The following is a 123808-nucleotide window of genomic DNA, read 5'->3' as shown; positions in this document are numbered from 1 at the left end:
TATTTATTTATTTATTTATTTTTTTGCATATGGGGAATTATTCTAATGTTGTTTCATGATTCTATTTACATATACTGTAAATTTGGCCCCAGCTGGACCTTTGTCAACTCCATCAGTTTTTGTCAACTCCATCAGTGTTTGTCAACTCCGTCAAGTATTTGTCAACTCTCAGTTTTTGTCAACTCCGTCAGTATTTGTCAACTCCATCAGTGTTTGTCAACTCCGTCAAGTATTTGTAAACTCTCAGTTTTTGTCAACTCCGTCAGTATTTGTCAACTCCATCAGTGTTTGTCAACTCCGTCAAGTATTTGTCAACTCCATCAGTTTTTGTCAACTCCATCAGTGTTTGTCAACTCCGTCAAGTATTTGTCAACTCTCAGTTTTTGTCAACTCCTTCAGTATTTGTCAACTCCATCAGTATTTGTCATCTCCGCCAGTTTTTGTCAACTCCAGTTTTTGTCAACTCCGTCAGTATTTGTCAACTCTCAGTATTTTTCAACTCCTTCAGTATTTGTCAACTCCATCAGTATTTGTCAACTCTCAGTTTTTGTCAACTCCGTCAGTATTTGTCAACTCTCAGTATTTTTCAACTCCTTTAGTATTTGTCAACTCCATCAGTATTTGTCATCTCCGCCAGTTTTTGTCAACTCCAGTTTTTGTCAACTCCGTCAGTATTTGTCAACTCTCAGTATTTTTCAACTCCTTCAGTATTTGTCAGCTCCATCAGTATTTGTCATCTCCGCCAGTTTTTGTCAACTCCAGTGTTTGTCAACTCCATCAGTTTTTGTCAACTCCAGTGTTTGTCAACTCCAGTGTGTCAACTCCATCAGTTTTTGTCAACTGTCATTTTTTGTCAACACCATCAAGTTTTTGTCAACTCCATCAGTTTTTGTCAACTCCATCAGTGTTTGTCAACTCCATCAGTTTTTGTCAACTCCATCAGTTTTTGTCAACACCGTCAAGTTTTTGTCAACTCAATCAGTTTTTGTCAACTCCATCAGTTTTTGTCAACTCCAGTGTTTGTCAACTCCATCAGTATTTGTCAACTCCGTCAGTTTTTGCCAACTCCAGTGTTTGTCAACTCCATCAGTATTTGTAAACACCGTCAAGTTTTTGTCAACTCCATAAACTTTTTGTCAACTCCATCAGTATGTCAACTCCATCAGTATTTTTCATCTCCGTCAGTATTTGTCAACTCCGTCAGTTTTTGCCAACTCCAGTATTTGTCAACTCCGTCAGTTTTTGTCAAGACCATCAGTATTTGTCAACAAAAATTGACGGAGTTAACAAAAACTTGACGGTGTTGACAAAAACTGGCGGAGATGACAAATACTAACGGAGTTGACAAACACTGGAGTTGACGAAAACTGGCGGAGATGACAAATACTGACGGAGTTGACAAATACTGAAGGAGTTGAAAAATACTGAGAGTTGACAAATACTGACAGAGTTGACAAAAACTGGCGGAGATGACAAATACTGACGGAGTTGACAAATACTGAAGGAGTTGAAAAATACTGAGAGTTGACAAAAACTGACGGAGTTGACAAATACTGACGGAGTTGACAAAAACTGAGAGTTGACAAATACTGACAGAGTTGACAAAAACTGATGGAGTTGACAAACACTGGAGTTGACAAAAACTGACGGAGTTGACAAATACTGATGGTCTTGACAAAAACTGACGGAGTTGACAAATACTGACGGAGTTGGCAAAAACTGAGAGTTGACAAATACTGTCAGTATTTGTCAACTCCTTCAGTATTTGTCAACACCGTCAGTATTTGTCAACTCCGTCAGTTTTTGTCAACTCCAGTGTTTGTCAACTCCGTCAGTATTTGTCATCTCCGCCATTTTTTGTCAATACTGTCAGTATTTGTCAACTCCGCCATTTTTTGTCAATACTGTCAGTTTTTGTCAACTCCGTCAGTTTTTGTCAACTCTCATTATTTTTCAACTCCTTCAGTGTCAACTCCGTCAGCATTTGTCATCTCCGCCATTTTTTGTCAATACTGTCAGTATTTGTCAACTCTGCCATTTTTTGTCAATACTGTCAGTTTTTGTCAACTCTGTCAGTTTTTGTCAACTCTCATTATTTTTCAACTCCTTCAGTATTTGTCAACTCCGTCAGCATTTGTCAACTCTGTCAGTTTTTGTCAACACTGGCAGTATTTGTCAACTCCGTCAGTTTTTGTCAACTCTATCAAGTTTTTGTCAACACCGTCAGTATTTGTCAACACCATCAGTATTTGTCAACTCTCATTATTTGTCAACTCCGTCAGTATTTGTCAACTCCAGTGTTTGTCAACTCCACCAGTTTTTGTCAACTCTCAGTATTTTTCAACTATATCAGTATTTGTCAACACCGTCAGTTTGTCAACACTGTCAGTATTTGTCAACTCCATCAGTTTGTCATCTCCATCAGTTTTTGTCAACTCCGTCAGTTTTTGTCAGCTCCAACAAGTTTTTGTCAACTCTGTCAGTATGTCAACTCCGTCAGTTTTTGTCATCACTGTCAAGTTTTTGTCAACTTTGTCAATGTTTGTCAACTCCGTCAGTTTTTGTTGTCAGGTGAAGGTTTTTGTTAAATTTTAAAGAAATGTTGTATTCTTTTTTCAATTCATTGTGTTAAATTAAATCATCAACTGAACTACATGATATCATGTCTGATTTATCTAAGAACATTGATTATCTATATTTAATATAAAATGGAGGGTGGAGAATTAAGGAATTTATATTATTTGGAATGCAAAAACAATTTAAAGATGCAAGTCATTCTGTATTGAGTCAATGACTAAAACACATTGGCAGTTTGATAAAAAGAGAATATTTTATTTTAACAAGAGATTAGACAATACAGACAGATGCTTGACTTGTCCGAAACATGAATTCCCTCGTACGAGTCAAAACATGTTTAACACAAGTTTTGCACTATACATGATCACTACAATAAAAAAAAAGAAGTTTTAAAACCAAATTGTCTGAATGGAAAACAGAAAATCAACTTGAATCTGCTTAAAGTACAACAGAGCTGAACATTTCTTGAAACACAGTCATAACTGCAAAAAAGCCTGTGCGCTCATTTCTGAACCTGAGCGAATCTACACGGCTCGTATCCTCAGGTCAATGATTCTTAAGGGGAAACATGTATTAGTTGGTCTATACACAGATGACCGTCTCCATGATAGTTTAGCGATCACTCGTTCAAGAACTTGGGCTTAACACGTCAGATTTTACGGCAATTAACAAACCCAATGCAATAATTACTGTAGCAGGAACCCTTTATGTACAAAACCAAAAGAAAACATGATGAACTGAAAACACTATACAACAGCAGTTACAGAAAACCATGAGGAGAGAGGTCTGGGAGAACCAGGAACAGAGAGAGAGAGAGAGATGGGTTGGGCTTGATAGAGTCGTCCGATTCAGATGTGTCCTCCTGTCTGTTGCTGGAAAACGTCAATTGTGTCTTCATCCTCCATTTCCAACTGCGGAAGAAAAACATGAGGTAATGTCTTTATTATTCATTATTAATACACACAAGCGGTGCGAGGACAGTAGAGAGTCACATAAGGACACTTCATTCCGATTTCACAAGACTTCCTGTTGACTGTGAAATCGACACCTATCCACTCTAATTACAGTTTACTCTTATCCCATGATGCAAATGTACAATGATGCTGTCAACTCAGATTTATTCAGTGGGTGAGTTGAGATCTATAATATTTCTGACAAAATCTTGTTTTATTGCCTGAATTTTCATCTAAGAGCACACATGACGCCTGCTCTGTCTAAAACAAACCGCCTGAGCTTTACAGTCAACATGAGATGCATTAAACTTCTAATTGAAGTGGAATATTTGGTGAAAAAATAAGGGCAGGACATCTTCTATCAGGATTTAATTGGATAATAAAAAGTGGTGTATGATTGGATAAGGTTTATCAATAATTATACCCACTAAATTAAACTACTATATTTGAATTCTGTACTGTAATAAACTGTAATTCAATGATTTTAAAAATTAAATATTAGTACAAACACTACCAATATGTACTAATACCCTCTCTCTCTAAATATAATATAATATATATATATATATATATATATATATATATATATAATATTATATTATATAGTATGTAAATATAATATAAAATATTTGCCTATTATATATATATCTAAAACTAAAAATAGTATAAAACTATTTTATATTATATATAATGTATTACAAAAATTAATATATATGTAGGGCCCTATGATTTCCGTGATGTAGAAAACACGGACAGAATCGCGGAATTTAGTCATAAAAATGGAATTTACTGTATAACGCGGAACATCACGAAATTTGCCTTTTTTTGGGGGGTAAATAAATACACTTAATACACTTAAATCGCGATATAGACTAGTGTCTGTGAATATTAAACCACAAAAAGAATATTTAATGCTTCATGAGCATTTTACAGTTTCATTTGGGAAAAAATATATTGTCATAAATATTAAAATTAAACACACAAAACACACAAAAATATTATATTAAACACACAAAAACTCAAAGGTCTTCACGGCAACCAGTCAAAATAAAAGTTTGGTTTAACTTGAAGAAAGTTTGACAGAAATATATTACTGTTGTACAGTAGAATTTAGCTATGTCTCAATGTAATAATAATACTAACATTAATAACAATAATGAAGTATTATTAAAACTTTATTTTTTAAATAATATATATATATATATATATATATATATATATATATATATATATATATATATATATATATTATATAATATAATATTTTTTCTTCCATGTTTTACTTTTAACAGTAAATTTGTTGTGTTTGACAAAAAGTTTAATTTCATACGATTAAGATAAATTAAATTAATGTTTTTTGCCTTCATTTGATTGCCAGAAAAATTAAAAAACACAACAGAGTAAGAATTTCAGAAAAAAAAAAAAAAAAACATTTCAAATGAATTTTAAATTTTAATTAATTTAAATTAATTTTAAAATAATAATAAATTTTGTTTTTTTTATGAATTCAATTAATCAGACATGATTTGATGATTAAAATACAATTAAACCATTAAAATGGAATTAAGACAACTTAAAACAGAAAACACAGAATTAGGTAAAAATAAAACAGAATTTGAGAAAATAAATTTCATAAGGCCCTTAAAATTTATATTTGTTAAACTTTTAAAAAATTGTTATTTCATGATTTCAATTAATTAGACTTGCTTTTTGATTACTAAATCACCATTAAAATGGAAGCCAAAAAAACAGAATTTGAAAAAAAAATATATATAAAAAATACAAAATAAAAGAGAATTTGGGAAAAAATAAAATGGAATTCATATATATGTATAATCATAAACACACACACACACACACACACACACAAATAAATTATATATATATATATATATATATATATATATATATATATATATATATATATGGAAAAGCGCTATACAAATAAACTAATTTAATATAAAATAAATATTTGAATTAAAAAAATTATAAAAATGTTTTATCATTACAGTAATTGATGTTACAGAGTTGGAAAGAAATCTACTTAATTATCACGAAAATAATGTGACGGTGCAATTAGGTTTAATTTTCTTAATATATTTAACAATGCAATTAGGCTTTGTTTTTTTAAGTATCTTTAGAATATGACCTGGACATTCAGGCTTTATGAGACTCACCTTTTACTAAATAGGGTAAACTTAATTTTGATTCTATGTGATATTAAAAACCTGTGCACGTGAACACGCACACACACGTGTCACACACACACACACACACACACACCGGGGGCATTATGGCATTCCATAGGCATAATGGTTTTATACTGAGCTAATGACATAGTTTGTCCTCTAACCCTAACCATCACAGAAATCTTTCTGCATTTTTACACTTTCGAAAAAACATTTAGTATGATTTATAAGCCGTTTTCCTCATGGGAACAATGTCCTCTCAAGGTCAAAAATGACTGGTATTGCTATCCTTGAGGGGACATTTGGTCCTTATAACACACACAAACCTGTCCAGTGTTGTTACTTCAGAATCAAAAGTGTAGTAAGAATGACAGTGAGCACGGTGATGTCATACCTGTGCGGGTGTGTCTGTTTCATTGATAGGCTGTCCATCAAACCGGAATCGAATCTGCCTCATTGTCAGTCCCTGCAATAACAAATGAGCACATCAGTCCAGTGTTTCTCACACCACCATTCACCACAATGAAAATCACTTCATAGCTTCATTTTACTTAACATTTTGGTATTTTCATTTTTATTAGTTTTTGTATATTTTAAATATTACTATTTAGGTTTGATCTATTTTTACTTCAGTTTTAGTTTAGTTTTTATTTATTTTATTACTAGTTAGTAATTTGAGTGCTAAAATTTTACTTTAACTCAAAGAAAATTTGAAATTCTACATTGAAAAATAATTTAAATAAGTTATTTTTTTCATCTAATATGTATATTTTATTTTTAATTTATTGCAATGTCATGAAAACTGAATAAATCCTGAATCCTGAATGAATAACTAATGCTTTTTTTAATGAACCAGTTGAATCGAGTTGAATCCCGCATCTTTTTAAACCTCCCAGCACAAAAAGGGAAGTAAACATCTCAGATAAAGATCAGCTGAAACCTCACGCCTTCATATTTGTTTTCTGACGGGCAGCACTGTTGACAGGGAGTTCCTCAGGGCAGGGTCGCTTCCTTCCCCGTGCGCCAGTGAACGCTGTCCTACTTCTGCCGGCAAAACTTACAGAGCCACAATGAGATTAAACCCTCCGTCTCTGCCAGGAAAACATGTTACTGACCTAAAGATCACGAGGAGCATCTTAACCTTGTGTGTTTACAGCATTAATAAAGCTTTGATTGTGTGTGTGTGTGTACAGGAGGCCATGGAAATTAAGATGCCAGGCTGGTCCTGTACGCATGCTTATATCTGGAGCCGAACCGTGCAGAAATACTGATCATGTGTGTCTGTCTTTGTCATACGTGAACATTAGAGTCATTGTTCTTTCTCTAACCCTCTCTGACATGGACTAAACCTTCGACCGGACGCGCAGGACCATTAACCGGACATGAGGGAGTGATAAAGCCAGCAGGCGGTAAGGCTGTTGAGGAAATTATTGATCAGGCTGAAGAGCTTTAGTGCAGATGGCTGTAACCATCTTGCGGACTGAGCGCTACTGTAAGCCATCAGACTCATATGAATGTGTCCTGCTTCAATTCACTCTTAATAATGACAGACAGGTGGAATAAACCAGGCTCAGATTTGTTTGAACAATGCTCTGGAATATTATCTGTCAAATATTAGTCATCCTGATTCTTGCCATTTGTAAAAAAGTACATAAACACACAAATGTTTAGTTTACAACTGCATCTGTTTTTGAATAAATTATCTCATATATCAAAGCTTTTTATCATAGCGTACTCTCATTAAAAAAGAACATTATTAACTGTTTATGTATATAATTTCAACCAGTTTCAATAAGGAAATGAGACAAAGGAACGTAGGACAAAAAAAAAATGCTAAGATTATGCTTAAAATATTAAATGCATGCCTAAAAAAATACCTTTATTACCTCAATTATGTATCCTAGCCTAGGTGACATTTCATTATTGAGCATATCCTTGAAATATGTTGTCCTGCTGTTTTATGAGATTGAAAATAGCTATTTTTTATTATTCAAAATTGGACATTTAAAAATGCAATCATGAAAAATTCAGGTCTGAGGTGCAATAACATCAGAGTGCAACAGACGGTTCCGGTAGTAAAAACTCCATTCATTTACTCCATAGGGAAATTGATTTTTAACGATAACTTATAAATCTTTAAAGTCAGTGCTACTGTGAGCTACAAGGTTGACAATCCATTGTATTTGCTTCTGCTGAAGCTGGCAGCCCACATTATTTCAACTTATTTACAAAATAATCATGTTTAACAGCGGAATTCCGGGTGAAAAACTACATTACCCATGATGCTGTACAAAATTCCACCAATCAGAGAGTCAAAACAAGCAAAACACACCAAAATAGCTCCTTATCTCCACCCACTCCCATGAAGCACAGCGAATGATGTAAGTCGATCTCCCTACACTCAAAATACTTAAATATTTAAATATATCCATATTTTGCAATAATCTTAAAAAAAAAGTTTTTATGTTTAATTAACATTTTCAAATTAGGAGTTTTATGTTTCACGCTTCATCGATTTTAATTAGATTATGCTGTTTGCAATGCTTCATGGGGTTGTAGTCCTTTCCCTCAGAAAAAACGTTAAAGGTACAATATGTAAGATTTTTAGATTAAAATATCCAAAAACCACTAGAACAGTATTATATATTTTGTTGAATTGTGAACTTACATTATCCCAAATGTTTCCAAGAATGTTTAAATCCAGAGAAATAAGCAATTTTAACCAGGACACGGACCATGTCTGTGCGTCGCCTATCACTGACATCATATCCGCGTTACCCTCAATTTCCGTTTTTATTTTGTAGAAAGCATGGAAACACTGAAGATGCTTTAATATATTATAAGCCTATGTTTTATTTGACAGGCGAACTGTTTGGATACATTCATCAACAGAAAAGCATAGCTCAACATGTTATTGTTTGAATCTCGTTTTCTTGATTTACCATGAGTACCATGTTTTACCTGACCAATATCGATCTAGCTTACTGCAGTGTGCATTAAGTGTCTCATAGTAGCCACTGAGTGAACGCACAGAGTAACTTTATACAAAGACTATAGAATAACACAAGATGCGTCACTCGTATTGTTTTGAATGGGAGAAAGTGCAACGCGCAATAGGGCGGAATAAGTCCCGCCTTCTAAATAAGAGCCAATTGGCCAATCAATTGGTAAAGTCATCGCGTCACTGCAGTGGCCGTTAGAAGCTCCGGTTCCTATAGAAACAGTCAGACGCGCGCCTCCGAAATGAGGCACAAGAGACGCACATTTAGGACTGCACATGCACATAAGCCTGAAAAATACCGTTTTTTGTCATGATTCGAGCGTTTAGAAACAAAAATTATGAGACAGTTGTTGTCAGATTTCATTGGTGATTTCAAATACTACAGTAACGTTAATAATCGCATCCATGAACATGATTTCTGACCGAGTCCTGTCCCGATTCTATTCCACCGGACATCTCCCATGATTCCGCGCTCAATCTCGGCATCAAGCTACACCTTTGTTTTGAATACGCGACCTCGAGCGGCGAAAAATTACATATTGTGCCTTTAAGTACAGTCTTGTACCTTTTTCAAGTACTTTTTTGCTTCAAATAAAAGTTTTTAGTGTTGTGATTCACCTTGTAGACGGCTGACTTGGTTCATGGCTTATTATACTTTAACAAATAATTTTCTTGAAATTCATATGGGAGAAATCAATGGAAAAATTGCTGCTAAAAAAGGTGGCAGGCCTTAATGCACTCTTCTCTTCTTTTAATGAGATTTGGCTTGTTATTAATCTGAATTTTACACCGTCAATTAGAGTATAATTGGTGGCTTATTGCTTTCTCTTTTGAATATTTTATACACAAACATATTTTTCAAATAATAAATGCAGTTTAATTAGAAAAAAAAAGGTTTCTGCTCAGAATTAACCAAAATGAACAAAGCTTAATTTGCATTATTGTTCTTGTGTTGACAAACAAGGCAAATTCTTCTGTATTTCTTCAGTATAACAATGACAGGCATGTGTAAACCTCTTCTATATTTCGGACACAAACTCTTATATGTGCAGCGAGGACTTCAAAATGCTGTCGGGACGGTAAAGTTGTCGATCCTCGTAGCTGACAAGAACTCGCGAGGAGAGTGTGTGACTGTGACTTTATTTCACGTGTGTGTGTGTGGCGTGATGATCTCACCTGTCTCTCGCAGTAGGCCTTCATAAGCTTGCTGAGGGGTGTGTGTCTCTTGATTTTAAACTGGACCACTGACCCGTCCTGTCCCGCCACCTTCAGGTTGATGTGGTCGTTGTTCTCTGTCTTTACACCCTCCTGAGAAAACAAAAGCACACATGTACAATTGACCCTTCTCAAAGACCCACCCCCCTTAGTTACTGTTGCTTTGTCCGACAAGCCATGGCGCTGTCACACCACAGAGAGTAAAAAATACATCGTGAAGCAAAGAGGATACTGACAACATGTCGACAGACAAGACAGAGCAGGTTACTTATGATATTAAACAAAGTCCCAGCTTTCAAACTGTGTAGTTTTTTTTAAGAAATTCGAACAATAAAAACGTTTTGTGGCTCTTTAATGTGATGTGAAAGATTGCTGTAGCGCCTCAGCTCAAAGGCTCGTGAACCGATCGTCTCTTCCTACTAGTTCATTTATAGCATCAAATAAACATGAATGAACATCAGAAGGAATGTTGTTTCAAACGCGGAAAGACGTCAATACACACCATTTTTTCAAGTTTAAGTCCACCGAGGTTAATCCTCTGAGTGCTTTGTCGGACAAAATGGCGGATTCGGCTTTATGACTGGTTAGATCGCCTGTCAATCAAACTCCAGGCGAAGTGTCAATTATGAGATTTTACATCACTCTTCCTGGCATGTTTTATGTTGTGCATCTCATTTATAATTATTCAATGTATTATTATTTTTTTAATAATATATAGGACATATTGGTCAACCATTACACAATATATACAGAAAACTTAGTATAAAGGAAACTGTTTGTATTTTGATGATTAAAATAGAATGAATGTGAGTTCAAGTTGTCTTTAATCACATGACAATTACGTGGAAAGGGGCAGTAAGTATAGAAACTAGTTTTATCCTTTATTTGATTTGGTTTGATAAACTAAAAGGAATATGTGATAAATCTAGCTCAGTGTGTCTCTTCACACTAATTTCATATCTTTTACATTTGGGAATGAATTGCAGTAATATTCAGACATGTTTGTATCTCTTTTCACACTAATTTCACATATTTTACATTTGGAAATGAATTGCAGTAATATTCAGACATCTTTGTGGTATTTGTGGCTTTATTATCAGTGTTGTGCTGCTTCACGTGATGGATGCTCACATTTGAATCACAACATCAGCTCAAACCTACAGAAAACTACTTTCCATCAGGTCTCAGTCAGCAAACACTCAGCGATCACGTATAACGCGTAAATATGATCAACATATGTCTGATAATCGATTACTTCTCCTTGTTATTTTTATTTGAATGCGTCTGTGTGTGTCGCGCGCGGTGTGAGCTCGCCACGCGCGTTCACACGTCTTCTTCCGGTGTTTCTGAGGCGGCAGTTACAGGATTTATCCACTACGCGCGATATTTCACATTAAATATCAAACCATCTGCGTCCTTCCGTGTTTTCACAACCCCTCACATGACTTAAACTGTAACCAATAATAAATTATCTCTTCATTTTTAAACGCGACTCACCTTGGGTTTCTCGTCGGCCATGGTTATTGTATTTGCGCTTCTCTACGCCGCCACACAAAGACTCCGCGGGGACGCGCACGTCCGCGCCCCCGATTAAAAACAGGCCCGGCGTGCGCGGTCACGAGCGGCGCGTCCGTTCGCCGCGCTCTGTCGCGATTGGCCAGAGCAGGTCACAGGCGTCGTATGATGCGCAACGGTGATGTCATGCGCGAGACCAGGGAGCCGGGGAAACATGCACGCGCATTCGTGCACAACGTCTTATCTTGAAAAAATGTTGGACCAAATATGATATAAACGACACGAAACGATGATTATTTTATAGTAAATATCATACATAATCATATTCATGACAGGGAATCCATAAGAATTGTGTACAATGAGTGTTTTGTGGATTCTGAGGGAATAATGATCCACTGCTCCTCATTCTGGAGTGGGAAGAGACGCCATTTTGTTCTTTATGTAATTCACAGATCGAGCAGAATGTCCCTCAGCCAATATTTATTAATAACTGAAAACGACTGAGGGAAAAGAGCTACAATACAACAAATAAGTGAAATAATTTACACTACATCCTGAATAAAACCTCTTATGATTATTTTATACCATTGAAATGATAGTATAATACAATTATTAGCCATTATTTATTAATAATTAAAAACGACTGAGGGAAAAGAGCTACAATACAACAAATAAGTGAAATAATTCACACTATTCTGAATACAACATCTTATGATCATTTTATACCATTGAAATGATAGTATAATACAATTATGAGCCATTATTTATTAATAATTCAAAACGACTGTGAGGGAAAAGAGCTACAATACAACAAATAAGTGAAATAATTTACACTACATCCTTAATAAAACATCTTATGATCATTTTATACCATTGAAATGACAGTATGCATTTATTAGCCATTATTTATTAATAATTCAAACCGACTGAGGGAAAAGAGCTACAATACAACAAATAAGTGAAATAATTCACACTATTCTGAATAAAACATCTTATGATCATTTTATACCATTGAAATGACAGTATAATGAATTTATTAGCCATTATTAATTAATAATTCAAAACGACTGTGAGGGAAAAGAGCTACAATACAACAAATAAGTGAAATAATTTACACTACATCCTGAATAAAACATCTTATGATCATTTTATACCATTGAAATGACAGTATAATAAATTTATTACCATAAAACTATATATTTTTTGTTTCAAAGAAACATTACAATGTTTAAATACCCTGATAGCACATGTACATCTTGGAGACGTCTATATGATGTGTGTTTATGTCTGGAACATGTATTTTTTAGAGTGTTTGCTCATCTACTATACGTCTATAGGACGTTTCCTGCCAGATGTCAAATAGACGTTTAGAAGATGTCTTTAAGATGTTTATGATTTAGAATATATGTAAAACTGAACAAAAATCTTAAGATGTTTGTAAACAGCAGATGCTTTTCAGATGAAGTGATCTTTGACAGACATCTTGCAGACGTACGTGTGCTATCTGGGACAGTCAGTTCAAGCTTTAATGACTGAAAAAAATCACAGCACAGCCCTTAAAAGTCAAAGTCAAAGTCTGCTTTATTGTCAATTCTGCCACATATACAGTACATACATACAGAGAATTGAAATTGCGTAACTCTCAGACCCCTGGTGCATACAGTTAACACTAAACACTAATCACTAATAGTAGACATACAAATACAGTTAAATAGTTTAAATATATGTAAAAAAAACAAAACAAAAAAACAAAAAACAAAAAACAAAACAAAAGATACACATAGGACATTTGGAAAAGAAATAGATAAAGTGCAGATATAATAGTAATATGTGTAGTGCAATAAAATTTTAAAGTAAAAGTTATAAAATAAAAGTTATATAAGTTAGAATACTTTATAATAACTTTAATTAAATCATGGACTTTTTTTGCATTATATAATTCTATCAGATATAGTAAATGTTTAATTCAAATAGCTACTACTGTAATACTTCTACGGACCACCAGAGGTCCAGAGAACAACACCACACGCGATCGGTACAGCGCAAAAAAGTATTTAAAAAACGAAAGTCTTATTTTTACTCATTTATTCTGCATATTGAAAACATAACAAACATTTGTGATTGGTATGCATTTGTTATTAAACATTACTGATAATTCTGAAACAATTTCCTAATAATATCCAAATAACTGGAAACTTACATAAACAGTGCATAATAATTCATATTTTATTGTCGATTAGTATTTCGCTCAGGCGTTCAGTGCGTCGTACTAACCGTGCAGGCTTCAGGGGTCCTTCAGGCTCATGGCGCTTGATTCTGAGCGCTGAAAGTCTTGAATGTTGTTCAGATCATAAAGCTGTTAAAAGTCATATTTTTCACTGTTATTCAGGAGGATTTATTATCGCTGCGTGATGGAGGAGGTGGATGTGGAGCCCAGTCCCACGGTACGTGCCTGCATATGATTATTAATATACTCTACATAACTATATGTGACGAATATACATGTGTTATAAGGTTTTGTGGTGTTACCATGGTATCTGAAGTTAGTATGGTATATACCATAGTACTCCAAAGTAGGCTAACATTATATATATATTTTGTATAATCTATAAATCTGCATATTCGTATATATTATTGAATGATTATCATGATAGTGCTATTTGTTCATACATATATATATCTTGCAGCTGATTCCTGGCGCTGGATTTCATCAGAGACACTTGGGTTTTGAATGGGGTCCTGGAGATCTGTTAGTTTATGAGACAAACTACAAACTACAAGGTATTAATATTCAAAATGAATGCTGCAGAGACTGTTTGAGTGTGTGTGAAAGGACATGAAAACTGTCAGAGATCTCATCACATGTATTCCTGCTCAGGTCCGAAGTCTGCGGGCTCTCCGTTCGTCCACATCGTGAGGAAAGATGAAGATATCTGCTCTCCCATCCTGCGTAAACTCTTCAACGAGTCTCATCTCATCTTCGTGGGGCTGCAGAAAATCAAAGAGGATGTGCCGAGCAAAAACAAGAAGCCACAGTGAGTCCTCAGACATCAAACATAGTTTAAGTCCTGGTGTATTTGTTTTCTGATCTGTCATTGTTTCTGCAGGTTTGTGAGTATCAGTAAGAACTACAGGTCTGTGATCAGAGCCTGTATGGAGGAACTTCAGCAGAACGCAGGTAAACGATCAGGTGACGCACTTCACACATGAGGAATGATGCGTTTGGTCAGCTGATCATGCTCTTTTTCTCTTCTCAGTTTTAACACAAGACGGGTCTTTAGCGTCTCAGTATGGAGATCAGGTACATGCTGAAGTTCACATGAAATCTAAATTGACTGATAGAGTATTTTTAACACTAACTCGTGACCAGTGCGGATTATTTTACTGTTTAATTGTCAGATAAATGATATGTGAGTGACAGATGATGGTAGTTTCATTCCAACTAAAACTATTAAAAAAACACTTTCGTCAATTGAAATAAAATAAAATATTAATTTTAGATGTGACAATTAGAAATGTTGCATTGGTAGCAAACTGAAATAAAATTACTATAATATTAAAATTTCTAAAACTGAAATAAAAAATAAATGGAAATATAAAAAAATGACAGACAAATATAAAACAAATGGTTACAACTTTAAATTTAAAATGAAAATTTAAAATATATATTAATTTTCACAGCATTAAAGTAAATCATATGGGCCAAGGTTATTATATTATATTTATTATAAAAAAAAAATGGAAATATAAAAAAAATGACAAACACGGATATAAAACAAATGGTTACAACTTAAACTAAATTTAAAATTGAAAATTGAAAATACAAAAATGTATTCAAAATATTAATAAATACTGTAATGGTATATTCATATTACTAAAATAACACATTTTCTGATTATTCTATATTCTATATGCTTTCTAAAGATAAATCATTAGATTGCAAAAATATTAATACTATTATAGTATATTAATATTACTAAAATAACACTAATTTATATTTATTCTGTTTTAATTTATAAAGATAAATTAATCATTACATTACACAAATATTCATAAATACTATAATAGTATATTCATATTACTAAAATAACTACTTTATATTTATTTTATTTGATATTTATTTGAAATTTTCTAATTTTGTTTTTTATAAAGATAAATTAATCATTAGATTACAAAAATATTAATACTACAATAGTATATTTATATTACTAAAATAACACTTCTGTTTTATTTTATAAAGATAAATTAATCATTAAATTACAAAAAACAATAATACTATTATAATATATAAATATTATTAACACAGATTTTCTAATTTTATTTTTTATAAAGATAAATTAATCATTAGATTACAAAAATATTAATACTATAATAGTATATTAATACAGTATTACTAAAATAACACAAATTTTCTAATTATTTTATGCTTTATTTTATAAAAAGACATTAATCATTAGATTACAACAACAAAGGCGTAATATGCATGCATTCTGACTATTTTAATAATAATAAATTTATTAAAAGTTTATAAAGTTAAATAACAATTGTTTCTAAAAGTAAAAATGTTTGTAATTTTTCGTCAGAAAAAGTAATATCTCACTTTGCAGACATAATCAATGTCACATGAGCAAAAGAAAAATAATATGATCTAATCAACCCCTGATGCATAAAATCACTGATTTTCAAATGAAATACTCTGAAGTTAAATGTTGATCTGATCTCTATCAGGTGTCTATTCTCTTGGCTATCGAGCTGATCTGGAACCTGTGTGAGGTGCTGTTCATCGACGCAGCTCCAGGTACAGACGTCTGCGATCATGTCCACATTCAGATTTGATCCTAGTTTCTGTGCTCTTCATGACTGGGTTTTGTTGTCACGCTGTAGCCGGATCTCTGCTGCTCCACCTGCTGGACTGGGTGCGCCTGCACAAGTCAGACGTGGACACCAGAGCGAGAGAGGTGTTACAGAGCGACAGCCCCACCCGACATCAGTCCTACTGGGACGTGGTATGAAGCGCGTGACCTCTGACCTCCAGATCCTTCACGCATCACGGCTGGTGTCCTCACGCGTGTGTCTGTGTCTCTGTGCAGGTGATCAGTTTAGTGCTGCAGGGCCGGATGGATGAAGCCCGGCAGGTGCTGTCCAAACAGGCGTCTCTGCGGGCAGAAAGCAGCTCTGTGTTCAGACGCATGGACGTCCTGTTACAGACCATGCCCATATTTAACGTACGAACACTTTAGGACAGGGAGTATTTTTTTTTTGTGAGATTCACCCTTAATTATCGTAAAATAATCACATTATGTGTGTGTTTTTAGCCCACAGGAACTCAAACACTGACTGAGTTTGATGTGAAATGGAGAAATTGGCACGAGGAGTGTGACCGCAGTCTCCAGGACAACACCTTCGCTAGCAACCGTCACCTGGAGACCATCTGCAAGGTCAAGAGTCCTGACCTCTGGTGACCTGTGATCAAATACACTGAGGCCGTATCATCCTGACTGTGTCTGTCTTTCTTTCAGATTCTGGTTGGTGATGAAGACGCTCTGCTGGAGCAGAAGGAGCTGCTGAGCACCTGGTATCACTTCCTGGTGTCACGGCTGCTCTTCACGCACCCCACCATCAAACCGCCTGATCTGCACTACTACGCACAGGTACGAGCAGCAGTGTTCATTTAGATACCAGTCACAGTTATTGATTAATCGGATCTAATTGCAATTATCTGAGAGAAGCACAATTATTGTGCAGTTTAAATTTCAGTTACATTTTGCCGTCCAAATAAGGGAAATTTAAGTGCTTAAAGAAATGCCATCAAATGCGTGATATTGTTTCCTTTTTTCTGGTGCGGAGAGAGACAGAACCTTGCAGTGAGCAAATAATGAAAAATAGTTTTTAAAAATGTATAAATAAAAAAACTGTTATAAAGCACACAAAGATCAAAGGTCTTCCTTCATATGAAATGAAGGTTTGTGTGTTTAATTAGACTGCAGATATTATATTATAGTATAATACAGTATATTACATTATAATAATTTTCACAACAGTTGCGTCCCAAATGACGCACTATACACTATGCACTTATACACTATGTACTTGTGCACTATGCACTCATCCATGTAGTGCGTGAATTATATAAGGTTATTTTGTCATTTAACAACGGAGTCCGATCCTCCTTTCCTCTCCGCTATGTAATTAAAGCTGCGACAGTTGAGTGCACGAAGTATCCAACATTCCACACTTCGTTTTTTCCGTTAATTTAGTGCACCATCCGGGTATTTAAAGTGCACTTTTTCTTTTTGGAATTTTCAGTGTGAACGCACTACTGCACTATTTGTACTTAAAAACGTCATAGAATAGTGCACAAGTACGCGAATTGGGACGCACCTACTATAAAAATATATCATATGGACCTATATTATAATATATTACATTATATATTATAATAATTTTTACCACATTAAAGTAAATCATATGGGCCTATGTTATGTTAATGTTATGTTATATTAATTTTCAGAGTATTAAAGCAAATCATATGGGCCTATATTATATTATATTATATTAATTTTCACAGCATTAAAGTATATAATATAATATAATATTATTAATTTTCACAACATTAAAGTAAATATTATATTATATTATCAGAACATTAAAGTAAATGGGCCAAGATTGTATCATATTATACCATATATTATGTTCCAAATAAAAAAACATATTAGGCTTTATACTGTAAACTAAACAGAATTAAACCGTTACTCGCAATTATCTGTAAGACAATTAATCGTCAGTGCAAAATTCATGAACATGACGGGCCTCTACTGTTATAGTAGTATGGCTGTTTATAATTTAATATTTTTTATTTATTTTTATGTTAGCTAAAGTTTTGGTAAACATGTTGTATGTTGTTAGCATTTTTAGAAGTCATTTTTATTTTTATATCCTATTTCTATTTCAAGTAACAAAGTTTTTAATGGTTTTAGTTAACTATAATAACCCATGTATAATATAATATCTATAATAAATCATGTCCAGGTCATGCTTCAGCCTTAAAGAAAATCAATAAATTATATGTTGCATAAAGAAAATTAATTTATTTTAATCCATAAATTAATTTTAACTAGTCAATCAGTCATCACAGTTATATTCTAAAAGCAGGCTTATGTTACTTTGTTTTATTGAATTTTGGTTAACTATACACACACACACACACACACACACACGGCACGAATGAAGCTGCCCGATATCATAGGAACCGCTGAGAATTAGTCCTGCAGTGATACCTGAACATGATTTGAGTGAATGTGTGAGTGTGTAAACCCGTAGTGACCGTGTGTTTGTGTGGCAGTCGAGCATGAACATGTTTCTGGGTCCACGGGCGTCTCCGGAGCCTCTGGACATCATCCTGCTGTCAGCGTTTGAGTTCGACCTGCATCAGGTGATCAAAGACTGCAGGTGTGTTGATGCTCTTTCAGTACAGACACACATTCATCTGAAGAGACCCTCTGAACTAACACACGTGATGTTTCCACAGCATCGCGCTCAATAACTGGTGGTTTGTGGCTCATCTGACGGACCTGCTGGATCACTGCAAACTGCTGCAGTCGCACAACCTCCAGTGCGTATCTCACATCTGATCTTCCATTCAGACATTTCTAGTACACTTATAATGTCAAAAAGTCATATTTAAGTGTTTATATGATCATTTTCCACCCTTACTACTTCTGTATGTAAATGACCTCTGTTATGGTGCCTTTTAACTAAATGAACAGATTCATGTGTCTCTTTGAGAAGGTTTTGTTGACGTGATGTGTGTAACGCTGTTCTGGTTTTGTGTGTTTGTAGTTTTGGCTCTAATCTGCGAGAGTTTCTGGTTTTGGAGTACGCCTCGGGTCTCTTCACACACCACAGGTGATTAAAACACATTATTTATCTCTGCAGACTGAGGACTAAATCTCATGAGAACATGTCTAGGTCAATCTTCACCCTAAACTTCAATTCAATTTTATTAAAAATTCACAATACATATTATTTCAAAGCAGCTTGACAGAAAAAGCTTGTTTCAATGTAAAAAAAAAAAAAAAAAAAAAAAAAAAAAATTACAGTAATGTAATGTAATTACATCATGCTCTTATTCACATAAATGCTTTTAAACCATTCAAGCGCCACAAGACAAACAAGAATGTGCTCTCATGTGCGCCAGTAGAGTTGTCTGTCGCGCTTGAACAAACAATAACACAAAATTATGCTAAAATGCCTATTTTGTCAAGTATCTTCATAATAATGGTCTTAAATTAGTTAAATTAGGTTTTTAAAGAACTTAAAGAGTTGTGAGGAAATGAGATGCGCGTCATGTTCGGCAGAGGCAGCTCTTAAAGTGACAGTAGCCTAATAAACCAGTTGCTGTGATGTCTGTCATTAATGTTAATCAGTGAACAAAGATAACAAAGAAAACTGTAGCTTTATTAAGGATTAATCTATATTTAATTTATAATTTATGCAGTGAAGACTGTAATATATAAGTTCACTTAAATTATTTTTTTAAAGCCTAATGTTGAAATTGATAACTTTCAGTTATACTGTAAAGTTGAATGTCTATAATTAATGTTTTAAAATCAATTTCAGAGAGACATCAGTAACAGTATTAGTATCAGTGATACTGGCCTTAATTCATAAAAAGATGTTATTAAACAAGTATTTAAAATATACTTAATAATAATATAATAATTAATGTAATATAATATAATATAATATAGGGCTGACCGATATATCGCATGCGATTGTCACGCGCATTTCATCAGTAAAGCCAGTTCCCTGATTACCGCTAAATCGCCATCACCTGCTTTCAAATGGAGCGGCATTTAATAGACAGAGCCGCAGTTCACTGACAAGCCACGCAATATCGCGTTCATTATTGCAGATGAATCGCCTTCGATAATGAACGTGATATTGTGTAGCTTGTCAGTGAACTACGGCTCTGTCTATTAAATGCCGCTCCATTTGAAAGCAGGTGATGGCGATTTAGCGGTAATCAGGGAACCGGCTTTACTGACGAAATGCGCGTGACAATCACATGCGATATTTTGCCCAGCCCTAATATAATAATTAATATAATAGTCTTTAAGTTTCTACTTAGTTATTACAATATAAAAATATTAAACTCAAATGTTGTTATTCATGATTCTTTTATATATATATATATAAGTAATTAATATGTATTTTATGAATTTTTTAAAAAATATGGCTCAGACATGTTCTTTGATCTGGTCCAGTAATGAACTGCTCAAGATGATGTATTTCTCATATATGTGTGTGTGTGTGTTAGTCTGTGGCAGCTGGCGGTGGATTATTTCGATCACTGTCCTGAGTTCGGTCGTGTGTATCTGGAGCTGCAGATCGAGAGAGTCCCGCTCGACACCGAACGCAAAGCCATTAAAGTCCTGCGTATCTGTGAGGACAGACAGATGAGTGAACAGGGTGAGCGACGCCAACACCCTCTAACACAGAGTCTGAATTATGACCGATTACAGATTTACAGTCACAAAAAAAACTGTGATCACTTTACATGGCAGTCCTCTTCTGCCAAATTGGGCTATTCATTTTTCAGAATATTCTTCAGTAAAGACTGGATCTTATGCTGATAATCAAAGACGATGAAATCATAAACTACATGAAGTAAGAGCATATGTGTGTGTGTTTCAGTGCGCAGCATCTGTAAGATCATGGCTAAACGAGCACTCAGGAACAACAGACTGGGATCTGCTCTGTCCTGGAGCATCAGAGCCAAAGACGCTGCCTTCGCCACACTCATCTCTGAGAGGTTACACACACTATCTATCTATCCGTCTGCCAGTATGCACAGGTTATTATATTGCTCTCTTTTCCTAACCCGTGTGTTTTGCGCAGGTTTCTTCAGGATTACAGTAATAAAGGCTCTTTCACGGATCTGGATTTGTTGGATAATCTGGGTCCTGCCATGCTGCTCAGTGACAGACTGACGTTTTTAGGTACAGCATGAGAGAGCAATGCCATTTATGTGATTTATCTGAAGAGCTGCTATAATTCAGTCTGTGTCATATTTCAGTCTACTGTTTATCACAGCTTTCATTCAGCTTTCCTGTACTAACTGAGAACGATTCACTATATTTGCACATAGCTTGTCTTTCATGTAATAACTTGCATTTCAGGTATTAATATTGAGCAATAACTGAAACGATTTATTAGTTTTTGTTTTTAGCAAATGCACATTCAGCTCTGACTCATTCTATATGAAACGCCCATTTCACACCAATCAATTCCACTGAATGAATGTCCACTTCCATGTTTTTCTTATCAGATATCCTGTTTCACTCTGAAACATGTCACAAAAGAAGGTTGCCTTTAAGAAGGTCTTTAGTCCATGAGATGTATGACCGTGCGTGTGTGCGGTTTTTTTTTTTAGGAAAGTACCGCGAGTTTCACAGGCTTTATGGTGAGAAGCGTTTCTCTGAGGCGGCCAAACTCCTGCTATCCCTCATGACGGCAAAGATCGCCCCGCGCAGTCTGTGGATGACACTGCTGACCGACGCGCTGCCGCTGCTGGAGCAGAAAGAGGTCACACACATCTCATGCTTTAACCATTAACCTTAGGAAAGAAAGTGAATGTTTTTCTACAGAACTTCAAGCATTTAAGCCGAAACATTTAGAGCTTTTTCACTATCATTACCAACATGAAATAACATTGACTAGTTCTGTCTGTCTGGACTATGAACTGATAAAGTACATACCTTGAATGCATTGTAAATCACTTTGGATAAAAGCATTTGCTAAATACATCAATTTAAAGTTGACCGTTTGGCATTTAGTTTGAATCGCTCTGTTGTCTTCCATGTAAAGGTGATCTTCTCCGTGGATCAGACGTATGAGCTCATGTCCTGTCTGGAGGAGCTGAACTCAGGAATTAAAGAACCAAACCAGACAGACCAGGTACTGCTTGTCCAGAATGTCCCAGAAACACACAAGCTGCTCATTATAATGTATAGCAGTAAATCTAAGCTGTTTTCTCTTCTGTTTCAGGATGAAGATATCGAGTCCACAAAGACTGAGCTTTTGCGACTGTCTCTGGCCCGTAACCTTGCCATGGCCATTGTGAAAGAGGGAACAATAGAAACATAAATTCATCTGATCATCAAATTAACACTGTTTTTTCGCTCTCTTTGTGTCCTGTACATAATCCAGAAAACTTGGATAAAAATGATGTCTTTTATAAACTTTTTCCAGTATTTGCAAAAAATGTCTTTCATATTTCATGTATTTGTTTTGTCTTTATTTAAAGCTCTTGTGAGGGTAAACAAAATAGTTGTGCTCATTTGAATTAAAATTTGAGGTACAGCAACTCAAACAGCCTGTTTAACGGCAGAAATCGACTGTAAATTGTTTTTGGTGCAAGAACATTGACTGATATTTTAATATGTATATGGTGTATTCTGCATGCTGGTTGATTTAAAGGGACAGTTCACCCAAAAATGAAAATTTGATGTTTATCTGCTTACCCCCAGGGCATCCAAGATGTAGGTGACTTTGTTTCTTCAGTGGAACACAAATGATAATTTTTAACTCCAACCGTTGCAGTCTGTCAGTCGCATGTCAGTGGGAATACCATCTATAAGAGTCAAAAAAACATGCACAGACAAATCTAAATTAAACCCTGCGGCTCGTGACGACACATTGATGACATAAAGACACGAAACGATCGGTTTGTGTGAGAAACCGAACAGTATATCATTTTTTACTTCTAAAACACATCCTGTTGGTGACGTCTGAATGCACTCTGATGGCGGAAGTGATGTCTAGCACTCACTGAAACAAAGCGCGAAACATCATTTCCGTCATCAGAACTCTTTTTTGACCTCAACTGATGCGCAGGGCAGTTGGACATAGTGGTGTTTTAGAGGTAAAATTATATAAATACTGTTCGGTTTCTCGCACAAACCGATTGTTTCGTGTCTTAAGACATCAATGTGTCGTCACGAGCCGCAGGGTTTAATTTGGATTTGTCTGTGCATGTTTTTTTTACTCATATAGACGAAGTTCCCACTGACTTGCATTATACGACTGACAGACGGCAACGGTTTCAGTAGAATCATTTGTGTTCTACTGAAGAAACAAAGTCACCTACATCTTGGATGTGCTGGGGGTAAGCAGATAAACATCACATTTTCATTTTTGGGTGAACTATCCCTTTAAGTCCCATTCATGTTAAAAATCAATAACCATAACGATTTTATAGGCCTATATAATAAATAAAATATTATACATAAATTATCTCCAAGAAAATTGCAGTTTTGATTACAATAACAGTACTACGGAAGAGGATTAGGGCCAAGCAATAATAAAAAAATAAAACCATCTCGAGATTAAAGTTGTTAAATTTTGAGAAAAAAATCATTAAATTTCGAGAAAAAACTCGTTAAATTACGAGAAAAAAGTTGAGAAACAATTGAGAAAAAAGTCGATAAATTACGAGAACAAATTCGTTAAATTATGAGAAAAATGTCGTTAAATTTCGAGAAAAAAGTCAAGATAAAATGTTGAGAATAAACATTAAATTATGAGAAAAAAGTCGTTAAATTACGAGAACGAATTCATTAAATTATGAGAAAAATGTCAATTTAACGAATTTGTTCTCATAATTTAACGACTTTTTTCTCGTAATTTAACGAGTTTATTCTCAACATTTTATCTCGACTTTTTTTTTCTCGAAATTTAACAACTTTAATCTCGAGATGGTTTTATTTTTTTTATTATTGCTTGGCCCTAATCCTCTTCCGTACAGTACAGAGGAACGATATCGTAGAAATTACTTTTTTTTAAATCACTGATGAACGATACAGCTAATCAGAATCATTCCGAATCATTCCTACTTAAAAGCGCGCGCTGCATTTACGTTAACGGAATGTGACTGAAGCGCGCTTACAAAAAAAAAAAAAAAATACCGTTATCGTCCGTCCGATGGTGTGACGCTGACATAGTTATCGTTCTTTGTGAACGGACCTTTCTTTACTGCACAGTTGTGACGCAAAGATAAAGATGTTATCACTCCATAAACCGTCATCATTCAGATTCAGCAATGAGCGAAACAACAGGGATTCAGAAGCAGCGTGAAATCTGTCGTTTACGGCAACAAATGAAGGTTAGACACCCCTTCAAACATATTTTTTCGCCCAATACATCTCAAACCAGCTGCAGTTTCGACAATATAACCTACAAATGCAGTTTCACAGACTTTAAAGTCAACGTTTCACTTTTATTGTGTATTTTTGAACGAAACAGGAGAATGACGGTTGGTCAGGACTTGATTTGAATCCGGTGAAATTGTCTCTATAAGTATGACCGATGGTGAAAAATAGTGGAAATGTTTAAAAAAAGAAACGTGTGCTTGTCAATCCATTTGAAGTCTTTAATGGCGCAGTACACATGATGAAATCATTATTAAACACCAGAACAGTGCATCATCATCATCATCATCCAATATCATTTTTTTCATAAATTACATATTTATCCCACATACTTTCATGAGTCCTCCTAAACCTCTACATCAACATCAGACCAGATTAAGCTTTGGCTCTTTAACAGAGACACATACCCCCTTTCCACCAGCACGAACCAGGTGCTAGTTCAGAGATAGTGCTAGTGCCAGTTCGGAGTTGGTTCAATTGACGAGCCTTCTAAGAACCAGTTTGCCTTTCCACAGGCTAGAGAGCCACCACAGAGCCAGGTCTTGCGTCACTGTATACGTCTCATATTTCACAGCAAAGCTAGCGCCGCAGCGCCAAACACAAATACACCAGGCTCGTTTGAGATGCATCGGCTTCTCGCAAAGCGATCGGCGCATGACATCAAAGCTCCGCGAGAACGATCCAAAAGTACAAGGAGTCGTATGCTCTACAAACGCTCCCGCGGATCCGCGTTGCTCCGATGCATCTCGAACAAGCCTTCTATCAACAATCGCGGATGTTTCACTGCTGTTGATGCTCATGGCTTTGCGAACCTACATCGGCATCCAAACACGGCTCACCGTAATTTGTATATAGACGGAGATTACGATCGAGCTGCTATTAGCTCGATTAGCTGCTATTTCAAAAATGGCGGTCACAAGTTTCTTGTTGGTCACGGTAACCCCGCCCCCAGCCCCTGACGCAAGCGGTTCTTACTTCTAGCCCAGCAATGTTTTGGTGCTACTTACGAACCACTTTTTCTGGTTCGGAGCTGGTGCTTTGTTTGTCGAAAGACAAAGAACTGATTTGAAACTAGGCTCTGGCTCCGAACCAGCACTCAAACTGCCTTGGTGGAAAAGGGGCAACAATGATCCATTAAAATACACACAAGGTTCCTCTGAAATACTGAAGATGCACATCAAACCATCATCTCACTGAAACACTTAAGACAGAATCAGAAGAGATGCTCCACAAATACAGATTAATGCCTTCAAACATTCACAGGCATGAATCGCAAACATGTCCAGGTCATATTTCACCCCAAAATAATACAAAAAGAGAGACAAATTTTGCAAAATTATTTCTTTTGCGGGTAAAATGATTAAATTTAAACATAATTTCTGTGTGAGATTCACTCAGCAGCTTTTGTCAAACACATGATCATAATGAATTGTACGGCTTGCACATTATCACACAGAGGAGAGTCCAGTTCTCCTAGATACTTTAAGGTTTGTTTGGGACTAAATTAGTGTCTAAAATCACATGAGGCCTTTATCAGATGAAGTAAAATGCTCTCTCTCTCTCTCGGCTACAGCGCTTAAAAGAATTAAACCACGTGAAACGCTCAGAGGACTGACAGACTTACGATAAACAACATTAACTCAAATGCAGTTTGTTCTCAATCAAGATCTTCATCTCATAAACTGCAGGCAAAAACACTATGTAAATATATCATAATTAAATAAACAAATCTAATATTGTCATAATTAAATGAACAAATCTAATATTGTCAATAAAGGCTGTCAAATGAGACAGACTGTAATGCTGAGACTTGAGTCCAAACGTTCCTGTAGCAGCAATAAATAAAACCAAACAGTGTTGAACTATAACATAGGCAGATAAAAAAATAACTCAAAATAAACCAGCGCCATTGTGCTACTGTAAAACTGACAGCGCTCTTCATGTAAACTCGTTTGACTGCAGATGTACATTCGTTCTGATGCTGAAGTTTGTAGTGGATGAATCTTAGTTCTAGAAACAGCAACGTTCAAATGCTTGTTCGTTTTGAGGAGCGTAAGAACACCTACAACTGCCTGAACAGAGTAAAATCACGGTTAAATACACTCCACAGACGGCGGCGAAGTCACATGACACCATCAGTATCAGCTCAGCTTCTGAATTTACCATGATGCACTATAGTTTACACCAAAATACCACAGTCATTACAGTTGACACAAAATAAGGTACAAAATAGTGCTTAAGATACATTTTGTTGCATTTTTTAACTGTAGTGAAAGAAGCCGCTTTTATACAAATAAACATTAGATAAACATAAAAATTACATAAAATTAAATAATAAAAAAAAAAAACACAATGGTTAACAAGCAGTTATTATAGTTAAAGGTGCAGTATGTAGGAATTCTGTCCGCTAGAGGTCACTAGAGGCCTGTTCAAAACAAAGGCGTAGCCTGATGACTCCAAGTTTTAGAGAGGAATCTTGGGACATGTGGTCTTCACCTCAACGGCCGGTGGAAAAGAATTGGGATAGGACTCGGGAAGAAATCATGTTCATGGATGCAATCATTAACGTTATTGTAGTATGAAGCAGAGCAGGAGCGAGTGTTGTGGAGCTGAATTAGGAGCTGGAGCGATTGATCAACACACGCCTCACGAGCAGCAGGACAGTCGCCGGCGCCGCTTACGCTTTTTCAGTCATGAGTATGAGGTAACGCAGCTCTGTTTATCATATTAGATACATTTGAGTGTGTTGAAAATGTTATAGCGTTAAGCTGGGCATACACTGTGCGATATCTGTGCGATTTCAGCAAGGTTACCAACTCACACTGTACGAGTAGATCGCGTGCGATGGAAAACCAAAACGCACGATTTATGTGCTCACACTATGCGGTCCGATGATCGAGACGTGACTTGACTGCTCACACTATGCGTTTGAAATATGCACGATAAACCCACGTACTGGGATGCGCCGATAGACAATATGTTTCCAGAGATATTGTCAAAAGCATCAGCTATGGATATCAAGAGGATTTAGCATTTCCAATTCATATATTAAATAATAATAATAATAATTAGCCTATTATTATTATTATTAGTAGTAGTAGTAGTAGTAGTAGTAGTAGTAGGGTAGGCCTATTTAATATTAAATTGATATTAGCTACAATTCATTTGGCCCGCAATATTTCATAGCGCATCACCGCATAACTGACGCGCTGCAAGGATAATAAAAGATTTGATTAGCTTATAATTACTCCTCACTGAAAATTATTTAAAGACATTTATACAATGAATTAAAGGCATATAATTAAAATTATTAACAGTAGCCTATGTGTTCGCAGACTGTAATAATCAGTCAATGAAAAGCAGCTTCACTTCAAAAACAACCTGTTTAATACGAAATACTTCTCATTTTTTCACCCACTACATACAGTTTATGGGCCACAAGAGAAATATTAAGAAAATAAATTAAGATATATAGCCTACCGTTATCAGATTGAAGTAGGATTTATCTTGTTGTCTCTGAGAGAATATGCACCGAAAGCTCGTCGGTTTTACTTTTATTTTTTTGTAAAGGCTGGTGAATAATTGACAGGGGATTGAGACGTCTTCATCGGCATAACTCTCGCGCAAAGTTTGCACATTGCTTGTGTAATATAAAGTAGACAATGACTCGCCTTCCTGGTTTAAAATGGAAAAAATTCCTATATGAGACGTGACATTTTTCTTTATCACCAATTGCCAAATGATGGACAACAGTTCACATTTCCGCATTTAATAAAATTAAGTGAATATTAAATAGCCTACATGAGTAAATAGAAAGTGAAAAGCGAAACATATAAATTAATGATCAAGTAAATTAATACAAGAGGCAACGTGGGTTTATCCATCATGCAACACGAACTGGAGGTAAGCAACATTTTGCTAAATTGCAGCTAGTTTGATAGCTACTGAACTTAAAGATCTCCCTCTTTTCGTTTTCTTTCTTGCTGCATTAAAGATTGGTTTAATTTCTTTTTTCGCGCAGGCGCAGTGGGGGAAAAAAACAGAGTTTAGGCAAGTCGGTTCGTTGCTCTGCTTCAACTGTGCGATATCCTCACGATGGGCGACCAAATTTCTGACATGCCAGAACTTCATCCGACCATGCGATTGCCAGTCGGGAGAGGTTTATCGCCTCTCGTTTCCCCGTGTACACTGCACGAACACTGCACGACAAACGACACACGACAAAGCTGAAAATCGGCCCGACTCAAAAAAGAGTCGCACGAGTCAGAATTCGGCTCAAAATCGGACGAAAATCGCACAGTGTATGCCCAACTTTACTCTGAGCGTTCGCTCAGACACTGTTACACACTGCAGTAAGATAGATCGATTTTAGAATATCATATTAAATGCTGGATGGCTTGTGTTGATAAATGGCATGCAATTAATTTTAAAACGTATTGTATGATGGAGAAAATGCTGTATTACTGTTACTAAAAATAAAGCTGCATCTGATTATGCTATGTTAGCTACTTGACAAAATAGTGTTTTTCTCTGAGGCATGGTAAAGCATGGTACTCGCAAAAAATCAAGAAAATTAGATTTAAACAATAATACTAAATGTGTTGAGCTATATAACAATAATTAGTTTTATGTCTATAAATATATCAAAACAGTTCCCTTGTCTTGTATATAAACATGTAAATATTAAAGCGTCTTTATTGTTTCCATGGTTTCTACAAAATAAAACCGGAAACCGAGGGTAACGCGAGTATGACGCAATTGACAGGCGACTCCTCACACGTCCCGGAGCCTTGGTTAAAATTGCAATTTTCTCACGATTTACGAATAGTTGGAAACATTTGAGATATTGTAAGTACTCAAGTGAACAAAATATATAACACTGGCCTAGTGGTTTTTGGATATTTTACTGCAAAAATATTACATATTGCACCTTTAACTAAAACTAAAACCATACATTTTTTTTTTTTTTTTTACTTTTTTACATTTTGTTAAATGAAATAAAATAAAAAAAGATACATTTTATTTTAACTAGAGCCCAAAGCAACATTTCCCATGTTCGTTTAGTTTAACGATGTACTGAAATAACTAAAACTAACACAAATTATGAAAAACTATATACACATTTAATAAAAAACAATAACTAAATAAAATGACAAAAACAAACAAAATTATTAAAACTAAAATGAAAACAGAAAATACAAAAATAAACACTAATTCAAAATATTTAAAGCATATATATAATAGTAATGATACAAAAATAACACTGGTAACAAGGTTAAGAAGTATGGAAGCTTGTTTCCACCACTGAAAAAAAAAAAAAGCTAATTTTTATCTTATGAGCAATTCCAGCGTTATGGACGTGACATTTGGAGTCAAAACTTGAAATGTAAACGCTCAAAGAATGCATTTAATAGCAACATATTAAACCGTCTATTTATATATTCATAATCCCTTACTAAAGGAGTCCAGACATTAGAAAAATGTCAGTCTATACAATTGTTTTATATTTTAGATGAGGGAAATATACAGCGTTACGGACGTGACAAAAAAAAGTCACTAAGTTTTGGGTGACAACATATTTTTTAAGAATTCTGCGAATTACATTGCGCAAACCAAAAGTAATACTGCCCACCTAATGAAGAAGGGTTGGCTCTCCACAGAGCATAAAATAATAATTTTATTTCATTTTTCGTGTTCGCATAAATGAGGAAAAAACAACGTTACGGATGTGACAGTTTTCCGTTACGGACGTGACCAGTCTGAAAGCGGCACATGAGACTGCTTTAAAACAGCTTTAAAACTTTCACAGAGACCTCAAGCAGGCATTTAAACTACCAAATATTGAAATCTGGGATACCAGTATAAGACTGCACAATTTATCAACATTTTACTAAACTTTATACCAGGACTTAAAAACGGAAAAAATAATAATAATAATAATAAATCACTCCACTCCGAGCAGAATCGGTATTTTAACGTTTCTGTTACAGCGTTCCTTCTGTATTATAAACGTTCTGAAACTGGTTTGATTAGAAAAAATAAAGGTTAATAACATTTGATGTTATTATTGAGTAATATTAGGCTAGTATATATGCTATAATGTTTAGTGATTTTGATATCGCAGACTAAATACCGGCAGGCAGGAATAACTATAGGCTAATTTACTCATTAAAACCAAAGGTGTTCATCAGTGATTGTACATCAAGAGCAAGGACACGTTGTCTGCATTTTGTTTTGTGCTTTTACCAGAACGAAACGCTCGATTATCTGTGAAACGCAGAGTGTGCACGAGAGTCAAGAGAACTGATAACAGCAGCAACACTGGCCATGATTTGAGAAAAAAACACGTTCCAGCCGATAGATCGCCTCTTATTTAAAACAGACCTATGAATTTCTTATCGAAAAATGTTTTTTTTTCTTTAGGTACAATTATTCTCTGAGTTTAAGTAAAATTTCTGAGACGTTCCAGAAAGATTCTAGCAGAGAGACAGCTAAAAGCGCACGCAGTTTTTTTTATTTATTTTATTTTACAAAAGACCAATGATTTGTTGTTATTGTGAGCGTACACAAATAAATTATAATTATAATTATAATTCTGACTTTTTTTCCTCAATTGCGAGTTTATATCTTGCAATTCTGAATTTATAACTAGGGATGCTCTGATCGATCGACCGCAGATCGGTATCTGCCAATATTCCCGCTCAAAGTTAAATTAAAATTAATTAAATTTAAATTAATTAACATGCAATTGCAACTTCATATCTCACAATTCTGATAAAAATCAGAATAAGCCACAATTATCTTTTACATTTTTTAAATCCCTGACTAAAACAAGCTTCCATGAAGCAATTTTACACAAATTTAATTAATTTTACAAAATATGTAATTAATACACAAATTTTATTTAATTTTATTACAATAACTTAGTTCTATTTGTTGAAAGTGCCAGTCAGTTATTGTTTTACTGTGGTGTTTTGATGGAAACTATGATTTACCATGGTAAACTGCTGTAAGGGCAGCACACAAAAGATCAATCTCTGAAACGTGTGCATCCGTTTCAGGACATCATGTGTGTCACTGACGTTGCATTATTGTATTAATATCCAGCTTGAATTTTCGCTAAAAACATCAAGCATCAAATGCTGCTTCACAAAGCTACAGTAAAACACTGATTGAACATAAATAAACAGCACAAATGAATGAGGATACTTGGGAATGAAGGGGTGAGAGTTCGAGCAGGTAAACGGCGGCGAGTGTTGGAGATCTACAGGGACCCCCATCTGTCTGCCGGAGGAAACTGATCCAGCTCTCCCACCTCTGAGTACTGACGTTCTCCCAGAAGATACGTCAGCTTATAGCGCAAACGCACGCGCTCCTGAAATACACACACAATAGCTGTAGACCTTTATGAAGTGGTGTCATATTTTTGATTGTTTAATTATTCTTACAAATATTTTAATAATAATAATAACAACAGTAACAACAACAATATTATAAATAATACTTTTTAAAAAAAAAAAAAAAAAAAAAAAAATATTATTTACCCTCCCCACTCTTATCTTTTAATAATAACAGTAACAACCACATTATGAATAATATATTTTTAAATCATTTTAGAGACTTTCAAAAAAAAAAAAATATATATATATATATATATATATATATATATATTTTTTTTTTTTTTTTTTTTTTTTTTTTTTTTTTAATTAAATACCAAAAACGTAATTATTTATTCCCACCTTTTTTAATAATAATAATAATAATAATAATAGTTTTATTTGTATATAAAATTAATAAATTTAAAAGCATTATTTATTCCACCTTATTTTAACAACAAAAATAGTATAAATATATATTTTTAAATTCTATATATTTAATAAAATTTATTAAAAAATTTTTAAATTAAAAAAAAATATTGGATGCATGTGTGTGACCTCTCACCCTCAGTGGGTTGGCGAGCAGCATGACCTGAGTAATGGACGCAGGGGGCAGGATGGGGTTAAAGGGAGCGATCTCTGTGCCTGATGGAGGCTGAAGCTTCACTCGCATAGACTGACACAAACACAACCGTACAGGGTCAGAGGTCATATTTAAAGTGCAACTTGTGAATCAGAACATCAAAACATGCTTAAAAGATTAGTTCACTATCAAATTAAAATTTCCTGATAATCTACTCACCCCATGTCATCCAAGATGTTCATGTCTTTCTTTCTTCAGTCGAAAAGAAATGAAGGTTTTTGATGAAAACATTCCAGGATTTTTCTCCATTTAGTGGACTTCAATGGCCTCCAAACGGTTGAAGGTCAAAATTACAGTTTCAGTGCAGCTTCAAAACATTCTACATGATCCCAGATGAGGAATAAGGGTCTTATCTAGAGAAACCATCACTCATTTTTTTTTTTAAGAAAATTAAGAAGAGAGCTAGTTCAAGATGAGCATTTATGGTTAAAAAGTAAATGCTCATCTTGAACTAGCTTTCTTCTTCTTCTCTATTTGAATTCCAGCAGTGTAAATACTGCCTATTGTATTACTGCCAGTGCTTCCCACAGGTTTGAAATATACTTGCGGTGGTAGCTGGGCAAAAAATCCTCCTATTACCCACGGTACAAAAATGGTCTACTACATGTGACAAACAAATAATGTGTGATTTTTAACAGTATTTTTATTTATTGAAATTAATTTTAATTACATAGCATATTACATGTAATTACATACTAATGTTATGCATTATTATGCATTGTAAATTATGCAAAAATACAGCATTTAAATGGTTCACCTTTTCCTATGTTCTCCTTGCTGTCATATAGTGTCTCTCTCAGTGAATGGGACATAGATTTTACTAGTAAAATGGATAAAATGTATAAAATGAATAATATATGAGTCAAATAATGTTCTTAGTTTTTTCTTCCTGTGGGGGAAACTACAATAATTTACTATGAATTAAATGGAAATCAAATTAAATACAGTTTATTGTGTAACCAAAATACCAATAATGCCCAAAAGAAAAAGAAAAAAACTTAGCGTGTGACTTTTAATTATAAACAAGCCCAAAATACACCGGGACTCTTATTTTGAAATGTCTGTACTATTGCAGGCTGATCCTTCAGATTCTTACAATCATCTAAAACATTTTATATAAAGGCCATGAAGTAGACATTGTAATAATTCATCAACTTGAGTTCATTAGCAATCGCTTGGCATAAATCTGCCCTTTTCATTGATTGAGAATCACTTTGAAGCAGTCTGAGGCGCTGTTGCGCGAGCACAAGCGCCACCTTGTGACTTTGGAAAATGCAGCGCTGGTGGGAATGTCAGCGGGAGTAAACAGTTCTGACGCACACATAACGAGCAGGTACGAAACGACTAGTTAATCGATCGCGGATGGTTTCATTATCTTGGGCGAATATAAAAGTACAAGAGGATAAAAATAATAAAAGCAAAAATGTGTCTCCAAATATACTTGGGCGGCCGTAGTTATACGTGGGCAGCCCGCCCAAGTAAAATCTATGTGTGGGAAGCACTGACTGCCCTCCACAGGTTAAAGTTTGAACTAAATTGTCATATACAACATGCTAGTGCAAGTATATAACAATTAGTTCAAACTTTGACCTGTGGAGGGCAGTAATACACTTAGCAGTGTCTACACTGCTGGAATTCAAATAGAGAAGAAGGGGAAGAAGAGAGCTAGTTCAAGATTAGCATTTATTGTTAAAACGTATATAATTTTTTTTTTATTTTTATTTTTTTTAGAAAATGAGCGATTGTTTCTCTAGATAAGACCCTTATTCCTTGTCTGGGATTGTGTATAATGTTTTGAAGCTGCAATGAAACTGTAATTTTGACCTTCAACCGTTTGGGCTCCATTGAAGTCCACTATAAGGAGAAAAATCCTGGAATGTTTTCATCAAAAACCTTCATTTCTTTTCGACTGAAGAAAGAAAGACATGAACAGCTTGGATGACATGGAGGTGAGTAAATTGTCAGGAAATTTTCATTTGAATGTGAACTAATCCTTTAAGGAAATCCCCGACTGGCATTACACATTTTTTTAGTGAAACAAATCTTAAGTTAACTTTGTAAATTTGTTCAAATGAATCATAAAAAAGAACCAATTCAGATTCGTATAAATCGATCTGTGTCTGCAGTGGAGGAGGTCGTACCTTTGGAACCGCTGCTTGCAGCAATATGTTCCGCATGGGTAACGGCGCCGTGTTGAGCAGCGATACCACAATGACCAGGACGTCCGGTCGAGCCGGCGGACAGTCCATCGCGAAGTGCATAAGAACACGAACTCCATCTTTATCGTACACCGTCACAGGTAAGACCTTACCTGAAGATACCACAGAAACACTGAGTTTGGCTAGGTAACTAGATAATTTTTTGAGTCATTTCACCCAAAAAGTAAAAGAAAGAAATACTAAATCATACTAAATTATATTATATTTATAATAAATTATTATTATTATAAATAATACTGGCGCAGTGGTCACTCACTGGGTCTGATGGACTCAATCGGGACGTACAGGTTGGACAGGCTGGGCTCGGAGCTACGCGCTGGGCTGCTCTGGAGCGAGTGGGATGGGGATGAGAAGGGCTGAAAGAAAGGGCTGCCAGGAGCCGAGCCGGCTGTCACCGCCTGAGCCCGAGCCACAGCGGGCGAGCCGGGCACTGCCGCGCTCACAAACGGGTTAGTGGACTGAAGAGGGCCGGCCGCGGAGCCCATGACACCTCCAGAGAGACCAAAAGTACCTCCAGCAATACCGCTTAGACCAGAAACACTATGGAGAGACAGAATAAGATATAAGTATCCGAAATATCCTTTATATACTCAAATAAGCTGTCTACATAGGCAGCTCCCTTCTAAAGGAGCATTATAACATCATGCACCCTCATAAGTCACTGATGTTAAACCTCTTTAAGCAGAATTGTACCTCTTTCCACCTCCAAAGTCCAGCATGGAGAGATCCTGCAGCCCCTGACTGACAGCTGGGGTGTGTGAGGTCTGCGCAGGTGTGTGTGTTGACGGAAAGACGGCGCTCGGTGCCGAGATGCTCCCAAACAGGTCCAGGCCCGGATCAGGAGCCTTAGACCAACCAAAATGACAGATTCAATCATCAGGATTATTAATATTCAGCATATGCTTTAAACATCTGTAAGTCCAAATGATTTAGTGTGTCCTACCTGTAAGGACGTCCATTGACCAGACAGTTCATCCAACTTTGGTCTGTTTGGCACAGAGGGAGGATCATTCAGGCCTGGGAATAAAAGAATGTGCGCATGTTATATATATATATATATATATATATATATATATATATATATATATATATATATAAAACTAATAAATAGTAAATTAATGAAATCAATTAAATTATATTGCACAAAAACATAAAAAAACAACTTTTTTTTACTTTATATTATAAACTAACTGAAATGAAATATAAGCAACCTTTACCTTATTTTCTAGTTGTCAAGGCAACATTTATCATTTTCATTTAGTTTAACTTGATGCACTAAAATAACTAAAACAAATGTATAGACATATAAAAAAAAAAGTATTATTTATTGTTATTTATTTCTTTACACCATGTCAGCCACAAGGATATTTTCATAAATAAAACAAACAACAAAAAAAACAATAATAATCACGAAAACACATAACAAAATTACTGAAACTTTCAAATTATACAGAAAACAAAAAATATAAAAATGGAAACTTAAAAATATGAAAACAAAAACAAAAAATTATAATAGTATCTCAATGATCCTAAAATAATACAGGCATGGTGGAAGAATTTTAGAAAAATAATATGATTATTATTATTAATTAATAATTACTAATTGATTAATTAATATTAATAATTATTTTATAAATTATAATTATACTTAATTATACTATGCATTACAATATTTCGTTACTCACAAAAAAAAGTAACTAATTGCATTACTTAGTTACTTTTTATGACAAACTAATGCATTACATTACTTTTGAGTTAACTTTTCTCACCTGGGCTGGGCTTCTTAAAGTTCTATTTTTGGCAAATGTTTAGGTCCTTTCACACCAAAAGTGAAATGAATAAGCCTCAGGCTGAAGGAAAAGCATGCATTACTTATTTGAAAAAGTAATCTGATTACGTATCTCAAGTTACTGGTAATGCATTACCCCCAACATGCCTTATCCTAAAACTGTTGATGCCATTTTATAAAAATAAGAGGTTTTGTTTTACAGTGATTTTACCACTGTTATCTGGGGTACCATGTAAAAACTCGGTAAATTCACTGTATCACATGACCTCTCATAGTCTATTTCTTTAGTATATGTCACCAGTCAGCATCACAACAATTTAAAAGAGATTTATTACCGAGAGACAAGAGTTCATCGTCCAGTAATGAGAGGGAGGTCTGCTGCTCAGGCGGTTTGTGATTGGGGCTGCTTGTCTGACTGCCATGACCGGTTGCCAATCGGCGAGGAGGAGGTGGCAGCACAGGGATGGACGAGGCTATGGGATTGGTTGAAGGGACCTGAGGTGGAAGAGTAGGAGGTGGGACAGTTGGGGGAGAGGATGGTTCATCCAGGCCAGCCAGATCAATCAATGTGCCCGTGGTCTCACATCCTGAGAGAACGACAAACATCATGTTGTAAGAAAATGAGATGTACTGGATTATCAGTATATTGCAGTTGAGGGAAGACAAATGAACTCTAAACTGATGTCACCTTCACTAGCAGCCGGTAGGAGATCATCACCCTCGCCATTGTCCGCCTGTCCTTCTACAATCCGTTTATAAGAGCCAATTACTCTGGACAAATCATCGTTTGCCTTGAGAATGTCACCTACAGGAAGCAGATCAATAATGAATATTTCAAATAAACAATTATTCGTTGAGAGTAAAGTGGATCATCACACCATTTACCCAAACTGGAGTCGTTGTCCTCCGCTTCAGTGGCCAGTTTGAACGCGGTGCGTCGGAGTTTGTCACAGCGCTCGTACAGCTCCTGGACACAGATGTCGGGTCACATGTGAGCGCTGTGCATCAACTTAATTATAAAAGATCTAATAGTACAGACAGGAAACTGCTAAACAGTATAGGACTGTGAAATCAACCTTTAAAAAGCATACATGAAATACATTTCACAATTATTTCACTACTGTAATGTGACGTCTTACCAGTGAAATGAGATATTCATTCAATAACAGACAACACTGCGCACATTTGTGGCTGCTAACCAAATGTTTCTGTTTTGAGTTTAAGAATAACATGAAACTTAAACTAATTCCACCAGACCTGATCATGTGGTGATAAAGAAAGATTCTACTCTACTCTGTTTTCAAGTGCATGAACCACAGTCCCAGCAGAGTAAACTGTGGTTACTCTGTAAGAATGAAGCTTAATTTCGAGGTTTCTAACTGGTTAAAGTTGGTTTAGGTGGTGATCAGCTGGGAAACCAGCTAGTAGGGCTGGGGTCGACCTAGTAGACCAGCTTGGACTAGCTGGTTAGAGTTACTAGACCAGCGGTTCTCAAACAGGCACCGGTTACTGTTTTGAAAAATAATGGACAAATAAGGAGGCTAAGCTAATGAAGATCCATGATCCAGCTAGTTTCCAACTAAAGCTGGGTTCACACTGTACGATTTTGGCCACGATTTGGTCGTCTGAGACAAATTTTGAAAATCCTGAAAGATTCCTCTGATCCTACGCTAAAATCTGTAGTCTTTGATCGCTAGTTTGACATGTTCACAGACAGCCGATTAATGACTGTTGAGATCAAATTTGACCTCCGACTGAATTCTGGCAGTGTCAGAAGTAGGAATGTGACGGTATCAAATTTTCATGTTGCGATTAATTGCTGAAGCTTTTATCACGGTATACGGTATCTATCACGATATTGAAATAAGTTGCAAAAAAAAGAGTTGTCATAGTATAACAGGTTTAAGAACTCACTTTGTAATAACAAAAAGTACTCTGAATGTTTAAATACAATAATACAATACACTAAAAATATATAAAGTACAATTTTCAAACAGATTAAAGTGCAAAATAATTAGGGTCTCATTTAATGCATTAAATAAGATTGAGCAATAGCTACATTTGTTACAGAAAGTATTATTTTTTGTTAATGTTTGTTAAGAAACACAACTGATCATTGTTAGTTTTATCTCAGGTCCATTAAATAAGTTCTTTTGATTTTAGTAATGTTATTAAACAGTAACTAAGAAATTAACATTAACTAAGAATAATTAATGCTTTATAAGTATTTTTCATTGTCAGTTTGGTAATAATGAATTAACATGTTAACTAATGAAGCCAAAGTTTTACTGAACAATAACAAATAATCAGAACATTTCTAATCATTAGGGCATGTTGTAGTCCAGATTAAAATATAAAAATGTTTAAGTTTGAAAACAAATAGCCTATTAAGTCTTTAAGCATTAAGTAATTGGTGCTGTGATGAACAACATTGAGATTACAAAAAAATGAATGGGGTTTCCGGGGTAACCGCTGCATTTCTGCTGTGGCATCAGCGCCCTCTGCTGTCAGAGAGTGAACGTGCACTTTCATTCAGCTCGTCTCCTTCACTCGTTCCTGCCATGTGCTTCTCATGCACGTTGGGATTGTTTACCTCTGAGCACGTCCCTTTGATGCAGAGTCGGTGTTGTACATTTTATACAGTTGATGAGGAAAGTATTCTTATAATTGGTAATAAATTATTATTTACGGTATTTTGAAGTGCCCACGATAACAATATCGTGCATATTCGTGCATTATCGTGATATTTACAGAATGTTGGCACGTCTAGTCAGAAGTTTTGGTGCACGGACTTCTCCTACGATGACCGTCAAATTGATTTGTTTTTTAAGACAAGCCATGATCAACACTAAAGATTTCCACCATTTCAGTCCCGTGATGTGTAAGCAGTGATGATGTTAAACTCCGGACAAGATTTTTTGTATGCGTCCTTTTTAACACGTCTTGACTGTCGTACAGTCTGACATAAATGACAGCTGAGATCCCACAGTGTGACATGAGGATCATGTTCGTACAGTCTGACAAGCAACAATCATAAAGGACTGTTATAAATCGCACAGTGTGTTTTCTACCTCTGCAACTCTACTTTAGTATTAGTTACTAGACATTTCTTTAAAAACTATCTTTCTTGGTCTGCTCAATTTCTAAGCATTGTCTGTCGTGCTCATTGAGTCTGATCTCACCTTGATGAGCTCGCGGTCAGCGTCTGATGACCGGTCCTTGTCGTAGTGACTCAGCATTTCGCCCAGAAGCTTGACGTTGTTGTTCACCTCCTCCAGTGTGTTGATGCGTTTGGTCATTTTCTGCACTCGGGCTTCATCCTGCACGCACAACACAGATTCAGTCCATCACAAGCTGCATGTCACACCTGATCCAGAATCAGTCCTATAATGCTTTTTACATTTCTAACTTTCTTTAGTGTGTAATGTTGCTGTTTTAGCACGAAAAAGGTCTGCTAATTTACGAAGCACAACTCCGAAGGGAGTTATTCTGTATATCAGTGCACACTTTTTCTGAACTCCCTGAAATGCCTCCATTGTAGTTTTCTTTCAGGAACAAACACGCCACAATATCCCTCATAATTCCAGCCCAAGGCGTATGCAAAATAAAGGGGTGAGGCTTGGTTGAGTTAGTAGTGTGTTGGAACTTGCAGTTATGGTAAGGGGCGGGACATTTCCCAAACACACTCAAAGCAGTTGACCAATCACAACACAGTGATCCAGCCAACCAATCAGAGCACATTGTGCTTTTCAGAAGGAGGGGCTTCATAGAGACAGGAACTAAACAGGGGTGCATTTCCCAAAGCCAACCATCATCGCAAGTTCAGTCATTACCAATAGAATTCAATGGAACTTGCGACCATAGTTGGCTAACGATGCTTTTGGGAAACGCACCCCAGAGCGTTACTGGCAGACTGGGAAGAGAGGAGCTGCAACAATGGAGAATATGTGAAAAATAATGTTTTTTTTTTTTTTTTTTTTGAAATTCAAGCTTGAAAACCTATTTTAACAGAGCTCAAAAACAAAATCAAGACTTTTAAAATACTTAATTTTAATAGAGTTTATACAAACGCCACCACAGATGCAACCACCCTTGAACAATTAAGGTCAACATGAAATCAAATTTGACTGTTTAATAAATGTCTTGTATTGTGAACCATTTATTTGTCATTTGTTTAAAATAAAAGCATAATTTGCAAACAATCATTTGCAAACAATAGATTTTTAAAAAAAAATTCATTCATTAACCCTTTAATTGCTTTAAAAAAGACCATTAAAAATTGGTTTGGTCCCTCCAATGTTCAAGAAACAGCTACAGCTTTGTTGTGAATGATTCATTACTGTAAAAAAGGAAATGCTATTTCATGTTGGTAATGCTCTCAAAAACGAAAAACGCCCCTTTGTTTATGGCCTCGCTCATCAATCAATAATGTCCTGCAAAGACCTTTACTTGTGTATGCGGGTTATTTCTGTTTTTCTGTTGCTTATTTAAAGTTATTTTCTTTATTAAGTAACGCTGTGGATGGCATAACATTTGCGACGGACAGTTACACGAGTTTCATGGGGAATAATGCGGCAGTTGTGAAATGTCAATCGCCTCCATGAAGTCTGTCTGGTATAACTCAAACTAACAAAACACAGGTCTGTTAAGAGCAATACTTTTAAAAAGTTAGCCTAACGTTTTTCTGACAAACAAATCGAAAATCAGAAATGACCAGCAATTGTAATTACTGTAATTACTGACACAGTAAAGGGTAGGCTATTTAAATAAAAGACGAACAAAAGATACATGAATGAACGGTAATAAATAAAGAACACACCGTCTCAGTAAAATCTCACCTTTGAGTTTTAACAAGCTCCTAAATTTCGCAGTAGATTCATTTAGACTGATAATAACGGGTAAAAAGGCTAATACATTTTGTTTCTATTATTCTATTTTCCACAATGTCAAAGCAACGCAGCTTAACCCAAAATACAAGCTCGTGCAGTTGTGCTCTAGACAGAGAATACTCCAGTTGCAAGGGAACACATTAGTAAGAAGCAAATATATGTATTAAGTATAACAAGGTTGGGTTCCTTAAAGTGTCTATCATATTAAAAACGCCTAGGCTATATAGGATAATTGTAAAAAAGAGTATTGTATTTATTTCGCCAGATTTTATAGTGTAAACATATTCAAGCGTGAATGAGAACCGTTTTGCAAGGGGGATGCCAGGTGTGCAAAAACAAACAAAAAACGAATATTCGAATCCCAAAATTGAAAATCGAATACCAACCTACCAAACGAATATTCGAATAATCGAATATTCTGGTCCAGCCCTAATAAACTGGAGCTCTTCATCCATCTTTATATCTCGATCCCATCTCTCTCACCTCTTTCACCATGTTTTTGATGAGTCTGTTCGCCTCCTGGAGATCTTCTGGGTTTTTGCTCCTCAGAAGTTCAGCCAACAACTGCCATCAAATCACAGAAGAGCACAAAGTCATTTCTCTAGTTTCATAAAGGGAAATCACATTCAGTTAAACCTACAAAATCAGCATATTTCAATTCAAATGTTGCATATACACAGTCTCACCTTCCCCATGTCCTCGTTGTCAAACACAGGGTTTTTGGGCCGTGCGGGAGGGGACGGGATCAGGGTTTTGTCCACCGTCAGTTCTGGGTCCGACTTCACGAGTCCTGAATAAATCACAACCAACTTCAATCAGACAACCGCTCACGACAGACCCCAGAAAGTTCATCCCTAAAATCTCACCTTGCATCTTGAGTGCCTTGTACGCATCTGCTATCTTGGACTCATTGGGAAACGCCACTGTCCAGCTGTACAGCATCTCAATGACCTTATTCTTCACCTTTTCAGAAGTATTCTTCCCCATGTACTGAAACACACACACTGTTTTTTAACATATGTTTCGCATTAGATGTTTAAGTGCACAAAAATGAGTCCTAAAACCTGAAAACAAGATCACATTTTAGCATTTCCAGTTCCATCATCCTTAAGTCAATTGTTTTTTGTTTTGTTTTTTGTGTTTTTGGTTAAATGCCTGAAAAAAAAACATCTGTGGCAAACACAAGCTTAAGATATTTTCATGTTTTATTTGATGGCATAAAACAAATCAGTAATACTCAGTGTTTTTTTAAAGGGGTGGTTGATTATGAATTCATTTTTTAAACTTGAGTTAGTGTGTAATGTTGCTGTTTGAGCATAAACAACATCTGCAAAGTTACAACGCTCAAAGTTCAAAGCAAGGGGGGATATTTTCTTTTACAGAAATCACTTGTTAAGGATTACAACAAATGGCAACCGAAGCGTGAGCTGTTAAAGCTCCACCCTCTTCTGGAAAAGGGGCCGGGAGCAGCAGCTTGTTTGCATTTAAAGGGACACACACAAAAATGGTGCGTTTTTGCTCACAATCAAATAGGGGCAAATTTGACAAGCTATAATAAATGATCTGTGGGGTATTTTGAGCAGAAACTTAATAGAAACATTCTGGGGACACCAGAGACTTATATTACATGTTATGAAAGGGGCATTATAGCTTTTGAAAATATCTTACAAGTGGCTAGTCAGCACTCTTCCAAACTGTTATAACTCAAACATGAAAAATGTTTTTAAAAAACACTGAAAGGGTTTTTGAAAGTTTACTGATGGTGATGTTGAAGTCATCTACTGTGGTGTAGTTCGTTTATAGCCTAAATTTAGCTTTTGCCTTCTGCCAATTGTATTTAGGCTTCAAAATACATAAAAGTTGTGCAAGAATCATAAACTTTTGTTTGTCACAGAGCATATTTTCTGCAATAATCCAAAAGCCAATGGAAATATCCTATTGGGTTTTTGTCAAGGGAACCAGGCTGCTAACGTTTGGGTTGGCCAACAAAAGTAAGTCATAACAGAAAAACCACCAACCATGGGTGAAACCAATTTAACCAGCTCATTTAAAAACCTATATCTGGCTATTTCGTTGTGAAATCTTCGCCCACAGTTCTTCATACACGCCTCCAGAACCTGCAGAGACACATAAACATCATATCATCTGTAAACAAGACTCATGCTAGAGCAGTAATGCTGGATTGGCATTAAAACACGGCTCACCGTCAGAGCTTGAAGGGCTTCCCATTCTTGAGAATAGATTTTGTGAATGAGGAGTCTCACAGCTATCTGAGGACTATAAACACACACATACACAATTAGAAAGAGCAGAGAATCTGTAGTTTCCAGTCATGTTGGATTATTACGAATGCTTACCCTTCCAATTCCTTATTGATCTGGTCACAAAACCCGATTATGTATTCCCAGTCTTCCTGCCTGTTGGTCGGATGTGTGGCTTTGTCTGTGGAGGACACACACCATCGTAAGAACCAAACAATTGGCCCCGTTGAGCTCTGTGTCTGTGATACACTGGCACAACAGTGCGAGGGCCAATCACAGCCATGCATATCAATATTACCATCAGCAATGTAAAGAAAAATATGAAGAAAGTCCTTTACAAAATGAGCTATGTGTGATTTCAGCATATTCATGTACAATTATATTTATTCATGTTCAAAATAACATATTATCATGGTCAATGTACTATTTGACACACTGGATAAACTCATCAGTTAAATTTCTAATTAATAATTAATTCTGATGTAAATTCTAATTCTCTGGGTTTGAACTAATCCTACATGAAGACAAACACGGACTTTACACTTTAATCTGGACGCATGATCGCCAGATCTGACAGTAAACGTGCACTCTATGAATTTATATAAATCATATGCCTCATGAATATGAATCAGGAGGCGTGGCGTTCGTACAGTGGGCGTATTTGATTGGCTGGAAGTGGGAGCTGACGAATTAACGAATCCTACTATGGTGAAGTCTTCGCTCTTACATGTTATGTAGGCTTTGTGATTGGACGACAAAGAAGGTTACCAGGCAACGTCAATATGAGGTAATTAATTTTCATGAGCAGACCTTCGCCATAGTATGATTCGAAATTCCGCGGAAAAAGCCAAACAAGCGCGTCAGACGGACCGATACTGATGCATGCAGAGAACACACAAGAGCAATAATATTATTCACAGCTTTTAGAAATGCAAGTGATAATAATGCACGTACTGATCCAGGATTCGAGCGATTCTCCCTCCGGAAACGCCATGATCCTCATTTAAAGCTCTGACTCCATAAATCCACACATTTCCCCCTTAGATACCATGGACATTCGTCAAATTAAACTGATTATGATAAAAACAAACATCCTCTGTTCCATTCGAGCCTGTATGTCGCGAAAAAATGCTGCTTTATTTATTTATTAAATGAATAGTGTATCAGCTGGCAGTATCATCAGCTGCCTGTATGGAGGTCCTTGATTTAGACGCCTCTGGTGATTACAAAATAAAAGTCACTAGCTGTACGAGTCTTGATTACAAAATAAAAGAATATCTAAAGTCATAAAGTCATTTTATTAAACAAATGGCTTGCTTTGGGTGATATAGAATAGAATAGAATAGAATAGAATAGAATAGAATAGAATAGAATAGAATAGAATAGAATAAGGTGCAATAACAGTACCAACAAAGAAGTCAGAGATCCCTAATGCTGGGTCTCAAACATCAGGGTTGGGATGACAACTCTCATGATATTCACAGAAATGTTTCTGGATTTTTACTTTTTTAATAAAACATTGTTTTAGTATGTGTATTTAGAAGTTGGGATGTCCTGATAAAACAAAACCTGACTACACCCACCTTATGAGGCCATTTATGAATCCATACGTATGTCAAACCACTACATATACAACTGTCTCATCTACTGTAAATGAGAAACTGGTGACTATTATTCTTATTTTTATTCAAATATTTCTATACAGTTATTGAGTTGTCTTAGTTTTAATAAACAAAAATACTGACGTGTTGTTTTTGCTGATAGAGTAAGGTAAACAGTGTATGACTTTTGTGCGACATTACACAAAGAAATGCAAATAAAGACAATTTTAGAGAATTTTAACTAGAATTTGCAGTAGATCTTGATTACTTTTTTACTTACCCAGTATTGTTTGAAAGGCACAATTTTCTGTAAAGCTGCTTTGAAATAATTCTGAAAAGCAATTCACATATCCAGACTTCACATGACTAGATGCAGGAGACGTGCAGGAGCCAAGAAAGGAAGTGATAAGAAATAAGTTTATTGGATAACCCTTAACAGAAATATATTAAAGAAGTGCTATGATCACAAAAAAAGGGAATGAAAATGTACTAATTCTTAACAGTGACTTGTGGCCTTGAATGAAGACATGGTTACACAGAAAAAGCAATTGTCAAGAAACAAATGTACACTAAGAAAAAAAGAAAAAAAATCAGTAGAAAAACAGATAATGGCAGAAAATAACCAATACCTCTTCTACGTTTACAGACATTTCCTTCTACCCTAAAACACAACACAATGCAAAACATAATTCAAAACACATGTAAAACACCTGTGAAAAACAATATGGAAAATCCCTTCATATGAACAGTACATTGGGCCTTTGTTTTACAGAATTTACGAGTAGAGTGTAAATTAAAATAAAAGTAAATAAAATACAAAGAATACATGATAAATGAGTACATGAATGTGATCAATATGAGTAAAATGCAGTAAGATTAATGTAAAATATATAGAGAAAATGTATAGAAAAGGAAATATGTATAGTATAATTGAAGTAAAACACATGTATGCTCTCTGGAAGTCAATGCATTACTGGTATTGGTCAGCTCTCAGTCACCCCTCACATAACAAAATCACACCATTGCTTTTATAAAATTGACATACAAAATAGACATTTCTGCTGGACAAAGTCCTAAAACATACAACACTAATGATTAAAAGATTGGTTTAGATTGATTTGTGGATATGATAATGAAGCAAACCTAAATAATGTCTAGGAACAACTACAGGCTTTGGTCCAAGAGCTCTTTCGTCTTGGTTGTCCTAATGTTTTGAACTGGAAATCTAGAAAGTTTCTTGTCTCTCACAAGGAACGTCACGGCAGTGATTGACAAGCCAGAGGGCCAATCGTTTACGCAATGATCGCGTAAACGATTGGCTGATGTTTTTAAGGCCCTACCTCGTGCACAGATGATGTATATTAATATTATTCCTTTCAGTGCATCTAATAAATAGTCTTTTTCAGTTAGTAAAGACAGTTTCAAGTAATATTGCAAAAATGTATAAAACAAAACATCCTCTTTAGCACCTTTAACTTAAAACATTTGATGGCTAAATTACAGCCAACGTACATAAAATTGGACACCTGTTGGTATTTTAAGCATTAAATGAGGTAAATTCCCTGTTTTGGATTGACACATAACAACTTACCAGCGTAAAAATATATAAGTTCATGCTCCTTTTCTTCTGATTTTTTTTTTTCGAAATCTCCAAGCCGGTCACATGATTGGCTGCTAGCATTCTGATTGTAGGATCTCAAAAAACAACCGATCTAAAGTATCCAGATAGAAATTTGTTTCTCATTCTCAATGGGAAAGTGCCCAAGTAACATTGCCTGGCAACATTGCTCAAAAAGTTGCCCTGTGTATCATCACCTTTACTCAAAGTCCATGTCAAATGCAACTGGTCCATTCATTGAGAATCCGATAAAGAATGTCACTCTTGTGCCATATTCTTTATTTATCTGGCTTCTGAACATTGGATCAACCCTTCTGTCTGCAACGCTGATAAAACCGTCACAAATTTTACCAGAAACTCTGTGAAGTTTATTACTGTCTCTCACTTGCTTCCATATTTTTTCATCATCCCATTTAGTTGAGATGTTCTTTTCTGCTCCCAAACAGTTGTTAATATCTCTTTGGGAAATCAGACCAACATAACCATTGTCCTTCCCTAGGTAAAAATGAACAGCTCCTCTCTTACCATTAGACACAGATCTCAGCTCATTTGAGTATGACGTCTTCATTTGTGACACAAATGTTGGTAATGCAAAGTTCTCCTCATGCCATAACAATAAAACTGTGATGTAGTGCAATGGCAGAATCTCACTGAAGGTTGTGGGGCGTTCGATTATTCGAAGGAGTAATTTACGAAGGTCTTGGTAAGACTTGATGTACTGAGATGCAGGGTTGATGTTGGCCAGAATTACATTGGCGTATATAAAGTTGACATAGTCCATCAATCTGGCCTCTTGTGACTTCAGAATGAAATGATACTGCTGGATGATCTCTTCAAGAGTTGATGCAGAGTCTTCCTCATACAAATATTCCAGAAGGCCGGTATAGGAATCACCCTTGTTTCTCTCCAGACATTGATGCGTCTGCTCAATTTTAACCATGTGGTTAACTACCTTGACCAAGGTAGTTTAACAGTGGTGTCTTTTGCAGTATTTCTATGAATGTAGCTGCAGTTTGAAGTTCACTGAGATGGCCAGCAGTGTTGTAAGTAGTATAGTCCTTTAGTCTTTGCAGTCGAGCCATGGCCTCTTTGTTTGCAGTTTGTTGTGTTTCTTTGCAAGCTTCTGCTGCAGACTCAGCCAATGTTAGATATCTATCAAGACTGTTTGGCTTGATGGGATCATCCTTGTCTTCACAAAAAGTATGCTTAAGCTCACGTACAAGTACCTGTGAAACTGTATCATATATGTACGAGCTATCCCTTGAAAGGTCTTTGGCCTTTTTTGCCCAAATCATGGCCTTTGTAAAGTCCTGTTTTTTGATGTAATACCTGGCAAGGAGCTGGAAAATTACTGCATCCTTTCTGTAGCACTTTGCTGCATTGTGTAGAACAGTCTCTTCCATCCCTGGAGTCTCTTTAATTATATCCTGGATAAGAGGAGAAAAAAAGTAATCTTTAACCTTAACTAAATACTGCCTCTTCACCAACATGTTGTGAACATCCTGCATCAATTTTTGTTTTCCCAGAGTGTACTCATAAAATGAGTCTGTTGTGAGAAGAAGGTTAGTGATTTCTGCCTTTGACACTTTGTATGACAAAGTTAACAGCTGTTTCAAACAGTGTTGAGCTATACTTGAGTGAATCACCCTCACACCTTCAAATGTAATGTTGGAATAGGCTGTGCATCTTGTTAAAAGAGTGGAAAACTTCTCAAATCCATCTTCGACTTCAAAGTTTGGTTTTGTTTGCAGACCAAGGAACTCTTCACATGTAGAGACAGACAGCAATGCATTCTTGCAGTAGACATGCAGGAGGACAAGAACTGCAAAAAGTTGAGCATGTTTGTCTTGAAAGTTGAAGCCCTTGAGGGTATTTTTCACAACACCCTGAATATAACCAGATGAAAAGTTGTTCTTCAGAATCATGAACCCATAAAACGTTTTAGTGTTTGTGTTGGTTTTCTTAAACTCCTTTAGCTTTTCTTCAAACAGTTCCTGTTCCTTCTCAGATAAGCGGTTTCCAATGAAAACGGCATCATCAGTTCCTTCAGTTTGTTCCCTGGATTCAACTCTCATGCAGTTGACAATTATGACCTGTGTAGATTTTGATAAAATGTTTTGCTTTAACAATTCATCTTCAATTTGAAGTTGGAGTGTTAGTACATTGTGAATGTCTAGGAAGTCATCAATCATGAGCAAAACGGGAAGTCGTGTAGGTTGCTCTTTTGTCTCATATGTTAGAAGCTGCACAACCTGTTCTGCTACAGTAGAATAATCATCTGTAGTGTCCTTCATCACTGCACAACGAAATTTATCCTTCAGTGTCCATAAGACATGCATGGCTAATGTCGTGCCACCACAGCCTGGAAGATGGAAGATGTTGAAAAACTCACAAGCTCTCTTCCGGCTGCATATGTCTGGAATAATAGTGTTGACTATATAGTCGAACTTGTCACGTTTGATGAATGGCATTGATCCAGGCTGTTCTGAGAAGTAGAAGTTCCACCAAGACACCTTTCCTCCCTTGTAAAATTTCTCCTCATATTTTTGTTTGTCCTCATTTCCTCCATCACACTGATTAACACAAAGGACACTCAGTGTTTCTAAGCATTCCTCAAATTTCTTTGATAGCACAACTTTACTGCCTCCACCACAAGGCAGAAACCGGTTTAATTTACGATTCTCTGACCACAAACTGAGCATGGTGCCATTGACCTCAGCAAAACTTAGCTCATAAATGCATCTTGTAGAGATGTCAACTTTATATCTGCCCTTAATGAGATCCTTCCAGAGTGTATATGTTGTTTCATTGTCACTGATGCATAAGATTTGGTTTCCACCATTGAGCTCCTGTAAAAACATACTGAAGGTCTCAAGCAAAGGGTCGTTGGCGTCGCTTACCTGACTTAACAGCAAGAATATGGTGAGAAGCTTTTTGCGAGGCAGCACATCTCTTCTGCACAGGAAAGAAACAACATCACGCACTGAAGATCCCTTCTCAGTCAACCAGTTGTCAACATCAGATGGGTTTTCCTCATGAATGCCTCCATTACAGAAAACCCAGTTTGTGTTTTTGGTCAGCTTTAACTTGTTTAAAATGTCTTCAACTGCACCTGTAACTTTATACCGAGCTGGTAAATGAACACTGGACAATTTTTTTCTTTAAGTATCTTATTCAGTCCGTTCTCAGCAGATTCTGGATCAAAATCCAGAACAGCCACTAGATTCATGTGAACAAGGAAATCCAGGTTTTCCAGCTGAACAGGATGAGACTTGTTAACCACCAAAATGTTCCATTCAAAGTGTGATCTGTCCAAAGATTGGGTCCCTCCTGTTATCATCTCACACAGTTTTGAGCCTTGCACGCTGTTTTTGACAACAGAGAGATGCTTTTCTTCAGCGTCCTTCCTCAACTGGGACAAACGATGCATGTTTGCAATTGCAGTATACTTCTCATACTCCTTTGAGGAAGCAGATGTAATAAGATTCTTGCTGCTGCTGCCGTCTCTTATAAAGAAAGACTTGCTATCATTCTGCTTCTTCTCAGCACCATTGGGCTCTTGCATCTCGCCTTCATTTTTATCAACATTATAAGAGTTAAAGTGAAATTATTCACAGACTATGGAGGACGGCTCTATGTCTACCTCAATAACACGTTTTCCTGCAGATGTCATGTCAGCTTTGAGAACTTCAACAAAGCGAGGAGGTTTTATACACCTCTTTGCTATTTTAACAGACCTTTCCCATTTGAAATGTTTTTCAATTGCATGTGACTGTTGTCTATCAAAAACATCTGTGCTCTGAACATTAATACCCAGAATTTGTCCATGTGGTTTGTCTGCCACTCCAAAATGAATAGTGCCATTTGTGCGGCTGTTCATACAAGCTGCTGCAAATCGAATCACCTCATATGTATATTTACTCATTCTATTCTCTTCTGTTGTGTTGGTGAATGCTTTGAATTCATGGCATGGTTGTATAAGGTCTATAGGACCGGTTTCAGTTACGTCTAAATTGCTGTTTTCTCTGTACCGGTGAGCAGCATTAAATCTATTGAAAGGGTAAGGCTTCAAGCTATAAGACTGAGTCACCACATCATTCTGCTGCTGAGTCTTTTGTTTCAGAAGACCTATGTTGTGAATAATCAGCATTTTTGCATTCATTGACAGTTTTAGTTCTGTCAGAACTGACATCTGCAAAAGGAGAAGACCAGATCCGTTAATTTCCTCACGATACAAAATGTCTGCATCTTTTATGTCCACTTTTATCTCCAGCATCCATTGTTTCACATGATCTTTATTCCAGTCTTTGATGTCCACTGGAAGTTCAGATGACACAGCAATCTCTTCATTATTCTGAAACAACATTATTGCAAAGAGGAGGATAGTTTAAAAAAAAAACAACAACTTGTGTTTAATTATAATATGCAACCCTACATTTGATACAGGTGATTGCTAATGTGTTGACTTTTCCAATGCTACTTACCTCTAAATTTCTTGAGGCTTCCATAGTGGAATTGGAAACCATTCTATAAGAAACATGTCATCAAACATGTAACATGGCATCAAAACACAATGTATCATTGTAGAAGTAATATAGGGAAAACCAGGAAGGGTTGTTACACAAAATTAGTTGTAACACTTTAAGCAGCGATGAAACGGCTCTTACACCTGTGCCACTGCCACCTGGTGGCTTTTAGGAAAACAGAGCATGGTCAATATGCATTTAAGTATATAAATGTAAGAGGACTGCATCAGTTGTTTGTATTTGTCACACTTCCTGCTACCAGCTGGTGACGCTATGACTATAACTAAATTTTGTCATGTAGATGTCTCCATGGCACTTATCAAACATTTTAAGTCTGAGGCAGATTGACATAGAGAGTTCTGAATTTTTTATGGTATAGACCTTATGTAGCCCCGCCCCTTTTCAGCGCTGCGCTCGTTGTCTTTTGACTTCCGGCTTGTATTTCCACAGCTATCTTATGTATTTATGAATGAACTGCTCATTTTAAAATCTTCCCGGTCTACTGACATTTGTTAAGACATCTGCTTTAAACATAACAATGCTCATGATAACTTTCATTAACTCTACAACACGTAAATCCACTTCACCAGCTAATTATTCTTCAACAGCGATGCCATAGAAATATACAGGGCTACCGCAAAAACGGAAGTTCAAAGACAATATTCTAAAGATGGCGGCGCGCATGTTTCTCTGGAAAATAAGGTCTATAGGTATACAGGTAGGGGTGGAGTTAGGATTAAGCAGTAGCAATCTGCCAGGAAGTCAAATATGGGCACAACACCGGCAAAAAATACTGGTTTCTAATGCATTGTTATTAATGCACAAAAAGAACACTGGCCGAGGTCTAGATATCTGTTAAATAATACATTAGATTTCAACTGTTTCTTGCCAAACCCTGTTGTATGCCTAGCACCTGGCCTATAATTCATGACTGTAACTGAATATTGGCATGTAGATGTCTTCAGGCAGGACTCTTATCAAACATGTGAAGTTTGGGGCAGATTGGACATGGTATGCCTGACTTACAACAGCTTCCTGTTTCATGGCGAAACATCAAACAGGCCGCCACGGTCATGCCCTTCAACGAAAACTCAAGATCTTTGCAATTTAACATCGCAAAGGCCTTTAAATTAGACTGACCAAATATGAAGTTTATCTGATAAAATCTCTAGGAGGAGTTTGTTAAGCCGCGCACACACTTAATGATTGTAAGGCCGATTATGAATGTAAATTGATACTTATGACTGATCGCGCTCAAACGTGTCCAGTCAGAGCCAGTTGCGTTCAGTCTGCGATTACAGTTGGTGTTCAAATTCCATGTGTAAGTATATAAATCTGCTTCAGTCGCAGGAAACAATCACTGTGTGTTGAGCTCAGTCTTAGAATGTTTTAACTAGTCGTTAAATGTGTGCCCGGCTTTAAAGTACAACATTTGGAAATTTTGCAGAGAAAATTCGAAATATATCTCTTCCTGTTGGGTTTTCAGATTTTGCTCTTTTTTGTAGATATTGAAATGTAGCGTGAAGAGTGCTTAATTGAAATTTTGTAGGTGGCGCTATCAAGCCATTTTGCCACACCTAATTCTAAAACCCATATCAGACGTAAGTTTTCACCAGTTCTGATGCGTGTGCAAAGTTTTGTGAGTTTTCGAGCATGTTAAGGCCCTCAAAAATCTGACTTTTTTGAAAAAAAATTGACTGAGCAATTACAATAGGGTCCTTACACCATTGGTGCTCGGGCCCCGTGCTCTTATAAAACTTTTATCACATCATCATGAATCTTTTGTTTGATTATATAACATGCACTCAGATCTTTCATCTAAATCTTTGCAACCTGATTAAGCACCACACACAGGGTGACCAGATAACCCTGACAAGAAAATAGGTAAGTTTTGGAATTTAAATCGTGGTCTATTTTTATCCATCATATTTGTTTTTAATTTACACGATAATATTTATTTATATGGAAATAAGCGCTTCCTCTCTCTCACAGACACATACATGCAGAGAGAAAGATTATTAGTGAAAATTTATAGGCCAGGTGCAAGGCATACAAAAGGGTTTGGGAAGAAACAATTGAAATCTAATTTATTATTTAACAATATCTAGACCTCGGCCATTGTTCTTTGTGTGCATTAATAAGAGTGCATTTGAAAGCAGTATTTTATGCCAGTTTTGTGCCGATATTTGACTTCCTGCCAGATTGCTACCTGCTTAATAAACTCCACCCCTACCTCTACACCTACACCATAAAAAATTCAGAACTCTCTAAGTCAAGTTTTTTAGTGACTGATGCATCTAAGTTCACACTTGTAGTTCGATTGTTTTGGTTCTTTTGGTCCATACCAAAAGCTGTTATGACATATTGTGTATACAAATGATGGTATTTTTTACCAGCTGAGAACTCACATAGAGCTTATAAAATGTATAAAGGAGTCACAACAGTGGCAGGAATTCCTCCATTGCACACAGTGCTGGACTGGTTGCAAACACAGAGATCTGCTCTAGGAGACGGTCGTTCTGACTCCTGTACTGAACAGTAATGGGCAACATTGCTCCAGTGACAAGAAGAATTAAATATGCCTGAGCATTTTGTTCTTTTTAGGGTCACATCTTGTGACATCTTGTCGTGTTTTTGGTTTGTTTAGATGTCTTTGGTCCATTTTGCATTTATATATCTGTCGAACTGCAACAAAGTTCATTTGGAAGCAAAACTGAAAAGGTGGGACTTGGTTCTCTTGTTTGGTGCGCACCAGGGTTCGGAGGCCAATGTTCACCCTTATTCAAATGAATGGCAGTAACGGAGCAAAGTTCATTTTAATCAAACCAAACCTGCCAAGTATAAACGCACTACATTTTTCAGTTGGCCTGAAAAAGTTGGGCACCCCTATCATATTCAAAAAAAGTTCCCAGCTGGCCAAAATAACTTCAAATGCAGGCTACACACAAACAACAAGCACATTTATCACAGCACACAGCGTTGTTTTGGATGTTTGGTAAGTTCCATCTCAAAATAGGCAATAAGTCATAAAATCTGACCAATCAGTTATTAAAGGTGCCATCGAATTGAAAATTGAATTTACCTCGGCATAGTTGAATAATAAGAGTTAAGTACATGGAAATTACATACAGTGAGTTGTTTCCTCCTTCTTATATAAATCTCATTTGTTTAAAAGACCTCCACAGAACAGGCGAATCTCAACATAACACCGACTGTTACGTAACAGTTGGGGTGTACGCCCCCAATATTTGCATATGCCAGCCCATGTTCAAGGCATTAGACAAGCCAGTATTAATGTCTGGATCTGTGCACAGCTGAATCATCAGACTAGGTAAGCAAGCAAGGACAACAGCGAAAAATGGCAGATGGAGCAATAATAACTGACATGATCCATGATATCATGATATTTTTAGTGATATTTGTAAATTGTCTTTATAAATGTTTCGTTAGCATGTTGCTAATGTACTGTTAAATGTGGTTTAAGGTTACCATCATTTATTACTTTATTTACATACATATATACTATGTTGCTAATGTACTGTTAAATGTGGTTTAAGGTTACCATCATTTATTACTTTATTTACATACATATATATACTGTTTTATTACTGTATTCACGGAGACAAGAGCCATTGTTATTTTCATTATTAAACACTTGCAGTCTGTACAATTCATAAACACAACTTCATTCTTTATAAATCTCTCCAACAGTGTAGCATTAGCCGTTAGCCATGGAGCATAGCCTCAAACTCATTCAGAATCAAATGTAAACATCAAAATAAACACTGTACTTACGCGATTAGACATGCTGCATGACGAACACTTTGTAAAGATCCATTTTGGAGGTTTCATGGCACCTTTAAACGTATCCCTATGCCTTTATTAGGTTCGGTATCTTTTGGTTCGGTGTTAAAATTGCCAATCTGAATGCTAATCGGACCAAGACTAAATTTTAGTTTTTTCTTTTGGTCCAGACCAAACAAACTGAACTGCAAGTGTGAACACACCCTACATTTCTGTGAACTGAATTTTATCAGTTGTGGGAGCAACAGGCTGCTAACATTAGCTCAATCAAATATTATAAGTACAGCCAATTAAAAAAAACTTAGTTTATCAAACCATGGTTTAAATTGTAGTAGCAACTGTCTATTTCTCACTGTCACAAATGGAAAAAAGTAAATACATTAAACAAAATCACTTTATTAAACACTTCATGAACTTCAATATTTTCCAAGATATTTGGTAAAAAACACTGAATATTACACAGTCAGATAAATTGTGAAAAACCACTTAAGGCATCAATTGTCACAACCATCCCTGGGCTTCCCTTACATCATGCTTATCTAATAAATTAAAAGATGAATATATGTTAGTCTCACTTACCACGTCAAGGGACAGAATTCATAAGTTGTTTTGGGGTTTTGAGCTCTTTTGGGCATTTCATGTCAACACCTGTTTCACACATGTGGGATTAGGGAACTATTTAATAAGACTTTTTCATTCATTCATTTTCATTCATGTGTACTCTCTTAAATGACAATTTTCCACCAAACATGGCAACAGAGCTGTGACTTTATGATGCTTTTGTGTCATTTTAAAGCTTGCTTTCTCAGGGGATTCTGAATTTACAAGGTGACGAGGGGTGCTTCTCATTTCTTATTTGTGCATTCTCGTTTCCTTTCCTCATCAGCTGTGCTTGAGGGATCTGACCTCATGTTGTTCAAGTTTGGTTATTTAAAAAAAAAAAAATCACAGTAAATGCAAGATGTCCTGTTGTATGTGAATATGTGAAATGTTAAGTTTATTTAAACTGCAAAAGTAAAGAATACATTTAAATTATTGTTGACAGATGTGACGGGGGAGGAGAATGTATACGTCCATCAGGTTCCTCGACAAGAAAGACTTCTGTAAAGGATATACCTGTCTATCTTCGCTCATAACTCCTCAGGAAGCTTCCTCACTCCTCTTTCCTCGTGGTGCAATTAGAGAATTGAGATGTCCTACAAGATGGCTGAGCTCAATCGGTTTCTGGGTCATAAGATGGAGGACGGAGGAGTGAGGAAAAGAGGAGGGATATTGAGAAGCACCCATAGAATTCGTAATCTCATGAACGCACCATTAAACCACTGTTTTAAAGGGATAGTTTCACCCAAAAATGAAAATTTGCTGTTAATTTACTTTTTTCCTTCAGTAGAACAGTAAAGAAGATTTTTAACTAAAAACGTATGCGACAGGAAGCTCACGCTCCAGACTGTCATGAATGTGCTCGTGGCCGTTTGCCGAGGCTGTGGATTAGAGGTAAAAATGTTTTAAATATTGTTCAATTTCTTGCACAAACCAATCGTTTCGTTTCTTAAGACCGCAATGTATCGTCAGGAGCAACGTGTATTAATTATGATTTGCCTGCATGTTTTTTTGTATCTTAAAATGGTGGCACCCATTGACTTCCATTATATGAATCGGACCACGGTTTCAGCTAAACATCTTCTTTACTGTTTCACTGAAGAAAAAAAGTCATACTTCTTGAGGGTGAGTAAATTAACAACACATTTTCATTTTTGGGTGAACTATCCCTTTAAGGAAGTTGGACAGTGGAAAGAGGTCATCAAATTTCCATTTCTTGCAAACCATTATTTCCTCTGTGTAATTAAATGAACCTATTTGAATATTGCCTTAGGGTCTCTTTAACAGCCTTTCTTTACATCTCGATGGTGTTTATTGCCTTTATTTTTTCTTATGTTCAAGTGATTTTAGATATATTATACAGTAGATGTTTTAACCATAGAACAACAGTTATCACTTTTATTTAGTAAGTGCTTTCTAATAATACCAGCACAATAACTCTGCCATGAGGTGGCCAGACTTTAGACCATTGCAAGGCAAAACTGAAGGGCCACCCTGTTTTTTTATATAAGTGATCAAATTTGCTTTCACAACCTACACAACATAAAGGTAAGCAGGTTATCAGAGCACTCCAATAAATAAATAAATAAATGGACCAACGTCTTACTAGTGCAACTGGATCCTGGACTTTCTGACATTTGAATTAGCAGCCACACATCCTCCGAAATATCCCAACAACACTGTTTTAAGGTCCTAAATCAGGGGTGTTCAGTCTTGATCCTGAGATCTATCTGGAGATCTACCTCCTTATTTATCAGGTGCTCCTGGAGATCTTAATTAGGTGGTACAGTTGTTTTTGATCAGGGTTGAAGCTGAACTTTGCAGGGAGGTAGATCTCAGGAACAAGATTGAGCACCCCTATCATATTCAAAGCTTCTGTATGGATTCAGTGGAGAGACTGTAATCTTACCTCACTCAGAGACACCAGGCCAGCTCCTTCTTTTAGCTGTCATTCAGAAAGGGTTTTGGTGATGATGACAGTCCAATAATGTGCTGACCTGAACTACACCCAAACTTACTTCATCCCTTTGCATGGCTCCTCCCTCCTCCGCCACCTCCTTTACCTGTGTACTAAGAGGTAAGCTCCACACTGCCCTCTAGGATGTAGTATGTGAAAATGGGAGTGTGGTAAGTAGACAAACTTGAACTGAATTATCCCTCCATGTACCATTACACATGACTGTGTTGCAAAGCACTGTTCCAACATCTTTAAATGTTCAAATGACACAACCACCATAAAATATGAGCTGATGCTAGACCATAGGCATGATAAGGAACTACTGGTAAAGAAACAGACTGGTGTGTGAATCTATGAATGCGTAAAGACACATACTTTTGTTCCTGTGATTTACTAGCGTCTCCCAAAAGCTGTTAGTGTTCAAAAGAGAAGTGGAATTACTGCATTAAAGGGTTAGTTCACCCAAAAATGAAGATTCTGTTATTTATTACTCACTCTCATATCGTTCCACATCCGTAAGACCTTCGTTAATCTTCAGAACACAAATTAAGATATTTTTGATTAAATTTTTGAGTTTTTTATCCCCCATAGAAAGCAACGTAATTACCACATTTAAGGTTCAGAAAAGTAGTAAAGACATAGTAGTAAAATAGTCCATGTGACTACAGTGGTTCAACCTTAATGTTATGAAGTGACAAGAATACTTTTTGTGCGCAAAAAAAACAAAAAAAACCATCTTTATTCAATCATTTCGTCTCTTTCCTGTCAGTCTTCTACACTTTTGACATAGTAAGCACAGTGCAGCGATTCTGTGTTCTACGTCAGAACTTATAATCGTAGTAACCATACTCACATTAAACTATGTGGCATACGCCCATTTTAAAGGCAATAAAACTGTATGTAAACACCTCAATCCAGTCCAATCAATACCAACAAAGGATACCGGTCAGTTTATTCTAAGCACAAAGTGTGTACATGTCATTGAACTTGTTTTTGCTGTTCTTGTTGCATTTACACAGCTTTAACCAGCAGATGTCTTCAGCATACTGTTTTGAGTGAATCTAGTTAGTGTAATCAATCTAATCTAACAGTGAATTTAGCTGACGAAGTCAATATAGTGGAATAAAAACAATGCCTAGTCTTTTTCACTGCAACTTCAAAGGTCAACTTTTGTTGTAGAAACTAGCACTGGATACCTGAGGTAAATTTATGTTCTGTTTGCTAGCCTGGCATAATGATCTCATCTCCATTAAAGCAACAATATGTAAATGTTTGCCGTTAGAGGTCACTTATTCAAAACAAAGGCATAGCTTGATGACGCCTTGATTTCACGGAATCATGGGATGTGTTGTCTTCACATCTACAGCAGGTGGGAAAGAATCGGGACAGGACTCAGACAGAAATCATGGATGAGATTATTAACATATTTGTAGCATGAAGCAGAGCAGGGCGAGTGCCGTTTGAGCAGAACGAGCCTGCTGGAGCGATTGCTAATGAGAGACAAGCACGACACATGTCTCGAGAGCAGTGGAACTTTTATTATGCGGCAGTCGCCACTTCTGCTATTTCCGGTCATGAGAGTATATGGAATAAAGCAGCGCTGTTTATCATGTTAGATACATTTGTTTGTTGAAATTTGTTATAATGCTACTCTGCGTTCTCTTGGTGGCTGCTGTGAGACACTTGTTAAACACTGCAGTAAGCTAGATCAATATTAGTCATGGTAAAGCATGGTACTCGCTGTAAATCGAGAAAACAATATTCAAACAATAAGACTTACTGTGTTGAGCGATATAACAATTATTTGTTTTCTGTCGATGAATGCATCCAAACAGTTGCTCATCTGTCTAATAAAACACATAATATATTAAAGCGTCTTAGGGGTTTCCATGGTTTCTACAAAATAAAACCAGAAATCAAGGGTAACGCGGGTATAATGTCAAGGTGACACTCAGACACAGCCCGTGTCCTGGTTAAAATTGCTTATTTCTCTTGATTTAAACATTCTTGGAAACATTTGGGATAATGTAAGTACACAAGTCAATAAAATATATAACATTGTTCTAGTGGTTTTTAGATATTTTCATCCAAAAATCCTACAAATTGGCCTTTAATACTTCTCACCATTTATTCCGAGGGTAGGACCAATTGTTTTCCATATATCCATTTTCTTTAAAGTATCCTTGCAAAGGGGGTTTGACTTGTCAAACAGTGGTGGCTTTTTCTGGACCTTGGCGATTAACTTCTCCACAGTGTCGTCTGGCATTTTAAATGCGCGAACCCTTAATATTGAATGGATTCTGATTGGCTATCAGTGTTTTATTATTCAACAGCTGGAAAAAAAATGTTCTGTAAGTGATATATTGTTATATTGTTCCTCTATGTCGTTATAGTTGTGGTGTGAATAGTGCTATTCTTTTATAATTAGAAAATATTTTAGAACTCTATCATTATCTTTATAGTTATTGTTCTTGGTGTGATTATTGGAAATGATCAAATTATTGGTGCACATGTTAACATAGAATTGGAGCCAGTTCTTCAATTCCCAATGACTGTTTATAAGTGTGCATTGGAATTGACCATGACACACAGGGCCCTATTTTAACTATCTAAGCACATGGTCTGAAGCGCATGGCACAGGTGCACTTATGGCCTGTCCGAATTCACTTTTGCTAGTTTAACAACGGGAAAAATGGTCCATGCACCAGGCGCATAGTCCAAAAGGGTTGTACCTAGTCTCTTAATGAGTCATGGATGTGTTTTGGGTGTAACATGCAATAAACCAATCAAAGTCTCATCTCCCATTTCCTTTAATAGCCAGTTGTGCTTGCACCATGGTGGATTTGCTATTTACATGGCAGAATTTGCAAGCGGAAAGACTGAACACTTCTCCAGAGAAGAATCCTTTTCTTTTTAATATTTGGCATGTTTGTGTGCTGCTCCGTGTCCCTGTGTGTGTAATAAGAAGAGTGTACTCGCGTTGTTCACCTGCCTATATGTGCATACACATATATGCACATATACACACTATATGTGCATTACTAATTTGCCCTTTAAATAACAAACATAAAAAAAACTGCGCCATTGACTTTAGTCCAGGTTTTTGTTGGTCAGTGGTGCAATTGTTTTCAGTTGCCTCAAAACAGCAATGCGCCTGAACACCTTGTTTTCAGACCAGCACACCCATGGGCTAACAGATGGACGCGAGTGCATCTGCTATTTAAACAACTGGATGTGAAAATGATAACTGCGTTGGGCTGAAACTAGCAAAAAAACACTTGCGTCACAGCTGGCGTCACATTCCACTGGGTTGAAGTTGAATTGGAATGACAAGAAGTGGAATTTACTTAATTATAATTCAAGTAAAAAATTCAAGACAACTAATGCATTCTGGGAAATTGTGTCTTCATCCCCCTTTTTCTAAACTTTATCAGGACAAATTCAAATTAAACTCTAATTGATGAACTGAATTGAAATTTAAAAGGCATTTTCAATTTAGTTCTAAATGAAGCACAACACTGATGTACAAAATATTATTAAACACTCAACAGAGTAGTGATAACCCTATTTAGCTGAACACACAATGTCACGTTTACACATTATCAAATAGGATTTAATTAATAACTAATTATACAACTACTATAATTACATACAACCTTACCCAAAAACATATAGCATACTGTAGCAACTGCGTGACTGATATCACAAAAATGCAATCTATATTATCTTCCAGCAATTTAATAAAAGTTGGATATATAGTACATCCTACTTTACATACATACAGTACACTGTACAATAAAAATATATACACACAATCTGATATCACTGATTTAGAAACCTTTATTTGAAAAATATCTTTGCCTATTTAAATCCAAACAGCAACTTTTTTTGCCAGGCAGTGTATATATATATATATATATATATATATATATATATATATATATATATATATATATATATATATATATATATGTGTGTGTGAGTGAGTGTGTGTGTGTTATATATATATATATATATATATATATATATATATATATATATATATATATATATATATATATATAATTATTATAAAAAGATTATTATATGAATCTAATTAATTGACAAGCAACTAATGCACTTTCACTATGGCTGGATACAGGTGGCTGCATTTGAAAACTTAAAGGTGTTTTTTGTTGTAGTCTTTTTTTTAAAGCAAATGGCTTGCTTTTGGCTATTGAATAGAATAGAATAGAATAGAATAGAATAGAATAGAATAGAATAGAATAGAATAGAATAGAATAGAATAGAATAGAATAGAATAGAATAAGGGTTGGGATAACAACTCTCATGACATTCACAGAAACCTTTTTATTGAAATATTTCTATATAGTTATTGAATTGTCTTAGTTTTAATAAATAAAAATATTGAAGTGTTGTTTTTGCTGATAGAGTAAGGTAAACAGTGTTGAGTGTATGACTTTCCTGTGGCATTGGACAAAGAAATGCAAATAAAGACCATTTTAGAGAATTTTAACTAGAATTTGTAGTAGATCTTGAATATTTTTTTACTTACCCAATATTGGTTGAAAGGCACAATTTTCTTTAAAGCTGCTTTGAAATAATTTTGAAAAGCAATTCACATATCCAGACAAGTTTATTGCATAACTCTTGGCCTTTACAGAAATATATTTAAAAGTGCTATGATCACAAGCAAAGGGAATGGAAATGTACTAGTTCTTAACAGTGACTTCTCACCATAAAGACCTTGAATGAAGACATGGTTATGCAGCAAAAGCAATATTTGTCAAGAAATAAATGTACACTGTAAGAACAAAAAATCAGTAAAAAAAAACAAAAAAAACAAACAAACAGATAATGTCATGGCAGAAAATAACCAGTACATCTTCTAAGTGTACAGACATTTCCTTCAAGCCTAAAACACAACACAATGCAAGGTATTATTAAAAATACATGTAAAACACCTGTGAAAAAAAAAAAACAATATGGAAAATCTCTTCATATTAACATGCTGCATTAATTGGCCGTTTGTTTTACAGAATTTTCTTAGAGTGTAAATTAAAGTAAAATGAAGTAAGCCAAATATTAAGAATATAAATGAGTAAATATAAAGGAATATATCAATGAATGAGCAAAATGTAGTAAGATGTATGTAAAATGTATATAAAAAAAAGAGAAATGTGCTCTCAGGTAGTCAATGCAGCATTGGCCACTCTCAGTCCCCTCTCACTTAACAAAATCACTACATTACTTTTACAAAATTCACATTAAACACTATTAGGCATTTCTGCTAAAAAACAAATTGTGATTAAAAGATTACTTTGTACTGATGTGTGAATATGATAATGAAGCAAATCTAAATAATGTCAAGGAACCATGTGCATGAGCTCCTTTGACCCAGTCCTAATGTTTTGAACTGGAAATCTAGAAAGTTTTCTCATTCATGATTCTCATGTCGTCAGTCAGATCCATTAGATCAGGCTTGTGAACCTTATGAATCAAAGTCTATATCAAATGCAACTGGTCCATTCATTGAGAATCCGATGAAGAATGTCACTCTTGTGCCATATTCGTTATGTAACTGGCTTCTGAACAATGGATCAACCCTTCTGTCTGCAATGCTGATAAAACCGTCACAAATTTTACCAGAAACTCTGTGAAGTTTATTACTGTCTCTCACTTTCTTCCATATTTTTTCATCATCCCAATGAGTTGAGATGTCCTGCCCTGATCTTAACCAGCTGTTAATATCCCTGTGGGAAAACAGGCCACCATAACCTTTGTCCTTCCCTAGGTAAAAATGAACAGCTGCTCTCTTTCCATTAGACACAGGTTTCAGCTTAGTTGAGTATGACGTCTTCATTTGTGAAGTTGGTAATGCACAGTTCTCATGCCATAACAATAAAACTGTGATGTAGTGCAATGGCAGAATCTCACTGAAGGGTATGGGGCGATCAATTATTCGAAGGAGTAATTCACGAAGGTCTTGGTAAGGCATGATGTACTGAGATGTAGGGTTGATGTTGGCCAGAATTACATTGGCGTAGACGAAGTTCACAATGTCCATCAGTCTGGCTTCTTTTGACTTCAGAATGAAATGATACTGCCGGATGATCTCTTCAAGAGATGATGCAGAGTCTTTCTCATACAAATATTCCAGAAGGCTGGAATAGGAATCACCCTTGTTCCTCTCCAGACATTGGCGCGTTTGATCAATTTTAACCATGCGGTTCATGCTCTCATTGTTGACCAGCTCACTCCAATTTATTTTACAAAAGAGTTCAGTGTACTGTTGAAAGTACCTGGAAACCTTGGGCTTTGTCAGTTCTTTTTGTTTGTCTTTCTCTGCAAAAAAGGGTACTAAATTGACAAAAAAGTTGTCAAGAAAATCAAAATGATCCTTCATTGTGTGTTTTAGTTGAAGAAGATATTTATTGTGTTTCTGCAATACATCACAATATTGCATTAGTTCAGAGTGCTTCCTTGACAATTCTTCAATGGTAATTTTACCCAAGAGGACTTGACCAAGGCAGTTTAACAGTGGTGTCTTCTGCAGTATTTGTATGACAGTAGCTGCAGTTTGAAGTTCACCGAGATGGCCAGCAGTGTTGTAAGTATTGTAATCCTTTAGTCTTTGCAATCGAGATACGGCCTCCTTGTTTGCAGTTTGTTGTGTTTCTTTGCAAGCTTCTGCTGCAGACTCAGCCAATGTAAGATATCCATCAAGACTCTCTGGCTTGATGGGATCATCTCTGTCTTTGTGAACAACATGCTTGAGCCCACGTACAAGTACCTGTGATACTGTATCACATATGTATGAGTTGTCCTTTGAATGGCCTTTGGCCTTCTTTGCCCAACTCATGGCCTTTGTAAAGTCCTGTTTTTTGATGTAGTACCTGGCGAGGAGCTGAAATATTACTGCATCCTTACTGTAGCGCTTTGCTGCATTGTGTAGAACAATTTCTTCCATCCCTGGAGTCTCCTTCATTATATGTTGGATAAGAGGTGAAAAAAGTGAGTCTTCAGCCTTAGCTGAATACTGCCTCTTCACCAACATGTTGTGAACATCCTGCATTAATTTTTGTTTCCCCAGAGTGTACTCATAAAATAAGTCTGTTGTGAGAAGAAGGTTAGTGATTTCTGCCTTTGACACTTTGTATGACAAAGTTAACAGCTGTTTCAAACAGTGTTGAGCTATACTCGAGTGAATCACCCTCACACCTTCAAAGGTAATGTTGGAATAAGCTATGCATCTTGTTAAAAGAGTGGAAAACTTCTCAAATCCATCTTCGACTTCAAAGTTTGGTTTTGTTTGCAGACCAAGGAACTCTTCACATGTAGAGGCTGACAGCAATGCATTCTTGCAGTAGACATGCAGGAGGACAAGAACTGCAAAAAGTTGAGAATGTTTGTCTTGGAAGTTGAAGCCCTTGAGGGTATTTTTCACAACACCTTGAATATAGTCAGATGAAAAGTTGTTCTTCAGAATCATGAACCCATAAAATGTTTTAGTGTTTGTGTTGGTTTTCTCAAACTCCTTTAGCTTTTCTTCAAACAGTTTCTGTTCCTTCTCAGATAAACGGTTTCCAATGAAAACTGTATCATCAGCCTGTTCACAGGATTCAGCTCGCATGCAGTTGACAATTATGACCTGTGGAGACTTTGAAAAAATGTTTTGCTTCAAACATTCCTCTTCAATTTGAAGTTGGAGTTTTTTTACATCGCAAATATCTTGAAAGTCATCGATCATGAGCAAAACGGGAAGTCGTGTAGGTTGCTCTTTTGTCTCATATGTTAGAAGCTGCACAACCTGTTCTGCTACAGTAGAATAATCATCTGTAGTGTCCTTCATCACTGCACAACGAAATTTATCCTTCAGTGTCCATAAGACATGCATGGCTAATGTCGTGCCACCACAGCCTGGAAGATGGAAGATGTTGAAAAACTCACAAGCTCTCTTCCGGCTGCATATGTCTGGAATAATAGTGTTGACTATATAGTCGAACTTGTCACGTTTGATGAATGGCATTGATCCGGGCTGTTCTGAGAAGTAGAAGTTCCACCAAGACACCTTTCCTCCCTTGTAAAAGTTCTCCTCATGATGTTGTTTGTCCTCATTTCCTCCATCACACTGGTTCACACAAAGGACACTCAGTGTTTCTAAGGATTCCTCAGTTTTCTTTGATAGTACAACATTACTGCCTCCACCACAAGGCAGAAACCTGCTTGATTTGCGATTCTCTGACCACAAACTGAGGATGGTGCCATTGACCTCAGCAAAACTTAGTTCATAAATGCATCTTTTAGAGATGTCAACTTTATATCGGCCCTTAATGAGATCCTTCCAGTAGGTGTATGTTGTTTCATTGTCACTGATGCATAAGATTTGATTTCCTCCTTTGAGCTCCTGTAAAAACATACTGAAGGTCTCAAGCAAAGGGTCGTTGGCGTCGCTCACCTGACTTAACAGCAAGAATATGGTGAGAAGCTTTTTGCGAGGCAGCACGTCTCTTCTGCACAGGAAAGAAACAACATCACGCACTGAAGATCCCTTCTCAGTCAACCAGTGATCAGCATCAGATGGGTTTTCCTCATGAATGCCTCCATTACAGAAAACCCAGCTTGTGTTTTTGGTCAGCTTTAACTTGTTTAAAATGTCTTCAACTGCACCTGTAACTTTATACTGAGCTGGTAAATGAACACTGGTCATTTTTCTTTCTTCAAGTATCTTATTCAAGCCGTTCTCAGCAGATTCTGGATCAAAATCCAGAACAGCCACTAGATTCATGTGAACAAGGAAATCCAGGTTTTCCAGCTGAACAGGATGAGACTTGTTAACCACCAAAATGTTCCATTCAAAGTGTGATCTGTCCAAAGATTGGGTCCCTCCTGTTATCATCTCACACAATTTTGAGCCTTGAACGCTGTTTTTGACAACAGAGAGATGCTTTTCTTCAGCGTCCTTCCTCAACTGGGACAAACGATGCATGTTTGCAGTTGCAGTATACTTCTCATACTCCTTTGAGGAAGCAGATGTAATAAGATTCTTGCTGCTGCTGCCGTCTCTTATAAAGAAAGACTTGCTATCATTCTGCTTCTTCTCAGCACCATTGGGCTCTTGCATCTCGCCTTCATTTTTATCAACATTATAAGTGTTAAAGTGAAATTCTTCACAGACTATGGAGGACGGCTCTATGTCTACCTCAATAACACGTTTTCCTGCAGATGTCATGTCAGCTTTGAGAACTTCAACAAAGCGAGGGGGTTTTATACACCTCTTTGCCATTTTAACAAACCTTTCCGATTTGAAATGTTTTTCAATTGCATGTGACTGTTGACTATCAAAAACATCTGTGCTCTGAACATTAATACCCAGAATTTGTCCATGTGGTTTGTCTGCCACTCCAAAATGAATAGTGCCATTTGTGCGGCTGTTCATACAAGCTGCTGCAAATCGAATCACCTCATAAGTGAATTTTTTTATTCTGTTCTCTTCTGTTGTGTTGGTGAATGCTTTGAATTCATGACATGGTTGTATAAGGTCTATAGGACCAGTTTCAGTTACATCTAGATTGCTGTTTTCTCTGTACCGGTGAGCAGCATTAAATCTATTGAAAGGGTAAGGCTTCAAGCTATAAGACTGAGTCACCACATCGTTCTGCTGCTGAGTCTTTTGTTTCAGAAGACCTATGTTGTGAATAATTAGTTTTTTAGCATTCAGTGATAGGCTTTGAATGCAAGAGAGATCCGTCTCATCCAAGAGAAGAAGACCAGCTCCATTAATTCTCTGGTTGTACAAAATCTCTGCATCTTCTTTGTCCACTTTTATATCAAGCATCCATTGTCTCACGTGGTCTTTATTCCAGTCATTGATGTTCACTGGAAGCTCAGAGGAAACAGCCATCTCCGCATTATTCTGAAAGAAAATCAGGAATATTGTAGAAAAGCATTGGGACTAAAACTTACTGACTTGGATTTTTTTGGATAATTGATGTACTTTTTTGGGGGGGTTTTCCACATTGTTACACTTGTGGTGTTCCATGTCAAAAATGAACGGCCTACAAAAAATAGCTTATAATTCTCTCGTTATGCATTATTATCATCAAATATTGGATTCAATCTTTCTGTCAACTTGTTTCCTTTCAATTAGGACAGGTTTTGTATTTACATTTTGAATGGACTGATTGTAGGCTGGTCACTTTTGACCAGGAACACCACAAGTGTGACTTTGCTCCATTTTGTACAAAATAAAAGCATTTCAAAACAAACTTCCTGGTTAAACATTAAAGCACACTAGTGTGGTAAACAGTACATTTTTCATATTTTTGTTAAATATTGACAAAATTACCCTTACAAAAAAGAAGTTTATTCAAGTGTGCTATTAGTATACTTCATTTAAACTAAAAATAATAAAGTATAATTTCAGTCTACTTTTTATATACTTCTCAGAAACATACTTTATGTACTTCTCAGAAATATACTTAATATTGTACTTAAGTATACTTGACTTATACTGACAGAAAAGTCTAAGTATATTTGGCCTATACTTGTACTCAATATTTTGATTGAGATATACTTAAAAGTATAATTAATTATTCTAAGTATACTTGGCTTGTAGTTGTGTTTAATCTTTTGATTGAGTAGCCTATTAAATACTTTTCGCATAGTTTTAGAGGGTGTTTTCACACCTAGTTTCTTTAACCCTTTCAAACGCTCTCGAAGCAGTTCAGCGTGTATATGTGAACAAACCAAGTGATCTCAGACCCCCCTAAAAAGACCCAAAAGCAAACCATACTCAAACCAAAGAATATACACTAACAAGAAGCGACACTCAATAGAACGTTCCATTGCAACACCAGCACCAAAGAGTATAGACCCCAAGGTCAAAATCGGCAAATTTCACTGCCAAATCAGAAGCGCAGTAGAAGAGGTTTTTTTTAAGTTAAGTCACCAGTAAATTGTATGGCTCCTACAGTAAATGTTGTATTGTCTTATGTTTTATTTTACCAGTTGTGGAATCCAACCATTCAACCATCTGAGGTAACATAGTTAGCCTACTTCATTGAGTATTTCCATTTTATGCAACTTTACACATTTATTAATAGTAAATTAATAATTAAATAATTTACTATATGTAAAGTCATAAAAATCACAATGTTTGCAATGAACAATATATTTCAGACCTAGTGGAGTAATAGTAATAATAGTATCTAGGGGTGTGACGAAACAGGTAGCTCACGAGACGAGACTCGAGATTGAGTTCACGAGAACGAGACGAGACAAGATTTTTACACACTATTTTTAAGAAATCCTCAATGACGAAATACATGACTAGAAAAAATAGTCTGATGGTGTATTTGAAATGTTTTAACATCATCTTGTAATGAATGTAATTTCAGTTCTACTTTCTGAGTATGAATTATCATATGCAGTAAAAGACAAAAATACTCAAGTACTGTAAAAGGTTTTGCCACTAACTCAACTGACTGACTTCTCTTCTGTATGATTTCAGTCTCTTCAGACTTCACTGTACATGATTTATGAGCTTCTACAACGTTTGACCTCCCAACTGAACTCCTTTCCACAAACTGATCATAGAAATAAAACAGTATAGATAAAAATGGTAACACTTTACAATAAGGTCTCATTTATTAACATTAATGTATTAACCAACATCAACTAACGAGCAATATATTTGAGCAATGAGCAATACATTTGCTACAGTATTTATTAATCTTTGTTTATGTTAGTTAATAAAAATAGTCATTAATTGTTAGTTCATGATAGTTCACAGTGCATTAACTAATGTTAACAAATGAAACCTTACTGTTTGTGCTTAATAAGATTAAGAGAAAACTGTTATTCATTTTTATGGTGACACTTTACACTTTACATTAAGTGCAACCATAATCGCACTCTCTCAATATTCAAAGTGCAAATAAGACCAAATTTTTCTTTGATACAGAGCTAAGAGATGGTTACAACTACACTGCCCAGCCTAAAATAGCTTTCATATTGCGAGATATTTGTATTCATCAGGGAGCCGCTTTCAAAATGTGGGGTATTGAAATCGTGTCTGAATACGCGCTCGTGTTTACTTTCACATTCGCGATCGCACGTAACTCTGTGAATATGGAGCAGTGGCGACCGTTATCCAACTGAATTAAATGTTGTTGTTTTTTAAATACAAAGCAAAACGACAGTGGAGGCGTAATGTAAACGTAGCAGTCTCATATTCTTTCCTAATCCTAACACTCTGTCATGGCAATATCATGAGACTACTTTTCGACGAGAAATCTCGTCACATTTTAGTCTCGTGAGAGACGTGAGAGCCTCTCTAGACGTCCATGCTTAGCTGACGAATGTCAGTACTGCAGTCGCCAGGAAGAAAGAGATATGGAGCCCTGGTCGGCGGCAGCAAGGCCGGGTGACAGCGTTGTAGATGGGGAGCCATTTACTACTGAGCTGTTAAGGCAACAGCAGGCGAACGATCGAGTGCTGGTGAAGGTGAGGGGCTGGCTGGAGGCTCAAGCACGTCTGGACTGGCCAGCCGTGTCTTCCCAGGGGCCCGAGATCAAGACGCTTTATTCTCAGTGGAGCAGCCTGGAGCTCCACGACGGCGTGATCTACAGGTGGTGGCAGGCCCCGGGCGAGGGAATCGACCGTCTGCAACTCCTGGTTCCCCATGCTTTGCGGTCAGAGGACCTCCTTTGGGTTCATGGGGCAGCTGGAGCCGGCCACTTCGGAAACTCCAAGACATTGTGGCGGCTGCGGCAGCGGTTCTACTTGTCTGGATGTCGGCAGGTTCACTGCTGTGATGTTTGCACGGCGCAGAAGGGACCCAGCCAACGCTCTCATGCGCCGTTGCAGCAGTACCTAGTCAGGGCCCCCATGGAGAGGATTGGGGTGGACATTTTGGGTCCGTTCCCCATCACGGAGGCCGGCAACCGTTTTGTCCTGGTCGCAATGGACTATTTTACGAAGTGGCAAGAGGCGTATGCAGTGCCAGATCAGAGTGCTTCCACGTCGGCGCAGCGGCTAGTGAACGAAATGTTCGCCCAGTTCGGAGTGCCAGACAAACTTCATAGTGACCAGGGGTGGAACTTTGAGAGCCAATTTTTCAGTGAGGTGTGCCAGCGATTGGGGGTGAAGAAGACAAGAACCACTCCCCACCCAACTTGCCATCTTGACCAGTCAGCACCAGAGAGACTGGGACCAGCATCTGCCCCTGGTCCTGTGGACATATAGGACAGCAGTGCAAGAGTTGAGCCAGTGCACACCGGCCGCACTGATATTTGGAAGGGAGCTGTTGGACTTGGTGTTCGGGTCACCCCCTGAGCCGGAGATTGCTGGTGGACTAGAACTGGAGTACTTCAGGCGATTGAAGGAGCGCCTGAGCATGGTTCATCAACTGGCCAGGGATGCACTAGAGGACGCTGGAGGCTCACGGGCCTCCCCTTTCAACACCAGCAGCCGGTTGCATTATGGGTTTTTTTTGTTTTGAGTTGATTTATGCGTTATTTAAGCAAGATGGTTGGATTTTTGCTTTAGTAAAGTTATGTGTGTTTATGTTCAAGTTAGTTTGGGTGGGTTTGGTTCTTTTACCGCCTGGTTATATAAAAAGTGTGGCTCTCACCGTCATGGAGAGAGATTTGTACGGGAGGGATTTGGCGATCTGGCCTTGCCTGTGTAGTTCTTATTCTGTGTTCAGAATAAAGTGGAGAAAAGACAGTACTGCCTCCTGCTGTTCTGGTCGTGTGGTGTATGGGACATGAGTGCTTGTACTAGTAATTAGCATAGTACAAGTATACTAGCTTAGTATAGCTCCAGTTAGCCCCACGCTTTACTAAGGAACTGCCAGTTATTACAACATATATAAAAAAAATGCAACCTAATCTCAACCTAATCAAACCTAATCAACCTCATTTGGTGCTATATATATATATATATATATATATATATATATATATATATATATATATACATACACACACACACACACACACACACACACACACATACAGAGCAGATATACAGCAGACATGAAGATTATAGTACCAAATGAGGTTGATTAGGTTGAGATTAGGTCGTGTGATGTAATAAACTTCTGATTAATTATCCACTGCTTATTTTTTCTGTATTTTTTTTATTTTAACAATTGGAAAGATGCAGCAATGTTACTGAAAACAGGGGTCTGAGTTCTTTATGAAGTTGTGGTGTGAACAAGAAAGGGTCTAAGATCAATTCAGTGCTGAAGAGGACCAAAAAAAGAACTGGGTTATCTTTTGAGTCCACTAGATTGTGAACACCAAAGGGACAGAGGTCACTTTTGGCTGGTTCCCTTTCTGGTTCACTTTAAGTGAATTGGGTTTGGTTCTTTTAAAACAAACTATATGTGAAAATTTACATTAATTAACATTAATTATATTTATAAATTTACATTGTTTGAAAATATTGATTTATAAAAAAACAGGTATGTTCCTAATTCTTAGTATCTGAATTTTTGTGTAGGCTAGTCCACTGGTAGTGCATAGGAATTTACTTCAAATCTACTTTAATCTTTCCCCACCACTGACTGAATTTTCAGGCTATCAGTGTTTTCACTGCTATATGGTAGGGCAGTGTTTCCCAAACTTTTTTCAGTCACGGCACCCTTTGAAAATTTGTAAAAATTTGTGGCACCCCACACTAGTGTAGTCATGATACTACTTTGATATGATTCCTTGAAAAGTATTGATTTTCAATACCACAGGGAAGAACCGCCATATATAGGCCTACTGTCATATAGATATTGTTAATATTATCAAATTTTTTGTCCATCCATTGATAGTCTAGGAAATCAGTATTTTCATCACTTTGATGACAGATTTTAATTAAGTGTTTTATTCATATATAAATATTGCTCAATTACCATTACATCTATTTCACCTAGCCTAAATGATTGCTCCCTTAGTGTATTTGTTTTTTTATATTGGGGTAATTTTGATAGCTTGTTTTTAATTTAATTTAAGTTTATATTTTTTTAATGTAATCATTTCACAGTTAATCTTCAAATTAATGTAGAAACAACATAAAGAAAGTATATTTTAAATATATATTTTTAGTATATTTGTTTATTGAAATCTTTTTATTAACATTAATGACAGATAGCATTTGATAGCATCACAACTTTTTACGTTCATTTAATACTTAATAATTCATTTAACTGCTCTTATGAGGAGACTAGACAAAACTGACATTTTGGCATAATTTTGCATGTTATTATTCATTCAAGTGCAGAAAACACAAGAAAATTCTGCTGCGCTGTCTGTCTTTCCGTGTGTCGTGTGTCTGTCAGAACATTCACAGACAGTGCATTTTCCTTTGTCTTGTCGTGCTTGTATGGTTTAAAAGCATTTGCAGGGAGATAGTCAGGCTGACAGAGAAGATTTCAGAATTAGAGACACATTCAAACTTTAATTGAGGATAGTAAGAATGCAAGGGCTTTAGATACTGTTTTGGATGTGACTAGCTTAGTGAACTCTGTACATTGTTCAGTTCTGGCTGTAGAGCCCGTGCAGCAGGGCAACTGGGTGACTGTGAGACGGCATAGTCGCGGGGGAAAACACCGCTCTTCCGTTCCGATTAGAACATCAAACAAGTTCTCCTTACTCAGTGACACACCCACTGAGAAACCTCCTCAAGATTGTGTTAAATACCATCTCTCAGGCTAGAGCTCTGTCTACTAGGCTCCTCTACACCCTAAATGTTCGGCCTTCTCCGCCTGGTGTACAGCCCATAACGGAGACCCAGTCTCGTGTGACATATCTCTGATATTGTCATTTCTCCAGGAGCGTTTGGACAAGGGCCTCACTCCCTCCACGCTCAAGGTGTACGTGGCAGCCATAGCAGCATTTCACGCCCCTTTCACTGTCCCCACCTGGGACCTTTCCACGTTTTCACCTTTGAGCCGCTGCAGTCAGCTGACCCCTCTCACTCAAAACTGCTCTGCTACTGGCTTTAGTATCGGTCAAGCGAGTAGGCGACTTGCAGGCCCGAACTCGAGGCGTGCAGGGCTCACAGAGAGGGCCTGCAAGTCGCCTACTCGCTTGACCGATACTAAAGCCAGTAGCAGAGCAGTTTTGAACGAGAGGGGTCAGCTATTCGAAGGTTATCTTGAAACCAAGGCATGGCTACGTACCAAAGGTGCTCTCGACTCCGTTCAGAGCGCAGGTCATTACACTCACAGCGCTACCTCCCGCAGGGGATGAGCAAGAGTTGAATTTACTTTGCCCCTACAGGGCATTGAGAACTTACATTGAGTGTTCCACCCCCTTCAGGGAGTCGGATCAGCTCTTTGTGTGCTTCAGCGGCCGTACCAAGAGGCTTTCGCATTGGATTATCGACGCTATCGCTCTCTGTTACTTGTCTATGGGCCTACATTGCCCCATCGGAGTACGAGCCCACTCCACTAGAGGCATGGCCTCATCATGGGCCTGGTCTAGTGGCATTTCTATTAGTGACATCTGTGAGGCAGCCAGCTGGTCCTCACGTCCACATTTGCCAGGTGCTATAACTTGGACATTCTGGCGTTACATGCCCAAGTCCTCACTGCATAGCTCAGACGGCCTCAACTTAGCCCGTCTGGTATGCATCTCTGTGTTATGGGAGCTAGCTCCCCTATAAGCATGTGTAACTTCTAGGGACACGATGGCTTTGCCTTCGATACTTATCCTCTAGGCCCATCCGGTGCCTATGGTGGGTTCCCAGTCATTTCCTTATCATAGCACAGCGTGATTGAATATGTTCCCCATATGCGTCTTCGACGCAGTACGAGTGTAGTATTGAAAGGGAACGTACTCGGTTACATACGTAACCTCGGTTCCCTGAGATACAGGAATGAGTACTGCATACTTTGCCGTGCTATGAAGCTGCACGACTTAAGTGTCGTCGCTTCAGTCGAATAATCTTAGATCCTATGCCGATCCTTCTTGATAGCAAACATCCAGATAGCAAAATTCTCTGTTTTTACTGTTATTTCTATTCCTTATGTTCTATTTTTATTATTCTTCTTTATGTAAAGTACTTTGAATTACCATTGTGTATGAAATGTGCTATACAAATAAAATTGCCTTGCCTTGCCTTCTTATATAACCATTTGCCCCACCCATTCTGGCGGGCTCTGGCGCGCTGCATCGCCATAGGCTCACGCAGCTCCGCCACACCGTCATTGGTTCAAAACGTTTCAATGCTCGAACCAATGGCCGTGCAGTTACACTGCGTACTTGAAAAAGGCTTCAGTTAATCGGAGAAAAATTCGTTTTCCCCATATGCGTCTTCAACGCAGTACTTGTTCCCATATCTCAGGGAACTGAGGTTACCTATGTAACCGAGTACATTTCTGCATCTTCTTCACGTGTGTTTTGATCAGGAGATTCTGTACTCTTTCAGAAGATGTGTCATAGCGCCCCCTACCATATAACAGTGAAAACACAGAAAGCCGGAAAATTTCGTTAATGGCGGGGAAAGAATTAAGTGTATGTTGTAAATTTTTTTTTTTTTTTTTGATGAGACATTTTGGCAAAGCAAATAAAAATGTAAATCTCATTCAGAGTCAGAACTGGTTACTGGCTCAATAAATGATTTATCCACAATCCTACATTTGAGGTGATTGGTTATGGTTATTCGTGGGTTAGTGTACAAACTAATGTACTTTCTGCAATAAAGACATGGCATGTTGTGAAATGGAAAAATAATAAACATATATATATATATATATATATATATATATATATATATATATATATATATATATATATATATATATATATATATATATACATTGTTTTATCTGATACTTACCTCCAAATGTCTTGAGTCTTCTATAATGGATCAGAAACCTTTCTGGTAAAAAATAAATAAATAAATAAAATAAAAACATTTAAACATGGCTTTGCATCAAAACAAAGTATGATTGTTAATCAAGTTAACTAGAAACTAGAGAGAAATTGATGTCATACATGACCACAAACCTCCTGAGGTGACATAATATATTTTCTTTGAAAAAAAAAAAAAAATTATTACCATGACAAAAACCTGTTTTGCTGTAAAAGTTATACATTTTAAAAGAGTTGATGTGTGATCATGTTAATTATATATTGCACATCACCTGAATTGGCAGAGTATTATGTTTAATTTAAAATATAACATTTACAGAAAATGACATTTGAAACTACTTTCCCCATATTCTTTCAATGGACCCAAATAGATTGAACAAATGAGAAAGTGTACAAGCTGACATTTGACAACTGATAAACAACTCTCACATGGTTGGTTGTTGTTGTTGTTGTTGTTGTTGTTGTTATGGGCAAAGGCCCATGTTTTATAGTCTTACAGCCGCAAAGAGACATTTGAAGGGTGAAACTGAGACATTTTTATTTGTAAATGGAGATTGAATAATTAAATAAATTACCAGTAATATCAACAACTTTTTATGCAAACCTGCAATAATAAAAGAAGATATTTTTAAGAATGTTAGAATCTAAACAATATTGGAACCCAATTTACTTCCAAACATTTAAAGATTTAAAAAAAAAAACATATTTTTTCTTTTGTGTCCCACGGAATAAAGATAGAGGTTTGACAAGTTTCATACAGGTTTGACATAATTTATAGATTTCAAAACAACTTTAATTTGTAACAAACAAATGGACAAATGTGGCATTATATCAAAATCTGAGATAAATAAAAAATATATATATACCGAGATACAGACATTAATAAAAAGTATAAGGCATGCCTGGTCTCCCCTACATCATGCTTGAATAATAATGAGCTGAATAAATCTTTGTCTGAATTACCAAATCAAGGTTTCTGTGTTGTCTATGGGTTTTGCAGCAATTAAAGGCCGGTCAAAATCACATTTTTAATGTTGTTTATTTGACTATGTGGTATTTTTAATATGCTTTAAGACAAACCATGTGCAAATTCATAAGTCAACAACATTGCTGAGTATTTTCTCTTTAAAAATGCAATGGAAAAAAAGACGGTTTGTGTAACATTAGCAACACATTAATAACTGTTTGATAACTTAGTCAAGTAAAAGCATAATCATATTAATTACCATATGTATCTGATGTTGTAAAGAGCAATACCACTGTGCAGTGTTTACCTCAGTAATTTGAGTGGATCTCTGAGCTGGCGTGAGTGGAGGCGGGGATAATTTGCATATTCATGGATACTAAATGAGGCAAGGGTGTGGAGTTGCTTTCAAGCTATTTTAAGGCATGAAGATATTTTTTTCACAGGAAAAAACACTTAAATATGTAATTTTTGTGATCAAAGATGAGTTTTAAGGTATAAAATTATTGACATTACATTTAACCATTTTCGAGTCATAATTTTTTAATCATTTAGTTTACAAAATGAAAGAGTTTAGAGGTCATTAAGTAGGTCTAACTTGTTTTACTCAACATTAAACTCATTTACCTGCATATTATATTAAAGTTGAAGGGCTTCTTGTAGCACACAAGAAAAAAAATTGTTGATGCCTGAAGGAACAGAAACAACAAATTATAACAAAACACGCATGTAAATTAGTATGAACTAGTTAAAAATTTGTTATAAGACTTTAATCCTTTATGGTCACTTATCAAAGGTTCTGTCCAAGGCAACAATATAAAATTCTCCAAATCCGTGTTGTTCCAAATATTGCAGTTCTTTTAAAATAACCATTTACCCAACTGAAAGCACACAAACCTGAGTAAGTCAGTACATCGAATTCTCTGTAATCAAAACTGTCAGATGTTTAACTGCTGTTATATCTACTGCCAAAACAAATGTAATAAAGGGCTAAAGTCTTGTGTAAAATGAAAGCTCAGATTCATGAGAGGGATGGGTGTGTACTGCTGTACTTATGTAACGCCATTGTCATTGTTTACCACAAGAGCATTTTGTTCCTAGCGTCCTATCAACCCATTTATTTGTAGTCTCTTAATTGAGGATTCATCTCCAATCATGGCAACAGAGCATTCACATGATGTTGGAATTACCATAATTACAAGATGACAACTTGAACTTGATGAAAATTCTCGTAATTGCAGTAATTCTGACATGACGTGAACGCACAATTAAACCACTGTTATAAGGAAGTTGGTTAGTAATATGAAGCTCTCTTGTGAAAAATTACATACAAACCACCATTTCCTGGTTTACACAAAAGAGATGAGACTGCTTCCACATCTCTTTAACCAGAGTTGGACAAAGATAATACTACTGGTCAAATATTACTCTGTTACAAGTAAAAGTTATAAAGACAGATTTTTTACTTAAGTAAAAGTACATGGGCCGTATTCACAAAACATTTTATCTTACCACTAAGAGTTCTCCTAAATAACAGGAAATGTTTTTAGGTAAGAGTTTCCTCTTAAAACCCATTCACAAAGCTGCTGAGATCAACTAAGGACAGAGAGAAGTCTCAAGAGGAGGCATATACTACCCCTAATGTTTCACAGATTTAGGAGCAAGTTTTAGTGCTAAAATACTTTGTGAAATACTCTTAGACCAAAAATTTAGGAGTCCTAAAATTAGGACTGACATGCCCATTATTTTTAAGAGTTTCTCCCAAATCGCCATGTTAGGAGCTAATTTTACTCTTAAGATGTTTTGTGAATACGGTCCCAGTTTTTGTAAGCCTTCCTGGTATTGTTTTACTCTAGTCTGATTAAAATAACAGTCAAGCCAAATGCACGTAAACTTAGCTAAGCATCAAAAAACTAAAATAGGCTAAATGTTGTACACTTAAGGTACATTTAATGTGGCTTTACAATGTAGTAGAATCAATATACAATGTTATCTAACAAATGGTTAGTTTACAGTACTTCAGAAGGTTTTTTAAATCAGCCATTTTCTTACTCTTTCCTAGGCTGTAAAATGTGTGTAATTCACTTTGTAATCTTTGATCAGTGGTCACTTTGTTGTATTCTGCTTTAGATAAAATGAATACTAAATGAATAAAAGTAAAAATAAATGGAAGCTGAAAGAGTAATAGCTGTTATATTTACCCCATTTCAAGCGTGCATGTTGGAAGATTAAAGTACGATCTTTGTTTCCTTCTTCTTCTTCTTCTTCCTCTTTTTATGGGAGGGGTGGGAGTGAAAAAAGAATTTTTCTCAGAAAGTTGCCAGATGTTTTCCAGTATCACACATTTTTCAGCACTATTGGGTGTGAGTCAAAATTGTAGATTTATCTTGACAAAGTTATCAACTTAGCAATGTTGTTATTTTAACTTGTATAAATGGTGAATTAAGAGAGAAATGCTTCTGCAAAAAGGCAAAGAAAGTAAGTAAAGCAAGTTCCTAATATATACAGGATGTTTGTGTGTGCATTTCTAGAACTGCTAGACCTTACTACATAACTAGGTGTAACTGCAAAATTCCAACAAAGCATTTTGCCTACGGATAAGTAATATAGCCAATCAGTAAATGAGTTCTGCAGTTTGATACTAAAAAAGGAAAAATAATGTGACACATAAGTTTGTTTCCTGAAATCAGAGAGATTATATGCTGTTACCCTGAGGCCAAAATAAATCAAAAGAAATAAGCCAGAGTCTGTCTGAGTTCTTGAAGCTAGCTAGAAACAAGCAGTGTTGACTGAACAAGATATATTTAAAACAGCACTGGAAGGTTCGCTAAACCACAGAACATTGTAACTATTGTCATTTGTGAAGCAAAAATAAACCAAACATCTGATCATGTTGTGTCTGAAATGTCTGCTTTTGACGTCTTTTTTTTTTGTTTGACATTTCCTTTTAGAGTGCATGATTTACCATCAAATGTGTTTCATATGGTTATGTGTAGCATCTCTGTTGTATAATGCCACTGTTGTTTACCAAGGCAGCAGTTTCTTTTCTTGATTTGGGGATTTCTGCCCAAGGGAACATAGCTGGTTGAAGTTGGCTGGTGAAAAGAAGGGTTTCACTTTATTTTGATGGTACCTTTAACACATTCTGTTGACTATAAGTAAAGTTTAACCTGTCTACTAACTCTCATTAGAGTGTTAGTACTATTAGTAGACAGGTTGGATTAAGGTTAGAATAAGTTGACATGTAGTTGCAAAGTTACTTATAGTCAACAGAATGTTCAAAAAGGACTGTAACAGTTCGTAAATACGGGATGAAGGAGGCGGGAACCGGCGAACATTCAAACATAACTTTAATTCCAAAATAAACAAATACAAAAGGAAAGTAATGCCGGCAGACCCTCGCGGACGTCTGCCGGCCACACAAACATAATAAAACATAAAATAACATCCAGGCCTGGTCCTCTCTCGTCCACTGTCGTCGCTCCTCCTTTTAAGCTTCCGGAGCTCCTCCGTGAGAGACTCAAGGTGAAGTTCATTAACTCTCACGCCACCGGCCTCGCGCCGTTCCCTCACGGCTCTCGCCCGCCCTGCTCGCCACAAGGACCATCAAAATGAAGTGTTACCAAAAGAAGTCATCTTGTGAAAGAAATTCCCATTACATGCAAATTACAATGCGTAGCACAAATTGTATTGACACTGCCTCAACATCTCTTTAACACAGCCTTGTCCCCCCAAATGAATATTATAACATGAATGAAAAGAGCTGTTCAACGAGACTCAACAAAACTGTAAATGAAAAAAATTCTAGATCTTCATGACGACATATATTAAAATAAATCTTAAGCCTGTTGTGAATCAAATAACAGACAGAAAAGTTATCTTTTGTTCTGTTGTTAAGAGATTCTGTAATATATATATATATATATATATATATATATATATATATATATATATATATATATATATATATATATATATATACATTTTATTATTAGTGAGATTTATTATAAATTTCATGTGGCAACTTAAGATTGCTTGATGTTGTTTGACCTCTTTAGCCCTAAGAAGGGAAAAACCATAAAGAGAAATCATAAAATTAATTTATTGCTATTTTCCATTTTATTAGGACACATATAATACAACATTTTTTTTTTTTTTTTAACATGACTTTTATTTTTTATTTTAATGTTTGTATCCCACAGGTTATGTTGCCCCTTTGGGGATATACATTCATTGAAAAAAGTATTTTATTAGCAATGCCTTTTACAACATTTTAGACACGTTTTTAAAACTTTTATTCTCTTATAACTTATACTAAACATTCTTTGTAAAATTCTGTTGAACGATAACTATTATGCCTATTTATGAAAATATTAGTCTACTGTATCATATTTAATATGCAAATTTCCAGGGCCAATAAATTATCAATATCACAAAAACTTGTTGTACACAATCTACTTCATGCCTTCTGTCCTCTGATAGTTCACACTATTTTATCAAGTAAAGTCTTCTTGAAGAAATCTTTAATGATTTTTATAAAGAATTTGTAAGATAAACATTTACTGGACTGAAGCAACTTGGGTTTACTTGATTATTCATACACCATTTTTTAATGTTACCCTAAAATTACAATGCTGTCATCATTTACTCACCCTCAAGTTGTTCCAAACCTGTATGAATTTCTTTCTTCTGCTGAACACAAAGGAAAATATTTCAAAGGACATAGGTAACCATACAGTTGTGGGGCACCACTGACTTCCATAGTATGGAAAAGAAAATACTATGGAAGTCAATGGGACCCATCAACAGTTTGGTTACAAACATTTTTTCAAAATATCTTCTTTTTTGCTCAGCAGAACAAAGACATTTATATAGGTTTGGAACAACTTGAGGGTAAGGGAATTTTTAAATTAAGATTTTTATTTTTTGGGAGAACTATCCCTTTAAATATCCACAATGTTCACACAATGTTACATATTTGTTGTGCCAACAACAAACTGCATGTATATCATGTGTAACTGCATCCAGCTTCCACTAGAGGGCAGCAGAAACAGCACATTGAAGACTCAAAGACGGTTATTACATTAACAATTTACATTTACTGGCCAATACAACTATAACTAAACAGTGGAAATGTACAACCAACATCCATCCATCCAAACTGCTTTATCCTTATTAGACCTATGCTGCATATCTTTGGATTGTGGGGAAACCGGAGCAGCCGGAGGAAACCCATGCAGACACAGAGAGAACATGCTGTACAACCAACAATTCAGCTTAAAGATGACTGACTGTGTAATTGCTCTTCAGAAGCTGAGTTTGAAAAGAAGGATTAAAATAAGTACCGTAACTGTAACAATTCTGTAATGATGGTCACATGCCTCAGGGTTAGGATGTGTCTTCAACAGACTCACATCTGCCTTTCATTATGATTCCTGACCTTATACACCCACACATACACTCATGTGAAGCATACAGTATGTCAGTATAGCAAAGCCCTGATAAATTATTTGTGATGTATGTGAAATATTTTGGCCAGAGTAACATTTGGGTGAGTTTTCAACAACATGCAACATTTCTCTCTCTCTCTCTGTTGTTTATGTTCAGTGATGAATTCATACTACAAGCAGTTCAGATTGAGATAAAGACCTCACAGATGTTGCTTTTTCACATCTAAGAGTATCTAATGAAATTCTCATTTATCTTTTATTAAAATATTAACTAGCATCACAATTTCCACAAAAATATATGAACTGTTTTCAACATTGATAATAATCAGAAATGTTTCTTGAGCATCAAATCAGCATATTAGAATGATTTCTGAAGGATCATGTGACTGAAGACTGGAGTAATGATGCTGAAAATCAGCTTTGATCACAGGAAAAAAAAAATACATTAACATATATTTCAAAATTTTTTACTGTTTTTTTTTTTTTTTTTTTTTTTAATAATACCAAATAATACCATGGTTAACAATGACAGTGTTTTGGACATTTTGTTAATGATCCCTGTGTGAAACGCACACCATCTGACCATTACAGAAAATCAGCAGAAGCAAACTACTGAAGCAACTCAAATAGACAGGACTGATAATCACTCAGATCAAAGCTCACACCGAAGCCAGACAGACAGGTGTCAAACTGACCCGACGACCCCACAAAACACTCCACACCTCAAACAATAAGACAAAAACCTCTGATCTGTCCCTGAACACCCAAACACCTGCTGCTCTCTGTCTGTGTGGCATTCTCCAGAAATTAGCTAAATCTGACTAAACCTCCCTTTAAAAATCTGTTTATCATTCTATCCATCTGTTTATGTCCTGTTGAACTCAAGGTGCATCAATCTCTCCCGCCCTCTGTGATTATGTCAGTTTAAAAGTGAGTGGTGACACTTTAGTATAGGGAACACATATAAACTATTAACTATGACTTTTCCCTCAATAAACTCCTAGTTGACTGCTTATGAATAGTTAGGTAGTTGTTAAGTTTAGGTATTGGGTAAGATTAAGAATGTAGAATAAGGTCATGCAGAATAAATCATTAATATGTGCTTTATAAGTACAAATAAATAGACAATATTCTAGTAATATGCATGCTAATAAGCAACTAGTTAAAAGACCCTAAAATAAAGTGTTACCAAGTGTGTGAAGGGTCTTTATGACCCCACTCTAACACACACACACACACACACACACACACACACACACACACACTTCACACCCACCTCTAAACCAATCAGTCTAGTTAAAAGATCATAAACACTGAAGAAACAGCTTCATCATGCTAACTCAGTATGAACTAGAACATTTCTGATCTCATTTTACAGCTCTTTCTGGATGACAACTATTGACTCTTTTGAGCCTGTTTTCATTTCTCCTGACGGAACTTTAAGGAGAAACATCTGAGACAATGTTTCTACTTAAATAAATTATTACAGAAAACGTTGTTAATAAAAGAGGAACATCTGAGCAATAAAACAATCTTCTGGATGTGCAGCTGCTCATCTGAGATGCGACAGATGCAGTCACAGCCGTGTTGATGCAAGGTGGAGCACGTACGTTTGCTCTTAAGTGTGTGTGTGTGTGTGTGTGTGTGTGTGTGAGTTTGTTCAAGATAAAGAAGAAGGAATTACCTGGAGTTCTCTACTGTGTTTCATTCCAACTTCGTCTCAGATGTCTCTGAGAACAAACCAAAAATATAGCTGCAAGCAGCGATGACGGGCCCAAGCCCGGCGCCACCGCCAGCCCGGAGCCAATTTAAACTGGGTGAATGTAAAAGGATTTTGTCAAGACATGAGACTCTTCCTGTTTCCCTTTTTATCATTAATTTATTTTCTTGCCATAGCACCATCTGATTTAAAAAAAAAAAAAATCCACATTCAAACCAAAATTGCTGACATCCTGTTGATCGAAGCTAATGGCTGTAAATTAGAAAGTCGTGCGGATCGATGAGAACAATATATTTACCGAGTTTGGTGACTGTAGGTAAAATTAACCCCCACCTTTAGACAAAAGGTGATTTCAATTTCGATTTCTAAGGCTTTGCCCATGTCTACTAGCTGACAACTCTTATGTGTGTGTCGAGTTTCATGCAATTTTAAGCATGCCAAGAGCCTGAAGAGCACCCAAAAAGAATATTAAATTTGCGTTGCCATGACAACAGTATTCAAGATATCAAGAATCTTTCACAGGTGTACATGTGTATAGTCTTGACATTATTCTGAAGGAGACTGAAGCAAATCTGGTAAAAATAAGAGGGTGATTTCAAAGCATTTTGAAAGTGACAGTTGGTGGCACTATGACTTTGACTCACAGTATTCACATTCAAGTAATCGGCCTCATACAACGAACACACAGCTGAAGTTTCATCAAAATCAATCAATGTTTGCAGAAGTTATAACACACTTCTCATTTCAAAAATCCGTTCGCAATTTAGCATCCTCAATGTCTTGACTTCATGCTGACCGAGTTTGGTTGCGACCGGATGAATCCCCTAGGAGAAGTATATCAAATTCCCATGATAGCCAGCTTCCTGTTGGGCTGGCATATGACGAGTGCGAAAGTTATATGGGTCAATGAGTCTGTAACTGAATGAAGTTTGGTTACTGTATGTGAAAAGGGGTGCACTACAGAACCCCTCAAATACAATCATATGTGACCTGATCCAGCAAAATGAGTCACAGTGACCCAAATTTCAAAACTGAGATTTTGGTATCAATGGAAAGATGAGACAATAAGCTTTAAAATGATATCCTAGTCAAAGTCATACCTTGAATGGTTTTAAAGATATACCCATTTGAATTATGGTCGTCTGCCCTCTTTTTCCAATTGAAAACCTGAGAAAATCGCTTTTAAAGTTTTTTGCCCGTTTTTTTTTTTTGTTGATATCTTTCAAAATCCATTGCATTTAAAGGGATAAACTATTTATTTTACAGCTTAATTTGACCAAAGACATTTTTATATATATATAAATGCTATTAAACCAGGCTGAAGCTCAAATTATTTTAAAGTATTTATTTGAATTAACCCTTTAAGACCTGAAGGCTTTTTTAGAGTTCTTTTTTTTTTTTCTTTTTCTGAGCGACACACACAAAAGTAAAGACTCTTAACTCCAAAACTCTAGCAAGGAGAGTCAAAAGGTAGGTATCATTTGATAGAAAACATTTTAAAATTTAAGAAAATATAAATTACATTACATTTGGACATTATCTTGCTGACAAACAGCTGATAAAAGACAAAAAATATATATAATTTAAAAAAAATAATTTTTCTTTTTTTATTTGACATGGAATAACTCAGGAACACAATAAGATTGCTAAAAAAATTCTTTTTTGGTGATGCTCTCCTATATGTGAGCTGCATCTGGTTCAAATTTCGTGGCGATATTATAAAGAATAGTTTGAAAAATTTTTTTCATTTTTTTCGCAGCCAGGTGGCGCCAACGGGCGGTAAACTCCGGTTTAGAGGTGCTTCTCAGCACTCGTTAGGAGTTTTTCAAAATGGTTAGATGCATTACAAAGATGAGATTCTAAGCTTTAAAATGATATCTATTATGTGTTATTCCACGTTGGAAAACGAACATGGATAGGTCCGGGAACATTGGATACACACTGCATCCCGGAGAGATGAGAGACATGTTTTTAGCCAAGTATGTTAAATCATTTCGTGAGTAATATCTTGTGATCAACGCAATATATTATATTGATTTTGGATTCATTTTAATCTTGAGAATCTGCTTTAAATATTGATGTGCGATTTTTATGATCTGTGCATTTTTCATGAAGTTATGAGCATGTGAAATATACATACTTGTATTCAGTTAGCGGCTGTGCTATTTTTGTTGTAAACGCATATTACTCAGACTCATTAGAGAGTGAAAACAACGCAACAGAAGCATGTTGGAGGCTTGATATTAAAGTTTAAAGTCTTTGGTTTTGTATGCAAAAAGAATTTTTGTGCTACCTATATGGATTCAATTTTTATTGGCTTTTAAAGAGAGACACGCAAATGGGAGTTTTATTTTATAAGGCGCGCTATTCTGACAGGAGGATGGCTGGACCGATCGCGTGCCTGTCAGTCGAAACGGGGCTTCCCATTGTTAAAAATCAGCGTTTAGGTCAGTGTGTTTACATTTCTAAGCTTTTTGATCGGTTCTATACAACATGTAACACCATATTTGTAGAGCAGAGATAATGACGTTTCAGAGGATACTGGGAAATGCTCATAAGTGACGAGAGGAGTTGAGAAGTTCATTTCCAGCGAATTTAGTAAAACCATGTCAAATTTAATAGCCATTTAAATACCTTTACTCAATTATCTGGACTACGAAACTTTGGGAGATTATTTTTGAAAGTCTGTTCTTTGAAATTAGCTTAAAAAAAAAAATCGATTTTTTTCATTGTTTTTCCACATTATCGCCCCATATCTTAAAATAGAACGTTGCGACTTCCGACTCATTTCGCCAGATCGGGTCACATATAAAAGGGTGTTCAACAGACCCAAAAGTGCCCAAACGTTGGGGGGGAAAAAAAAATGTATCTAAGGAAAACAATACGGCCTTTGCCCTTTCAGGGCTAGGGCCCTAATTAATCACTAGTTGTCATCCAGTAAGAGGTATAAATGAATGTGGAACATGAGAAATTTGAGATTATACGGGCACATTTTCAACTAAATTGAATCTTTTGCATAAATCTTTTCTCAATACATACAGTACTGTACTGTGGACTCTTACAAAGCCCTCAGAAACAAGATAAACACCATGAAGAAACAGTTCCTCCATTTACTCGTGATCCAAACCTGTAAGATGTTATATCTTCTGTGCAACACTAAATATTTTTTGAAAAACACTGAGGTTCAAACAGAATTGGACTCTATTGACTTTCATTGGAAATAAACCCTCAAAAACATCATAATTTTGTGTTCCACAGAATAAAGAAAGTCCTACACGTTTGGAACGAAGTAAATTCACTATTTACTTTGGGTGAACCTTTAAGATGTTTAGGAAGACGAGGAATTTTGATTCTCAGTATCTTGTTTTAAGGGTGTTTATATGTTTATAAAACCAGACAAAATACAGGGGAGCAAAAAAAACAGGAAATTCGATTGCAGGCTTTGGTATTTGAGTTGAGATCTCGTCTGAAAAACTACAGGAGATCAAAACATCTGAGAAGCAAAAGCTTCTGTTTGCTCTTGATTTAATCTCCTTGCTGTCCAGGAGAAACAAATGCGATATTACAGATATAATCTTGTCTGTTGTCTTTCCAGTGGGTGGGCAGCAGACGGATGCAAGAGTGTGAGAAAAATCAAGTAAACTGAAGGGGGAAGGTGTGATTGTGAGTTAAAACCATGAGTGTGTGAGTGAGAGAGAGAGCGAGAGAGAGCAAGAGAGAGAGATAAAGGGCCGTGGGTGGGAGGATCTCCTTCATTCAGCAGTAACTCTTCATCAGACTCTGAAGAGACAGACAGAATAAAGATCCCAGCGGTGAGACGGAGGGAGCAAACACAGCTCTCTCTCTCTCTTTCAAGTGTTTCTCAGCAAGTGTCTGGATGGAGGGAGACGGAGATGTGGAGCTCACACAGAGTCCTGAGACTCTCACAGAGGACGATGTGTGTGTGATCCAGGACACGTGGAGACCCGTCTATGAGAACCGTGAGAACGCTGGAGTCGCTGTGCTCATCAGGTACGCCTGTCCGACTTATTTAAACACATCAGTCATTCACAAAATGTACCATGTTATCACTGTGAATGGTTGAACTTAAACCATAGTTGTCTACTTAGATTATGCCATGTACCATAGTAATACCACAGTGTTTTGGACTTTACCATTGTGATAATATAGTTTTTGGACATTTACCTTTTGGAAAAACTGTGTTTTGAAAATGTGCCAAGGTACTGGTACCATGGAAGTATCATTTTATTTGAACACTCACCATGGTAATACCATGTTTGAACATTTGCCATGATAATACCACTGTGTTTTGGCATTTATGATTTGTAATTCTGTAGTTTTTGGAAATGTTTAATGGTAGTACCAACTTGTACTATGATAATACTATGGTTGTTTGAACATTTACCATGGCTTGTCATAGTTTGGAAAATGCAAAATAGTGGTACATAGATTTAACCAAGTGTGCCTTTTGGTAATATAGTGGTAATACAGTGTTTTTGGCAATGTTTTGCCTTTTTTGAGCATGTACCATGGTAATACTATGGATGTTTTGACATTTACCATATTTTTGATTTTCACTAAAAGTACATAATTGTTTTTAAACATGTACCATGGTAATATAGTGTTCTGGAACGTTTACCATGATAATACTACTGTGTAATGACATTTATAATTGGTAAAAATGTACCATGGTAATAAAGTGTTTTGGGACACGCAACAAGATATTTTCATGGTTATTTGGGCATGTACCTTGGTAACATCTAATATCAAAGCATTATTTAAATGGCTATCATTCAGTAGCATGGTATATTTCAAAGTACTATGGTATTCCCACAGTAAGCATTAAATAAGCACACAGACCAATTTTCATTGTTTTCATACAGAGCTGATAATGATAAAACCTTTCAGCATTTGTACATAGTACATCCTTTATCAAGTCATTTTCCTCTGTGACATTTGTGTGTGCTGTAGCGGTTCAGTGATGGTCATCTGAAGGTTGCTGGTTCAATTCCTCCAAAAGTGAGTCGAGATCCGTCATCATATTGTACATGATGAAAACACTGAACACCAGGCTACTCCAGGAGGACCAACGCTCTATGGCGACATCACATGGAAGTTGTGCAAACGAATCCCACTGGCACTGCTTATGTTGCCATAAATAAATATTAATATTGTATGGAAAGAGAAGATGTTAAATTGGGTGCAGGAGGATTGTGGGTAGCATTGAAGTGTGACTGCTGGGATTTGTCAAACATACTGACCTTGTACGCTTGTTGGGATCTCCAGCTGCTCCTCGTGGTTTCAGAGATCACAGCTTTAGTGCAGAAAATTCTCACACTTCCTTCACATTCGTGATCTTCTGTGCTGCAAACACTGAATCAAGACAGCTGTGCTGATATCAACTAAAACTTATTTCAATTAACATTTTCAATTTTTCAGTTCAAAGCTTTATTTCAATTAACATTTTCATTAATTACATTAAAGCTAATGTTGATGCTACAGATGTACACTAATCTTGGACATTTCTCTGTGATAGAAAGTGTGTTTGGATGTTCAGACATGATCAAATGCAAAGAGTTCAGAAAACTAACAAGCTTTTGGAGGCAACAGAGAGATGTTGAGCTAAAAAAAAAAAAAAAGTAAATCAGAGAGAATTTAGACCATATCTGAAACTGAAGCTATATGATAGTTTGTCATTTGAGTCACATTAAGTCACAGAAATCCCAGACTGATTCGATACACTTCACTGCCAGCTGTATCGCTCTTCTAGAACTACTGGCACGACTTTAAAAGATTATAATACAGCAAAAGAGTTCAAGATCGTATATAATACAGCTGGAATAAATGAATCAAGAACATTAAACGAAAGAAAGTGCATTCGATTAAAGTGAATCAATATATAATAAAACTTATTAGCCTTAGATTGCATTACATCAGATCTACTAGTACAAAAAATTCTGATTTAATGACTTTTATTGCTCATATATTTGTATTTTATTACATCTTATTCCTCCTTGTTAAAGTAGAGGACGTCCTGCTGTTCTTCTGATGTTCAGGAATCTGGCGAATTTAAGCGAATCACTGACGCAGTGTGAAGTTTTCCACATGAAAGCCTCAACGTGAGCTCATATTTCTTTATTCCTGACCTGTGCACATCTATAACTGTGTTTGAAGACTGTGATGGATGTTAGCAGTAATTACTCTCTAAAGATAACGTCTCAAATCTTCTCTGAGATCACACCTGAAGGGCTGCAATAAAGATTTATAATTAAACTCTTTCGGCTCGTGAAATTAGATTTATTTCTCAGAGGGGATGTGCTTTTAGATGGACGTCTCAGACCATTCAACAATGTATTTCTCTTTGTGATGCTTTAATTTAGCAGGTCAGTGGATAAATCAGATGTTATCAACCATTTATACAACACATGGGCACACGCTGAAGCTCTACAAGACACCCTTTCATGTCTGTGACTATTTGGTGACAAAAAGCACCAGATTGCAGCCAAGAAGTAGTTGCAAATGGCAAAACAAACTCACTTAAGCAGTCATGAAGTGTGCACACTATCTCCGACATGCAAGAACGTAGAAATGAGCAACAGTGAGCGGAGGACAAGACAATTGGAATCAGGTGCCAAAAAACAATCAAAATGTCTAACTACAACACACATCCCATCTCATGTTGCTGTTGTGTGCAAAATGAAATACAAGAACATATTTATAGTCAGGAATGATGTTTTTGCTGACAAACTAGTCTGGGTTTAGTTGTGTAACAACCTGACAGAAAACAAGAATTGGTGTGTCTTAAAGGGATAATTCACCCAAAAATAAAAATTCTGTTATCATTTAAAGGCAGGGTAGGTGATTTGCTTCAAAAACATTTTTTTGTAATGCTGTATAGCAATCACTAAGTTAAGTGGTCTAGATGTATTTATATAGTTTGTGGAAGGCGTAGGATCATAAAATATTAATCCAATCATATCCCTCGGTCTGAGGGATACGATAGGATGTCCTGCCTGCCTGTCAACGTAAGTTTCACATACCCTCGCCAGTCACGAGCACTGCAACCAAAACAGCAGCCACCTTTTACAGTTCCTCCTGAACCAAAACAACGAGCCTATGCTGCTTTCATGCCATAACCACCGTAATTTGGAAGAGATGGAAACCAGTGACATTATACTCGTTAATGAGATTCATTCTCATGTTACGCAGCACGTTTGAACTTCCACAAGAACCAATGAGGTTCATTCTCGTGTTACGCAGCACGTTTGAGCTTCCACAAGAACCAATGATGTTCATTCTCGTGTTACGCAGCACGTTTGAGCTTCCACAAGAGCCAATGATGTTCATTCTCGTGTTACGCAGCACGTTTGAGCTTCCACAAGAGCCAATGATGTTCATTCTCGTGTTACGCAGCACGTTTGAGCTTCCACAAGAACCAATGAGGTTCATTCTCGTGTTACGCAGCACGTTTGAACTTCCACAAGAATCAATGAGGTTCATTCTCGTGTTACGCAGCACGTTTGAACTTCCACAAGAATCAATGAGGTTCATTCTCGTGTTACGCAGCTCGTTTGAGCTTCAGCAAGAACCAATGAGGTGCATTCTCATGTTACGCAGCATGGTTTAGCTTCCGCAAGAACCAATGAGGTTCATTCTCGTGTTACGCAGCATGGTTTAGCTTCCGCAAGAACCAATGAGGTTCATTCTCGTGTTACGCAGCACGTTCGAGCTTCATCAAGAACCAATGAGATTCATTCTCGTGTTACGCAGCACGTTTGAGCTTCTGCAAGAACCAATGAGGTTCATTCTCGTGTTACGCAGCACGTTTGAGCTTCAGCAAGAACTAATCAAGTTCATTCTCGTGTTACGCAGCAAGTTTGAGCTTCATCAAGAACCAATGAGATTCATTCTCGTGTTACGCAGCACGTTTGAGCTTCAGCAAGAACTAATCAAGTTCATTCTCGTGTTACGCAGCACGTTTGAGCTTCAGCAAGAACCAATGAGGTGCATTCTCATGTTACGCAGCATGGTTTAGCTTCCGCAAGAACCAATGAGGTTCATTCTCGTGTTACGCAGCATGGTTTAGCTTCCGCAAGAACCAATGAGGTTCATTCTCGTGTTACGCAGCATGGTTTAGCTTCCGCAAGAACCAATGAGGTTCATTCTCGTGTTACGCAGCACGTTTGAGCTTCCGCAAGAGCCAATGATGTTCATTCTCGTGTTACGCAGCTCGTTTGAACTTCCACAAGAATCAATGAGGTTCATTCTCGTGTTACGCAGCTCGTTTGAGCTTCCGCAAGAGCCAATGATGTTCATTCTCGTGTTACGCAGCTCGTTTGAGCTTCAGCAAGAACCAATGAGGTTCATTCTCGTGTTACGCAGCTCGTTTGAACTTCCACAAGAATCAATGAGGTTCATTCTCGTGTTACGCAGCTCGTTTGAGCTTCCGCAAGAGCCAATGATGTTCATTCTCGTGTTACGCAGCTCGTTTGAGCTTCAGCAAGAACCAATGAGGTTCATTCTCGTGTTACGCAGCTCGTTTAAACTTCCACAAGAACCAATGAGGTTCATTCTCGTGTTACGCAGCACGTTTGAGCTTCCACAAGAACCAATGATGTTCATTCTCGTGTTACGCAGCACGTTTGAGCTTCCACAAGAGCCAATGATGTTCATTCTCGTGTTACGCAGCTCGTTTGAGCTTCCACAAGAACCAATGAGGTTCATTCTCGTGTTACGCAGCACGTTTGAGCTTCCGCAAGAGCCAATGATGTTCATTCTCGTGTTACGCAGCACGTTTGAACTTCCACAAGAATCAATGAGGTTCATTCTCGTGTTGCGCAGCTCGTTTGAGCTTCAGCAAGAACCAATGAGGTGCATTCTCATGTTACGCAGCATGGTTTAGCTTCCGCAAGAACCAATGAGGTTCATTCTCATGTTACGCAGCATGGTTTAGCTTCCGCAAGAACCAATGAGGTTCATTCTCGTGTTACGCAGCACGTTCGAGCTTCATCAAGAACCAATGAGATTCATTCTCGTGTTACGCAGCACGTTTGAGCTTCTGCAAGAACCAATGAGGTTCATTCTCGTGTTACGCAGCACGTTTGAGCTTCAGCAAGAACTAATCAAGTTCATTCTCGTGTTACGCAGCAAGTTTGAGCTTCATCAAGAACCAATGAGATTCATTCTCGTGTTACGCAGCACGTTTGAGCTTCAGCAAGAACTAATCAAGTTCATTCTCGTGTTACGCAGCACGTTTGAGCTTCAGCAAGAACCAATGAGGTGCATTCTCATGTTACGCAGCATGGTTTAGCTTCCGCAAGAACCAATGAGGTTCATTCTCGTGTTACGCAGCATGGTTTAGCTTCCGCAAGAACCAATGAGGTTCATTCTCGTGTTACGCAGCATGGTTTAGCTTCCGCAAGAACCAATGAGGTTCATTCTCGTGTTACGCAGCACGTTTGAGCTTCCGCAAGAGCCAATGATGTTCATTCTCGTGTTACGCAGCTCGTTTGAGCTTCAGCAAGAACCAATGAGGTTCATTCTCGTGTTACGCAGCTCGTTTGAACTTCAACAAGAATCAATGAGGTTCATTCTCGTGTTACGCAGCTCGTTTGAGCTTCAGCAAGAACCAATGAGGTGCATTCTCATGTTACGCAGCATGGTTTAGCTTCCGCAAGAACCAATGAGGTTCATTCTCGTGTTACGCAGCATGGTTTAGCTTCCGCAAGAACCAATGAGGTTCATTCTCGTGTTACGCAGCACGTTCGAGCTTCATCAAGAACCAATGAGATTCATTCTCGTGTTACGCAGCACGTTTGAGCTTCTGCAAGAACCAACGAGGTTCATTCTCGTGTTACGCAGCACGTTTGAGCTTCAGCAAGAACTAATCAAGTTCATTCTCGTGTTACGCAGCAAGTTTGAGCTTCATCAAGAACCAATGAGATTCATTCTCGTGTTACGCAGCACGTTTGAGCTTCAGCAAGAACTAATCAAGTTCATTCTCGTGTTACGCAGCACGTTTGAGCTTCTGCAAGAACCAACGGGGTTCATTCTTGTGTTACGCAGCTCGTTTGAGCTTCAGCAAGAACCAATGAGGTTCATTCTCGTGTTACGCAGCACGTTTGAGCTTCAGCAAGAACCAATGAGGTTCATTCTCGTGTTACGCAGTATGGTTTAGCTTCTGCCAGAACCGATGAGTTTCATTCTTGTGTTACGCAGCACATTTGAGCTTCCTCAAGAACCGATGAAGTTCATTCTTGTGTTACGCAGCAAGTTTGAGCTTCAGCAAGAACCAGTGAGGTTCATTCTCGTGTTACGCAGCTCGTTTGAGCTTCCGCAAGAGCCAATGAAGTTCATTCTCGTGTTACGCAGCACGTTTGAGCTTCCACAAGAGCCAATGATGTTCATTCTCGTGTTACGCAGCACGTTTGAACTTCCACAAGAATCAATGAGGTTCATTCTCGTGTTACGCAGCACGTTTGAGCTTCCGCAAGAGCCAATGATGTTCATTCTCGTGTTACGCAGCACGTTTGAGCTTCCACAAGAACCAGTGAGGTTCATTCTCGTGTTACGCAGCACGTTTGAGCTTCCGCAAGAGCCAATGATGTTCATTCTCGTGTTACGCAGCACGTTTGAACTTCCACAAGAATCAATGAGGTTCATTCTCGTGTTACGCAGCACGTTTGAGCTTCCGCAAGAGCCAATGATGTTCATTCTCGTGTTACGCAGCACGTTTGAGCTTCCACAAGAGCCAATGATGTTCATTCTCGTGTTACGCAGCACGTTTGAACTTCCACAAGAACCAGTGATGTTCATTCTCGTGTTACGCAGCACGTTTGAGCTTCCGCAAGAGCCAATGATGTTCATTCTCGTGTTACGCAGCACGTTTGAGCTTCCACAAGAACCAATGAGGTTCATTCTCGTGTTACGCAGCACGTTTGAGCTTCCGCAAGAGCCAATGATGTTCATTCTCGTGTTACGCAGCACGTTTGAACTTCCACAAGAATCAATGAGGTTCATTCTCGTGTTACGCAGCTCGTTTGAGCTTCAGCAAGAACCAATGAGGTGCATTCTCATGTTTCGCAGCATGGTTTAGCTTCCGCAAGAACCAATGAGGTTCATTCTCGTGTTACGCAGCATGGTTTAGCTTCCGCAAGAACCAATGAGGTTCATTCTCGTGTTACGCAGCACGTTCGAGCTTCATCAAGAACCAATGAGATTCATTCTCGTGTTACGCAGCACGTTTGAGCTTCTGCAAGAACCAACGAGGTTCATTCTCGTGTTACGCAGCATGTTTGAGCTTCAGCAAGAACTAATCAAGTTCATTCTCGTGTTACGCAGCAAGTTTGAGCTTCATCAAGAACCAATGAGATTCATTCTTGTGTTACGCAGCACATTTGAGCTTCAGCAAGAACTAATCAAGTTCATTCTCATGTTACGCAGCACGTTTGAGCTTCTGCAAGAACTAATCAGGTTCATTCTCGTGTTACGCAGCACGTTTGAGCTTCTGCAAGAACCAACGGGGTTCATTCTTGTGTTACGCAGCTCGTTTGAGCTTCAGCAAGAACCAATGAGGTTCATTCTCGTGTTACTCAGCACGTTTGAGCTTCCACAAGAACCAATGAGGTTCATTCTCGTGTTACGCAGCACGTTTGAGCTTCCGCAAGAGCCAATGATGTTCATTCTCGTGTTGCGCAGCACGTTTGAACTTCCACAAGAATCAATGAGGTTCATTCTCGTGTTACGCAGCACGTTTGAGCTTCTGCAAGAACCAATGAGGTGCATTCTCATGTTATGCAGCATGGTTTAGCTTCCGCAAGAACCAATGAGGTTCATTCTCGTGTTACGCAGCACGTTTGAACTTCCACAAGAATCAATGAGGTTCATTCTCGTGTTACGCAGCTCGTTTGAGCTTCAGCAAGAACCAATGAGGTGCATTCTCATGTTATGCAGCATGGTTTAGCTTCCGCAAGAACCAATGAGGTTCATTCTCGTGTTACGCAGCATGGTTTAGCTTCCGCAAGAACCAATGAGGTTCATTCTCGTGTTACGCAGCACGTTCGAGCTTCATCAAGAACCAATGAGATTCATTCTCGTGTTACGCAGCACGTTTGAGCTTCTGCAAGAACCAACGAGGTTCATTCTCGTGTTACGCAGCACGTTTGAGCTTCAGCAAGAACTAATCAAGTTCATACTCGTGTTACGCAGCAAGTTTGAGCTTCATCAAGAACCAATGAGATTCATTCTCGTGTTACGCAGCACGTTTGAGCTTCAGCAAGAACTAATCAAGTTCATTCTCGTGTTACGCAGCACGTTTGAGCTTCCGCAAGAACTAATCAGGTTCATTCTCGTGTTACGCAGCACGTTTGAGCTTCCGCAAGAACTAATCAGGTTCATTCTCGTGTTACGCAGCACGTTTGAGCTTCTCCAAGAACCAACGGGGTTCATTCTTGTGTTACGCAGCACATTTGAGCTTCCGCAAGAACTAATCAGGTTCATTCTCGTGTTACGCAGCACGTTTGAGCTTCTGCAAGAACCAACGGGGTTCATTCTTGTGTTACGCAGCTCGTTTGAGCTTCAGCAAGAACCAATGAGGTTCATTCTCGTGTTACGCAGCACGTTTGAGCTTCAGCAAGAACCAATGAGGTTCATTCTCGTGTTACGCAGTATGGTTTAGCTTCTGCCAGAACCGATGAGTTTCATTCTTGTGTTACGCAGCACATTTGAGCCTCCTCAAGAACCGATGAGGTTCATTCTTGTGTTACGCAGCAAGTTTGAGCTTCAGCAAGAACCAGTGAGGTTCATTCTCGTGTTACGCAGTATGGTTTAGCTTCTGCAAGAACCAATGAGTTTCATTCTTGTGTTACGCAGCACATTTGAGCTTCCTCAAGAACCGATGAGGTTCATTCTTGTGTTACGCAGCAAGTTTGAGCTTCAGCAAGAACCAACGAGGCTCATTCTCATGTTATGCAGCTCGTTTCAGCTTTTGTAAGAACCAATCAGGTTCATTCTCGTGTTACGCAGCACATTTGAGCTTCTTGAGCTTCTGTTCATGTTCGCTGATCAATGTTGAGATGTATGTGAGTAAAAGACTAAATTAAATCTGTTCATCATATAATGCGATCAAATCTTTTCAGAAAATTTGGACTAAACTGCTAAATGGACTAAATTCATATGGATTAGTTTTACGATTTCTTTGTGACCATTTTGAAGAGTCAAAGTTTCAGTTGTGTAGCTATCAGTGGAGGGACAGTAAGCTCTCAGATTTCATCAAAAAGATCTTCATTTGTGTTATGAAAATGAACGAAAGTTCGACACAAGTAGTTTTATTGCATATTTTGCTGAAAAAAAGTAAGATTAATATATGCCTACTTTCTACAAAGTCAGAATGTCCAGCACAATGGGTGGACGTGTTGAATTTAGGTCAAATTGACAAAACAAGCACAGAAAATTTGAACCAAGTCATGTGACCCACATACTCAAACAGACTCAACTATGATAATGATAGCAGTATTGGATGAAAAATTCTTTATCATGCCTCTTACAAGAGACCAAAGTGTACATATCCTGTGGTGCACTTTGCCTATTTAAAGGTTGAATATATAATGACAGATCCTTCATTTTTGGGTGGTCTGGCTCTTTAAAAGGTCTTAGCATATGCATATGGACTAAGAGTGTCTTCATAACTCCAGCTCCGTTTATGATCACCATGATTGTTTTCACGTTTCCAGGGGATTTTAAGTGCCTTTGTTTGTCCTCCAGCCGCTGACACATGAATCTCGGTGGCAGAGGTTAAGAGCTCGTGTACTCAAACATGAGTTATGACCCACATTAGGAGGACAGAGAAGACACAGGCTCCCTTTATCTGTTGTTTGACTTGGACAAGTGAGGACGCGTCTCTTCTGTGGGCATTTACTAGACTCCATCTGTATTTAATGGAACGGATCTTCCTGTCCTGTTGCGGTTTGACTTAAGGTTCAATTCTGTGGGCCATAAGAGGTGAAATACAGTTGAACGGGCCGATGGGCCTTGTAGGATCAACATCAGAGCCACTCTGGTACTGGACACATGGGGCTTTTTTTTTTTTTTTTTTTTTATCATTTCCAGCGAATTACATGTAGTCTGAAATCTGAAAGCCAACATGAAATCAAAAGGACTCTATTGTTGTGCAACTTGAAACGATTCTCCTATGAACTTATTTGGTTCTTTCTGAAATGTTTTTAAGAGGATTCACTCTTGTTCTGCTGTAATCTAAACAGCCACTAGTTCGAGGACTAACATATCATTTCTCTTCCTGTCAAACCTCTATCTGACCTGTCCACCAGCAGCATGAATCAACCCAAAAATGAGGATTCAGGATGATCTGATGTCAGATATGTAACCGCATGTCAACCACTTACATTAGTAACGGTGATTTCAGACATGTGGTTATGAAGAATTTTGAAGGGATTGCACAGACAAGATGACACAGCAATCTTTAAATGTACGGATGTGCCAAAATACACAATCATAACAAACACTCCTGTGGGCTGTCACACACTTCAACAGTTGTGTTGAAACTGCGGACATTTTTAAAGTTCAGGATTGCAGGGATTTACGATCAGCCTCTTATCTGGAAAATAAGCCATCATGTTTGAAGCCTGTAGATGAAAATACATTATCAGTGACAGTTTTTACCCCCGCAGCCTTCAAGTGAACATCATCTGAACTGTTACATCAGAACAAACACTTACAATAGCATTCCAGACCAGAGGTCACCTACAGTAACACTGACTATATTAGTGAAGTTTGAGATGAATTATATACATTTAACTCTTTTATCTGCTGCTCTTTATTGAAACACAATGCTATTGCTCATGCGTATATGAGCAATTACAAAAAACTAAAAACAAAAGCTAATTCGAAATATTACTGAAGGCAGAAACACGCACCTGAATGTGATCGAGATTGATGTGTTTAGGTGATCGTAAACACAGAGCCATGATCACACACACAAACACAGAATCATATTTAGACAGCCAGAAACATTAAACAGCCTCTGAGTGTTTGATCTGCTTTTGCTGGACGAGAGGAACAACCCAGAGAAACCAGAATCACAAACACAAACAACGCCGGTGAAAAGGTCAGAACCACAGCTTTTGGTCTATAATGCACCGATGTGAAACACTATAGGGTCGAACGTGATAAACATCCCTTTAACTGCTTCTGAAGTCATTTTTATTTCAAAGTGGAGTTAAAAAAAAAAGATATTCCCTGAGTTTTATTGCAATGTTTGTTGTGAGTGAAGGAGAATTTCAGCAATGTTGGTTAAATATTATCTCAGGAACGGTTATCTGAATGGTCCAGCTGGGTCCAAACACACTTTCTCACACACAGCGCAGCTCTCTTCTGTTCACTTTCATATGTTTATCTGTAGGAACCTCGTGAAATGGTTGCATAGCCCTGCTATGATTTATGTCCTGTTAAAAAAACCAACTACAGTTTTATTATCATTTTTAACATTTAACATTCTTCTCAATAAACATTTGCTCACAATTAAATGAGATCTTTAATCTAAATATAATAAGTAGATATTTTTAATTCAATGAAACAACATCATTTTATGTTCTATTGGGGTCTCTTAAAGGGACAGTTCACCCAAAAATCATGTTGTTCCAAACCTGTATGAATTTCTTACATATGTGGAACATAAAAGGTGATATTTTGACGAACATTGAGACATTTCTCAAAAAAATCTTCTTCCACAGAAGAAAGAAAGTTCTACAGATTCAGAATGAGTAAATTATGACAGGATGATCATCTTTGGGTGATCTATCGCTTTAAAGAGGACCCATTATGCTTTTTTACATGTTCAGCTTTCTTTAGTGTGTAATGTTGCTGTTTGAGCATGAAAAAGCTTGCAAAGTTACAAAGTTCCTGCTTTATTGCAGTTACTGTTTATGAACTCCCTGAAATGCTTCCATTGTAGCCTTGAGTTTTTTTCCAGGAATGAACATCACATTATTTCTCATTTAAATAAGTCCCGCCTAAGGCATATGCAAAATAAATAGGCGGGGCCTGGTTGAGTTAATTAATAGTGTGTTGAAACTGGCGGTTATGGTAAGGGCTGTGATATTTCGCAAACACACTCGAAGTGCTTGACCAATCACAACACACTTGTCCAGCTGACCAATCAGAGCACAGTGTGCTTTTCAGAAGGAGGGGCTTCATAGAGACAGAAACTAAACAGAGCGTTACTGACTGACTGGGAAGAGAGGAGCTGCAACAATAGAGAATATGGGGAAAATAATGTGTTTTTTGAACATTCATCATGAAAACCTGTTCTAGTAGAGCCCAAAAACTAAATCAAGATTTTGCAAAAGGCCTCTTTAAATCTTATGGGGGTTTCAATTTGTTTTTTGTGTGTTCCTCCAGGTTCTTTGGGAACTTTCCATCAGCGAAGCAGTACTTCAGTCAGTTCCGCGACATGGAGGATCCCGAGGAGATGAAGCAGAGCGTCCAGCTGAAGAAACACGGCCTGCGGGTCATGACCGCCCTCAACACGCTGGTGGAAAACCTGCGCGACGGAGACAAACTCAACACAGTCTTCAACCAGATGGGCAAATCACACGCGCTCAGACACAAGGTGGATCCTGTTTACTTCAAAGTGAGTATGAGGAAACAAATGACAGGATGCATAAATTCTGGGGTCAGGAAGATTTGAACTTTTTTACTCTAGTTAGTGTGTAATGTTGCTGTTTGAGCATAAACAACATCTGCAAAGTTACAACACTCAAAGTTCAATGCAAAGGGAGATATTTTCTTTTACAGAAATCTCTGTTTAAGGACTACAACAAACAGCTGGTAGGGACTACAACAAGCTTCTTCCTGGGTTAGTGACATCACAAACCCCAAAATTTACATAAATCCCGCCCCTGAGAACACACAACAAAGGGGGTGAGACCATGTTGGGCTGCTTTAGAGAAGAGGAAGAGTTGTTGTAGTAGAGTGTTGTTGTAATGCCGTCATTTTACTCTGGACTGCTTCACAAACGAGGTTCAATTTGCACAAAAGATGAACATGACGGCACATGCTAGTCGATGAGTTGAATCAACTCCACGGCAACTACATGAATTTATCCACTAATCGTTCAGAAACGTCCAGTTTCATTCTAAAAGTTGTAACTTCTTCCTGAGTCTCTCCATCAGTGTCGACTCCGGTTTGAACAATGTAAGGCTGAACACCGTTACTGACAATCCTCATTTTGGCTGCGTGAGATTGTCCAGCTTTGTTGTTGTTGAGCAACTGAAGCGCAAACTGTTAAAGCTCCGCCCCCTTCTGGAAAGTGGGCGGGAGCAGCAGCTCATTTGCATTTAAAGGGACACACAAAAACGGCGTGTTTTTGCTCACACCCAAATAGGGGCAAATGTAACAAGCTATAATAAATGATCTGTGGGGTATTTTGAGCTGAAACTTCACAGACACATTCTGGGGACACCAGAGACTTATATTACATCTTGTGAAAGGGGCATTATAAGACACAACCTATAGGTCGTGAGCTCTCGTTAAGTAATGCATATTCGCAAAATATGATGTTTACCCTCAATGATCCAATAGCAGCCTTCAAATATATGAGCAGAAATTGTGTTGAAATGCCATGAATTTCAGTTTATCCTTCATTCTAACTTTTGCCTCACACAACTAATGATAAAAATAAGGTATCATTGTTGAAAACAGTTGTGCTGCTGTTCTTGCTGAATAAAAGTATTGATTGTTTTACTGACCCCAAACTCATTTCTGCAGATTCTGGCCGGAGTGATTCTGGAGGTGCTAGTGGAAGCTTTCCCACAATCCTTCAGTCCAGCCTCAGTGCAGGGGGCGTGGTCTAAACTCATGGGCATCCTGTACTGGCAGATGAACAAAGTCTACGCTGAAGTCGGCTGGGAATCCATCAAAAACTCTGCAAAGTGAAGGAGAAAATATGCAGAATTATACAACTTGCACCAAAGATTACTGCAGATGTGTCATGTATATTTGATTCGTTTCTATATTCAAAATATTGGAAGAAAAAAAGGACAAGTAGAATGCAAATACCTGTGTCATTGTAATCAGAGTGTCACGAGTAGTGGCTGTAGTAATCGCACGACGCAGGAGAATCCAAACAAACACTTCTTTATTAATCCACAAAGGAACAAACAGGAGCAAACTAACGCACAACCACATGAAATAAAGACGATACCGGACTATGAGACAAAGGAAACTGAGGGCTTAAATACACAGGGGAGTAATCAAGGTAAAACAACACAGGTCCAGGAACTAATTAACTACCAGGGAGACTAATAAACAGCGTTGCCAGGTCTGCGGTTTTCAAGCGGAATTGGGCTACTTTAACACTGTTGCCGCGGGTTGTTTTTTATGTCGGTGGGTTGAAACGACCACAAATAACATGATATTTAGCCCCTGGAATGCTAATTTTACCAGGGGAACCCTGACAAAAATGCAGATTTTACCTCCCGGAACGCGATTTTTACCAGTGGGTGCAATTGGGCTAGTTTTGGGCTAGTTTTAAGCAGCAATTGGGTGGGTTTTGTTGTGAAAACCTGGCAACTGTGCTAATAATGATAAGGAACACAGGCAAAACAGAACCAGAACACAATGAAACTAAGGGTACGTTTACACGACAATGATGTACTAAAAACGGAAAAGTGTTTTTTCTTTGTTCAGATGACAATGCTATCAAACTACCGGATCTGCGAAAATGACAAAAACACTGTATTATGTATGCCAGACAAGTAGTTGTCGATTTCACTTTGTAAAGAAAGATTACGCGCCTGTGCATACGCATTATTTTACAGAGCATTTGCTCCAAACATGCATACCTATCCATCTTATTTTTACAGTTCACTGCACTTTGACAGCCTATTCTTCTCGTTATTTCCCTATAGCGGCTAATAAATCAGAAGTCTCGCACATTCACAGTTAAAGGTGCAATATGTAATATTTTTGCAGTAAAATATCCAAAAACCACTAGGGTAGTGTTATATATTTTGTTCACTTGAGTACTTACAATATCCCAAATGTTTCCAACTATTTGTAAATCGTGAGAAAATTGCAATTTTAACCAAGGCTCTGGGACGTGTGAGGAATCGCCTGTCAATTACGTCATACCCGCGTTACCCTCGTTTTCCAGTTTTATTATGTAGAAACCATGGAAACACCAAAGGCGCTTTAATATTTACATGTTTTAATAGACAAGGGAACAACTGTTTTGATATATTTATAGACAGAAAACTAATTATTGTTATATAGCTCAACACATTTAGTCTTATTGTTTAAATCTAATTTTCTTGATATTTTGCGAGTACCATGCTTTACCTTGCCTCAGAGAAAGACAGTATTTTGTCAAGTAGCTAACATAGCATAATCAGATGCAGCTTTATTTTTAGTAACAGTAATACAGCATTTTCTCCATCATACAATATGTTTTAAAATTAATTGTGTGCCATTTATCAACACAAGCCATCCAGCATTTAATATGATATTCTAAAATCGATCTTACTGCAGTGTGTCTCAAACAAGTGTCTCACAGCAGCCGCCGAGCGAACGCACAGAGTAACGTTATAACATCATTTTCAACACAGTAAAATGTATCTAATATGATAAACAGAGCTGCGTTACCTCATACTCATGACCGGAAGCAGCGCCAGCGACTGTGTTATAATAAAAGTTCAGCTGCGCGCGGCGTGTTGCGCAATTGCTCCAGCGGCCTCGTTCAGCTCCCACAACACGTCCCGAGTCCTATCCCTATTCTATTCCACCGTCCGTTGAGGTGAAGACCACATGTCCCAAGATTCCACTCTCAAACTTGGCGTCATCAAGCTACGCCTTTGTTTTGAATAGGCCTCTAGCGACCTCTAGCGGACAGAATTCTTACATACTGCACCTTTAACACATTGAAAAATAAGATGGATAGGCTAAACATTCGATACGCATGTTCATGACGTCACCGCCTTTGCAGTTTACACAGAGATCACAATATCGTTTTCAAATACTTGCACTTTGAAACATGTTTTCAAAAGCTTGCGTTTTCAGGCCACCAAAACATGGCCAAAACACATACGTTTTCCGATTTTAGTTAAAAACGCTGTCGTGTAAACAGCCCCTAAACAGACTACTCGTTACACACACAGAGAGAAAGAGAGTGAAAATCATTTTAGACAATGTCTTCATGATCATGAACCCTACATGCTATTTTATCTGGACTTTATCGATGTCAGATCCCTAGCAACTGTTATTCAGCTCTGATAACAAACACCCTGTGACGTATAAATCAGTGCAGAAATCTCAAGCTCTCGGCGGTCCGTCTCCCATTAAATATTTACACAAACTCCAGCTAAACCATGGGCTCGTACACAAACACGACCTCCATCAGATACAAAAATGTGCATTTCTGATGAAACCTCTTATTAATACTCTGCTGGAGCTTCAGATAAATATCTAGTTCATCTGCAGCAGATGTTTCTGAAACAGACGAATGATTTTATTTTAGTTGCTTACTCCGTGTGCCGTGACCAACTAATTAACATGAATAACAAGGACTGTTCTGTGGTACTAAAGCAGCTAAACTCATTTCTTTTTGTACTTATTCCAATATTTTGTATCTGTGATATAATCACTAATTCAGAAATAAATTCTGAAACATTAAAGAAATACATACCTGAGTCTTGCACTTTTTTTGGTCTTACTCTTTTTTATAAAACCAGAACAATATAACAATATTTTAAAATATTTGTAAAATATTTTTTTCAATATTTTTTTATTTAAATTTTTAATGAATGAATGTTTCATTTGATCAAAATTGTAATATATAAATATTATTATATATTAATTTGTGATATTATATATATATATATATATATATATATATATATATATATATATATATATATATATTACATATAATATTTTAGTTTTTATCTATCTATCTATCTATCTATATACACACACACACACACACACATACATACATTTATTAATTAAAAAAATAAATATTTGTTTTAATTACTAAATGTTTAATTTTGTTGAAATTGTAATATTTAAATATTATTATATATTAAAAATTTTATTTGTAATATTACATATAAATATATTTATTTTAGTTTTTAACTGCATTTATATATATATATATATATATATATATATATATATATATATATATATATATATATATATATATACAGTACAGTCCAAAAGTTTGGAACCACTAAGATTTTTAATGTTTTTAAAAGAAGTTTCATCTGCTCACCAAGGCTGCATTTATTTAATTAAAAATACAGTAAAAAACAGTAATATTGTGAAATATTATTACAATTTAAAATAACTGTTTTCTATTTAAATATATTTGACAAAGTAATTTATTCCTGTGATGCAAAGCTGAATTTTCAGCATCATTACTCCAGTCTTCAGTGTCACATGATCCTTCAGAAATCATTCTAATATGCTGATCTGCTGCTCAATAAACATTTATGATTATTTTCAATGTTGAAAACAGTTGTGTACTTTTTTTTTCAGGATTCCTTGATGAATAGAAAGTTCAAAAGAACAGCATTTATCTGAAATACAAAGCTTCTGTAGCATTATACACTACCGTTCAAAAGTTTGGGGTCAGTAAGAATTTTTATTTTTATTTTTTTTAAAAGAAATGAAAGAAATGAATACTTTTATTCAGCAAGGATGCATTAAATCAATCAAAAGTGGCAGTAAAGACATTTATAATGTTACAAAAGATTAGATTTCAGATAAACACTGTTCTTTTGAACTTTCTATTCATCAAATAATCCTGAAAAAAAATATTGTACACAAATATTTTGTACAATTGTACACATTAAATGTTTATTGAGCAGCAGATCATCATATTAGAATGATTTCTGAAGGATCATGTGACACTGAAGACTGGAGTAATGATGCTGAAAATTCAGCTTTGCATCACAGGAATAAATTACTTTGTGAAAAATATTCAAATAGAAAACAGTTATTTTAAATTGTAATAATATTTCACAATATTACTGTTTTTTACTGTATTTTTATTTAAATAAATGTAGCCTTGGTGAGCAGACGAAACTTCTTTTAAAAACATTAAAAATCTTAGTGGTTCCAAACTTTTGGACTGTACTGTATATATATATATATATATATTAAATGTTTAATTTTATCTTAATTTTAATATTTAAATATTATTATATATTACTTTTTTAATTTGTAATATTATATATTAATATATATATATATATATATATATATATATATATATATATATATATATATATATATATATATATATATATATATATATATATATATATATATATATATATATACTTTTTAACTGTGTATGTATGCATGTATATATATGTATGTGTATACACACACACAATTAAACATTTTAATTTTTACTTTTATTATTAGTCTTATATTATTACATATTATATTTCCATAATTGTATTATTTATTATTTTATTTACATTTTATTTTATTTACATTTTAATCTTTTATTTATTTATTATTTTTTTTCTACAGACATGCACTAATAGCACAAAAAGCACAAAACATTGCACAAAAAAATGGATTGTTTTTCACGGGAAGTATGTGCTGAATTGTATTGTTGAATTGTTGTAAATATGGTGTTTTGGCGGATGCTATGGTTACCATGTTAGCGTTCTGAAAGCAAGCACTGTTTACTGTGAGCTGAACGTGATTAAATCTCTATTAAATTCAGTCATTTTATCAGCGTCTTCACCTGCAGTATGTGTCCGTGTGTGATAATCTACAGCGAACCGGAGGAACGGCTCCTATCAGACACACATTCAGCCTCTGACCTCTACAAACTTTACAAAGGAACGGAGAAAACTTCATTATCAAGAGCTGCGTGATAAGAGGAGCGTTAGAGAGACAGATAAACCACAAACGGGATAAATGAACGGAACTCAGTGGGACAAATGTCATTATAAAGCTGTGTGTGTATGCGTGCGTCTGTTTACACGGATGTAGAAACGGCCTGCAGCATCTGAGATCTGTGAGTAACTCAGAACACACAAACACTTTCAGACAGACAGATCTGACCACCTACTGCTCACAGACTCAAGTGGAAACAGAACTGCACATCCGTGTCACATTCTTTCTCCGTTTTACCACCACAGGGAAATTCAATGGAAATCGAATTCCTAAAACTCCCATATCTGCTCAGAGAAACTGCAGGAATGGCATGTTAAGCTGTGTGGAGAGCTTTCATAAGAGAGAGAGAGAGAGAGAGAGAGAGAGAGAAGTTGAACACACACACACACACACAACTTAAACTTATAATATAAATATAAAAATATAAGGATGAATTCAGGGTCAATTCAATCAATCTGAGTTCACCCTAAGCGAAAATTAGAAATGTTGCCTTGTCAGCAAACTTAAAATACAATTTAATTAAATGCACTAAAATTACTAAAACTGAAATTTAAGATGTTTTGGAAGTGTTGCTTGAACTAGAAATATTACTGTATAGAATTAATATATTTTTTAAAAACTATAGGCCACATAAAAAACAACAATTAAATAATAAAAATGACAAAAGCATATAACAAAACTACTAAAACTTCAACTAAAATTAAAATAAAAATTGAAAATATAAAAATAAGCAAATTCAAAATAATACTATTGTCAGGGTCTGGTTTCACAGACAGGGTTTTGATTAAGCCAGGATTAGGCTTAGTTCAATTAGGGCATTTAAGTAAACGTGCCTTAAAAACATTACTGGTGTGCATCTTGAGACAAAACAATGGCACTGACATATTTTAAGATATTCTAGAGCAAGTTGCTTTCAGTTAAAAACAGATCAAGCATCCATTTTAGTCTGGGACTAGCTTAAGCCTTGTCTGTGAAACCGGAGGAAGTTGATCCAGGAGAAGATGACAGAGCACATTCCTCAGTAATGGCCACAGGAACAGGTAAGTACTGCAGGTGAATATATTTACAAGTGCAGACTTGGAAACACGAGGAGCAGATACAAGGTTACACTTCTTGGAATTGTGGTTGGAGAACAGGAATCGCTGGGAGATCACTGGGTTCATCTGTTTCCTTGTTTATTTAACAAAAGGAACAGAACAACCAAGTTTAAGGTTAGTTTACCCAAAAATGAAAATTACTCACCCTCAAGCCATCCTAGGTGTATATGACTTTCTTTTTCCAGATGAACACAATCTAAGATATATTTAAAAATATCCAAGCTTTATAATGGTATGAATGGGCAAGTGTGATTTTGAAGCCCCCAAAAAGTGCAAACATCCATAATAAAAGATATCTACACGGTTAATAAAGGCCTGAAGTGAAGCAATGGGTTTTTGTAGGAAAAATATCCATATTTATAACTTTATAAAATTATGACTATACGCATTGATTTGCGGCGGAAGAGTGACCTCTGACCTGACGCATGATGGAATGATGAACGCGGTAGCGCAGAGGAGAGAGCAAAACAAAACACCGGTCATGAATTACAATAGAAGTCTAAAATTATCATTTTTAAAGAGAAATGTTGGAGGATTTCGATATAAGAGAAGAGGAGTCATACATCACATCACGGGTTACCCTTGTGGCGCAAGTCGACTTGCGCAATATGTGTACGGTTGTGCCGGAAGCTAGATATTTTAAATGATAAAGTTTTAAATATGTATAGTTTTCTTGCAAAAATGCATCACTTTGCTTCAGAAGGCCTTTATTAACCCCCTGGAGCTGTATGGATTATATTTATGATGGGTGGATGAATTTTGGGGGGGCTTCAAAATTTTGCACCCCATTTACTACCATTATAAAGCTTGGAAGAGACAGGATATTTTTTAAATATATCTCCGATTGTGTTAGTCTGAAAGAAGATCTCCCGTTACTCCTGCTGTGTCGACCAGTGGGTGTGGCTGGGAGAATCTGAGCATTGCGAGAGTCTACCTAACAATAGGTGTGTTCGACATCGGCTGTGGCTGGATGTAACCAATCGGCGAGAGTATCCGTGTGCAGGCGGGGAGGAGCTGAAAACAGAGACGTGAAGTCGGACACTTTCTGCTTCCCGTAGTGACGCTCGTGCTGCGTTTGCATACTTTTTATCACAGTTGAATAAAGCTAACCAAGTCCCATTAGCGCTAGAGAATATCCAGCAATTTTCCAAAGCTTCAGGCTTATCCTTGAACCTTTCTAAATGTGAATTGATGTCCATCAAAGAGTGTAGTTTGTCAGAAATTTGTAATATTCAAGTTAAAGATCAGGTATCATATTTAGGTATTATTATAACAAAGAATGAATTAGGAAGATGCTCCATAAATTTTAATCCACTGATTGAGAGTACACAGAAAAAACGTTGTATATGGCTCCAAAGAGATCTGTCGTTAAAGGGCAGAATTTTACTAGCCAAAGCTGAGGGCTTATCGAGATTAACATACGCTGCTCTTTCTTTGAGTGTCGACAGCGCCATTCTCAAAAAAATTGATACAATGCTCCTCAACTTTGTTTGGAGGAATAAAACTCATTTTGTCAGGAAATCTGTACTTATGAACACCATTGAGAAGGGGGGATTAAATTTTCTTGATTTTACCACTTTAAACAACACCTTTAAAAAAAAATTGGATAAAAAACTTTATTAATAAGCCTGCATCTATCTGGAATTTGATCCCTAATGTTATTTTTTTCAAAACTAGGTGGTCTAAAATTCCTATTAACCTGTAATTATAATGAAAATCCCTATTAAATTATCCCTGTTTCATAGGCAAATGTTATTAGCTTGGTCCCTCATTTTTAAACACAATTTTACACCTCACTCATATATAATTTGGAATAATAAGGATCTACTGTATAAACATAAATCTCTTTTCTTTGATAATTGGTTTAAAAATTGAATTATTTTTGTATCTCAGCTTTTCAATGAGAATGGTTTAATTTGTAATTACTCTGAGTTCTTAGTAAAGCATGGAATTCCCGTTACTCCAAAAGAATTTGCGATTGTGGCAGATGCAGTGCCACAAGGAGTTCTTATGCTTTTTAAAGGGTTTTCTTTTTCATCCTTTTGTGACTCGGTGGATCTATGTAAAACATTTGTAGGTAAACAGTGCCTTCTTTATCTAAATCAAAAAACAATAAGAAAATTAGAGTCTTGTTTCAGGAGGAATGTGTTTCTGTGCCATATGTAATTTCTTGTGAGCAACATTCCCTGGAAAAAAGTTTGGACATTACCTCACAAGTATCTGATAACTAACAAAATAAGAGAAATAACCTTTAAGTTAATTCATAGGATTTACCCAGATAAGTGTTCTCTCAGAAGACTTAAGAATGATATTAATACCCTCTGTTCTTTTTGTTTAGAGAAACCTGAAACTACTTTACATTTATTTTGGAATTGCTCTTACACACTAACATTCTGGTGTGACATTTGTGACTTTATTAAATGTTATGTGAATCCAAATTTCAAATTTACCTATAGAAATGTAATTTTTGGCTTTCATGAATGTGAAAAGAAAAATGATATTTATTTTATAAACCTTATTTTTCTGTTAGCCAAGTATCACATTCATAAATGTAAATTCTCAAAGTGCAAACCTCTTTTTTTAAGATTTAAACATGAGATGAAAATGTATTTTGACTCTATTGAATTTTCTAAAAACCTGAAGGCTTTGAGAACAATGGATGTGTTTAAGGACTTGGCACTTAATCTGGACTGAAAGACTGGACTCTGGCGTATTGTTTTATTGTTATATGACGATGACAATTGTTGTTATTGTTTTTTTTTTTCTGTTAAATATTTAATAAAAAAAATAAAAAAAATCACAGTTAAAAAAATGCAATATTTGACTAATACACTGATGTTTCAGAGACATTTTCATTCAATACTTTATGTACTGCTTACAGCATAAGCATATACTATATAAAAACTAATGTAGTGGGGTCTAAGTTTTTTTATCAGTTTTATTTTGATAAACATGACACAATATAACATTGCAACTACATGAAAAGAGCTTTAACTCTTATAAAAATACAGATTTGTGAGCATTAGTGAAACTAAAGGCGTGACAATAAACACGAAACACACGTGATCGATCGTTGTCATTGCGGTGAATCCGGCCAATCGTGAAACAGCTGTGTCGTCATCAGCGCTCGTGCAGCTCCTCTTGAGAAACTGCGCTAGTTGCCTCAGGCGGCTGATCTCAAATCGCTCTTGCGGTACTTTGAAGCCATACGTCACAGTCAGGACAAAATTTCTTACCGGCATGTATCTTTGGAGTGTTGTGAGTTGTTTGCTTCTGTTTAGCTTGTTTGGTTTTTGTTCTGTTTATTTATTTTGTCTTGGTTGTTACTTTGTATTTGGTTCTGTCTGATATTTTAACATCATGTGTCAGACAAAAAATGGGGTTATTTTTGTAAGTAATTGTCTGTTTTATATATTTTTCTATTTATGTTAATAAACACTCTTGTTTCACCATACCAACCTAGTCCTCCTTTTATTTGTCGCGGCTTGAGCCGGTCGTGACAATATACATCTGGCTTGAGGGTGAGTAAATCATGGGGTAATTTTAATTTTTGGGTGAACTATCCCTTTAACAGACGACAAGAATTGACAATGAACAGAAGGAAACAGAGCTTAAATACACTGAACAAACCAATCAACTAAATGAACATCAGGTGTAGACGATAATGATGTGTAAACAATGAGTAACCTACGAGACTAACTAGAAGCAGGAAAAAGGAACAGAGCAAAAACCAAGTCATTGTAAAACAAACACAGACTATCCATAACAACTGTAATATTATATAATAAAGCTAAAACAACACTGACTGTACTGCAGATTTTAGTTTCGACCCCCATCAAACACATCCAAACCTTACAATCAGAGTCTTCAGGATGATTTGGAAATTATATCAAGGTGTGTTTGACCAGGGTTTGATTCTTTATTCTGATATGTTAGAAGAATAATGGAAAAAACACAATGGGAGTATGGGATTGATGGAGTGAGCAAACCTGATATACTGACTTAGCAAACCTTTGTCTCAGATATTCCTGAGAAATAACAACAGTTGGGTCAACAACCGTCATCCTGTAAGAGTCTAGAGCTGTGGAGAGCAGCTCAGATCATTTGATGAGAAATATTTGAGTCGGTATTGAGATTCCTGACTTTTGATTGATGACTTTAGTATGTTGGCAAATCAGAGCACAGTTTGAGATATTATTGAGATCTCTTCTGAAACATCTGAGAAGCAGGAATCTCTCCATTGCGGTTTAAGAGAAACAGATGAGATATTAAACAGATCTGGTTTGTGATTTCTCTTTCCTGCAGTGCCTAAACAAGGCTCTCTGGTTTAAAGGTTAGCTGTCGTTCAGATGAAGCAGATAAATGAACAGACACGCTTTCCCCTCAAACATGTGATCGATCTGTGCTGCTTCATGACAGTCACAGTGACTCATCACAATCACATCGCTGAAACATGCAGTGACTCAACAGAATTGTCACAATGTTTGATGAATGTGCAGTTCACTTTAACACGGTCATTATCCCTGATCCCATGAAATCAGTCACGTAACTCACTAAACAGGATCTGACCGTTTTCCAAAACTCCCCTTACGCAAAGAGAATATATTTCCTTATATATGAATGATTAATCTATTAGATGATTTAACAGTATATTTGAAAATATACGGAGTAACATATTGTGTTAATATATTACAATATATTAAATAATACATAAGGAATTGCCACTTTTATGTTGAAAAATATGTGGCAATATATTTACTAATATATCATAATGTATGTAATCTTATATTCAGTATTACACTTCATAATATATAGATGTACATGTGACAAGATATGGTACGGCGTGTGTATAAATATTTTGCAGATATATTTACTCATGCTGTATAAACACACACATATATATATATAGATATATAATGTAATATATTTCTTATAATTTAGCATCATTTAGTGTCTTAACCTGTTTAACCCCAAATTTTTCCCAGACGTGAAAATGATCTGTCATTAGTATCCCCTTGAAATAATCAATAGTTTTTTGTTGTTGTTGTTGTTGTTGTTTTTATTGGGGTTTTTTTATTTTTTTTTTTATGGTAAAGTGTATGAAAATATTGTGTTTTTTGGACGGCTACATGGCTAAAACAAATCCCTTACCAATTACATATCTACAACCTGGCAGCCACCCAAAACTAAATAGCAACCTCACAGAAACCAAAAACACCCTAGCAACTCAAAACAACCTAGCAACATCCTAAAACCCAAAACACCCTAGCAACCTCCTAGAAACCCCAAAACACCCTAGCAACTCAAAACACCTAAGCAACCTCCCAGAACCCCAAAATGCCATAGCAACTCAAAACACCCTAGCAACCTCCTAGAAACCCAAAATGCCCTAGCAACTCAAAACACCCTAGCAACCTCCCAGAAACCCAAAATTCCCTAGCAACTCAAAACACCCTAGCAACCTCCCAGAAACCCAAAATTCTCTAGCAACTCAAAACACCCTAGCAACCTCCCAGAAACCCAAAATTCCCTAGCAACTCAAAACACCCTAGCAACCTCCCAGAAACCCAAAATGCCCTAGCAACTCAAAACACCCTAGCAACCTCCCAGAAACCCAAAATGCCCTAGCAATCTCATAAAAACCCAAAACACCCTAGCAACCTCCTAGAAACCCAAAACACCCTAGCAACTCAAAGCACCCTATAGCAACCTCCCAGAAACCTAAAATGCCCTAGTAATCTCATAGAAACCCAAATCACCCTAGCAACCTCCTAGAATCCCAAAAAACCTAGCAACCTCCTAGAAACTCAAAATGTCCTGAGCGCCTCCTAGCAACCCAAAAAAACCTAACAACCTCCTAAAAACCCAAAACAACCTAGCAACATTTTAAAAACTCAGGGTCCTAGCAACCTCCTAACAACCCAAAACACCATAACAACCTCCTAACAACCCAAAACACCCTAACAACCTCCTAGAAACCCAAAACTCCCTAGCAATCTCATAAAATCCCAAAGCACCCTCACAACCTCCTAGAACCCCATAACACTCTAGCAACCTCCTAGAAACTCAAAATGTCCTGAGTGCCTCCTAGCAAACCAAAACAACCTAGCAACCTCCTAGAAACCCAAAACACCCTAACAACCTCCTAAAAACCCAAAACAACCTAGCAACATTTTAGAAACTCAGGGTCCTAGCAACCTCCTAACAACCCAAAACACCATAACAACCTCCTAACAACCCATAACACCCTAACAACCTCCTAGAAACCCAAAACAACCTAGAAACCCCAAACACCCTAACAACCTCCTAGAGCCCCATAACACTCTAGCAACCTCCTAGAAGCTCAAAATGTCCTGAGTGCCTCCTAGCAACCCAAAACAACCTAGCAACCTCCTAGAAACCCAAAACACCCTAGCAACATCCTAACAACCCAAAACACAATAACAACCTCCTAACAACCCAAAACACCCTAGCAACCTCCTAGAAACCCAAAACTCCCTAGCAATCTCATAAAATCCCAAAGCACCCTCGCAACCTCCTAGAAACCCAAAATGCCCTAGCAACTCAAAACACCCTAGCAACCTCCTAGAAGCCCAAAACTCTCTAGCAATTCAAAACACCCTACCAACCTCCTATAAACCCAAAATGCCCTAGCAACTCAAAACACCCTAGCAACCTCCTAGACACTAAAAATGTCCTGAGTGCCTCCTAGCAACTCAAAACAACCTAGCAACGTCCTAACAACCCAAAACACCCTAACAACCTCCTAGAAACCCAAAACACCCTAGCAACTCAAAACACCCTAGCAACTCAAAACACCTTAGCAACCTCCTAGAAACTAAAAATGTCCTGAGTGCCTCCTAGCAACCCAAAACAAGCTAGCAATGTCCTAACAACCCAAAACACCCTAGCAACCTTTTAGAAAAATTCCTTATCAATTCCATGTCAACAACCTGGCAGCTACCCAAAACACACTAGCAACCTCCTAGCAATACTCTGGCTGCCACCTAAATCACCATAGCAACTTCCTAGCAACACAAGGGTCTTCCGAATGGCGTTCAGATTACCCTTGCAACCCAAAACACACTAAGAAACTCCTAGCAACTTCCTAGAAACACTCTGACAGCCACCCAAAACACCCTCGCAACCCCTAGCAATCCAAAACATCATAGGAACCTCCTAGCAACACTGTGTCAACCACCCCATACACCCGAACAACCTCCTAGCAACCCAAACCACCCTAACAACCTCCTAGCAACCCAAAACACCATAACAACCTCCTAGGAGCACTCTGGCAGTCACCCAAACCACCCTAGTAACCTCCTAGCAACCTAAAACACCATAACAACCTCCTAGGAGAATTCTGGCAGGCACCCAAACCACCCTAGCAACCCAAACCACACTAAGAACCTCATAGCAACACACTGGCAGCCACCCAAACCACCCTAGTAACCTCCTAGCAACCCCAAACACCCTAACAAGCAACACTATTCACCCAAAACCCTCTATCCACACAGAGAAATGTGAAGACTGTATTTCTGCGTGTGGTTTTGTGGCAAGTGTAGAGTGTTGTGGTCCGGTTGTGATCATGTGAATGCTGTGTCAGCGCTTGATCAACAGCAGCAGGCTGCTGACGTCTCCGACCCCCCACACGACTGCTGAGAAATGCTGGCTGAGATTAGCGCTAATCCAGCCACATAATCTCACTCACGCGCAGGGCATGGTGAAAGTGCATGTGTGTGACCCTTGTTCACTTCCTCCGCCCGGTGAGAATGTCCTGAGGGTTGTTGTTGTGTTCGCTGAGTTTCACTGTACTGCAGCAGTCATGTGCACCACCATCATGGTCCTGAGCACCATCGCTCTCCTGCTGCGACGGATGTTCGTCAACCGCGTCAAACCGTGAGTCCACATCATTCTCTGTGAGATCAGAAAAAATATGGCATAGGTGATGATGTTGAAATGTGCTGTTGTTATGTAAACGGAGCCATGTCTACCTTATCTGACCCTTAAAAACTACTCTGATTGGTGTAACCTAATATAGTCAGGCTGATTCAGTTATATTTGTCTTCAGTTAAACAGTTAATTTCCTGTAACAATCTCCACTTCCCAATAACAAAACTCAATATTGTAAAATAAGAGAGAAATATGATCCAAATGTTCAATTCTTGCAAAATGGGGGCCATAAAAAGAGATCCTAAAAACAACAATGCATGTAGTGCAGGAGATACACATTAAAAAGGTAAAAATTGTAATATATTAATACATATTTAGTTTAAATTCTAATATATTATAATATATTAATACTAAATTATATATATATACTGTAATATAATTATTAAAAATCATATATTCATAAATTCATATATATTTTAAAATAGCTTACAATATATAGAAATAACTATATAGACAGAAACTTACTAAAGGAAGCATCCTAACCCACATGGGCTTCTCAAAATTATGAGATAAGTCATAATTACAAGAAAAAATTACATTTTCAGATATTAAACCATAATTCTAAGACAAAATCATAATTATGATATAAAAAGTCTACAGTATGACAGGTAAAATGATATGAAAAATTATGATGTAAGTCAATTATGTAAAAAAAACAAAAAAAACAATTATGAGATAAAAATTTTAAATTATGACAGTCAAAATTATGAGATGTCATAATTATAAAGGAAAGATGAAATTTTGAGATACTAAACCATAATTATAAGACAGTCATAACTATGAGATAGTCAATTATGGCATAAAAGAGTCATAATTATGAGATACAAAGTATTTTTAATTATGAGATATAAAATATATATTGTAATATAATTATAAAAAATCATATATTCATATATTAAAATAGCTTAAAATATATATAAATAACTATAGACAGAAATGTACTAAAGGAAGCATCCTAACCCACATGGACTCTAATAAGTGACTGATTTAAAACACACTACATATGCAGCATGTCAACACAAATCATGCTCCTCATGTGAAGCAAAAAAAAAACTATATCCACGTGTGATTCCAACATTAGCATGTTCTAAATCTAACAATGTGCTGCTCAAAAAAATAAAAATGAACCTAACACACAAATATACATTAGGTGACTTAAATCGTCCACCATTTTGGATGCCTTTTTCTTTTTTGCACCAAGCTCAATGCAATACATTCTGGAATGGCTTTCACTATGGAGAACGCATGTGATTGTGCTTTAGAATTTGTCTACAAGAAAAAAAAAAATTATATAGAGCAACATACTTTTTTAGAGCATACTGTCCTGATCCCCTAAAATGCTGTCTAGGTAAGATGCTTGAAACAGCTTATCACAGGTTTATTTTTCTTTCAATATCTCCAGACAGCCAGATGTGAACGGGATGCAGGAAAAGCCATATGAGAACGAAGCAACGGCTTCAAAAAAATAACGCTGAGAAATGTGACTTAACCGTCAGAGAGTTTTGGAAGGAACTCAATTCAGCCTGTGAGGATCTTCTCAGGCACTTTTTCACAAAGTAAATGGTCACCCTGAAATATTTAAGAGCATTGTCAGATTGAATACAAGACGACAAGCATATAGCAGAGAGAGAATTCAGAGAGGTGAAATGGGTTTGAGCTGGACACAAGAAGAAAAAAGAAAAAGAAAACAACATTTTCATCAGAGGACTGTGAAAAAGTGCTTTCAAGAGCTTCAGGACAGGGTGCCATGAACTTGCCTGCTCCTTTTTAGAGCTGTAAGTGCTGCGAGCGGCCGAACACAGATGCAGTGTCCTGTAAATCATTCATACACAACAAGCGTCCATCAGCTGCAAGCAGGACTGGACCAGCAGAGACCATCATCTTCATCACCATCATCATCAGGACCTTCCTGACCGCTGTTATTCACTAAGACAAGGAAAGAGTTTGTTATTGAAAGAGTTTTAATGAAGCTCGACACTGGAGGAGGCAGTTTGAAACATTGATGCCTTCACATGTAGGCTCTTTCTGTGGATGTGACTGTATATTTACCTCGCCTCAGCGATCTCACACACACACACACACACACACTTGCTTCACATCAGTCAGCTCTTCAGCTCAGCACATGTAGTTTCAAGCAATGCTCAATCAATCAATGGCTGATGCTGAATCTAGAGAGTTTAATTAATGCAAACACAAAATTACTGAAATTAATGAACTGTATATTTTATATCATGTGTTTGACTATGTGCAACTGAATCTCAATAGTTTCTCTTAGTAGTTTTGGTTACATCTCCTTATTTGTCTCCAGAGCCGCTCTGTAATCTGTGGAAGCCCATTCCTGCCACATAAGGAAAAAATTCAAAATTATGACAGGCAAAATAAGTCATAATTCTAAGATAAAATGTTGAAATTACGAAATTATGTTGAAATTATTATGAGATACAAACCATAATTATGAGACAGTCATAAGTATGAGATAAACTCAATTATGTAAAAAAAAAAAAGTCTTTATTATGAGATAGAAAGTTGAAATTATCACATTTATGGATAAGTCAATTATGCCAAAAAAAAATCATAATTATGAGATAAAAATGTGAGATTATGACAGTGAAAATTATTAGTCATTATTATGGGATAAAATAAATTATAATTCTGAGATAAAAAGTTGAATGAGATAAGTCATAATTAAATCATTATATATGAATGAGATAAGTCATAATTAAGAGGGGAAAAAAATGACATTTTGAGATACTAAGCCATAATTCTAAGCAAAGTCATAATTATGAGATAAAGTCAATTATGTCAAAAAAGGTCTTAATTATGAGATAGAAAGTTGAAATGATCACAATTATGGATGTCAATAATGCAAAAAAAATCATAATTATGAGATAAAAATGTAAGATTATGACAGTCAAAATTATTAGTTGTAATTATGGGATAAAATAAATTATAATTCTGAGATAAAAAGTTGAATGATATAAGTCATAATTAAATCATTATATATGAATGAGATAAGTCATAATTAAGAGGGAAAAAAATGACATTTTGAGATACTAAGCCATAATTCTAAGCAAAGTCATAATTATGAGATAAAGTCAATTATGTCAAAAAAGGTCTTAATTATGAGATAGAAAGTTGAAATGATCACAATTATGGATAAGTCAATAATGCAAAAAAAAATCATAATTATGAGATAAAAATGTGAGATTATGACAGTCAAAATTATTAGTTGTAATTATGGGATAAAATAAATTAGAATTCTGAGATAAAAAGTTGAAATTATGAGATAAGTCATAATTAAGAGGGGAAAAAAATAAATTTTGAGATACTAAGCCATAATTCTAAGCAAAGTCATAATTATGAGATAAAAAGTCAAAATTATGACAGCCAAAATGATGAGATACGTCATAATTATGAGGGGGGAAATGAAATTTTGAGATACTAAGACAATTATGAGATAGAAAGTTGAAATTAATTAAATAAGTAAATTATGGCAAAAGTCATAATTATGAGATTAAAAAAAATGATTATGAGATAAGTCAATTATGCAAAAAAATTTAAATTTGAAAAAGTCAATGACAGTCAAAAATGTATTAAAGTCATAACTATGACATAAAAAGTTATGACAAAAATTCTGAATGTTTGACATAATTATGACTTTCATCTCAATTCTTTCTTTTTGTAAATAATTTATACTTTTCATGTCATTATTATGTTTTTATGTCATAATTGACCATTCGCAAAGACCCGCCCCCTTTAGTTACTGTTGCTATGTCCGACAAACCATGCCGATCTCTCGCCACATTTCATGTTCTCACACAGTGAAAAATACATCGCGAAGCAAAGAGGACACTGACAATGCGTCGACAGACAAGACAGAGTTACTTTTGATATGAAACAAAGTCTCAAATTTTGTCATTTTTAAAAAATGTAAACAATAAAAACGTTTTGTGGCTCTTTAATGTGTCGTGACAGATCGCTGTAGTGTCTCAGTTCAAGCGGCTCGTAAAGCGATCATCTCTTCTTAATTTATAGCATCAAATAAACATGAATGAACATCAGAAGGAATGTTGTTTCAATCGCGGAAAGACGTCAATACACACCATTTTTCAAGTTTAAGTCCACCGAGGTTAATCTTCTAACTCCTGACTGTTTTGTCGGACAAAATGGCGGATTCGGCATTGTGATTGGTTAGATCGCCTGTCAATCAAACTCCTGGTGAAGGGTCAATTATGACTTTTTTATCTCACGATTTTGAATAATGCCAAAAATGGGCTTCTGTATACTCTCATGTTTCTCCTCTAGAGTTTCAGAAGAGATCTCAAACTGAGCTCAGGTTTGCTCAAGTCTGCAGTCAAAAGTCTCAGTATGATCTCAAACATTTCTTATCAAATGATCTGAGCTGCTCCACGTTTATTTTCCAGCTCTATATGTTGATTTTCTCATCTTTTTTCTCATCTGAGTCTGTTTACATTTTTTCTTAAGGAATTTTAGAAGAAATATCTGAGGCTTAGTTGATACTTAAACTAAACAACTGAGAAGTGAAATATGATAAGACAATATCTGCAATAAAAATGTTCACACTGAAGGTGTATCTCCATTATATTTGCCCACTGTAGACTCTGAACGACATGGACTGTGAAAACCGGATGTTTTAAAAACACTATTTACAGATGATGAGTTTTCGGATAACAGCAGGACAGGAGGTTTATTCCTCAGAGTTCATGTTCTGCTGATTATTTGTCATTGAAGTTCTGACCGACTCAAACTCTCCTGAGAGAGAATCAGAAAACACAGCTGCACTGGAGAAGGAAACCCGAACCTCATCATCCCACTCAAAGCATCTGCTCTACATACGTTCCTGCATTCAATCCCAGGTGTCTCACAAGAGCCGGGAAAGCTCGGATTCCACCGACTCAAACGAGAGGCAGATCAAGTTTCATTCGGTGTGTGTTTATGATCTCAAACACAGAAACATCTCTAGAGTCCAAACACACAGATGGAGGTCCTGCAGGAGATGACCTCCTTCCTCCATCAGGGTGTCCTGTTACCTACAGACATAGAGGCACTATTAGATATATTTACTAACACAAATCCTAATAAACACTGATTATTGAAGTACATTTTACAAGAAAATACTATTTCAGTCTTTCTGCTTCACAATGTCTTGTTTAATCCAATCTGTAACTCTGTAATTATTTGTTAAACTTACTAGCAACTTCTGACTGAAAATGTTTTTAAAGTAAATCCTACATCATTTTTTTTTAAGTGTGATTGAGCACAAAAAGCTTGTTTTAAACATTACATTTCTGTAAACAGTCAAGCTCAACCATTTTACCCTGTTCCCAATGTTTTGTAAGTGATCAAACAAATATTCTTTTTGAATTTATAAAGACTAATTTATAAATATGAGTTTACTTTGCAGCCTTCAGTCTTTGCTCGAACAAAGCTACTGTATGTCCTCCATTTTTTTTTTTTTTTTTTTTGAATGACGTCGATCGCTGCTTTCCGGCATACACCACGCCTATCAAGTAATGGTACTGTTGGCAGTGGAAACACAAGCCGGTGAGGTGCTGAATCCCCCTGCCAAATTATACCCCCCTAGTATTGGTAGGTTTAGGATTAGGGGAGAGGTTAGGATTAGGGGTGGGGTTAGGATTATCAGATAGCGACTTCAACAAGGGGGGTAATAATTTGGCAGAGAGTTGAAATTTGGCACAACACCGGATCAGGGTCCCGAATCGTACATACTGTATTGAACTGAACCGTACCGCTCAGTGGAAAAGAGCCATAAAGTTTTGTTCACACCAAGAATGATAACTATAAAGATAAAGATAACAATACAGTTCTAAAAATCCTTCTCAATATTAAGTTCACACCACAGCTATAATGATGACGAGAAACAACATCTTTATAGTTATCGTTCTTGGTGTGATCGGGCCTTAAAATATCAAATAGTTTGCTTTCATTAAAAAAAAAAAACATTTAACCCAGATCATAACAGGAAAAACATGCATAATTCACGAACAGAGCCCTCAGGTGTTCTGTGATTGCCATGTAATTAATGCAAATTCACAATATGACACACCTCAAATCATCACAAACATTTCTCAAACAACAAACTTTCTCACACAGACCATTGTGTAGAAATATTGTGCTTTCCCACAACTATAGATTTTGAAATAAAACTGCTGAATCATTTTTTGGATTATCTAAAAATCAGTGTGTGTGTGTGTGTCACTTAACTCTCTAGTGAAGAAACCAGTGAAATGTGACACTGGGTCTGGTGTTTGAAATCAGTCCGTACATGTCACACTAACTCATACAGACTTCCTTTACGTGTGTTTATATTCATTCAGTCTGTAATACAGTCTACCAAACACAACAACATGTCTAAAACACCCTGCATCTTTCCCTTTTCTCTATGTGTAACAAAAACTGTCTTTAATAGAGTCTCACCAAATAATGTCTTGTAATAATTAGTGTTTTTGAATACTATAAAAGAAGCTATAAGAAGGCAATTAAAAGAAATACGATGTGTATGTCTCTATCTTCTCAAAAATACATCTTATGGCTATAACATATAACTAATGTCTAAAAAGAGTGCCTTAAAGAGTTTACACACTAATACAATGGTCAGAATGTGCATTAAAACATTCTTTAAGTGGCCTTTGAAACAAACAAAATAAATAAATAAATAATGAAAAATGCTTTTGTTCTTGCTGTAAAAAGACAAAGCAAGCTGCAGTCGCCATCTGCTGGTCGTCTATTAGATTACAAGACAGAGAAAGAGATGTACTGACTACTTTTTATTATTTAAAAAAAAAAAGAAAGAAAAAAGAAAAAAAAAAAAAAAAAAATATATATATATATATATATATATATATATATATATATATATATATATATATATATTAAGAAAAAATATTACACAGCTGTGTAGAAAATTAACAGTCATCATATGATAAACAAGAATATTAACAGCAACATTTTAAAAGTAAGATGAAATTTGTAATAAGCCTATGTGGAGTAAAAAGAACAAATACACTTTTTTACACAAATAGATGAAAGTACCAGTTGTTCTCAATTAACAAAAAAAATATAAACTTTTCAATTTTGAAACATAAACTATGAAATAAAAGGTGATTTTCTCTGTATTGAAACTTGAAGCTATTTTAAAAAGCAATCTGTGATTACTATTATTTCATTGCTCAAACATATTCAAGAAAAAACTTTACCTGTCCTGAAATTAAATCGCGTCTGACGCAGAGTGATGTAAACTACATTTCCCACAATGCTCTAGTAATGCTGCGCGCCATCCTGATACAGTTATAAAGTTCAGTGTGTTTAGTTTCAGAGAAATGTTGTGATAAATTAATTACAATGAATAAACAATGACGAACGAGATCAGTGTGTCGTTTTCTCAGCTCGTCTGGAGGGTTTCTAATTTATTCATTCATTCAACTTATACGTGCAGGTGAATAAGGGTTTTAACTGCAAATCTTGATCAATATTATGAAGATGGTTAATTAAAAAAATAACCTTTTGTTTGTGTCAAATAAATGATCCAGATGCCGTTTTGTGGATGGTAAGAATTTCACTTTAACATGTTATAGTAGCCTAGGCTACTTCTATAAAACAATTAGGCCTATGCGTTTTAATGTGTTTTTGTTTTTCATAATACTTTGCAGGTTGGTTATGCTGTTCCAGCTGGATTATGCTTTTCGATTTTCTGTCAACAACAAATAACAGTCTAAACAGTCTTACAGTGATCACTAAGCAAAGTTTTGCCCAGAAGACGTCTTTGTCACAAAAGTCATACGCTGAAGACGTCCACTGAGGAGCCAGAATTAAAGTTTTTATTACTTTTTTTTT

General features: G+C 36.5%; 5 protein-coding genes, 1 long non-coding RNA gene and 1 pseudogene across 9 annotated transcripts; 3 read left to right on the top strand and 4 right to left on the bottom strand.

Annotated features, from left to right (window-relative positions):
• Nucleotides 1-2804: 2804 nt before the first annotated feature.
• On the bottom strand, nt 2805-11591 carry sumo2b (small ubiquitin like modifier 2b). The gene is made up of 4 exons (XM_048200318.1): nt 11433-11591; nt 9897-10028; nt 6114-6185; nt 2805-3488 (listed from the first exon to the last, which is right to left on the bottom strand). Exons 1-4 carry the CDS (start codon nt 11451-11453, stop codon nt 3426-3428), a joined length of 288 nt encoding a protein of 95 aa, XP_048056275.1. The 5' UTR covers nt 11454-11591; the 3' UTR covers nt 2805-3425.
• A 2124-nt stretch (nt 11592-13715) lies between these two features.
• nup85 (nucleoporin 85) lies at nt 13716-22841 on the top strand. Its single transcript, XM_048200059.1, has 19 exons — nt 13716-13894; nt 14138-14231; nt 14329-14485; nt 14558-14628; nt 14708-14751; nt 16179-16248; nt 16335-16456; nt 16541-16675; nt 16766-16888; nt 16970-17101; nt 18793-18899; nt 18979-19062; nt 19290-19355; nt 20770-20921; nt 21147-21264; nt 21351-21451; nt 21886-22037; nt 22320-22409; nt 22500-22841. Exons 1-19 carry the CDS (start codon nt 13862-13864, stop codon nt 22596-22598), a joined length of 1950 nt encoding a protein of 649 aa, XP_048056016.1. The 5' UTR covers nt 13716-13861; the 3' UTR covers nt 22599-22841.
• A 1337-nt stretch (nt 22842-24178) lies between these two features.
• LOC125274224 lies at nt 24179-35308 on the top strand. Its single transcript, XR_007186206.1, has 3 exons — nt 24179-24615; nt 34807-34979; nt 35187-35308. It is a non-coding gene; the product is annotated as an uncharacterized LOC125274224 (long non-coding RNA).
• Nucleotides 30214-45084, bottom strand: gga3b (golgi associated, gamma adaptin ear containing, ARF binding protein 3b). The gene is made up of 17 exons (XM_048200001.1): nt 44793-45084; nt 43935-44019; nt 43782-43854; nt 43596-43694; nt 42444-42567; nt 42264-42367; nt 42061-42141; nt 39871-40008; nt 37574-37655; nt 37377-37493; nt 37024-37275; nt 35843-35916; nt 35593-35744; nt 35156-35439; nt 34822-34991; nt 32603-32713; nt 30214-32036 (listed from the first exon to the last, which is right to left on the bottom strand). The coding sequence occupies exons 1-17, from the start codon at nt 44839-44841 to the stop codon at nt 31926-31928; spliced, it is 2106 nt and encodes a 701-aa protein (XP_048055958.1). The 5' UTR covers nt 44842-45084; the 3' UTR covers nt 30214-31925.
• A 743-nt stretch (nt 45085-45827) lies between these two features.
• Nucleotides 45828-58422, bottom strand: LOC125274182 (annotated as a pseudogene).
• A 4139-nt stretch (nt 58423-62561) lies between these two features.
• Nucleotides 62562-79232, bottom strand: LOC125273969 (sterile alpha motif domain-containing protein 9). 4 transcript variants are annotated; one of them, XM_048199908.1, is made up of 5 exons: nt 78986-79232; nt 77412-77473; nt 77095-77163; nt 75786-75827; nt 62562-67860 (listed from the first exon to the last, which is right to left on the bottom strand). In XM_048199908.1, the coding sequence occupies exon 5, from the start codon at nt 67846-67848 to the stop codon at nt 63436-63438; it is 4413 nt and encodes a 1470-aa protein (XP_048055865.1). In that variant the 5' UTR covers nt 67849-67860; nt 75786-75827; nt 77095-77163; nt 77412-77473; nt 78986-79232; the 3' UTR covers nt 62562-63435. The 4 variants fall into 4 exon arrangements, with proteins under 4 accessions (XP_048055865.1, XP_048055882.1, XP_048055873.1 ...); XM_048199925.1 differs by lacking the exon at nt 77095-77163 and adding an exon at nt 75944-75980; XM_048199916.1 differs by lacking the exon at nt 77095-77163 and having other exon boundaries at nt 75786-75823.
• An 8457-nt stretch (nt 79233-87689) lies between these two features.
• Nucleotides 87690-103010, top strand: cygb1 (cytoglobin 1). Its single transcript, XM_048200257.1, has 3 exons — nt 87690-87965; nt 100368-100599; nt 101736-103010. The coding sequence occupies exons 1-3, from the start codon at nt 87832-87834 to the stop codon at nt 101901-101903; spliced, it is 534 nt and encodes a 177-aa protein (XP_048056214.1). The 5' UTR covers nt 87690-87831; the 3' UTR covers nt 101904-103010.
• The last annotated feature ends 20798 nt before the right edge of the window (nt 103011-123808 follow it).

Source organism: Megalobrama amblycephala, linkage group LG1, assembly GCF_018812025.1.
Source record: "Megalobrama amblycephala isolate DHTTF-2021 linkage group LG1, ASM1881202v1, whole genome shotgun sequence".
Lineage (NCBI taxonomy): Eukaryota > Metazoa > Chordata > Actinopteri > Cypriniformes > Xenocyprididae > Megalobrama > Megalobrama amblycephala.
This window is presented reverse-complemented; position numbering and strand designations above follow the sequence as displayed.

Coding starts and splice junctions, on each gene's coding strand:
- nup85 (XM_048200059.1), top strand. CDS start 13,862: ATGGAGGAGGTGGATGTGGAGCCCAGTCCCACG. Junction 20,922..21,146: donor CAGACAGATGAGTGAACAGG/GTGAGCGACGCC, acceptor TGTGTGTTTCAG/TGCGCAGCATCTGTAAGATC. Junction 21,265..21,350: donor GCCACACTCATCTCTGAGAG/GTTACACACACT, acceptor TGTTTTGCGCAG/GTTTCTTCAGGATTACAGTA.
- gga3b (XM_048200001.1), bottom strand. CDS start 44,841: ATGAGGATCATGGCGTTTCCGGAGGGAGAATCGCTCGAATCCTGGATC. Junction 35,745..35,842: donor GTCAATGGACGTCCTTACAG/GTAGGACACACT, acceptor GGTTGGTCTAAG/GCTCCTGATCCGGGCCTGGA. Junction 32,037..32,602: donor TGCTCGCCAACCCACTGAGG/GTGAGAGGTCAC, acceptor TGTGTATTTCAG/GAGCGCGTGCGTTTGCGCTA.
- LOC125273969 (XM_048199908.1), bottom strand. CDS start 67,848: ATGGCTGTTTCCTCTGAGCTTCCAGTGAACATCAATGACTGGAATAAA.
- sumo2b (XM_048200318.1), bottom strand. CDS start 11,453: ATGGCCGACGAGAAACCCAAG. Junction 10,029..11,432: donor TGGCCGACGAGAAACCCAAG/GTGAGTCGCGTT, acceptor TTGTTTTCTCAG/GAGGGTGTAAAGACAGAGAA. Junction 3,489..6,113: donor AAACAGACACACCCGCACAG/GTATGACATCAC, acceptor TTTCTTCCGCAG/TTGGAAATGGAGGATGAAGA.
- cygb1 (XM_048200257.1), top strand. CDS start 87,832: ATGGAGGGAGACGGAGATGTGGAGCTCACACAGAGTCCTGAGACTCTC. Junction 87,966..100,367: donor GGAGTCGCTGTGCTCATCAG/GTACGCCTGTCC, acceptor GTGTTCCTCCAG/GTTCTTTGGGAACTTTCCAT. Junction 100,600..101,735: donor TGGATCCTGTTTACTTCAAA/GTGAGTATGAGG, acceptor TCATTTCTGCAG/ATTCTGGCCGGAGTGATTCT.